Source organism: Trichosurus vulpecula, chromosome 1 (genome assembly GCF_011100635.1).
Source record: "Trichosurus vulpecula isolate mTriVul1 chromosome 1, mTriVul1.pri, whole genome shotgun sequence".
Lineage (NCBI taxonomy): Eukaryota > Metazoa > Chordata > Mammalia > Diprotodontia > Phalangeridae > Trichosurus > Trichosurus vulpecula.
Window position 1 is genome coordinate 540,752,090 of NC_050573.1, and position 144,179 is coordinate 540,896,268.

Below are 144,179 nucleotides of genomic sequence, written 5' to 3' on the forward strand. Positions count from 1 at the left end.
GTGCTTAATAAATACTTTATTTTTCCATCCATTCAGTCAGTGAGTCATTCATGCCTCTATGCCACTCTGGCTTCTAGAGAATCTCAGCTGCCAGGAACTAAAGAGAATTATGACAGGACCTCATTGCCAGGCAGAGTGAGGCACAAAGTGAAAAACTCTAAGGAACAGAGACAGAAATACAGACAGGTGAGACAGAGAAATGCGGAAGGGGAAAAAGGGGAGATGTAGACACAAAGAAATACAAAAACAGATACAGAGTTTGCTTTGCAGTTACTTTGCACTTTGTTTAGAGGCCCAGAATTTAGGATATGGAAGGGTTCACTGGCATGATATGGTAGACCACTGGTTAAATCATTTGCTAGAATGTAATCATTACATCAGTAATGTAATGAGGAAGCTCAACAGTAAGAAATAAAAAATGTTTCAGTTTGTGTCTAGTACACTGTCAAAGAAATAATGATCATCATGAATAAATGATAAAGCATTTATTAAGCTCTAGGTTCCAGGCATTGTACTCAGTGCTAGGGTTAAAAATACAAGAAAACAAGATAGTCCCTACCCTCAAGGAACTTACTTTCTGATGGTGGGGAGACAATATATAAGGGGGAGCTAAAAAGAGTGGGAAAAAGGGAGGAATCATGGTTAGGAAATGGCCAGGAAGTAGGAAGTGGTATGGAGACCCAGATATGGCCAAAGCTTACTTATCAGAGCCTAAGGTGGTCCTCAAGTCAAATCTGCACTCTGGCAAATGGGTCAAAAAGTCAAACAGCTGCCTGCAATGTTTTTAGCCCTTTAGGTTAAAATCAAGCAGGAAGCAGGAGGAATCTATGTCTCAACAAGTTTGAACACAAACTCTCCCTTGAACCTTTTTACAAAAAAATATCTCTCTGGCCCTTCACGCAGTTGCTTTCAGCTTCTATCAAATACAAATAAGCCTGAATTTCAGCTGGGTGTGAAAAGGCATCTGTTTCCCTCCCTCTCAAACCACCCTTTATTTAATTATTTTTTATATATTTGTACTTATTCACTTCTCAGGATCCCCATGCCAAGACCACCCCTCTCTTTTTACTATTAGGAGACACTCTTTTCCAGAGCTAAGGCCCAGCAAGCAAGCTATGCCTTGAGTTTGGCATAACAACAATTCTGTGTGCTCACCCTTTGGATGAACTCTGCCAAAGCAAAATGCCAAATTGTTTCTGTACCAGCCCCAAGTGGTCCCCAAGCTCAGACAAGCACCTACCTGCATGACCCACGTTCCAGTCATAAAGCCCTGCTATGAATCAAACTTGTCTCATTGTCGCTGTCACCCCTCATTGTCACTACTACAGCTCTTGCATAGCCGCTGCCAAATCTATTAAGGTTTGGCCTTACTAAAGCAGGTGTCCTCCTACACAAGGCTCTAGCACATGTCTAGTTTTTCTCCTCCAATAAAGCAAGCTTTTTGCTTATGACCACTGTTAGCTCTTTGTTTTTTATTTTATTTTATTTCTTAGAGTCAACTGTGGTTGGGATAACCTGTGTGAGCTCTTTGACATTTTTCAGAGTTAACTGAGGCTATTATAACCTGTGTGTGCTCTTTGGTCATTTATTTTCAGATCTGACACACTTTATAATCATGTTATATATCTTATATGTATGTATTATCTGTCCCATTACAATGCAAAATCATATTTCTTTTCTTTTGGGGGGAATATGACTAAGGCAGAAAATTGTTTTGTATGTCTACACATATTTGTAATAAATTTTATTTTTTCTTGCCTCCTCAACGAGTAGGGGAAAGGAGGAGTAAAGGAGAGAATTTGGAACTTAAAATAAAATTGAATTTTAAAAAAAGAACAAAAGCTCATTGGGAGTAGAATGTTTCATTTTTGCTATTTATATTATCCAGCAGAGAGACTGCTTAATACTTGATTCATTTTGTTTAAAAAATTATTTTGTTGTTCAGTTATTCTTCAGTTGTGTCTAATTCGTCATGACCCCATTTGAGATCTTCTTGGAAGAGATACTGGAGTGATTTGCCATCTCTTTCTCCAACTCATTTTACAGATGAAGAAACTGAAGCAAACAGGGTCAAGCAACTTACTTGCCCAGAGTCACAGAGCTAGTAAATGTCTGAGGCCAGATTTGAACTCGGGAAGATGAGTCTTCCTGACTTCAGGTCCAGCACTCTGTCCACTGTGCAATATATCTGCCCCAATTTCTTTTTTTCAAATTCTTTTAATTAGAATAATCGTAGCTATATTGGAGAAAAAGAGAATGATGAAAAAACAAACACCAAAAATCAATGAGCCCAGTTAGCTTCCATGCCTCTAGCACTTGTATGGATTCTACCACTATAATATCTCTGACATTCATCCCCTTCTTTCTACTCACAGCCACAATCGTAGTTTGGACTCTTATTACCTCTCTTATTCTACTACTTCCATGACTTCCTAACTAGTATTCCTGCTTCTAGTCTTTCTTCTCTCCAATGCATACTCCATAGCACATGTGGCCAAATGAACATTCCCAAAATACAAGTCTGCCTATATCATTCCCCTGATCAAAAAATCTTCAACAGTTCCTGATTTTTGTTTCTAGAATAAAATAAGAACTTTTGAGCATATAAAGCCCTTCATAATCTGGTTCCCATCTACCTTTTCAGCCTTATTCCATACTATTCTCTTTCACACCCTTAATCTCCTACCAAACTGGGCTAGTAGCTATTGCCCAAACTTAGATTTCATCTTGCTTAAGGGTTTTCTCCTATTAATCAAGCAAGCAAACAATATTTATTAAGCACCTACTATGTTCCAGGCACTCTGCTAAGTGCTGGGGATGGAAAAAGCGGCAAAAGACAAGTCAGTCCCTTACATAATTTAATAAGACAATATGCAAACTTATACAAATAAGCTTCATAAAGGATAAATAGGAACTAATTAAGAAAGAGAAGGCATTGAAATTAAGGGGGGTTGGGAAAGGCTTTCTGTAAAATTTGAGATTTTACCTGGGACTTAAAGGAAGCCAGGGAAGTCAGTAGGCAGAAGTGGAGGAGGCCTGGAGGACAGCCAAAGAAAATGCCTGGAGCTGAGACACTGGGAGTATCTTGTTTGGGGAAGAGCCAGAAGGCCAGTGTCACTGTACTGGAGTACATGTTAGGGAATTAAGTATAAGAAGACCAGGTTATAAAGGCCTTTGAATGCCAAACAGAGCATTTTATACCTGGTCCGGGAGGCAACAGGGGAGCCATTGGATTTTATTGAGCAGCGGAAGGGGGTAACATAATCAGACCTGTGCTTTAGGAAAATCATTTTGGTGGCTGAATTGAAGTGAGAAGAGACTTAAAGTAGGTAGACCCACTAGCAGGCTATTCCAGTAGACCAGGCATGAGGTGATGAGTACCTGAACTAAAGTGGGAGCAGTATTAGAGGAAAGAAGAAGGTATATACAAGACATGTTGCAAAAGTGAAATCAACAGGCCTTGGCAACAGATTAAATGGGTGTGTGTGTGTGTGTGTGTGTGTAAGTGATAGTCAGGAATCAAGGATGACTCCTAGGTTGCCCTAGCTTTTGAACCTGAGGGACTGGGAAGATGGTGTTGTCCTCTTCAGTAATAGGTAAAGTAGGAGCAGGGGAGGTTTTAGGGGGAAAGATAATAAGTTCTGTTTTGGACATGTGTTTAAGACGTCTACTGGACATCAAGTTGAAGACGGCTGAGAGATAGTTGGAGATGTGAGACTGGTTGTCAGCAAAGGTTGGGGCAGGATAGATAGATCTGAAAATCATCAGCATAGAGTTGGGAATTCACCCATGAGAGCTGATTGAGATCACCAAGTGAAGAAGTATAGAGGGAGAAGAGAAGAGGGCCCAGGACAGAAACCTGAGGGATGCCGACTGTTAGAAGGCTTGATCTGGATGAGGAGCCAGCAAATGAGACAGAGGAGCAGTCTGAGAGGTAGGAGGAGAACCGGGAGAGAGAAAACCTACAGAAAAGAGTATATGCTCCAGGAGAAAAGGGTGATCAATAGTGTTAAAGGCTATAGAGAGGTCAAGGAGAATGAGGATTAAGAAAAGGGCTTTGGATTTGGCAATTAAGAGATCACTGACAACTTTGGAGTGAGCAGTTTCAGAGGAATAATGAGGCCAAAAGCTACACTATAATGGGTTAAGAAGGGAATGAGAAGAGAGAAAGTGGACACACCTATTGTAGATGGACTTTTTGAGGAATTTAGCGCCAAAGGCAGAAGAGATATAGGATGAAAATTAGCAGAGATGGAAGGATCAACTGGATCCTTTTCAGGCTAGGGGAGACATAGGAATATTTGTAGGCAGTAGGAAATGAGCCAGTAGACAGAGACTGAAAATAAGTGATAGCGTGGGGATGATAGAGAGTAAATCTATTGGAGGAGACAAGATGGAACGGGATCGCTTGAACAAGTAGAGGGGTTAACCTTAGTAAGGACTAAGGCCACTTCATTATGTGAGACAGAAATGAAGGAGGAGAGTGAGGCAGAAGCCACCTGACAGATAAGAGATGAGGGAGAGGGGAGAAGAGGGAGCTCATGGCTAAGTGCCTCAATTTTTTCTGTAAAATGTGAGGCAAGGTTCAAAGCTGAGAGAGTGGGGGCAGGGAGAGCCATGGAGGTTTGATAAGGGGTGAAAAGGTTTGGAGGAGTAACTGTGGAGAGTGAGATGGTGAGCTGATAACAAAGGTAAAGTAAGAGGGCCTAGCAGCAGTGAGGACCTAGTTAAGGTTGTGTAACATAAATTTGTAGTGGACCCAATCAGAACTATTCTATAATTTTTCTCTACCTCCCTTCAGTAGCATGTATGTAGGTCAAACAGTAAGGCAATAATAACAGCGTAGATGATAATTGTCAAAATGCCTATGTGGTTCTGTATCACAAAGTATACGAGACTCTCCACATAGAAGGTAGAAGAAGTAAACCATGCATGTTTCTTCTGTTCTTCAGATCTGACTTTCGTACTGGCCGTACAGGATTATTCCATTGAGTGGTTGTAGGTACTAACACTCCTGCTTCAACATATTCCTTTATAGTATTAGCAATTTCATCTTGCCCACCTGGCACATGATATTGCTTCAAAGTAATTACTTTAGAAGGTTCAGGTAAAGTGATTGGGTCCATCTTCACTTTTCCCACCAAAACTGTATTAATTCCTGTCTTCCTTAATGCAAATTGATATCTCCCCTCAGGCAAATTCAGTCATGCCTTTCAATATATCTACTCCAATAATGCATTCAGGAATAGGTACAAAGACCATGGTATATTCTTTCTTAGGCAACTGTCCAATTTTCATGATCAGTTTCATTTTTTTGGCTGATATTTCAGCCCCTCCTAGTCCTGTAATGGTAATAGGAGTTCCATGCTTAGATTTGTCAGGGTTTCCATAAATCAAGCTGGCCCCTGCCCCAGTATCTATCAATGCCCTAGTTATAGTACTTGATCCATTTTTCCAATGTATAGTCAGATTAATATGAGGTCTGTAATCCCGTCTGTGTGTTTCTTTAATATGAACTGGGGCTCGGCCTATTCCCTAGTCTCTTTGAAGGTCTGACTCACTTGGATACAAGGGTTCAAGATCTGTAGGATTTGTAGGGGCAATTCTTACTTCTCTATTCCATTTGCTATTAAGCCCCATTATCTTGGTACATTTTGTATAGCTCATTAGTTGGAATACCATCTATTCTTCTAAAATCTACCCCTGCTTTCAATAGAGCAGTAAACATCTCTTTCCTTGTCACTCCACTCGTTGGACATTGGATCCATTGCCTATGTACCCTTCTTTCCTGAGGAAACTTATCTTCCCAGTCTCCTAAGTCACTTAACTGTGAAATCTTATCTGAAAACCTCTGAAAGAGGGTTCCCTACTTCTGCAATCAGCAGACTCAGAATTACATGTTTATAAGTGTGTGTGGGGGGTGCCGTCTTAACTATCAAATTCCTATGAGAGACTCCCAAGGGAGTTTCATAATAAACTTCAGCATTCTCCAACATAATAGTAGTCTTCATTGCCTCCTCCTTTAACTTTCTCATACAGTCCCTTATTGAATACCAGGGTCTATCTGGAGAAGGCCACATAGTGTCAGCAGGATATTCCTTTTTACAGCCCGTTGCAGCCAAAGCCAACAAATTGGTTGTTTGGTTAGTTCTTTGTGAATGATAATCCCTAAAAGCTTGCTGCACAAAAGAATTCTGACTAATACTTATGAATGTCATGCAATCCACAGAATCTACAGACATTCCTGTGGCCCCTTCATCACTGATTCTCACCATCCAAGATAGTAATGATTCTCTCATTCTCCATTCAAGATATCTGTGATTTCCTGCTGTGTAAAATCATCCAAAACCAGCCTAAACTGAGTATGCCGATCTTGCATTTCCTGTCTCCTCCACTCTACGGAGTGCATTTCTCTTTGAAAAATCTGGTGTGATACTGTCTCACTATCTCTGTGAGAAGTAGCACGCAACAAAGTATCACCTTGTGCCAGAGGTTCTGACATTGTATCCTCCTGTCTAGAGTCTCTGCCGCTGTTACCATGGTAACCAGACTGCCTGCTAGGCTGGACCTGGGCTGAACTGAGGTGTGCTCTTGACCTCCTTGGCTCCCTCTGCCTTCCAACTGAATTTACAATAAGGCCGTTAGCTTCCTGCTATTCTGCCACCTGAGTTTCTCCATCTTGCTGTGGTATAGGCTGAGTATTTTCAGACGTTTCAGCAACTGTCTGAACCTGAGCGCTCTCCCCTAATAGTCTGTCTCTGTGTTCACATACAATACGATAGGCTGTGAGTAAAATCCAGCCTCGTCTAGAGATGGCTCTTGGTATCCCCATTCCTGGCTCAACAGTAACCTCTCTGCAGCATGACTCCAAATCTCTGGGTCTTCCACTCTGTAGCTTCTGCTTCCAGTCCTCACAGAGACCAGTGCCCTTAGACCATTCCTTTTCTAGGGAGCAATAAGTTACATCCTCCCATCCTGGGACAACCATTTCTTCTTCTAAAGCCCTTCTACCTCTAAATAGAGATCTTATACCTTGCGATCCCATCCTCCTAGTCACCAAATTATATACCTGTAAGGCAATAAACACAATATCAGTGATAATCATGAATATGTCTATGCAGTTCTGTTTCGCAAAGTATGAGAGACTCTCCATAAAGAAGGTAAAAGAAGTATAACATTTATTCAGACACCAGAAAATCATATCCCACAACTATATGTTCAGCTCCCACAGCTAGTCAAGCCCACTTTATCATAACAGCAAGGAACTTAAAACACAATATCACAACATAGAGCCTCACCATCCCAAAACCTCTCTGACCCCCTGTTGGGGTCTTCCTCAAAACAAACTCACAGTACAGTTAAGTCAGCCTGTTCAGTTCTAACAATCATGAGGGCAGCCATTAGTAGCCATAACATCTTTGTCTCTCTCTCAGCATTTCTTGTGACATAACATCCTTTTCCTGCCAGGAAACTCCTCCCACCACATATGACTTAGGCTTCCTGTGTAAGCAGGTCACATGGCCTATTAATGGGTGGGAAAGATATTCAAATCTAATTGCTACTATGGTAGGAGAGAAGACAGTGAATAACGGTAGTTACCCAAAGCTCAGGTTTGGCTGGGTATGACTGGTGAAATGAGATTGAAAAGGAGGACAGCATAGAGCTGAACTGGTTTAAGAAGGGGGTCAAGATGGGGAAAAGAAGAGAGAATAGGTAGAGCAGGGGAGATAGAGTAGGAGAGAATTAAAGGGTCAAAGGATTTGACATCACAGTAGAAATAAAGAGTAGGGTTCTTTAAGGGAAGGCAGAAGGAGAGGTGAAAAGTCAATAGATTGTGGCCCAAATTTACTCTCTCTTCATTTCAATGATTTAGAATCACTAGCTTCCTTTAAGGCTTAACTTGGAAGCAATATCTTCCATGAAATCTTCCCTAATTACCTAAGTTATATGCTTTCTCACTGCTCAAAGTGTCTTGTATTCAATTGTCAGATTCCCCCCAGTATACTCCCTGTCCTTAAGCAGCTCACATTCTAATGGGGGAGACCACACAAAAACAATCACATGTATAGAAAATATCTACAATGCAAATGGGAGATACCTTAGAGGGATGACGATAGCAGTGGTGGGGACAAGAAAAGGACTCTTTCAGAAGATAGGATTTGAGTTTGGTCTTGAAGGAAGCAGGGAGGCAGTGGCAAAGAAGAAAAACATTTCAGACATGGGGAGTAGTCAGTGAAAAGGCATTGAGTAAGGAGATAAAGTGTCACATGGGACCAACAGCAAGAGGGCCAGAGTTGCTGGATTGTAGAGTCAGTTGAGGGTAGTAAAGTGCAAGAAGATTGGAAGGATAAGAAGAGGCCAGGTTATAAAGGGCTTTAAAAGCCAAATAGAAGATTTTATATTTAATCATGGAAGAATAAGAGTTCCACTGGATTTTATTGAATAAAGAGGTGATATAATAAGACTTGTGATTTAGGAAGCTAACTTCGGCGCTCAATGGAAGATGGACTGAAGTAGGGAGAAACTTCCGACCAACCAACAGGCTATTATGGTAGTCCAAGTGAGGTTATGAGGGCCTGCATCAGGGTTGTCCCTGTGTGAATGCAAAAAAAGGGGACATACAGGAGAGGTTTTTCAAAAGACTAGACAACTTGGATACTGTCAGCAAGAGGGGTTGGGAGGTTTGGGCGGGGGTGGAACTGAGAAATAAAAATGACCCCTAGGTTGGGAGCCTGGGTGATTGGGAAGATGGTAACACCCTTAACAGTAATAGGGAAGTCTGGAAGGGTAAAGTGTTTCTAGGGAAAGATAATGAATTCAGTCTTGAGTATTTGAGTTTAAAATATCTATGTGCTATCTAATTTGAGACATCCAAAAAGCAGTTAGAGATGTAAGCCTAGAGGTCAAGAGAGGTAAGAGATGGATAGATGAGAATCATTTGCATAGATAACTGAATCTATGAGAGCTGATAAGATCAAGTGAGATACAATATTGGGAGAAGAGATTCCAGGACAGAGCTTTGGGGGACATCCATTGATGGTGGGTGTGACTGGAATGGAGATACAACAAATGAGATTGAGAAAGAAAGGTCAAACAAGTAGAAGAACTAGAGAGAAATGGAATCCTAGAGAAAAGATTATATCAAGAGGGATGGACAGTATGAAAGGTTGCAGAGAGGGCAAAAAAAAAAAAGATGAGGACTAAGAAAATGTCATCATATTTGGGAATTTGCAAAGAGGAGTTTGGAACTTTGGAAAGATTTTAAGCTGAAAATTTTTAGTTGGAAACCAGATTGTAGAGGATGTAGAAAAGAGTGAGAAGACAGAAAATGGAGGTACAATATTGTACAGAGTCTTCTCAAGGAATTTAGCCCAGAAAGGAAGGAGAGACACTAGCCAATAGGTAGCAAGGATAGTCAGATCAAGACAGGGTTTTTTAAACGATGAGAGAGACATGAGATTTTTGTAGACAGTATGGAAGCAGCCAATAAACAGAGGAATATTGAAAATTACTGAGAAAGTGGAAAGGGGCAATTTGTTGGAGAAGACGGGATTGAATGAGATCAAGGATACACATAGGAGAGTTTGCTTTGGAAGAGAAGGGCTATCTCCTCAAGGGGGCAGCTAGGTGGCACAGTGGATAGAATGCTGGCCCTGGAGTTCAAATCCAGCTTCAGATACTAACTTTGCGACCCTGGGCAAGCCATTCAACCCTGTTTGCCTCAGTTTCCTCATTTGTAAAATGAGCTAGAGAAGGAAATGGCAAACCACTCCAGTATTTTTGCCAACAAAATCCCAAATGAGGTCATGAAGAGTAGGACACAATTAATCAACTAAACAAATGAGACAGGGATAGAGGACATAGTGGGGAAAGACATCTGAATGATGTAAAATTACAAGGAGAGAGGGATCTCTTTGAATATACTCAAGTTCCTATGCCCAAAGGACTATAAAAATGTGCATACCCTTTGACCCAGCAATCTTACTTTTAGGGGTATATCCCAAAAAGGTCATACAAGGGGGGGAAAGGTCCCGCATGTACAAAAATATTTATAGCAGCCCTTTTTGTGGTGGCAAAGAATTTGAAATCAAGAAGATGCGCATCAATTGGGGAATGGCCAAACAAATTGTGGTATATGAATGTAATAGAATACTATTGTATGAGGAGCAGATGGCCTTCATAAGAATGGAGAGTCTTATATGATCTGATGATGAGTGAAGGGAACAAAAGCCAGAAGAATATTGTACACAACCACCAACACATTGCTTCTGTGATGACTTTGACAGACTTGGCTCTTCTCAACAATTCAAGGTTCTAAGACAGCTCCAAAGTCTCATGATGAAAACGGCTATCCATATCCAGAGAAAGAATTACGGAATCTGAATGCAGATTGAAACAAACTATTTGCTCTCTCTTTTTTAAATTTTTCATTTTGTTACATTTTTCCAATGTTTGTTCCATTGGTTATAATTCTTTACAATTAGATTATTGGGAAAAGAAGTTTAATGTGAAGGTATATGTAGAACCTATATCAAATTACATGCCATCTTGGGGGAAGGAGGAAAGAGGAGGGGGAGAAAATTTGGAACTCAAAAACTTGTGGAAGTGAGTGTTGCAAACTAAAAAAAAATAATTAATAAAATAAAAGAATATACTCAAGTTCCTCAGCTGGTGGTTCCAAGAAAAAAGTGCCATGGGAGGTTTGAGTATGGATGAAAAGATTTGGAAAAGGCACTCAGTTTTGTGTGTGTGTGTGTGTATGTGTGTGATAATGAATTGATTAGGGAAGTGTGAAGGGACCTTGCTGCAGTGAGGGACCATTTGAGATTATGTAACAGAAATCTGTAGTAGACCAAGTCAGCACAGTTCTGATTTTCTCCAGTTTTGATTGCCAATATTAGAATAAGAGTAGAAGTAGCAGACAATAAGATTGATCACAAGTTGGGTCTTGGCCAGGTATGAACAGTGATAAGATAAAGGGGCAGAAGAATGGTTTAGATCAGGGGTGGGAAACCTGTGACCTTGAGGCCACATGTAGCCCTCTTGGTCCTCAAGTTGGGCCCTTTGACTGAATCAAAACTTCACTGAACAAATCCCCTTAATAAAAAGGATTTATTCTCTAAAACTTGGACTCAGTCAAAAGGCTTCACCCAAGGACCTAGAAGGCCACATGTGGTCCCCACTCCTGGAAGGGATCAGAAGTCATAGCGAAGCCAATGAACAAGTTTAGGGAAGGCAGTGGGAAACAAAGATCATTATCAGATAAAAGAATATCAGAATTCATGAACATGGAAGTGGAACACTGTGGGTGATAGCCAGATCAAGGATATTCCCATCTCTGTGTCACGGGAAATGATCGACATTGAGGAACTGGGAAGTTACAGTGTCTGAGGGAGTATGTTAAAGTCCGATCACGGGAGGGAAGCCGTTGGGATGGAAAGCAGTCACTCAGATGCTCAGATTCCTTACGGAAGGAAGTTGGGGTGGGGGTGGGGATGGAGGGGGGGAGGGTTGGGTTTGCGGTCAGCGGATAAGTTATCGGAATCCTGATTGGGTGATAAGTTTGGATTTAATGAACCTGAGAGAGGTTACTGAGTGCTGAGTTTGGGTGGCAATGGGAAGCGCTAATTAATGAGCCCGACTCCCCCAACCAGGACAGGATGGTCAGAGGGGCGAGAACAGTGCCTTACAGAGTAAGAACTTAATGTCTGTTACTTATTAGAATGTGAACTTTTTGTGGCAGGGACTATTCTCCCACTCCTTTCTTTCTCCCCAGCGCTCACACACTGTACGAGTTTATTCTGCCCATCTCTCAACATCCCCAGTTCATTAACCAAAATTTGTCCTGCACTGGGGGTCTGAAACGCGCTCGCTTCTACCATCCTAAATATTCCTTGGCATAAATTCCTTGCCCCTGAAAAGTCATGAAGCATACTTCCTTCTAGGACCGAGCTCCGGGGCTGGAAGGTTTCCTCAGGGCCCACCTAGCTCAATCTCCCCATTTTACAGATGAGGAAACTGAGGCCGGGGAGGTCTCCCGAGTAACCCGCGCAAGGTCAGCCCGGCGGTCAGGGGCAGAGGCAGCATATTAGATCAGCCCTCTCACTCCAAAGCCATAGCCCTTAAATGTTAGAAAACACCCGTCCGCTTGCCTAAAGGAGCGCACGACAGTAACTCGACATCGGCTCGCTCGGCCTCCGCCCTCTCATTCTTAAAATTCTGGCGGCCCCCTAACACTAAAGACCTGTGGGGGTGGGAGGAACAACAAAAAAAGCAAAAAACCAAACAAGGAAGACCCGAGGCCTACGGGAATCAGGAGCATCGGGCCAATGCTGACCACGTGTGTATGTGGGGGGAAGCAAGCAACCCTTTTTTCCTTCAGTACCGCGGTCCTGCCGGGGCACAAGCTCTGACTAGGTCAGTAGCACAAACATGGCGCCTCCGTCTTCTCCCTCCACCCCCGTCTCTATCCCCACCCCCAGCCTCCTTCCCGTCAGCCGCGCACCCCCTCCCGCGCCCAGACAAGGCCGCGCGGGAATCTCGAGTCGCGCGGGAGGCGAGCGTTTCCGAGGATTTCCGAACGGGACCTGGAATCGGAGGCGGGGCTCGGACCGGGAAGAGCGGAAGCGAGAGGGAGAAGGAAAGTAGAGAGGAGCTGGTCCCGCCCAGATAGGGAGGGCGAAGGGAGCGGCCGCGGTAGCGGCCGCGGCGGCGGGTAAGGAGCAGGGGGAGGGGAGGCCGGATGTGAGTGGAGCGGCCATTTCCTGTTTCTCTGCAGTTTTCCTCCAGCTTTGGGTGGTGGCTGCTGCCTGAGATCGGCTTCTAGTCAGCTAAGGGGCGAGGCGGCGTGGACTGCGGTCCCCATCCCCCAGTCTATCCGCGTACCGCCGTTCCCGGGGCCTTCCCCCGCCTTGTCAGTAGCGCATCCCGTTCGGAGCCCGTCGGTCCTCCCCTTGTGCTCTCGGATAGCTTCGGCAGCCGCCGCCTCCACCTCCTCCGCCGCCGCCTCAGCGGCAGCCCCGCGAGCCGCCCCGATGCAGGCCATCAAGTGTGTGGTGGTGGGAGACGGGTAAGTCCCCTTCCCCTCGGCCCTAGCCTTCCTCGTCTTACCGCGCGTCTTCCTTCTCTCGGGGAACGCGGGCTCGGCCTCTGCGAGGGCGGGGGGGGGGGGAACCCTGGTGGGCGTGCGGGGGCGGGGTCCGGTGGGTCCTGGGGTGGGGCGGAACTGCGGGCCCCAGCTTTGGGAGCCCGAGGTTGGGGTGTCCCGCAGCTCACAGAGGGGCTTACTATAGGGTGGGGAGCTCCCCGAGTGGCGGCTAGAGGGCTTGGGCTGGGCGGGCATTGGAGATGCCCCGGGGTGGGGTTGGTATAGACGGTACCGGATCGGACTCCTAATAGGGCCCGGGCTGTAGCAGCGTTTGCTAGCCCTTGGGGTTAGGTGTTGCATTTTCTCAGGCTTGGCCTTTCAGGATCCCGTCCTCAAGTTGGGGGGGGTGTTCTCTTGTTCCTCTCCTCCTCCCCCTTGCTATGGACACTGTTCCCCTCACTACCTTCCCAACTGGGTTGGGTGGGAGAGTCTACCAGCCTCTCCCACTTTTTTCCCTGTGATGGTGTTAGTTTGTGCTCTGGGGTCCTGCCCTCTTTTTTTTTTTTTTTGGAAGCGAGGAATTGATTTACCCAGCCCAAAGGGACTGGACTCCACCCTTTTGCTCAATTCAAAAACCCAGTTTGGATTTAGGCAGACCTTGAAGTTAGTGTAATGCACCTCTGAATCCGAATGCTTGTCTTTTACCCTCCCTCTGTGTTTGCTTGTAGGTTAGGTAGAAAAAAATTTTTTTTTAAGTATTTTTCTTGGGATTTATATTAACTCAATGTATACTAAATCGGAATACCTTATTGAGACCTAGGTAAGTGCTTTAATGATGTAACTGTCATTAAGGTTGATAATGTTTTATAGTCTTAAGTTTAGCAGACTGCAGTGAAGGTGATTTGGGACTGGTTATGTGGGCTAAAATTTTATCTACAAGGTTTATTTAGTCTCAGTATCTATACTTAAGTAGATTTTGCTTTAAGGAACCCTTGGTTTTTGCTGTTCTTTCGGTAAAACTCTTAATACTCTTGTGGTAAAGAAGATGAGAATGAATTTCTCTTGAACACAGTAGTGTGTCCAAAAAAGTGGTTTTTGCCCTTATCTGATACATTAGGTATGGGATGCAATAGAACGGGCTTCCTGAGGAAAAAATTGCTCCCTCTGACTCAAGGCATATCATTTCGTTACTGTGTGCTGCTGGGCTTATTGGAAGACAAGACTGGCCTTATGCGATTTATTCTCCCCCTCACCCCTCCCAAGAAACAAGTATCCAGTGTAGTCTGAAGAAAATTGTATATTACAGTATTATTTGTGTAATTTAGAGTTGGCCAGGATGCCCCAAAAACCATTAGCCTCGTGAAATTTTTGCAACAAATGAATACATTTTCCAGTGTGTTTGAATGTTTTTGTTGCTTAATAATACTCTCCAATAGCTAATTACTGCTACGTTAGTGAGGTTTTTTTTTTGAGATCTATATTTGGCTTTCGACTATGTGCCTGTGTTAGTGGTGTTTTTATTAATACCTAGCTTCCTATTTGAAAGTAATTTAGACTCTTGGAATCGCTTAAGAATTATAATTGAAATTTAAAAAGCAACAGGCTAGCTGATTTTTATGATAATCAAATTTTAAAGCAGTATTCTGAAGGAGTGGAACATTTTCCTAGTCAAATATTAAAATAGAACTAGGAACTTATTATGTTGGTAAGATAAAGTTTATTTTTAGCTAATTCAGTTTCATTTTTCTTTACTGTCAAGAACAAATTTCTTGTGACAAATTAGTAGTACATGGCATAGTTTTGTGGTGTTTTTTTTTTTTTAACCAACTAGCCGTGGTCAGTTACACATTTAGTTAGAATGAGTAATTTGACTAGATTTGTGATGTACTCCTTGCACGGAAATAGACTACAATTCTTTCATTCTTTAAAAGTCTTCATAAGTTTGCTGAGGCCAGAAAAATCTCATAATCAACTTTCTGGTGATGAGCCTTGAGCCTCTATGAAATTAATTAGAAAAATTCTTGTACAACCCACAATTCCTCGATAGGTCTGTTACTTGAAACTTAGCTTGCCAGAGTTTGCCTTCCCTGGCATAGCCCTTAAAAACCCAGCATTACTTCCATGCCAAGATTAGGCATCAAAGTAGCACTTTACTAGAGGAGGAAGTAATTTAAGATATTTTGAAAATTAAAACTAGAGGTTTTAGATCAGTTTAGTTTATTTAAATCTAACAGTTAATGGGTTTTTAATGCTTTTATTGATTTTGTTTATGAAATAAAATAGGAAATGCCAATTACATGCAATATATTGCTAGACATGGGAGATTAAAAGTAAAAAGTAAGACTTAAGTCACTACTGGGCTGGAGAGACTGGAAGACCTGACTTCACTTTCTATCTTTGACCCAGGGCAGGTCACTTAACTTACTCCACCCCTCAGCTTCAGTTTATATATCTGTAAAATGGATAATAATATTACCTACTTCACAGTATTGTTGCTAAGGATCAAATTAAATAATATGTATAAAGTACTATATAGATGTTAGGAATTTGTATTCCCCTCAAAGAACTTACTGTCTAGTTTATTACTTTTTGTAATATTGATTAGGGCTAGGTGGCATAGAAATAAAATAGGAATGCTTTTTAGAAATGTCATCTTAGGAATTTCGCCATTCAAATAATTTACTGCTTTTAAGAACAAGTAATACAGCAAATATTACTTTGAAAAAGAAGTCCCTTGTTCAGCTGAAAAACTATATTCAGTTCAGCAAAGATTTATGAAACACTATTATGTGCTTGAGGTTATTGTTAGAATATTTTAATTGTTGACTCTTTTCACAGAATTTTCTGTTAATTATAAGGCCAAATCTTGTCAATATTAGAAACACAATTTAGTATTACGGAATCTTTAAGCTTTAAAAAAAAATTAATGTCTAATTCAGCACTAAAGAAAAACCTGAGACTTCACAAATTGCTGGGTTTTCTATTTTGTTTGAAAGGGTATTTGTGCCCTGAAATGTGTCAGCAGTTGGAGTAGTGAAGCAGAAGCCTCTTGTTGCAGTTGATATTGTATGCTTTGGAATAAGCAATATCCCTTAGTTTTTAAAAACAAAACTGTATTAAGTTTTCCAGAATATTTAGAAGCTGTGCTACTTTATTTCCTGTGTACTAGAATCAGTCAAGTTTAATCTTTGCCCTTCAGTAATCCTGCCCATCACCTTGATTTGGTGAACCCCAATAACATTATACAGTTTTGCTTAGCCACACAACACACATTAGAAGGGCTAAGGTCTCAGTTAAAGTCAGATTAATAATCACTACTTTGAATAATGTACCAGTATCTCACCAAGCTGATTTTCATTGTTTTTTATTTGAGTTAACTGGAAGACCCATTGTATAAACTGGAACATTTTGATAACATAAAAATACCATATCTGGCCAGGCCAGTGGTTCATGCTGAGTGTGTTTATTTTTGATATGCACATGGAGCAACTGAAAAGGCTTTGCCTTCCATGAAATCATCCTCAGAAGGATGACCCTAGATGTCCCTAGCTTCCTTTTAATTTTTTATGAAGCACACTCTTAAATTTAGCTTGGTATATAATTTGGATTTGACTCTTGGTTTCAGAGTCAAAAGACTGAATTCAAATGCTGGCTCTAACATTGGTTACATTCACTACCTGGGGCAAGTCATTTAACCTCTCTGGTGTGTTCAGTTTGTTTATCAGTTAAAATCGATTTGGACTAGATGATCTCTCAACTCTTTAAGCTCTAAATCAAACTAAAATTTTGTACAAGTAAATTAAACACTTGTTTCCTCTTAAAAAGTAGGATGTTGGGGATTGGGTTGAATAGTCAAGGGGTAGTTTTGCTTCGCATTCTTAGAATGGTAATGTAGTATACTTTTTATAAGGTCTTATCTTTAAAATTTGCTGTTTGCTTTGTTAATATTTTCTAATTTTCTGCCTCTTCATCAGCAAGTGCCATCCACCTATGTAATTTTTCCTGGAAGGGGAGATGTCTTAATGTAATGGTCCTACTTCTAGGGTACTTTCCAAGTAAAATGTCAGAATGGAATATATAAGGAGAAATCTGGAAGTTGAAAATGAAGTAGAATGATTGTCGGGCAGTTAGGGTATAAATACTTGATTTATAGGCCTGCCATCAGGTATTGAGAGGAATCGTAGTAATAGAAAAATCTAGTGGAGTTGGGAAGACCTGGAATCAAGTCCTGTTCTCTAGCTGTGGGACCAAAAAGTCACTTTGTCTCTCAGTGCCCCTTTGTACAGTAAATATTAATTTCATTTGAACAAGCCAAAAACACACTCAACCAACTGTTGGTTAATAGAATGTTTTCCTTGTTTTATATGACATTTACCTCTTCTGCATGATTTTCTGCAAAAAAATGTTTTGATGCTCTTGTCCATGAGTATGAATTGAATTTAAAGTTTGAACTGTGGAGAAACATGGGAAATCCTAGATTTTGTGATGAATTACATAGCTGTACTTGGGATTTGGTTTCAAGCTCATTGTTCTTCAGGTGTGTCCAATTCTGTATGACCCTGTGAACCATAGCACTCCAATACAGTCCATGGAGTTTTCTTAGCAAAGATACTGAAGTGTTCTGTCATTTCCCTTTCCAGTGGTTCCCCATTTTTCAGATGAGGAACTGAGGCAAGTAGGGTCACAGAGCTGGTAGTGAACTTGGATCTTCCTGACTCCATTCCCAGTGCACCATGTAGCTGCCTCTCTCTCTCTCTCTCTCTCTCTTTTTTTTAACTTAATTTTTCCTAGCTGCCTCTTAAAGCTCGTATAATGTTACAATAAATGTTTCATATCATGCTAGATAACTAAGCTGTGAATTGAGTCAATGTTTTGCCCCACAATCGTAAAAGTATTCATATTGAATCCAGGACTTTGCCATTAGTGTGTTCCAGAATTTTACAAGGCTACTTAAAAGTAAAAAATATATTGCTGAGACCTTACAATGTCATTGTGGTAGGGGAAAGGCTTGCTGCAACTTAAGTCAAGAAGATAAACATGCTATTTGGTGAAGTGTTTGATGATGTTATATAACCATATCTAGGAAATAAAGAATATGACAATAAATTATTAGATAATTTCTTAAACATTCAGTGGTGTTTTTTACTTAGATCACATTTATATAAAAGTATACAAACGCACACTCCACAAAAACCCTGTGAGGTAGGCAATACAAATATGCTAACTCAGTAATGTAAAAGACAGTAAGTTGCCTGAAAGGCATGTTACAGTATAGAATAGGAATGTAAGTATTTTTCACATTGCATTTGTTTTACTATTCAGAGTGTTACACTTGCACAGATAAGCTTTTATGAGTGTAAGCTGTCTGAAAAATTTTAAGGTTTTAGTACAGCATTTTCATCCTGGAGTATGTAGTAAAAGAACTTTACACAAGTGTTGTCTCATTTTAATAACCAACCTATGAGTCAAATTGTGAAAGTAATGATTAGCTTTTTATATATTGAAATGTGGACTATGATGTGTCTAAGGTCACTGTTGGTAGTAAAATTCAATTCTTCCTGATTCTGTTCTATGCTCCTTACTAGTTTATAGTTGTACAGAATTAAATTGTGAAGGTATATATCACTTGCAAAGTCCTTCACATTTCTACTGCAGCATGAGATACCTTTCTAATATAGCTATCTGTGGTGTAATAGAAAGAGGTGTTCACATTTATATAGAGATTTTAAGGTTTGCAAAGTATTTTTCTCACAACCCTGTTAAGGTAGATGGTCACTGGCATTCTTCCCATTTTACAGATGAAATGTGAGAGTTCAGAGTGATGAAGTGACTATGGTGTCAGCTAGTAGATTGTTGGATTTGAACATTCAGCATTTGGACAGGATTTAAGAATTTTTAAGTGTTTTATTGGCTCCTTTGTTTTTATATCAGTAATTTCTGAATATACCTACTACCATCATTTTGCTCCTGTAGTCTCCCACCTCTCTCAAGAGGAGGGAGGCATGTTGTTTCCTTACCTGTTCTCTGGTAACAGGGTGGATCAACCTTCCTGTTTAGTGTTTCATTTACATTGTTGTAGTTACTGGATGTATTCTGCTTCATTCTTTATTCATACAATTTCTCTCATTTCTTTGAATTCTTTAATCATGTCTTACTAGACAGCAATATTTATGAAGCATAGTTTATTTAGCCAATCCCCAGTCAATAGGTTCTTGCTCTATTTCTTGTTCTTTACCATCTCAAAAGTGCTGTTATGAATATTTGGGGGGTATGTGTGTGTATCTTCTATCTTTGATGTCCTAGGAGTATGTGGTAGCCCTCTGCTTCCAGGGTGCTCTGAACTCGGTGGGGAATCAGAACTAATAGGGGCTGGCCTACTATTAGGCCACTCAATTAGAGTGTCTGTATCAGCCAGGGAGTAATAATTGTTTTGAAAAATAGGCACCTGGCTTGGGGTTAGGACCTAAGGACTGGGTTAGGACTCCCAAAGCCTGTCCTCTTCCTTACATCAACATACCAAGTAAAAGGTTTTTCTAGTTCAGGTAGAGCTAATGCTGGAGTGGTGGTCAATTTAGTTTTCAAAGTCTCAAAAGCTTTAGCCTAGTCAAGGCTCTACTCTAGAGGAAGTGAGTCAGGGCTTTGAGTGGAGTCATAAGGAGGTTTAGCAGTAAGACCAAAATTAGGGGTCCAGTCTACAAAATCCAGCCATGCCCAGAAAGGTTCAAAGTTGTTTATTAGTGGCTGGAATAGGAATAGACAGTATTGTCCTCTCCCTTTCCGAGGTTAAGGTTCGAGAGGTAGGTGTTAGTTTGTGTCCCAGATGCTTTATGAATTGGCATGCTATCTGGATTCTGTTCAAAGAAACCCTGTAGCCTCGAGTACCCAAGAAGGTAAGGGCTTCTGCAGCAGCAGCCAAAGAAGCCTCCCAGGTGGGGCTACAAATAAGAATATCATCCATATACTGAATTAAGCTACTATCAGCTAATTTCAGATCCCTTAAATCTTTTCCCAAAGCCTGGCCAAATAAATGAGGGCTATCTCAAAACCCTTGGGGCAAGACTGTCCATGTTAGCTGACATGGACTTCATTCCCCTAGAAGTATCCATTCAAAGGCAAAAATAAATTGTGAGTCTGTGTGCAGAGGTATACAGAAAAAGGCATCTTTGAGGTCCAGGGTGGAAAACCATTGGGTACCCCCAGGGATCTGAGTGAATATAGTATATGGGTTAGGGACTATGTAGTGTATAGGAGTGACAGCTTCTTTAACAGCCCTGAGTTCTTGGACCATTTGGTACTGTCCATTAGGCTTTCTTATGGGAAGGATTGAAGTGTTGCAAGGAGATTGACAAGGGATAAGGATTTTATATTTAAGGAATTTTTCAATTAATGGTTGTAGTCCTTCCCAGGTCTTGGGCTTAATTGGCATCCTCATGAATGTGGGTCCAAACAGTTAAAGCATTTAGGCATTCTACAATTGGGAGGTCATCTTGGATGAGTAATTGCCCAAGCACTGAATATTCTAGGGAACATGTTTCTTAGGTCTTCCTGACTCCAAAGCTAGTCCTTTTCACTGTAGTCCTTAATCTGTGTGAGGCACTGTGCTTGCAGCAATGGGGAAACACTTTAGGATCTTGGAGGGGAACTATGGCTGGAATGGCAGAAGTTTGCCCAGGAATCCCCTGATCCCAAACAATTGGCTCAACTGTCTCCCACACCTCTGGGGGAACATGGGGAGGTCTGGTGAGCAGAGGGAAAACAGATGTGAGGTTTAACTAGAGAAAATTGGCTCCCCAATTTCACTATCAGTTCCCTTCCCAACAAGGGAGAAAGGCCAGAGGAGAGCATAAGGAAGGAGTGTTCAAACAACAGATCCTCAAGTAAGCCAGGGAGGAGGTATGTGGGGAGACATCCCTTAATTTCCCCTTCAAGGCCCGTGACTCAGTTGGGTTGAGGGGCCAGTAGTGCCAGAGTAATTAGTTAAAACAAGGGAACGTAGCCATGATAAAGTGGGTAACCTTACCTTCAGCCTTGATTTTGCCCAGGCCTCGGTGAGAGGTAGAGAAAGTGGGACTCCCCCCGCGTTTGAGAAGACTGGAGGACAGGGTACTGAGGGGAGGCTCCACCACTTTTCCAAACTTGGGAACAATCCTTCCTCCAATGTCCCTCCTGGTCACATGGGCATGGTCCTGGAGGTGTCAGTCCTGAGGGCTTCCTTTGGAGGCGGCACCCTAGAGGGATACTTCTTGGACCAGTGACCCTCCTTGTGGCATCAAAAGCAGGTTTCCCCACTGCCCAAGTAGACAGTCTTACTCCATGGGGTGCCTTGGAGGGGCGCTCCTTGGGTCTTTTCCTGGCCATGGCAACAGCCAAGAATCGAGCGTGTTCTCTCTCTGTAGCTCTTTCCCTGCATTTTCTTTACTCTGCTGCAACTAGGTCTCTGTTGTTAAAGACTCCAAAGGCCGTCTCCAGTAATTGGGCCTGAGGTGTTTGGGGTCCCATCGCCAATTTCTGCCGTTTCCTCCTAATATCTGGGGAAGACTGATTAATGAAATACATGCTAAGAATTGCCATCCCTTCTATCAGGATCCAAATTTGTATGCTTCTTAATAGCTTCTACTAGCCGGTTTTGGAAGAGGGCAGGGTTTTCCTTTTCTCCCTGAATAACTTCTCTAATTTTTTGAAAACTTATTTACTTTTGAAATGCTGTTCTTAGGCATATTACCATATAGGGAACAGGCATATTAACAAATGGTCTCTCTTCCCCCATCCTCACTCTTTTGATAATGCCATCCCGGATCACTAGTGGGAACAGCAGCTGTACCTGGGGGATATTTTGGGGGGTTATCGCTAGCCAAACGATCCCCAAATTTTTGGGTTTGTTCCCAGATCCTCCTCTTCTCCTTAGTAGTACAATAGGTGGGGAAGATGATATGCAGTTCACCCCAAGAAAGCTTGAATTATAGGGACAGATCCCTGAAATCCTCAGTAAACTTAGTGGGGTCTTCCGAGTATCTCCTCAGTTTCTCTTTAACCTGAATGAGATCTGAAATGGAGAATGGAACATGCACTCTCGTTGTCCCTGTAGGGGAGACAGGCACTTCCCTCAGGGGAAAAAGCCCTGAAGTTGCTGTGGGGACTGAGGCTTGGGGAGAAATACAGGAAGTCCTGCTTCTTGTGAGGGAGGGGCTGGGGGGTGCCTGCTGAACTAGATTGGACTTCAAGGCCGGGGATCGAGCTGGCAAAGGAAAGGGTCAGCTGGCACCTGAGGAGGGGAAGGAGTCAGAGGGGGAGATACCCCAGAGACTGCCATGGAGGCAAGGCCCATGGTGGTAGATACTGAAGGGCCTACAGTAGGGGCAGGTCCTGAGGCCAGAACCTGAGTAGAGGTCACCTTGGAGAGGGACTGAAGGGGGAGCTTTGCCTCAGTGAGACCCATGGCTGGAACCTGAGTAGGAGTCACTGAGAGGGGAGGGGCCAAAGCCTTGGGGAGCATAAGAGCGAGTCATCCAAAATGTCCTGTTCATCCCCATTGCCCCTTTGTGGGGCAGCTCTACCTATGAGCATCTTACAATCTTTTCTGAGGACGGGGTTCCAAGAAAGCTCTATGAAGGCCATCATGTAGGCAACTTCTATTTATTTTTCTTCACGGGGACAGTACAATTCTAACTGCAAGAGAGTATTAAGTTTTAAAGTCCCCAAAATGGGCCACGCTTCATGGCCATCTAGGTGATACTGAGGCCAACCAGTGTTGCAGAAGAACCCAGGGTTGTCTTTTTAAGTTCTTTAGAGAACCTAAATTTTTCCAATTTTGTGAAAGACAACGCAAAGGCAAACTTGTAGGAATTGAAAAGGATTGACCCGTTATGGGCGCTTGGGCTGGAAGTCCCTTCCTCTGTAGTAAAGGAGAAGTTAGGAGTAAGCATCAAGAGACAAACAAGATGACAAAAAAACACACAAAAGTACCCTGAGTGTTCCCAATTCCCTAGTGCCAAGAGAATTGAAAGAATCTGGCATACACTTCTGGATGGGGTATCTGTCCATGTCCTCCATGCTTCAGAAGCTATGCCCAGGTCTGTGGCCTCCAACATAACCACTGGATGGAGAACCACCTGAGAGTGTCAGGCAGAGTAGGAGACAGTCTCCTAGCTGCCTGACCTACTGGGATGGAAAAGCCATCTCCAAAGTACCTGGAGAGCCAGAAGGGGAGAGGGGGAGGCTTACATACCCTTCTAGTCTTGGCTGGAGAAGACCTTGAGATTAGCAGTATTCCGGGTGCCCGAGACCCCAAAGTACCGACATGTTGGGTCCTGCCGAATGAATTCCACTCAAGCCTTCTCAGCCAAGGAAAAACAAAGTTTATTAAAAAGATTCTCCATATTGGGTAGACTTTTAGGGAGCCTGAGCATTTGTGACTCTTATGCCAGTGGGCCAGATCAATCTGAGCACCCTTGTGGAGGCAAGATGAGACCTATATACAGAAAGATTGTGGGAGGGATCTAGGGGTGGTCACATAGTCTGGGGTGACTAGAAAAAGAGGGGTTTAGGGCAGACTGGAGTGATTGGGGTGAGGTCAGACTCCAGGGTGGGAAATAGCTGAAAGTTACCTAGAGATGACAGACAATAGAGGGCTAGGGTAACAGAGGTAGGGTATAGATATTTTGATCAGGATAAAGGCGGGGCAACATCCAGAAGGCCATCCAGAGGTAACCAGACAATGGAAGGCTAGGTTAGGCTAGGCTATTTGGACAAGAAAAGCCAGACCAAGTGGGAAGATTCAGGGTGGGGTTCAAGGGGGTTCCCACAGTCTAAACCTCATCACTTGGATCTATAATTGGCCTTGTAATGTCGAAAGCTTTTTTAAAAATCCTTGACTTAAATGAAGGTATAGATGCCAAGTTCATCAGATTTGCAGTTGACATGCAACTGAGAAGGTTAGCTAATATTTAATGCCAGTCAGGATTCAGAAGATCTCAGTGGCTAAAATGATGATGGACTAAATTAAAAAATAGGTACTATATTATGTTTTAAACTGAATCTGTAATTTTGTGGATGTAAGGAACTCTGGGAGGAATCTCTACGGTTAAAAATCAGTAGATATCTAAAATCTTAGATTATTAGACAGTTGAGTGGAGGAACACTGAGGTTAAATAACTTGGCTAAAATCATATTGCCTGTATATGTCAGAAGCAGGACTTGAAGACTGCTCTGGCCATCCTGTCTCTCCACATGAAGTTGAGTAGGGATAAATGGAACAAAAAAACCAATAAACTTAAGAAATCACAGGCTGTTGGGACATGACCAGATAAATAGTTTGTGTAGGAAATGAGCACAAAGCACAAGCACAAAATGAGTCACCATTGCCGTATACCCCCCCCCCCCCCCCCCCCCCCCCCCCGGCCCCACTGATGCTGAATTGGAGAAGTGTACTGTTCACGTGAAGGAAGTAGTGTGCTGCTATCCTTTGCGCTGCTAAATAACTTCTGAAGTACTTCTTAGTTCAGATAGAACAGTTATTTGTACCTATAAAGTTTGATAAACACATACTTTGCCCTTAAGTCTTTTTTTAAAATGTCAAATTCAGTTTTGTTGGGGGTAATTCGTTGATGTTTGGCAGTGATTTTTTTGGAAGGGAGTCATCTGGCAGCTTCCTTTACTACCTATTTTTGCTAAGCAAATATTAGGCATGTGTATTTCTGAAATACCAGTACCCTCCAAAATTGGGTTCCCTAGATTGAAGTGTTGGTTAAGTTCACTCTAATCACTGTTCTGCACAGAGATACCTTGAAGGAATTAGACATGTTGTAGCCTGTTAAAGGGAAAGGGAGTTCTTATAAGGACCACAATCACTAGCTCCATTACTTGAAGGGTTATCAAACTTCTAACTTCTTGGCTCCATTAATGCAAGTTACAAATCAAATTCTCATCCTATGTGGATAGCTTCCCCATCCCCCACACCCTCAACCAAATGAACAAACACACAACTTAAAATTCTGATCATTCCAATGTACTTAGTAGTTAAACTGATATGGAAGAATTTATATTAGGTGTCCATTTTCCACCACCTTCTCAATCCGCTTACTGAGAAGAGCTAGGGAAAACCCTAACTGGTCTGTCTATTTTCCCTTTAAAATCTCAGGAGTCCTCCCCATTAGTCATGCTGATTTGGAAAAGAAGAGTCTCCTCCCTTGAGGAGTAAATGCCAGCTTGCTTTAAGGTGCAAACTAAAATCCTACCTTCTACTGGAATCCTTTCCCAACTCATCTTATTTCCAATGGCTTCCCTCTTTTAATTATTTCCTATTTATACTATATATGGCTTGCTTTGTATATACAGACAATTCTCTCTTTAGGTAAATTTGAAGTACCCAACTTCTACTTTACTTAAAGAATTCTGAAAGAAATCCACATTCCAAAAAAAACACCTATGTTAACCACAGCAGGCCTTCTATCTAACCCCCCCTCCCCCCCCCCCCAAAAAAATAACCTCCAAGTGAAAGTAGAACAGATATGTGGGCCTGCCACTGGTTGTCCTGAAACCTCTGGCTCACCCTTCTGTCCACACCCCCACATGTGGTTCTTCTCCCACCCTTGCCCTTCATTCTCTTCTGGCCAGGCCCCCATGTGGCTGGCCCTGGCCCCTTCCTGTTTCTCTTGCTTTCAGTTCTTTGTCACAGACCCTCAATGTGCCCTTGAATTATGGGCTGGCCCCCTCCCTCCATGGGTGTGTGGGCTGCTTCCTGTCACCCTTTCTTCCTGGGCAAATGTGAATTACAAAAAATCACTTTCAAATGGTCTACTTATTTAAAGTGAAAACTGTATTTGTTGGCTTGTCTCCCCCATTAGATTGTAGGCTCCTTGAAGGCCCGGACTGTCTTTTTCCTCTTTCTATATCCCCAGTGCTTAGCACAGTACCTGTCACATAGTATGTGCTTAATAAATTTTTTTGATAGATTCTATTTCACAATTCCTATTCAGCTCTGATGTTATCATAAATTTAGTTTTACGGTCGTCTCTTCAGTTTTTTCTCTGAAGAGTTGGACACAGTTTATAGGGTCAGTTATTCTTGGTTGTAAACTTGCATCGTTTGTCTCTTGCATCTTTTACATTCTAAGATCTTACTTGTAGTAGAAGCTCCTGGGTCTTGTTTGATCCTGACTGTAGCTCCTTGGTGCTTGAAAGGTTCTTTCTGGATACTTGAGTATGTTTTCTTTGATGTGGTAGCTTTGAATTTTGGCTATGGCATTCCTGGGACTTAAATTTGGGAGTTCTTTTCAGGAAGATTCTTTTTCACTTTATTGTCACTTTGTTCTTTGGTTCTTATAGATCTAGAAAGTTTTCCCTGATCATTTCTTGAAATTATGTCCAGGCTTTTTTTAAGAAAAAGAATTTTCAGGAAATTCCATGATTCTTAATCTTTATTTGGAATGTGTGCTAGGTCAGTTTTTTGTATCAGATATCTTATTTTCTTTTTTCACACCTTTGATGTTTTCATATTTCTTGCTGTCTCATGGAATCACTAATTTCTGTTGGTCTAGTCTCCTTCTCAAGGAGTCCATTTCTTGGGTGAGATTTGTCACTTTCTCTCCTAAACTACTTATTTTCCTGATTTTTTCCTCCAGAGCTTTTATTTAATTTTTAAAAATTCCTTGCTGCATTTCTTCTGGGCATTCTGGGTCTTTGTGAAAAATCCATTTTTTCCTTTTAGTCTTTGCTTACAGTTGTTAAGGAATTGATCACTCCTCTAAGGAGTGTGTGTTGGAGGAGGGAAGATTTCTATATTTGAAATAATTCTTTTGTATACTAGTTGATGTTTTATTTGATTTCCTTCTGTCTCCAGCTTTAGTTCATAAATGAGGCTTTGTGCCATGGCCAGACTCTTACCCTTGGTGAACTTTTGGTTGAGATGATTCCTTCTTGATCTTTCTCGTCAACACTTTATGTCCTCCCACCCCGTCACCTCCTCCCTGCCTCCTTGAGCTTCAGAGTGCTGAATCTACAGGACCTTCCCTGGCAGCTCAGGACAGAATTTTGGGGACCTCATGGCTTCTTAGTCTGGGCTGTCAAGTCCGAGTGTTCGAAACTAACCTTTGCCTCTCACTGGTCACTCTGCAGCTTCGAAGGTCCTTGCCCTGGGCCTTCTCAGGGCTATCCTCCATTCTTGTGGCCTGTGAACACAGGCTTACGGGATAGTCTCTCCATTGTTGACACATTGGGAAGCTCACTTCTTCTGGCACTGGTTTTGTTGGCAGACCCCATTTCCTATTGCCCTTGGGCTTCTGACTGATTGGGTTGGAAGTAGTCATTCTATTATAATCACTCTAATGTGGAACTTCAGGGTTTTGCTTTTGTAGGCAAAGGGGATCCTGTTCAGGTAGCCATCTTGGTTAGAAAAGTCCTTCAAAAAACTAGTCTTTAGGAGGTTAGGTTTCCAGTGTGACCATAATGCCTCCTGTTACTTAACTCTTAGCGTTTTCTCTATAGAGAAAGAGGGGAGGATCAGGAGGGGTGAACTGATCAAAATAGTTTTAACCCTTTGAAAGCACTTTTTAGTGTAGTTTACCCAAAATCAACATCCTAGTCACCTGGGCTTGAAACTTAGGCATCATCTTTTGATTCCTCACTAACCGCCTTGCTCTCCACTGTTACTGTCTTGTTGCTTTCTCTTGTCACTCCTCACCTGGACTGTTGCAATAATTTTCTGCTTGGTCTCCCTGATTCACATCCGTCTGTGTTCCATCTCTTAACTTCATTTGGCTGTCAAAGTGATCTTAAAGCACACGTCTGACCATGTCATCTTGATATTCAGTAAACTCTAGTGGCTCCCTGTTGTAGCTGGTTCAGCGGCTAGAGCAGTGCTGAATGTGGAGTCAGGAAGATCCGAGTTTAAACATTTATCATGGCCACTTTGCTGTGTGACCCTTCACCTGTGCCCCAGTTTCCTTGTCTGTAAGGTGGGGATAGTAACATCACCTCCATCCTAGGATTGTTGAGCGAATCAAATGAGGTGATAATTGTAAAGTGCTTTGCAAAGCTTAAAGGGCTGTATAAAAGCTGACTGCTGTTTTTACCTCCAGGAATAAATATAAAATTCTCCATTTGACTTTTAAAGCCCTTCATAACGTACTCCTTCCTACCTTTTCAGTCTTCTTACTTCTTATTCCCTTCCATATGGTCTAAGATCCAGCGACACTGGCCTCCTTACACAAGACTGCATTCCCTCCCCACCCCATCCCCCAAACCTGGAATACTCTTTTCTCCTCTTTACCTCCGGGCTTCATTCCAGTCAAGTTAAACCCTGTCTTCTAGTAGTGCCTTCCTGAGAGATCGGCTCCAATTTAGCATGTATATATCTTATTTGTGTGTTTGTTGTTGTTGTCGAGTCATTTTGCTTGTGTCTGACTCTCTGTGACTTCATTTGGGATTTTCTGGAATGGCTTGACATTTCCTTCTCCAGTTCATTTACTGAGGCCAACTGGCTTAAGTGACTTGCCTAGGAACTGGCTGGATTTGAACTCAGATCTTCCTGACTCTAGGCCTGGTGCTCTGTCCACTGTACCACCTAGCTGCCCCTGTTTGTGTATAGTTGTTTCGCATATTGCCTCCCCATTACATCGTAAGCTCCTGCAAGGGTAGGGATTGTTTTTGCCTTTTTTTTGTATCCCTAGGGTTTAGTACAATACCTGGAACAGTAGGAGCTTGGTAAATGCTTGTTGACTTGAAATTTGGGGACATTTAGATCCAAAGTAAATTGATTGGCTTCTCAACTAATAATACATTTGCTTTGAATCAGGAGCATGTGTGTTTATTAAAATCAGTCTGATGTTTTTTTTTGTTGTTGTTGTTCTCAGTTTTGAGTAATACTTCCTAATTTTTCAATTTATTTTGTGTTCTATGAGGTGATGGAAAATGCTATGCACATCTAGGGAAAGAGCTATGGAGTCTGAATGCAGATTGACGCATACTATTCTTTTTTGTGTGTATTTTGTGTTTTCTTTCTCGTGGTTTTCTCCTTTGGTTCTAATTCTTTACAATATGTTTGATATGATTGTACATGTATAGCCTATATGAGACTGCACACTGGCGGGGGGGGGTAGGGGAGGCAGTGGAGGAAAGGGGAGAAAATTTAGAATTCAAAATCCTATAGAAGTGAATGTTGAAAACTAAAAACAAATAAAATTTTTTAAAAAAACACCTGTCCTATGAAGACTCTTGTTTATTTGCCACTATTACCCAGATTTAGTGATGTGTAGTTGTTTTTCAATCTTAAGTGAATAGCTGTATATGATGCTGTTTTACAGGAGGAAAGATCCATCATGGTTGAAAAAGGAAAAACAAATTTTAATTTCTAAAGATCTTACAGGCTTTCTTTTTTATTTATATGGCATTTTTACTTGAGGAATGTAATATTTTCATATTTCTATGCAGTGAATTGAGTAATTTCTCCAGGTTACAAGCAAAAAATGCTTTAGTATACTTATGTTTTTGTTTTTGTTACTATCTGTTTTTATATCACCCAACATTTCCCAATAGATAGGTCTTCCCTCTGCCTCCCAGAGAGGCGTCCCTTTTTAGCAAATGATACAAAAAGAGAAGAAAAAACAGTTCAGCAAAACTCAACAACACATCAACTAAGTCTGCCATTATATGCAGTATTCCACACTCATTAGCCTGCTGCCACTCTTGCAAAGACAGATGGGAGGAGGTATGTTCTTCTGTTTCTTCTTTGAGACAAGTCTTGATCATTATAATTTTACCGCATTCAAATTTTTTTAAAATAAGTTTTCACTAGTGTCTTTTATATCATAGTTTCCCTCCGGTTATTTTTTAAAAACCAAAGAAAGAGAAAAAAGGGAAGGAAAAATCAGCATAACCAATCAATACATTGGAAAAAGTCTGAAAATATATGTGCAATGTACTATACTTGTGGACCATTCCACCTCTGCAAAGGGACATGATTGTTCTTATAATTTCACAGCTATCACTCTTGGTTCTTTTTGTGATTCTTTCTGTGAGAAACACGCTTGTGGGGATCACAGGGTTTCCTGGGCAGGGCCAAATCCTGAGGAAGAACCATGTGATGGCCCTTTAGTATGGTTGTAGGAATCATGGGACTCCCTATGGATGAACCCCAAGAAAGACCCAAGTGATAACCCCTAAGGAAGGCTGTGCAGACCATAGGACTCCCTGAGGAAGACCACGTGGTAGCCGCCCCCCCCCCCCCCAGCCCAATCTCTGGGGATCACAGGGCTTCTTAGGTAGGGTTAGATCCTGAGGAGGCCCAAGTGATGGTCCCTTAAGAACGCTGTGTAGACCACAGGGCTCCCAAGACAGGGCCGGAAGACTCAAGCAGTAGCCCCTTTAACACTGCTCTGGAGATCACAGGACTCCCCAAGGCAGGGTCAGGAACGAAGCCTAAGACGTGCTTCTGCAGCTCATTGCTTTCCTGGTAGCATAACCTTAGGAAGATCCGTGTGATTCGCTCATTCTCACCTAAAGAATTCAGGACCAGAGTGAGCAGAGGAAGGCATTTATTACTGTCCTAATGAGAGAGTGGGTGCAGTGCTCACTAGGAAAACCTACACTGATACAGAAGCAGGAGTGAGGGTAACCAGTTCTTCCATCCCTGTTTGACCTAGGGTTAGTTTACATTCTTTACTTTTTACATACTTTTCTTAACTTAAACAGTTTACATAGGATAGTAAGAATACAGAAGCAAAAGTGAAGTTAATTAGTTCTATCTTCCTTGTCTGAGTTAGGATTAGTCTACATGTCTTTATTTCCCTACCTTCCCTCTTTAACATATGCAGATTATGCAGATCAGCAGGCCTGGACACTTGACCAGGACTTAACCCTTGAACTGACACGATAAGCTTGAACTGGTTCAACCCGTTTAGCCTCCCTAGCTCCTCTGACACCAGGATGGCCGTTGTCTTGGTAGGTAAACTTTAACTCAACCGTATGACAGCTTCTGTGGAAGCAAAACCAGATACAATGCTATCTTTTGTTACATTTCCATCTCCATTATTGTAGTCTGTTTCTTGGCTCTGCTTACTTTACTGTGCATCAATTCATGTAGATCTTTCCATGCTTCTCTGTATTCATAAAATCCATCATTTCTTACAGTAACTGCTACGTAGTAATAATCCATTATGTTCATGAACTGCAGTTTGTTTAGCCATTTCTCATTTGACTTGGTCTCACAAAAAGTGCTGATACGAATATTTTGGCATTTTCTTCTTATCAGTGGTCTCCTTGGGGTATAAGCCTGTAGTGGAATCTCTAGGTCGGAGACTGGACATTTTAGTAATTTTTTTTGCAGAATTATAAATTGTTTTCCAAAATGGTTGTACTTAATTAGGCCTCGCCCAACAATGCTCTAGTGTTCCTGTCTTCCCATACCCCTTGCAACATCTATTATTCATATCTTTTGTCATCTTCGCCTTTTTTCAGAGTGTGAGGTGAAACCTCAGGATTGTTTTGATTTGCATTTCTTTTATTAATGATTTGGAACATTTCTTGTGGTTGTTAGTAGTTTGCAAGTCTTTTGATAACTGTTCATATCCTTTAACCAATTATCTTTTGAGAAATGGCTTTTGTTCTTTTATATATTGTGAGTGCCAAACTCTTATGAAATTTGAAATAAGAAGAAATATGAAATAAAGTATTTTCCCCTCATTTGCCGGCTTCTCGTCCTAGAAGCATTAGTTTTGTGCTTTTTTTTCATGTAATCAAAATTAATCACTTTTATCTTCTGTAATTGTCCTAACCTTGTTTGGTTAAGAAATCTCCTACCCTTGTGCAGCATTCAATTTCAATTATTTTGTTGATTATTCTTTCTACATTACAATAGTCATAATTAATAATGTTTTCATGGTTCTGGCTGGTTCACTTTGCCCATTTCACATGTCTTCCGTGCTTCTCTATATCCTTCATATACTTCATTGCTTACAGAACAACATTGTATTACATTCCTGTATCCCCTGTTAGCTTACCATTTGATTAGCATTCTCCTTCTTTTCAGTTCTTTACTACTACTGTGTTGCATTAATATCATTGACCTCCTTAGGTATATGCCTAGCAGTGGATTTTTTATTAAAGGAGTTTGGACATTTTAATCACTTTCCTTAACATAATTCCAAATTGTTTTCCAGAACGATTGGACCAGTTCTCTTTGTGTGTTTTAAAAATACATGTTATTGAGCTAGCCAACAAACACAAGAATAGAGGAACTTAATTCCAGCCAGTCACTTTACTTTTCTGAATTAAATCATATCTCACTGGTTAGAGGGACTGTATCGAGCCAATAAATATATGAAGGAAATGCCAAAGCAAATATTAATATTTCTAAAAAGTCTGCAACCAGTATCAGATGTTGTTACCAAATACGGCTCCCAGTTCTTTATGGAAAATGGCTGGTTTAGCCCAGGGCCAGTGCTGACACTTAGCTACTAGAATTTATTTGTACAGCATATTTCAGGGTACATAAATATACCTATATAAGTTGGGTGACTGTTGCCTTATAAAAAACTAGAGATGTAGCAAATACTTTTAAGGAGCTAGCATATATATTATATATAGCTGGAAGTGACTCCTAATTCTGCAGAGGAGGAAACTGAGCCCCATAGATGCTAAGTTGTTTGACAGTCACATAATATAAGCACTTAATAAGTTTGTGGCCAGGCCTTGACTCCAAGTCCCACTTTACTATGCCACAGTGGTTTGATCAGATTATATCAAGAGTCTTTTAATTTCTGTGGTAAGGGTTAGAAGGCTAAGAGGCTTGTGCTTCAGATAAAGACTTGGAATCAAGAGCAGAAACTCCAAACCATTTTTCATGGGAAAAGCACAGTATTTTATATGGACCTGAGTTTCTGTTCCAAGCATGCTCACTTAATCAAAATAGACCTTATCTTTCAAAATAAGATGATGGAAGGAGGGGAGCAGTGGAAGTTTGCTTTTTTCTTTCTGTTTTGCTTGAACAAGTCAGAAAGAGATTGCTGACATGGATGGTAAAATTCTCCTAGAAGATAAGATCACTGGGGTTATGATCCCCACCTTCTGGAATGGGGAGAGGGAAGAAAATTTGTTGGAAAACTGTAATGGGAAAAAAGCCATTCTAGAACGACTCAATACCACCCCCACCCCCAGAAATAACCTAACACAGTGCTTCCACATAGGCACTTAGAAAGGCTCATTGATTTATTGATTGACTTCTAAGACATTTACTTTCAAAAAATTAACCTCATACAAATTAAGAAATCTTATTTGTTATTAGCTCTAGTTATGGTGGATTGTCTGCAAGTTTAAAGAGTTACAGACTGCTACAATCATTTTCTTCTAGAGCTTTTTCTTCTGCAGCATGGTGAAATTTTAATTTTATCTTGGGTTAGTGATTATTCAAAGCACTTCCCAAACTGCAGAAAATCCATGGTTGGTGTCTTTTATAGCAATATTTATAATGTGATTGTGTATGCAGGTACACACTTACTAAAAATTAAATTTCACAAGTAAAAATAAATGGGGGCAACATTAAATGATCCCTTATGATCCTATTTTGCTCTAAATTCTATGAACTGAGAACTTTTTGGTGATAGCTGTAGTATGATTTTGTTCCCTGTAGTTTAAAAATAAGCAGAGAAGATCTCAGCAGAACTTATTAATGGTTGCTTAGTTTTTTAAAAAAGATCTTTATTGAAGAAATTTCATTCCCACATAACAGTTTTTTTTTAAAAAAAAAAAAACCCTTTGTAGTCCTCTTATCCAAATGATCAAATGATTTAAAAAAAAAATTCAAAGGGAAAAAAAATCTACCTCTTCTGTTATGGTGGAGCCAGTAGTTCACTTGGAGTCAGGAAAGATCTGAGTTCAAATTATGGCTGGTATTTATTAGCTTCATGTCACGTCACTTTTCTGAGCATCATTTTCCTCACCTGTAATATAGTTCAGATTGCATCTCTATCTCAGGGGTTTTGTCAGAAAAATATTCTATAGGAATGTGAATTGTTTTTTTATATGCAACCAGTCAAAAATTTGGGAATCAAAAAGCAAGTCGATTAACAAATGGTGACTTGATGGAGAAAGCTTCAGAACTGAATTGAGTTCAGTTTAATGAATGGAGATGAATAATGAGGATTATATCTTTTGGAGGTTGACAGGTAGGCCTGTCAGAAAAGAGGTGAGACATAAATAGATGAGATACATAGGTGAACCTAAGAAATATGATTCAAAAAAAGAAATACGGTTTTGCTTGGGCAGTGAGTAAAAGGAGTAGTGAACTTTGGTGATGAGACATATGTAACAAGATAGCAGGATAGGTTTCTGGTGGGGGAGCGGATCGTGGGAGAGGAATTTGAGAGTATGAATACCGACTGATCAGTAGAATGGATTCAGTTGGGGAGGGGTCGGCAATAGGGCTCAACTCTGGGTAAGGGACATAAAACAACGAATTTGGGGGGAGCCAGGTATTATAAGAAAAACTAACATAAGTTTTTGACACAAGCTGTGTCTAATAATATCTTTGCCATTTTAGTAAAACCTAGAAGATCTGGGTGTTACCTTTAAACTGATGGTGTAATGTTTGACTCAATTTTTTTGGATTGAGTCCCAACTTTTCATTAAATACTTAAGTGGAAACAAAAGTTGGCAGGATCCCATTGGTCTTTGATATGTTACTGGTAAGAATGTTTCTTGCTTTTAAAAAAGCTAACTTTATGATGACATATTAACATGTGCTACTAATTTTCATTCCTTTGGGTATAATATTAAGATACTATAGAAAATGATTCTATGGTGAACTTTGGTTGAAAGTCAGTAACAAAACACAAAAATTTTGCAATTCCTAAATCCCTAAGTAGAGATATCCCTGTGAAGTGTATCAAGAACATCGAATCTTTCAAATACTAAACATATATAAAGAAAGATTATTGAATCCTTATCATTCAGATTCACACAGGGTCTCATGAGCTAGCACTGTCAGGTTTTATATTACATTTCTCCATGAGATTTAGGTATTTGGCCACCCTGTGACTTTCCCCCTCAAATGTGTGCTTTTTAAAAATTTTTGGTTTTAATGCCATTTACAGTTAAACTAATTTCATGGAGTAAACTATAACTTTTCTTGCCATGGTAATTTCTACCCACCAAATCACAGTCCCCGTTACCTCAAAGCAGTTGCTCTCCCTTTTAACAAATATGTACCCTCATGCAAAACAGTGACGTAATGGCTATGTCTGAGAAAGAATTACTGATTCTGTACATCTAGTCCAGATAGTTTGATAACTTTCAATATAATTTACTATTTTCTTTGCAGTCCTATATATTTTATGTATTTAAAAACATTCTTCTGAGAAGGGTGCGCCAGACTGCCAAAGGTGCCCATGATATTCCCCCCCAGTCCCCAAAAGTTAAAAGTCCCTGCTTTGGTCTATCACCTCTCCAGTAAGAAAATATTTCATCGTCGATCCTTTGTAGTCATGATTGGTTGTTTTAATCAGGCAGTTCTGGGGTTTTTCAGAGTAGTTTCCCCTCTTTTTTTTACTTTTCTGAAATTTCCCCTCTTTTTTGGTCAGAAATTTCTTTAATATTCTTAGCTGTAACTTATCTCTTGGAAGAAATATAAAATAGGGTAATAACCTTGGTTGGGGTTGAAGATACAGGGAAAGTAATTAGGTTTTTATGGGGAAAGAATAACTTTTTTGGACATTTTTGTTTGATGAGTTCAGTTTAATGTGCATGCATATTTATTAACCACTTGTTATGGACAAAGCATTGGGGGTACAAAAATGAACAAAACACAATCCCTAGCCTCAAGGAACTTATTATTTAATAAGAGAGATAGGACAGGAACATATCAAATTCTAATCTGTATTGTAGTAATAAGTGCCTAGAAGATGTACAAATAATGCTCTGAGAGATCCTACCTTGAGGATTGGAGTTAAAAGAATATCATGTCAGTTTATGGAAGAGATGGGAGCTAAGCTGAGCCCTGAAGGATAGATAGGATTTCAGCAGCTAGATGGGAGAAGGAATTCATTTGAAGCACAGGAGATGTATGGGCTATGGATTTGGAAGCAGAAGAGGGCGTAGCTTGAGGTTAGAAATAGCTGGTGGTTGTCAGATTTGTTGAGACATTGAATATGAGGGGAAATTGTGAAGGGAAGTGCTAGAAAAGTTGAAGCCAAGACTGTTGAGAGCCTTAAATTCCTGGAGTTTTTTCAGAAAACAGTGTACAACTAATGAAATCTTTTGAGTCAGAAGAGTGACGTGATCAGAACAATGCATTAGGAAGGTATGACAAACTGTGTGCAGAAAGGAGACATTAGTTAAGCAGTGATTCTGGTGAGAGCTAACAACAGTCTGAATTAGAGTGGTAAAGGTTCAAGGGGTAAAGGAGGAGAAAGTGGGGAGGTATAAAAAATGTGTTAATGTGTTGCATGTGGAGAGTCAGGGACAGAGAACAGGTAGAAAAGGACAGTCTGAAACTAGCAGGGTGATTTTGTTGTTACCTTGTTAAAGTTAATATAAATTTTTTTTTAAACAATTGGCGAATAATTTTAAGGTTACTCATGAAATTCCTGTTTTGGTTTATTCATTTTAATTATTATTTTGTTTTTATAGTTCAATATCTATAACTGAAAACTGAAATTAAATTTATTTTTAATTCTCTCTCCCAAAATTGACTCCAGCTTTCCAAACCTGAGTGAGATTTGGTGATATTTGATTGAAATTGATTTAAAAGGAAGTGCAGGTTTTAGGAGGATGAGATTATAAGTTTTAGCAACCATAAAATAATGTCCTTGGCTACAAAAGCAGCAGAGTAAGTGGGGAACTGTAGAAATACTGTGTCAGAATTTACTGCCATTAATCATAAAATAAATTGGAAGTAGCATTGAAGTCATAACCAGTCATTCAAGTAATATGGGTGATCTAGATGCTTAGATGCAGGGCATATCTATTTACAGTGCCAAAAGTATGTTGGTTTCTTTTTACTGTCGTAATGTTCTTTATGAAATTATCTTTGTTAGTTTCTTTTTCTAAATTTTTTTTATGTTAGTTTCTTTTAAAGCTTTTTCTTTCAGTAAGCAGTTGCTAAGGGGTGGCTAGGTGGTGCAGTAGATAGAACACCAGCCTTGGAGTAAGGAGGACCTGAGTTCAAATCCAGCCTCAGACACTTGACATAGCCTGTGTGACCCTGGGCAAGTCACTTAACCACAATTACTTCACCAAAAAAAAAAATAAGCCATTGCTAAGCATCCATTCAGAAGTAATAAACCAGTCCTAAAATATGAGAAAATCTGATATTACCTATGTAATAAATTCAAGTTTTTCTCCCTGAAATATGAGATTGAACTACACATATATGCATATATATTGCTAAAAATAAGCATACTTTTTTCTAAAGTTTTAGGGTATCTTTAAATGGTAGAAATTGATTTTTATTTTTTGTATCCTTATATCTGGTACTTGGTAAGGATCAGTCATAAAAGATAACTTACACTCCTCATATTGACTAATTTTTGTCTTTTTATCCCCTTAGAGCTGTAGGTAAAACTTGCCTACTGATCAGTTATACGACCAATGCCTTTCCTGGAGAATACATCCCTACTGTGTAAGTATCTTCAGTTAATACTTGTGAGTTGGCTACTCTGTGACAATGAAGATTTTACTCGCAAGTTTTGCTGCATATCAAGAAGTTCTTTTCCCTTCTTTACTACACAGTTTCATTGAAGTCTAACTATCTGGGGAGCAGAGCCAAGATGGCAGAGTAAAGACAGGGACCCACCTGAGCTCTCTCAAATTGCCCTCCAAACAGTATTAAAATAACACTTCAAAATAAATTTTGAAGCAGCAGAAGCAACAAAAGGATGGGGTAAAACAATTTTCCAGCCCAAGACAACTTAGAAGTTTGGCAAGAAAGGTTTGTCTCACTGAGCTGAGAGTGAAGCACAGTCCAACACAGGTGTTGGGGTGGGGGTGGGGTGGAGGAGGCAACTGAATTGGTTGTAGCAGCTTCTGGAGCTCTCGGCCCATGGGTGGTAAGCGGTCTAACAACTAGTCAGAAGAAGATTACAGGAAACCTTTTGCTGGCACTGGGAAGTAAGACTATGTTCCATTGTCCACACATTTGCTGGTTCTGGGTCGCAGCCCTAGGGCTAGACGGAGCACTAGCTGGAGCGGGCACCCTGGTCATAGTTCCAGGACAGAAAAGAGTGCTTATAGTCCTCCACAGACCAGGAGAGCAGTGACCACACCTCTCCTAAGATCATACCACCTTGGAAGAACTTAAAATTTACAGACACCTCCCCTACCTCCAGCTCTGAAAACAGCATGACAAAGAACCTGACACTTTGGGATAATGCCCCCTCCACTCTGAGAACAGAGCCCAGTAACATAAAATGAAAAGTCAAGAAATAGCAAAAAGAATGAGCAAACAACAAAAAAAGAAACTGACCATAGAAATTTACTATGGTGATGGGAAGATCAAAGCACAGACTTAGCAGATGATGACAAAATCAAAACTGCCACAGCCAATGCCTCAAACAAAAATGTGAATTGGTCTCAGTCCCAAAAAGAATTCCTAGAAGGGCTCAAAAAGAATTTTTAAAATCTCATAAGAGGTAGATAGAATAATTGGGAAAAGAAGTCTTAACTATGAAAAGGATGTTTGGCTTTCTGCACTAGACTCGATGTGGTACAAGAGAGGGAGCACTGAATTTGGAGTCACAAGACCAAGTTTCAAATACCAAAAATATAATTCTTGCTACTTATTATCTGTGCGACATTAGACAAGTCACTGTATCTCTCTTGGAGGAGATAACATCTAAGATTTCTTCCAAATTTAGTCCAATCCTATGTACAATGCTGTTTTGTGTGCGTTTTCAGAAATTTAGGTAATGTATCCCTTAAACCAGGGGTGGGGAACCTGTGGCCTTGGGGCCGCATGTCACCTTCTAGATCCTCAAGTATGGCCTTTTGACTAAGTCCATGTTTTACAGAAAAAAGTCCTTTTATGAAGGGGATTTGTTCTGTGAAGTTTGGATTCCATCAAAGGGCTGCACTTGAAGACCTAGAGGGCCACATGTGGCTTTGAGGCCGCAGGTTTCCCGCCCCTGCCTTAAACCATTCTAATTCTACCCTTGCCCAACTGATTTTATGATAGAAGTGCTTCTGAAAAGTATCTTCACAGCGAGGTAACTGATAGAACTTCCAGTTTTCTTTATTGCTCCCTTCCCTTCCTTTTGGAGAAGAGGTCTAAGTTACCAGACCTTTTATTATAACCTTCTATTTCTTTCTTTTGCCTTCTAGAAATTTGCTTAGGTTATGTTTTATATTCTTTTGTATTTTATTGCAGGAATGTTCAGCAGATAACCTTAGATCAGCAGAAAAATTAATCATAACAGTAGTAATATATAAGGAAAAGAGAACAGGATTTGGAGTCAGAGGATCTGAGTTCAAATCCCCTTTCTTTTGTTTACTACCAGTCTGATGAAAGTCCTCTGGACCTGTTTTGGACCAGGATATTTGTAGATCTGAAGAGGCATGAGTTAATGCCCCACGCTTCCTCCACATGAGTGAGGGGAGTGGTGGTACAGACCTGGTTTAGGGGGTGTTAACTTTTGCCTCCAGGTAAATTGATCTGAGACCCAGCTGTGGCCCTCTAGGGCAAAAAGAGTAGAAGAATAGTTTGTAGCACTTTGACTGGGAGCTCTCTGAGACCCCAGGGAAGCTCTTTGCCCACTGCTTTTAACCATCCTGTCCATGCTTTTATCTCTTTTTGTCTTACTGGACTGTTTTTGACTGCCTTGGGATAATAGTCATACCTTACCTTACCTGGTGTTCTAAAGAAAGTTCTTTGTGAAATGTAGGCAACTAGAAATTATTTTACTACTGTTGCCTTAGACCTTAGTAAGTCAAAAATGCTTTGTTAGTTAAAAAAAAATCCAACCAAAAACCTTATCGAAAACACATTTGGCAGCAAGAACTCCAAAGTACTTTGTTTCTGTTTAAAAGAAACGTCAAATTTTGCTTTAAGGTTGAAATTTATTTATATTTCGTACATGATGCTTTTTCCTGCTTGTCATTGTGCCATTAAAATCTCATTTATTCAATCTCTCTGTAGCAGTTTTTAAAAGCTTGCCAGTTTATGTACACTCAGAAAATGTAAACTAATTTCATATTAGCATAAAGTATTATTAGAAATGTTTGCTCTAATTGTACATAAAAAGAGTTCTGAAATTAAATACAAATTGCTTTTGTATTATCCAAAGTTTCCTTTATCTGCATCACTGCTTCCTTTCATTAGCAGAGATAACCAGGATTTTTATTGTATATTCTTCTCTGTCCAGTAGCTATTCAGTGCATGCTGCTGTAATTGTCAGTTTAGTGAAAATGATTACTAACAGTGATTCCATAACTGGTTGAAAAATCTGTTTTAAAAACAGTGAAAATTGAACAAAAGTACAATATGAAAAGGATTATTTTTATAATTCAATTGTCACTTCTCAGGAAAAAGTACTTCATAATATTTGAACTACTCTTTAATACTACTTATTTAAGGCAAAGTCTTCTTTCCTTGATGTCTTTGGATTAAATTAGTAGTTTTTCTCCTTTGTTCTTTCCATGTATTTTGTGCACATAAGTCTTGTATTGTCTGATCCCTCTTCTAATCCTTGTTGTTTTAGTCCTCATGTGAACACAACTGCCATTTTCTGCTATTTGGTTTATTTTAAATCACAGTATTAAACTTTTTCTTTTTATTCTACAGCTTTGACAACTATTCTGCCAATGTTATGGTAGATGGGAAACCTGTGAATTTGGGTTTATGGGATACAGCAGGCCAAGAAGACTATGACCGATTACGTCCCTTATCCTATCCGCAAACAGTAAGAATTACATATACATATATGTACATATTTCATATATATTAATTCTTTGATAGCAAATGAAGTTACCAGAAGTTTGCTCAGTGCCTATGAGCTGCTTATACTGTGTTAACCAAGTTATGACTCCACAAGATGTGGGTAGTAACTTAATTTATTACAAGAGTAAGGCACATGCATCCTTATATAAGGAGCTTGCCCTACAGAAAATGCATTATATATTTAGGGAGTAACAGAAAAATAAAATGGGAGGCCTTATGGGAGGAGTATAGGGGCAGTCCCCTCCCAAATGGGAGTGACGTGGAAGGAGGAAGGGAGCAGGAGAGTTTGCAAACATGAGACTATGGAAGGAGGATGTTCTGCTTATCTGAAAGGGATCCTGGCTACACAGTTCATCATTCTGGGCAGACTGGCGGAGCTGACTTGGCTTCAAGGGCATTCAAGTTTTAATAGAGTTCAGTTGTAAAAGATTACTGATAAGTTAGGTCAGGGGAGCTTCATTTCTGGAAAATAGGGCAACTCAAGAAAGCAAGTTCAGAGGTCCCCTTTGCAACTATTATCATTATTAAGTTAATAATTAAATCTTAAATTCTTCCAGAGAGTTTCAGCAAAGATCAGAGAGCAATATGAATTCGGTGATACTTAACTTATGGGTCTTAGTTGATGCTGGTTTTGGTAAGGATTAGTTGATTGCATTTAGATTGTAATAATGTAATACCACAAAATTGAATTTGCCTTTAAAATGAAAGTGTATTTTATTCAAATCTCTTAGCTTATTTTTTTTTCCTACAAAAATTTGGGAAGGTATGAGCTATATAGTTAAATTATTTTTGCTGTACATAGTTTTTTAAATTTATTTAAGAAGTTAGCCAGATCAACACAGAAAACTAAAAATTCTGCATTATATTTCTGACTTAGTCTTTACCTTTTTCTTTCTATTATTCATAAATTGTGTGGTATAAATAGCTTTCCTGCTTTTTAAAAAAATTCCGAGTTCCTTTTTTAGTTCAAAGAAAGAAAGAACTAGATTGCCATTTTATTAATGATGAATGCAGGTGCTTAAGTGACTAACCTTCTTTGCTGGAAAATTTTTTAAAACCTTATTATCATTTAAAAAAAAAACTCTTGCTGGTGTTACGGAGGGAAGCTTCTGAATGGCTAAGAGTTGACCCAAGTACCATGATACTATAGAAATCATTTTCTGTCCTGTGATTTCTCTGAACTTAAATATATTTCTACCCCCATAGTTTAAATTCCTCCGGTTCTTAAGAAAACACTTTTTTATTCACTATATTTTGAAAACTTCACAGATCATAGATTTATGTTAGTTTTTATAAAAACAGTATTTCCATCTTTTACCAATCAGATGTTTTAGTTGCCTTCAAGGTGTATGGTGTTATGCTGGTTTCTCTGGGGAAGACAAAGAAAGTTGGCATCCAACCCTGATAGAGTTTACAATCTGGCTGGAAAGTAAGACATTAAAAAAAAATGGCAGAAGTAACTAACAATACCAAGAGACATGAGTAGTGTCAGTCAGAAAGGACTGTAGGACTTCAGAGGAAAGGGAGCTCATGTTTGTCCTAGGATGATTTGTAAAGGCTTTAAAAATAAAAATTAAAAAAAGATTTATGTTGGACTTTGAAATATGGGTAGAATGTATTAAAATTCAAATCCACGTTCTCTATCTCCACCTCCTTCCCACCTGCCATTGAGAAAGTAAGGGAAAAAACCCTTTTACAAACATGTATAGTCAAGCAAAATAAATTCTGTGGGTAGGTTTTTAATAGGCTCCAAACAATTTTTCTTGGCAGATTTCACACATTTCAAAAAACTGAGGTGTTCCCTTTCTCCTTCGGCAATGTTATAGATTTCAAAGTATTTTTGTTTAAGTTGTTACTTTTGTGGAATAGTGTAGTGCTTAAGTAAAATATATAAATGTATAGTTACAATATGCTCAAGCTTCATATTCTGTGAACTTCCTATTTACAGATGATAGGTTAAACTTTTTGGGGGTATAGTTGCTTGTGTAACAATAACGTTTTTTGATGTTTCCTGTTGAAGAGATGTTAACCATCAAATAGAGCTTTTTTGTACTATACAAACCGAAGCCACACTGGGTTTTTAAACAATTCTTTGAAGAGGAGGAGGGCCCGTGGTTTCACTAAACAGTGAATAACCCTAAGATACTGTAAGAATCTATCATTGAATCAGTGTAGGGTTTCTTTTAATTGATACAAATTCCCAATCCCTCTATAACTTATTCTTTTTATTTTTTAGCTCTTTTTTAAAAATTTATTTAATATATTTAGTTTTCAGAATTGATTTTCACAAGAGTTTGAATTATGAATTTTCTCCCCATTTCTGCCCTCCCACCCACTCCAAGATGGCATATATTCTGGTTGCCCCGTTCCCCAGTCAGCCCTCTCTTCTGTCACCTCACTCCCCTCCCATCCCCTTTTCCCTTCTTCTCTTGTAGGGCAAGATAAATTTCTACGCCCCATTGCCTGTGTATCTCATTTCCTAGTTCCATGCAAAAACTTTTTTTTGTTTGTTTTTGAACATCTGTTTTTAAAACTTTGAGTTTCAGTTTCTCTCCCCTCTTCCCTACCCCTCCCCCGCACCCTCCCTAAGAAGGCAAGCAATTTAACATAGGCCACATTCGTATCATCATGTAAAACCCTTCCACAATACTCATGTTGTGAAAGACTAACTATGTTTTGCTCCTTCCTATCCTATCCCCCTTTAATGAATTTTCTCCCTTGACCCTGTCCCTTTTTGAAAGTGTTTGTTGTTTTTCATTACCCTTCTATGGTCCACCCCTTTTTTATCTTCTTCTTTCTTCTTTCCTGTGGGGTAAGATACCCAATTGAGTGTGTATGGTATTCCCTCCTCAGGTCAAATCTGATGAGAGCAAGATTCACTCATTCCCCCTCACCTGCCCCCTCTTCCCTTCCCACAGAACTGCTTTTTCTTGCCACTTTTTTGTGAGATAATTTACCCCACTCTATCTCTCCCTTTCTCCCTCTCTCAATATATTCCTCTCACATCCCTTAATTTGATTTTATTTTTTTAGATATCATCCCTTCATATTCAACTCACCCTGTGCCCTCTGTCTGTCTATATACACACACACACACACACACACACACACATATATGCATATTCCTTTCAGCTACTCTAATACTGAGGTCTCATGAATCATACACATCATCTTTCCATGTAGGAATGTAAACAAAACAGTTCAACTTTAGGAAGTCCCTTGTGATTTCTCTTTCTTGTTTACCTTTTCATGCTTCTCTTGATTCCTGTGTTTGAAATTCAAATTTTCTATTCAGCTGTGGTCTTTTCGCTGAGAAAGCTTGAAAGTCCTCTATTTTATTGAAAGTCCATATTTTGCCTTGGAGCATGATACTCAGTTTCGCTGGGTAGGTGATTCTTGGTTTTAATCCTAGCTCCATTGATCTCCGGAATATCGTATTCGATCCCTTAATGTAGAATCTATAATTTATTTAGATGGTTTTTGAGAGTTGCCAAAAAATTTTTTTTGTCATTCTGTTGTTAGACTGGCAATGAGACAACAGACATATAGCTTCTCATTGGGACCAGACCTGTCAAATCCTTTCCAATTTGATGGGACCTCTGAGATACTGCCCTTTTCATCGACATAACTTTGATACATCTACCCTGATTTGAAGTATTTAAAAAGAATTTTAATTGCAGAATTGATTAAAATTTACTCAGAATCATTTCTAAAGTCCTATGCATATGATGGGAACCTAAGTTGAAATACCTTGAAGGTTAGAAAAGAAGTTTATGAAGTTTTAAACTCTTTTTTAAGAAATGATAAGAAAAATGTATGTAAATGTTGTTCATATAAAAAACCATTCTTGAGGAATTTATCTTATTGATTTTTTTTTAATTAACTTTAATTTCTTGGAGCCAAAATTCTGGAAATTCCTCTAGGGAACCAAATGTCATACACTTGGGTTCAAAAATCAGCTCTACAAGTATAGGATTATAGAAGGCATAGCTAGAGCATTTCATCTAAAAAACATCTAGGGAATTTACTGCAAGCTCCATATTAGTGAGCTAGAAGTATGATATAAAAACCAAGAAATGGGCTGCTAATTCCACCGTGGGTAACACAAGGCAAAGCTTCTTAGCAGTAACCTTTTCTCAAAAAAGGAGTACTGATGCTGGAGAACCCTGCCAGTTCTCTTTGAGAGTAGCTTCTCAAGTGGAAACGGTTAAGAATGAACCTGGACCCAAACAGTAGCTGGTACCAAGTGTTTTTAGAGCTGTCAGAGGCAACTCTTTTCCTGGCTACAATTCCTTTGCCTTGAAGTTTTCCACAACCAACCAGAAGAATCATTCATTCCTCTTTGTTGTCAGATCTGTTGCCACTGGCAGAAGGAAGATACTGTTTTATGTTTTATCTGCTGCATTGCTCTGTCCCAATCAAGGATCTGTTGGCAGAACTGCCACCTCAGATTTTAATCATATATAGATACAAATAAATGTTTTTAAAACCCTTTAGTTTTGAAAGTAATGAAAAGTTTGTTGTGTTCTTATATTCACATGTTTCTTAAGAGTTTTGTAAAGCTCAAATCACTACCTTGAAAGCAGTATGTCACTTTTAGGAAAGTGAAAAAAGGGGTATACTATGATTCAGACATGCTGGATAGAATGAGTTCCTTTAGGACAGTCACTCACATAATCAATGGTAGCTTAGCAAACCTCTCAACCCAGATGCCAGAGAGTTATCAGGTAAGCAGTGTGTGCAGTAGAATGATCTTGCGCTCTCTCTCGCTCTCACACACACTTAAATTTTAATCATTTCCATTCTCTTCATCTTCCCAAATATGATAGTTTATTAGAAAATGGTATGTAAAACAGGAATCTATTATAACATATAACTTATAACATAGGAGTATATCCCTGAGGCCCAGTCCAGGTCTAGAATGTGTTACCCTAGGGATCAGCTAGACTAGGTAGAGTAGAGGACTGCCTAAGAATGGTTTTACTTTTTTCAGTACAGTGAAACTTTGTTTTTAAATGTAAAACCAGTCTTAGCTCTGCAGGCTCTGGTTTGCCTTCCCCTGCCCTAGCCTCCTTTTAAAAAAATTATTTTTATTTATTTTGTTAAATATTTCCTAATTATATGTAAAAAATTTTTAAGCAATAATGTCAAAAAAGAAATTGAGCTTCAAATTCTTTCCCTCCTTCCTGCCTCTCCCTCCTCCTTGAGAAAGGAAGCAATTTGATTATCAATTATACATGTGAAGTCATGTAAAATATATTTCCATATTAGCCATATTGCAAAAGCACCCCGCAAAATAAAATAAAAATAAAAGTATGCTTCAGTCTGCATTGAGTTCATCCTTTCCCTTGGAGGTGGATAGCATTTTTTATCATGGGTCCCTTGGAATTTTCTTGGATCATTGTCTCCATCAGAGTAGCTAAGTCTTTCACAATTGATCATCCTTACAGTATTGCTGTTACTGTGTTCTGGTTCTCATCACTTCACTTTGTATCAGTTCATATAAGTCTTGGCAGGTATTCTGAAACTATCTTGGCTCATTATTTCTTATAGCCCAACTCCTCAGTTGATGGGCATCCCCTCAATTTTGAGTTCTTTGCCCCCACAAAAAGACCTGTCCTGGGTTCTTGATTTTACTTCACTTTCTGTTCCACATTTCTTTTTCTTTTGTGAGCTTACTACATGCCCCTCTTGTGGTGCCATTACTCATACTTTTGGGGCTGCCAAAGCAGCCTGTTTCTGTTTGACTTCTCATGCCCTCTCTGAAAATATTATTCATGTTTTAAATTGTTATTTTATTATTCCCTTGGAAATATTTGGAGAGATCAGACCCAGAATAATGATTAGTATAGCACAGATTCATCATGGTCATCATTATGCTCATAATTTGGTGTGTGGTGAAATCACCTATGTCATGGGTGTGTCAGTTCTCCAGCATAGACCCTGATGTTTTTATAAAATGAGATTTTCAAAATTACAAATTTTTATTCAGGGCATTTGTGTTCAGAGATGTCAGACATGGGCCCACAGTACTCCCAAGTGCAGCCTGAACTATATTAAAATGTAATTGGGAAATAGTTATCAAAGTAAATAAAAATGCAAGAAAACAAAGATAATACATTTTAAAACTAATTCAATATTTGACCTGCAGGGATCCTCAAAATTTAGTGGCCTCTGTTTCTGTTCGAGTTTGACATCACTGCTTTGGTTTATATTGTTTTCAGGTATAAGCTACTGTGATTTGATACGATACTATCAAAAAGAAGGAAAAATAGATAAATTAAGGTGCAAAAAAGTACTGTCACTACTCTGTAACCCTGAAGGGGACACACCACTTTTGGGGAAGTGAGAAAGATTATCCTGTGACTCAGATATGCTGGATAGAGTGAGGCCTTTTTTTTTTTCTGGGACAGTCTCTTCAGTTAAAGGTAAACTGACAGGCTCCCAACTCAGATTCCAGAGAACACAGAGGTAAGCAAAATGTGCAATAGATACTTGATGAATCAGGAGCAATCTTGATCATAATATCCTCTCATCCTTTCCAGGCTGTCATTGCAATTATTCTAAACATTCAGAAAATAATATATAAAACAGGAAAAGGAAGCTGATGCTATGCTGTTACAGTTATCTCTCAAATGTTTTATTTCTCAGTTGTTTTTTTCCAAGTTCCATACATCTGATTCAGGGCAAAGAGGAACTCTTATATTCAAGAAAGCAAACAGATATTTAAAAGAAGAAGAGATAAACCCATAGAATTGGTTTTGTCTTTGGGGAAAGTCTCCCCCCACCCCCCAGTTCCTGAAACTTTTTGAGATTCAGCTACAACAGGAGGATGAAATTCTGTGAACCTGTTCTCTGTGAACATTCACACCAATTATATTGGCTGCATCGCGCATTTCTAATTTATTATTGCTAGTAAAATAAAGCATTAAATATAGATACATTGTGTTATCATGAAGTTAACAGTGATTGCTTTTTTTAGTCCATGAATAATAATTTTTGTGGTGCTTTACATATATTATTTCACTAGTCTCAACGTCCAGTGAAAATAGGTCATGAGTTTTATAGATGAAGAAATGGAAGTGTGGGGGAGTTAAGTAAACTATACAAGGTTAGATCACTAGTAAGTTTTAAAGCCAAGACTTGACATTATAATCTTCTTAGTCCATATTTCCTATGGAATTAGATAATTTCCTAAGAAGGTAATATAATTGGTAATATTTGAATCATGCGTGCCAACGCATTTCAAGAAGTAACCTATAGAGATTCTTATGGACATACGTACATGCATGCGTGTGTATGTGTACATGTACATATATGCATACATATGCACATGTATGTGAAATACTAAAGGCTACTATATTCCTTATTAGGAAAAGCAAATGTCTTATTGGAGAAGATTATTTTCCAGTCTTTATAATAAAAGAGAATAAATAGTCCATTGCTGTGAGAGACAGCACCTTACCAGTAAGTCTAAGGAGCTGACTGAAGCTTTTAAATATTTGTCTGTTTTCATTGAAGTGACCAAAGTGGACAGAGATAAAATGGATTAAAGATTTCAAAATAAGAATTGGATTTTTTTTTAACTAAATGGATTACTTGGGACTTTAGTTTGTTGAATGTGTGTCAACAAATTTTGTGTGAGCTAGGTAATTTGTGGTGCTTGAATAATAGGATTGGAAGTTTTGAGGTCCTTTAGTTCAGTGATGTCAAACTCAGAAACAGATCCCTGGCCAGCATATTGATTTAGAGAGTCACAAATTAACATCCTGTGTTGTACTGTATTTTTTGTTAAACATTTCCCAATTACATTTTAATGTAGTTCAGCACGGGGCAGGGGGGTTTTACACTTCTGTTTTAGTCTTCTTATCTCTTTGGGTAGTCTGGACTGTATCTGAAGGAGAAAGTGATTAGAAATCTTAAAACATTCTTTTTTTTTTTTTTGGAAGTTAATTCATACTAGTGTTTATCCCTCTTGTATATCTAATTTAAATCCAACCCACCTCCTTCATATTTCTGTTTTATGTAATTCTCTGAGAAGAATCTGTTTTTTACATACTTGGTGATCCCTAAAAAGCAGTCTCCAGACCATAGATTTTGAGCTAGAAGGGATCGTAGAAGCCATCTTTTTTGATTAACTCATTTTACTGAGAGGTTAAGTAAACTTGCTCAGGGTCAACCACACAGCTAATTAAGTATCAGAAGAGGTTTTACTGGTTCAGCTAGCATTCTATCCTCTATGCTATGCTGCTTTTCTTTTTTCCAAACTAATTCTAGTTCTTTTAGCTTATCTCATAGATCTATAATCTATAAATTCTGTAGTCTTCCTGTTAGTATATGCTTTACTAAAAAGATCTGCTAAGTACAGGATTTAATGAGAAAAAATAAGTGTGGGTAGAACTTATATCTTTCTTAAAATAATTTTTTATTAATGTTTTCTATTTTTTAGCTCACCATAGTATCTCATGTATCTGTCCCCCTTTTGGGAGAGCCATATAACAGCTAGTTGGGTTTTTTTTTTTTTGGAAAGGAAAGAAAAGGTCAGCACAACTAATCAAAGTCAGAAAACATGTGCAATTTGTATAGCATGATGACCACTACTGCTTTTTTGGATTCACTTGCTGTATAGTGAGATTTTTTCCCTCCTCTCACTTTTATTTTGTGTATGCCTTTGGTTTTGAAATGTATTTCCTGTAAGCAACAGATTGTAGGATTTTCTTTTCTTATCCAGTCCATCATTCTTTTTCATTGGATTATTTAATCATTCATATCATCATAATTCATATTTAAAGTTATAATTTAGTTTTATATTTTTCTCCATCTATCTCTAAAATTGTTTTTTTTTTAAGTTTTTATTTTATTTCCTCTCTTCTGGTATAAACACAGCATCATGTTCCTTCATTTATTTTATTGTAATGTCTTTTAAAGATGGCCCTGTTCCCATTGGCTCTCTTCCCCTCACCCCTGATTCTCTCTTCTTGTTTTTCCTTTAGGTTTTTGTTTGTTAGTTCATCTCTCCCACTTTTACCTGATTATTTCTTCCCCTTCTTTTTGCCTCTCAGGTAGATTCCCCCTTCCTCTCCTTCCCTTCTGCTAGTCCTGTTAATTAATTGTTTTTTTTTAAATTTCATGTTTTGTGACTCTTTCAAAAAGATTTCTTTCACTCTTTCATTATCCATCTTCTCTTTCTGTTTCTCCTGGACTTCGTTCTCTGATTCATGACCCAGTCTCTCTCTCTCTTTTCTCTGTATTCTTCGTACAATCATAGCTTCCAGGGTATCCATTCTAGGCTCTGCCTCCAAGGGCTTTTCTAGCACTTCCTTTTAGGGTTTACCCCATGAATTCGCCTTTTTCATTGTACTTCACTTTCAGAATGCCAATTATTGCTGATACTAGAGAGGACATCGTCCTGTGGTAGAGTCCCCCTTCTTCTCCCCTCCCCCCCCCAATCTTTTTTTTCCTACATTTGCCTGAAAATCTCCTCCCTGGGTCCATACTCTCCCACTCATTTAGGTGCCAGTTCACCCAGGGGTTCCAAATCACTCTGCACTGCCCCACCCCCATTAGACTTTTCAGGCACATTTTCCCCAAGCCTCACCCAATGTTAAGATCCTCATATCCTTTTACCCATAGGGGCATTCATTCACTCCCTCTTGCCTCCAACGTAAGGGTTCCTGCCTTTCCTCCCTTTTTCAGTCTCTCTCCCCCATCTCTACCCCCAGCTCTTCTCTTTCTGAAACCAGAGGTCACCATCCATTCATTGTTGCTAGCCCTTGATTTGACCCCAGCGAATCACTCATTCCTTTCTATTCCCCTACTCCTTTTTCATGTAACCTTTCATGTTGTAATACCGTCCTACAAAAGAAGTATTCTGTAGGCAGGGCATTGCTAGGTTCTATCCATAATGTCCTTTCTGCCTCTTCTTTGTTACTTCCACCAAATTTCCACCTTCACCCCTGTCTCCTTGTTTACGTTTAGAAAGAAGTCTCTTACTGGTCTTTTCTGTTGTCACGCTGTTTGTTGTTCTGAGTCCTTACCTACAATTGCATTTATTCACTCCTGAATTTCTGTTGTTTGGGATGTCGGAGAGGGAAAAAATCTTTTCATTTTTAGTTTTCTTTCTTAAAATATTTCAAATTCTTTATTATTAAATATCCATTAAATAACCATCTGGTATGGTTAGGCTCAGATTTGTAGGATAAGTCAACCTGGGCCACAATCCTGAGCTCCAGTGCTCTTAGGATGACATTTTTCCATTCTCTCCTTTCTCTAGGGAGTACAGAATAGTCTCCTATTATTCAACTGTCCCTTCCCCCCCCCCCTTTTGGGAAGATCTTTTTCCTTGTGGCTTGCAGAACTTGTTTCTGAATTGAATTTTTAAATTTAATCAGTGTGTGTCTTGGAATTTGCAGCCTTGTGTTTTTCCACAGAAGTGATCTGTAAATTATTTTAATTGGAATTTCATTTTCTATGTTCAGAAATTCTGTGTAGGTGTCTTCTGTTTCCTTCATTATGGTGTTAAAGCTTTTTTGTTCTGTCATGTTCTTCTGGGAGACCCATGATCCTTAGGTTGTCTTTCTGCATCCTGTCTTTGAGGTCTATATGTTTGGTTGTTGTTTCAGTTACCTGTGTTCAAAATGTTTGAGATTTCTTCTTCATGGAATTTTTAATGTTTTCAGTCATTTGCCTCTCTTCCGCCCCCCCCCCCCCCCCTTATTGCTTACTTATGACTCCCTCTTCTGATGGTGATTTCCTTGGGGGTAAATCTTGGTTTTCTCCCATACTGAGCAATTCACACTTCACCACCCTAGGTCTCTGCCTCAAATGACTTTTGGGTGGCCAGAAGTGGCCCCAGTTGAACGCTGTGCTCTTTCCTCAGGCTTGGTGAAATGCTACATAGCTCCCCACATGCAGTCTCACATCCTGGTGACTTGTCCACTTTCTCTGTTTCTTAGTTCACTGGCACAGTGCTGACAGTTCAGATCTACCAGCTGTTCGGAGTTTTGTAGCGTTAGTGCTTCCAGGTTGCATCTCCTGGCACATTTTGCTCCTGAAGAGCTGTGGCCAAGGATTAAATATAAATACTTCTGCTTGTCTTTTAAGACCAAGCACAACCTGCCCCCTTCAGGTCTGAACAAACCTCCGTGGAGCCATGGTCTTTATAACACTGTAAAGAAGGAGGGGGGACTAGGGATTCAGATTGTGATGTAAGCCTGTATTATTTCCTTGAGTCTGCTAATGGTTACTGAGGCCTCACTGTTTGTGTAGCGTGAGAGGCGGGGGAAGAGTGTTAAGTGGAGTCAGCGTCATTGAGCGTCAGTTCCTGGGTCTGGGTTACACGGTTTGTTGTTTTGAAGTTCTTGTTTCTAAACCTTCTTTTAGATTCTGGATGTCAAAATGAAGTTGCTTTACCTTTGGTGCCTAATTTCTGTTTGGGGAGGTGTGAGAGGTCATGGGGATTGGAGAAAATGGCTAGTCTTCCATCTCATTGCTCCAGTTTTTAATCTTTCAAAGCTCATTCAGGTCTCTTGTCTTATTTTATCAATGAGTGGTATTATTCCCACTTGACTAGTGGGAAAACTGAGGGACCAAGCAATTAAGTGACTTGTTACGGGTGACGCTGCGAGCAGAGATAAAAGCCCAGGTCTTCTGAGCCCATTATGTGTTTAATTAGACCATGTTTAATGAATCATAGATTTAAAACTGTAAGGGACCTCAAAGATCATCTAGGCCAAGGGTTCTTAACCTTTCTTTGTGTCAGCAACCCCTTTTCCAGTCTGGTGAAACCCTATGTTAAGAAGGCCTGATCAGTTCACAGATGAGGTAATTGAGGTCTGGAGAAGAGAAATTTCTTGCCTTATGTCACACAGGTAGTAAATTGAATAACCAAGATTTGAACCTAGGTCCTCTGACTTAAGGTACAACTCTCTCCTGTGCTACCTGTTGTGTTAATCTGTTTTGCTTTGCTACTCGTATAAAAACTTAACACTTAAATGATGCTCTTAACTTTTCAGGATGCTGTATATGTTATCTATCTCATCCCAGCATTTACTTTTTAAAATAATGTTACCTGTCAAGATAGTTAAGAGGTTTTACTTTACCCAGCAAATTTGTAAAAATGACACAAAATGGAAGTAGTACTGGAGGGGCTATGGAAAGATAGGTGCACTAACATACAATGGAGCCATGAAATTCGATTACCACATCTGGAAAGAAATTTAGGATTAAACTAAGAAAATAACATACAGTCGAGGGAGAGTCTGTGAGTGGCATTGAGAAGCACCAGTCTGGAGTCTGTGGGTGTAAAAGAAGGAATAACCAGAACTGGAAAGGATAGCCAGGGCAGCTTCCATCTGGGTGGGAGTTGGGGCTCAGTGAGTGCCAGTAGATAGGAGGGAAAGAAAGACAGACAAATGGAAGGAAGGAAGTCTGTCACTTATAGAGGGGAAGTTCCATAAGACCAAGTAGAAGGCATGGGTAGATAGGAGGTGGGGTGGGGAAGGGATAATCAAGATTAAGGAGGGATATTGAAAGAGGGCAGCTGAGGATTTCAGAAGGTGGGGGGAGGTGTGGGATTATCACATGGACGGGGACATCAAGAGGGGATGAAAGTTTAATATTAGCCATTGGGGAATTAATCAAGACACAGGATCACTGATGAAGATAGATAAGCAGAATGTTCTCACCTCACCTGTCAGTTTGATGAGAACATAGACCATTTTTATCCAAACTTTTTATTATTCCCCGTGCATATTCTGCTCATGATAGAAATACGACATAGTGTAAAGAACGTTGTTGCATTTAGATTTCAGAAGACATATGACCAGAAATTCCTTCACTTGGGGTGGGTTGCCACAGTGTCACAGAAGTCTCAGGGCGAGAGGGACAGTGCAGCTGTCCAGTGCCTCCACAAGGGTTAAGGAAGATCTAGGTGGGGGTGGGCTTTCCTGAAAGGATCTTGGAGGTGAGCATCAGTAGGTGAGGACCCAGGAGCCCTGTGTGCAGTGCTGAGCTGTGCAGCCCAGACTGCTGATGGACCAGGAGGTGTGCTCCATTTGGTGCAAGGTGACTAAAGAACCTGTGCTCCCCAACTCTAGTTATATAGCTCATCAGAAGAGCTAAGAATTAATTCTTGCTCTGCTCTTTCCCAGGTTTGTAACTTTGGGTGAGTCACTTAAGCTGTCTTGGCCTTGGTTTCCTCCTGTAAAATGAGCGGTTGACCTAGTAGAAGATCCCCAAGGTTCCTTTAAATTCTAAATCCTATGATCCTAAATGTTGAATTTAAATGTTGTAAGGGGATCGATTCTGGCATTGCAGAGGTCAGGGATTCTTGACCTGGGATCCACAATCTGGTTTTTTATATTGATAATTATATTTCAGAGTTCCTTTGTAACCATGTGCATTTTAATTTATGCATTTAAAATATCATGTTGAGGAGTCCTTGGGTTTTACCAGAGTGCCAAAGAGGTCTGTGGCACAAAAATGTTGTGCCATGGGCTAGATGTAGCCCTGAGCTAGATGACTTCCAAAGTTTTTTGAACTCTTAAGATTGAATCTCTACTACTCTGCTCTTTTCTTTGTTGAGTCTCATGCCTGCTTTCTATCCAGTTTAGAGCATTGTAGGAAGTGGAAAGGTTAGTTTAGATAAGACATGTGGCACTTGCCCATATAGAGTTTACAATTTAACACACATCTCCTTTAAAAACTTTTGTTTTCTTGTCCTATTTGTATAGCATTTCCCGTACTTGTCTCTTTCCCAAAGAATCGTCCCTATTATAATAAGAAAGATTGCAGTGTAAGGTTCTGGTTTTATTAGTAAAGAATGACCTCAAGAGCATCTTCTTGTGTTAGAGTATCTAGATGCTAAGTAGTAGTCTGTTCAGAAGAATTGTCACTCTCGGTTTACCTCCTCTTTTTTAGAAAAACTTCAAGCCATAAAAGGTGATCTTGAGGGTAGCAATCAGCAGTGCTGATACAATCTATTCATTTTAATTTTATATAATTTATGTTTCCATATTATAATAAAATGAAACAAGTTAATGTCATTGCTCCATCCTGTTGCCTTAAGTCACTTGTTTCAAAAAGACGAGCTCCCACTTGGTGGACCCCAGATTCCAGTGGTTCTCAGATCATCTTTTGAGAAGCACTAGCTGAATGCATTGGTAGAAAGTGTTGAAACAGGGGCAGTGAGGTGGCACAGTGGATGGAGCAATGGCTCTGGAGTCAGGAGGACCTGAGTTCAAATTTGGCCTCAGATACTTGACAGTATGACCTTTATTTTCCCACTTGCTTAGAGGGATTTAGGTGGCACACCAAGCCTGGAGTCAGGAAAACCTGAGTTTCACTGTGGCCTATGTGTGAAGCTGGGCAAGTCTCTTAACCCTTTTTTGCATCAGTTTCCTCAATTATAGGATGGGGACAATAGCACCTACCTCCCTGGGTTGTTGTGAGAATCAAATGAGAATATTTGTGAAAAGTACTTTAGCACAGTGCCTGACATAGTAGTTGCTTAATAAATGCTCGTTTCCTTCATTCTTTTCCCAGTTTATTGATGGGCACACAGTAGTTTTTTTAACCTTACAAAGACAAAATATATTAGTGTATAAATCAAAATAAATTTAATGTGGCTGATCCACGACAGATAATTTTAAGACTTTAAATCTTTTTTTTTTTTAAATTAAGATTTTTTATTTTTGGTTTACAACACTCAGTTCTGCATGTTTTTGAGTTCAAGATTTTCCTCCCCTCCCTCCGCCCAAAGAGGGCATGGCATCCAATATATCTTCTATATATGTACCTTCACATTAAACTTATTTACACAGTAGTCAAATTGTAAAGAAGAATTATGACCAATGGAATGAATCATGAGAAAGAAGAAACATAACCAAAAAAGGAAAAAAAAGAGCTTCCCTCAATCTGCATTCAGATTCCATAGTTCTTTCTCTGGGTGTAGCTAGCTTTTTCCATCATGAGTCCTTTGTAATTGTTTTTGAACCTTGTATTACTGAGAAGAGCCAAGTCTGTCAAAGCTAGTTATCACAGAATCTATATATCTGTGTTTGTGTACAATGTTCTCCTGGTTCTGCTCCTCTTACTCAGCATCAGATCATGTAGGTCTTTCCAGGTAATTATGAAGTCTGTATCTTCCCCACTTCTTATAGCACAGTAGTATTCCATTACACTCATATGCCACAACTTGTTTAGCTATTCCCCAATTGATGGGCATCCCCTTGATTTTCAATTCTTTGCTACTACAAAAAGAGCCACTATGAATATTTTCATACACGTGGGTCCCTTTCTCACTTGTGTGATCTTTTTGTATCCCTCAAATCTTTAAAAAAAAAAGCAACTTTTAGATAAATGAAGAGCAGGAGGAAATATACAGTTGGCTAAAAAGAATATTTACATCACAGAAGGCTGAGTATAATAAGCAATAAGAGAATTGTTTTTTTGTTGTTTTTTTTTTTGTCTGTCTCCCTTTTTAAGGGATTCCAGGAATGAGTCAGGGTTCTGAAAGGATTCTTGAATAGAAGGAAGGAAAGAGCAGAGTTTAGCCAGAATTTCAGAGATCAACAGTACTCTTCAAAATTTATACTACTTCTGCTAGAACAAGAGCATTTGGTAAGGTAAAAGATTCTCTTCCCAGGGAAATAATTTAAATCTCTTTTGATGGGCATTGGAAATATGTCTTAGTATAATGAATGGTCTGTTTAGATTTAATTAAGGAACAGAGCTCATACTGATAGGGACTTCCCTAGTTGTATTTCTGTTAAAATAAAGGATGTGGAGCAGATATGTGTCAGTCTGTGATAAAGCCACTCACATCTCTTTTGTTTTGCTGCAAAAGTTTGTTCTGTTGTCTCCTGAATGTTGGGTTTTTAACAACCCAGCATTGTACTCAAGAGTACAAAGAAAGCTTCATCTTTTACAAATGCAGTACTTTTTAAAATATACCAGTCACAAACTAGATGAGGATGCACACAGGTATTGGCAAAATTCTCACCTAATAGTTGACTTATTATGTTAAGTTATTTCCCCCTTTTCCTTGGAGATGGTGGCCTTCTGATTATTTGTAGCTAGAATAAATTTGAATTCATAACGGGAAAAATTACTCATTTCTATTGTTGTGTTTCCTCTCCTTCCTCATTAAATTCAAAGCATTTTTGTTAAGTCTGTAAGGGTCAAGAAGTATGGTTGAAGAAGGTAAAAAAAAAAAACCCTACAAAAGGAACGACTGTCTGAAAAGCTTACACTGGCCTTATAAAGACCAAGGTGTGTGCTTATGTCAGAGTACTTTGGTACAAAGTTTTGAAAGAAATCTCTCTTTGCTAAAGTCTTGAAAAAGTATAAGGTCAAATAAAATAGTGGCTATCACCTAAGAGAAGGTGCACTCGCCATACAGAGTCTGCCAGGTTTTTTTGTAGTCTTTTACATTAAGGGGAGTGTTATGTTTCATCATGAAAGAAGGTAACTGCTACGTGACTACAGCTTTTGAAAGTTGTAACAGATTGTAACGTCATCTGCTTAAAAAAATTCCCATTGAGAGGACTTAGTGGGAAGAGAGGTGTCCTTCCTTCATATTGTAGAAAGAGAAATTTATCAAGTGCAAGCCATGTGCTCCGTGGCTGTGCAGATCCTGGCTGGTGTAGATGCATATCTTGGTTAAAACATTGAAAAGCAGAATCTTATTTTACTTCTCCCTCCTTCATAACTCCCCTCCCTTGTTTGTTTGTTTTTTTCAGTATGGCTACCTACTTTTTAAAAGCCTCTTGTTCTGTTACAGCTTGTAGTACAACAGAATGCTAGGTCTATAGTCAGGAAAATCTGAGTTCAAATTTGGCCTCAGACACTTACAAGTTGTGTGATCCTGAGAAAGTCACTTTACTTGTTTGCCTCAGTTCCTCAACTTTAGGTACTTGCAGGGTAGGTCAATAAAAGCGTTTAGCACAGTGGCTGGCACATAATAGATGCTATATACTTGCTTATTTTCTCCCTTCTCTCCCCTTACATCACTGACAGTATGGTTTAATGGTGTAGGCAAGATGACCTAGGTTTGAGTCCTGCTTCTGATATAAATGGGCTGTGTAAACCTTGGACAAGTCACTTAAAACTATCATTACCCTGGACAATTCTCAAACTAAATTATAGAACAGTTGTTGACTCCACTTGGTGGAGAGAGTTTCCACACTGGGATTTCTACATCCTGATGGAATCAACTCCCCATTCCCCCAAAAAAAGACCAAGTGACCTCACCCTTTAAGTTTGGAGATTCAGATAAAGTTCGTATTGGCATTGGTATTCAGTGTTCTATTAGCTTTAGATAGGTATCTAAGTTTTTAGAACCATAGAATGTTAGCACTGGAAAAGGGAGCTTAGAGATCATCAACCACTTCATTTTACAGATGAAAGAAACTGAGGTCCAAAGATGTTGAAGTGACTAGCCCAGGGTCACACAGCTACTAGTGTCAGCCAGGCCCTAGGTCTCCTCGTTCAAGGCCCAGTGTTCTTGTATGGGAGAGTTGAGGTCAGGAGAGAACAGATCTAAGAAGGAACAACAGGTAAGAAATTTCCTTTAGTTTATTACTAAACTTAAACCAAGTTCTCATGCTGTTACTAGGTTGGAGGCACGTATGGTAAGGATATAACCTCCAGGGTGAAAGACGAACCAATCGCTGTATGTAAAACTTTCAATCAATTTAAGTTTCAAGCTTTATCTATTCCCTTATTTCACTTAGTAGGATAGCTTTCTAAGCTTCAAGCCCCTTGAGTGTTTTATATTTAATTCATTCAAGGGTTATTGCTTTTTGAAATGAAAAACCAATACTCTCTATTAAAGCTTTCCTTGAAGAGTAATGATATCCCAAATACTCATAATTAAAGCATTAACTGCTTTAATTCCTTCACAATGAAAGGAATTTAAAGAACTGTTGAATAACCTGTATTTCCCATCCATTGAGGATTCTAATATGGGCGTGGGGGAAGTACAGGGAATGGCAAGTAACTTAAGCAAGCTGTGAAACCTCAAGACGGCCATAGATGTTAAGAATGAAAAGCTTGGAGCATCGCTCATATTAACACATTCTTGCTGTACCTCCTCTTCTCCTTTGGTGTCCTGGTTATGGTGATATATCAGTCTGTTTATGAATGACATTGGGTGATGAGTGCTTAAGCCATGCAGGTGTGGTAAACTAATCTAACTTTGCTTTGAAATGATGCACAATCCACCTAATTGCTGAAACACTGCTTGGATTCTTCGAGAGCTTGTGCATGCCCTGGATTTTTTTTTTTTCTTAATGACTTGCAGAAAACCACAGTTGTATGGAATTTCCCTTTTCCTTTCAGGTACAAGATTTCAATTGGATGTTCTTGAGAAACAGCTTTAGGAAAAGTAAAATGAATTTTAATGCCATAATATTCACAAAGTAGTACAGCAGCTCCACCACCCCCCCCATTCCATTTAATGCCTACATTTAAAAATTTTAACTAGTAAGGGTACCTGCCTATTTTAGAAGTAACTAAAATTTTCCTGTCACCATATCTTTTATGGAGCTTACTTCTGGTTTTTACTCAAAAACAGAAAGTGGCTAAGGGTTTGAATTCTTCAGAGCCCTGTTTGTGACACAATGAATAAGATAGTGGAAGAAAATGCTGTTTAGATTTGTAACTTTACCTCTACTTTCACCCTTTGCCACCTCTGTTTTTAGGACAAGGTACCCTTGACATATACTTTGATTGCCCAGAAGAACTTTAGTAAATTTATTTTCAGATTTTGCTCTAATTAAATTATGAGAGCTTAATAGTATTTCTATATGACAGCTGTATGACACCTTCAAAGTGGACTCAACTTCAGGAGAAACAGCAAAACAGATTTCCTAGTATTTTAAATAGTAAGTTGTACAAAATACAACATAATGCTGTGGTATTCTTTCCCTTGTCCTTCATATTCTTAGCTATTTGCTTTCAAAAATGGATGTTGAGCTTTAGTTTGAGAGGACCTTTGGTTGTAACAGAATTAAATGTCTACCTATGTGTTCCAGGGTATGAAAATGGTACACATGAAAAGTGGACTAAGGAAGAGGTCCTTCCTTTGGGACGTATTTGGTTAACTTTGCTTCTCCTAAGGTTTGTTCCATCCTTTCTCCCCTCTTTTAGGTTAATGAGCAGTTTCATAGATGCACAATGTTCCAGTTTACAAAACTATTTACCAGAATACAAATTAATGGTGCACGCTGCAAACACAACTTCTACTGATTGGCTTCCTGCCCTATTAAAGAGTTCTTTGCAATTGTTAGAACTTTTTTTCTAAATCTTTTTCTTTGTGTGTTTTTTTAATAGGATGTATTCTTAATTTGCTTTTCCCTTGTGAGTCCTGCGTCATTTGAAAATGTCCGTGCAAAGGTAAGGGGAAATCCAAATTTTCAGATCTGTATTTTTCTTTAGGGACTGTTGTTATCTATTAATGGTAATTTCAGAAAGAAATATTTTTGAAACCTACATACCTTTATGAGTTATCAAAAAGTTTTTTTGTAGTCCTTTACATTAAGAGGAATATTATGTTTCATCATGAAAGAAGGTAACTGCTGTGTGACTACAGCTTTTGAAATTTGTAACAGATTGTAACAGCATCTGCTTAAAGAAATTCCCATTGAGAGGACTTAATGGGAAGAGAGGGTCTGTCCTCCATATTCCCTTCCTCCAAATTCCCTTCCAGAAAGGGAAATTTAGATTTCCATCCTTAGAGACTTGGAAGTTGAGTTCTAATACCTCGTTATTGTGCCTAAAAACATATTAACTCCTGTGAAATTACTTAATGAGTAAATAGATGTAGTCCTCAGAATTTAAGAGGGGGACAAGTTTCCTTCCTGGAATATTCCAGTTAGTAGCTGACTTAACCTGTAAACCAATCCTATTTTACTGCTAGAGTCATATTTCACTAACAGCCTGATAATCTGTAGTGTTCCTGACTTAGGGAAAAAAATAAGTAACTTTTTCCTTAAAACAAATCTATTATTTAAAGAGAACAGAACACATTTTGTGCACTTTTAGTGACTAGTGTCACTAGGCAGTTGTAAAAGCATTGTACAGTTAGTACATCAAGTACAGTTAGCATTTGGAAACCTAGCTTCCTCATCAGGCTGTCATGTTAATTTAATGGTAGGCAAAGGAAGTTAAACTCTGCATAATACAATTTTCATTTCTTTCTTTCAATTGTCTAGTGGTATCCTGAAGTGCGACACCATTGTCCTAACACTCCCATAATTCTAGTGGGCACCAAACTTGACCTTAGAGATGATAAAGACACGATTGAGAAACTTAAGGAGAAGAAGCTGACTCCAATTACCTACCCACAGGGTTTAGCCATGGCAAAGGAGATTGGTATGAAATCTTAACTGTTTACATTTTCTGGCTGCAAAGGCAAATACGGGATTTGCCTTTGAATGTAGCCAAATCATGTTTGGAACCTGCAAAGAAGAGATCAGATGACAGGTTTATTCAGTATGTCTGTTGACATCATTATAGTAAGTCATTCTTTTTTTGTTGTTGTTAACTTCTTGTGTTTCTTTACAGGTGCTGTAAAATATCTGGAATGTTCAGCACTCACACAGCGAGGCCTCAAGACAGTGTTTGATGAAGCTATTCGAGCAGTTCTTTGCCCACCCCCTGTCAAGAAGAGGAAGAGAAAATGTCTGCTGTTGTAAATGTTACAGCCCTGCCCTATTCCCCTTTGAACCTTTGTAAGCTTTGCTTAAACAGTGGAGCATTCACTCAATGCCAAGTTTTTGTTAAAAAAATTAGTTTCTTTCCATAAAACCTTCTGAACCAATCAATAATTTCATGGTTTTGTTTAAAGTGTTAGAGAATGATTTTTTTTTTCACATTCTGTTACAACTAAATCCTAAAAAAGACAAACCTACTTAAAGCCTTATTTTTCAAACGCCCTGTTCTTGCTCAGATTAAGTGTTGCCAAAATATCCACTGAACTAAGTTGCATTGTTGTGCTATGAACACTAAGCACTAAACTGTGTTTTGAAGACCTTTGTCTTTAAGAAGACTGTTTAATTTCTGATAGTAGGAAATGCAAAAACACTTTCTAACTCATTTTTCAGATATGTAAAACAGTACAGTATACTTAGTAAAAATGTTTAATGCATTGAATAATTTATCAACCCATGTTCATTATATAACATTGTACTGTATATCAGAATGGAATGTGTATAACAAAACTATAATCTTTGGATCAATCTTTTGCTTTCACAGTAAAGATTCTTTCAAGAATCAAGCTCTTGCTGTGATTTCAAACAGAAGTCCCGTGTGTGTTTTTGTTAATGGGGTGTTCTCCTCTTTAACAGCAATGTTTTGGGTTGGATTATTTGAAATATTTGGTTTCACCAAGGAGTAAAGACAGTATTTTGACATACTCTGGAACCTAAGATTAATTTACACTACATTCTATACTGAAGAGTGGAAAACTGAGTAAACTTTGTCACGGGTAAAAAGTTTAAAAAGCAGAACAGTTAACATCTGTCAAATGCAGTAGATAAGAAAGGTTGATGTTCTAGGTAAGTGTTTTGTTTCTAAGCTTTTCCTTTTTCTTCTTTTCCCCTCCCCCAAGTAGGGCATTCATTTAATACAACTCTGAACTGGTCATTCCCACAGTCGTGAACTTAGTAAATGCTTTTTCATCAAACCCTTTCTTACTGAGCAATATTACTCTACTTGTATTTTAAAAAATCTTTCTGATTATGTATTAGGACTTTGCATTTTTGTAGTTTAGAAAAAGCGCATTCTTTTCATGTTACCCTTTGTTCAAACTATGTGCTTTCTTTAGTCTTCTAGTAACTAGATGTAAAAATCATGTGATGCAGCTTTAAAAAACTTTTTTTTTTTAAAAATATGCTTTAGCTATTAAAATATGAACCTTCTTAAACATCACTGTATTGCCAGGTTACCAACACTGTAACACTACTAATGTTGACCCTGTTCTTGACCTCACTTACATGTACACTGCTTTCTATTGCTTTTCCTAGTAATGTGACCTCGGGCCTGTGAGGTTCTGTCAGCTTAGTGCTAATGCTAACAATGTTCTGTACATCCTAAACACTGGCAAGAATACACAATATTGAACTACAACCTTTCAACCACTAGAACAAAATTTTGAAGATGCAAAAGTTGCGAAATTGTGGAGTGTTTTTACATTGATCTTTTGCTAATGCAATTAGCATTATGTTTTTGCATGTATGACTTAATAAATCCTTGAATCACGTTACTGGTAATGCTTGCATTTTTGAGAATTTTGTGAATGGTCTCTAATAAATTTGCCATCTATTTGCTATTCTTTTGATAAGGGGGTAAAGTTTCTGAAAATGTTACAAATGTTACAAATTGCTTAAGTACTGTGAAGTAGTTACAATGTTTTCACATACATCATCTCAACCATTTCATGGTTAATTCATATCTATGTGTGTGTGTGTGTGTGTGTGTGTGTGTGTGTGTGTATATATATATATATATATATATATATATATATATATATATATATATATATATATATATATATATATAGTATTATCCTTGCTTTAGATGGAGAGACTCAAAGCCAAAGTCACTTGACTTCCAGCCCAGCTCTTATCAAAATATCAGTATTAACTATTTCAGCAAATAAGTCAGTCCTTAATACAGATTTTGTTACAGGGTTTTATATACCAAAGCTAAACTGACTGTTTAAAAAATGTTCCTGGTTTTTTAGAAGTGTGCCAGTAATATGAACTATCATGCATTTTTCTTAAAAATACTTACGAAGAACCAGACTTCTTATTTCTTCCTGGCCTGGTGTGGTTTGAAAGATGCCTGTTGAAGCTAAAGATTGGCTGATAGGGAAAGGAGGTTTTGGAAAGTTGTGCTGTGCTTTTATTTTAAAAGTATTTACATTCCCTGCACATACACATCTAACAACTAGTCTTAGAATACTTACCACAAAAAATACAGAAGCCCTTATTTAAGCAAGTATCCTTGAGAATTGCAAGTGCAGCAAAGGCATAAAAGAGAAGTGTCTAAAGATCCTTTTTCATAACAGACCCAGCATTTTAACAAATTTTCATAAAATCTTTAGGTTTGGAGCTACAAGGGACCGCTAAACCCTCATTTTGCAGGCAAATGGTAGCCTAAAAAGCTAGTCAGCAAGTGGCAGAGACAAGAATTTGAATACCTTTTGACTCCAAAGCCTGACTCACAGCACCACACTGCCCTGGGGAATTTTGAAAAATACATTCAGATGAAAATTATAAGAGAAAAACAGGAACCTAGCATTGAAGCAACAAAACATTCTGAATTCTGGGAAAAGGGGCAATATAAGCTAAATTGAGTCAATGTTGCTTATGTCATTCTGCCAGACCTTCACCACACGTCACTCTCATCAATCACCCATTCTTACTGCTGAGCTGGAAAAATTCAAGAAACGGTGCCAATTCAGCCCACTCCAGAAAAGTATATTTTAATGCTCGGCTCTTTACTGTATCATTTTCATATCCCAGTGATTTGCCACCACTACCCTTAACTTATTTCAACCCACCAGCTACGTGCGAATATGCATACTTCATTCTGCTTGCATCATGGCAGGCAGGTTTCTTTGTGCTTTCATTAAGCTCTCGTGCTTCTATTTCATTCTGCATCAGTCTCATTTCTCAGAATTCTTGACATTTTCTTATAGATTCCATTACAGTGAAACACCATAATTTGTTCAGCCATTGCCCACTTTACTTCCAGCTCTTTACTGTAAATATTCTAAATATTTTTGTTTAAATGGGACCTTGCCTATTTCCGACCCTTCTTGGTAGGTAGGCATTGTGTTTTCTCATGGACGGACCAGTTCTTAACCCATCTTCTCATAGCCACTCTTTTATGTTTGCCTTCTGTTTTCTCTGGCCCCACTAACTATTTTCTCTATCACCTAACAACTCTTTTGCATTTACTGGCCCCTTCTCCCCTTCCTACAAACCTGTTTGGGTTTCCCTGCCCTTCAAGAATCCTCTTAACCTTGCTAGCCCCTCTGCTGAAATTGTTCTCAAGTTACCAACAATTTCAGCTGCTAGATCCATTGTGGTCGCCATTCTTGATTTTGTTCTTTTTAACTGATACTGTTCACTACCACACACCTCCAACTCCTGGAAAGTCCTTTGGTTCCTGGATCCCTCAGCCTGCCTTTTGCTGAGTCATCTACCACCAAGGCACCTGGGTGGTTCTCATGGTTACTCCCAAGGCAGTGTGATTAACCGATATGATAATGGGCTTGCAGCCAAGACCTGATTTCCAATCCTGCCTCAGTTCTCTGTGCCTGTTTCCTCATTTATAAAGTTTGGGGGTTCTACTTGAGAGCACTTAAGGCCTCTTCGAGTTCTAATGCCTATAAGCTGCTTCTCCCTGATTTCATGCTTGAGTTAACTCTACACAGATGCCTCACAAACCTCATAAACTAGTTTTACTTGTTCAACTTGACAAAGAATTCCAACCTCTCCTGATCATTCACTAAGGCAGTGTGGTATAGTAATAGTACAGTAATGGAGCTGGAGTCAGGAAGTGTTCAAATTCCACCTCATATATGTGACTGGGGGCAAATCACCTGTTTGGTCATCTCTTCTAGCTTAACTCCAATTCACAATGGAAAACATAATTCAACCAAGGTTCATAACTTCAGCATCATTCTCCCTGATGGAGGCAGTATCTAATTACAGAATTTCTGGTGAAGGTCAGCTAATCTAATCTCTTCCAGTCCAAGAATCCCACCTACATACATCAACAAATGATCATGCTGCCTTCATTTGAAGACCTCCAGAAAGGACAACCATCTTATATACTTTTAGGCTGCTTTAATTGTTAGGAAATTTTTCTATCAACTTAAAATCTCCCTCACATTTTCCATCCATCTTACTATCTCTAGAATTATCCGGTTTGGCACTTAAAACTTTTTACAGACTACCTTTCCCCACCTGACTTCCTCTCATATTCAACATCCAGCCCAAATCCCTTCACTATTCCTTTGCTTAGGTTGCCCTTATTCCTGGCATGCACTTTCCCCTCACTTCCACCTTTCAGAATCTTACTTTCCTTAGAAGTTGACCATACCCCTCTGGCGGCTCCCCATAAAAAAGCTGATTTTGTACATGTGTATACATGTGCACCTTCTGTTTCTCCTGATAAAAATGAAACACTTTTTGGGGCCAAGAAGGCAGAAATGCTTTCATTTTTTTATCCTTCCATTCCTAGCACCTAGGCAAGCAGAAGACAAGGCCTAGCAAAATAAATTCCATGTGACTGCCCTTCAGACACTTGAAAATAGCTATTATATCCTCATTTGCTTTCTCTTTTTAGGCCAAATATCCTTACCTTCTTCAAAAGATGCAATATGGTCTCAGACCCTTCATCATCCTGATTGGCTACCTTTGGATTCTTTCACAATCTTGCATCTATTTGGGCTCCACTCTAAGAGTCACCACTCTAGTTAAGACCCTCAGCTCTCCTGGAGTAATGACTGGTTAATACACCCTGTCTTCCAATTAAAGCGTAGTTCCACATCCGTACAGCTGCAAAGATAAATCTTGGTAGAACAGACCTGACCATGCTGCTAAAAAAAAAAAAATCTCCCAAGGGTTTCCAGAATACAAGCTCCTCAGTCTGGCATTAAAGCCATCTGGTTCCAACCTGCCTTTTCAAATTTACTTCACATTGCTCTTCACATATTCTACATTCCAATCAAACCAGGACCACTAGCTGCTCCCCAAAAACATTCTATCTCCTCTCTCCTTGCCTTTTTCCAGGCTATTTAGCACACCCAGAATTTATTCCCTTAACTCCATCTCTAAGAAGCCTTATTTTGCTAAAAGGGTGAGCCAACTGCATCCCCCATCATGAAGCCCTGCCTGATGTCCAATTCCTGCTGCTTTCTAATCACCCTTTACTTACTTATCAATGCATCTCTCAATATAATGCAAGTTCCCCAAAAGGAGTAGCTTTCATTTTTGTCCCAGTATACCCCAGTGCCTTACGTGCACAGTGGGGACACTTAACACTATTACCTAATTGAACTGAATTATAACTCACCCCAGGGCAAATAACAAAGTAATTTGTTCAGTACGGTTTGTCTACACAAACAAGGTATAAGTGTTATGGAAGGGTCACAATCTCTCTAATAAACCTTTACGACTTGCTTTAAGCTCGGGAGATTATTTCTATCACATAAGCATCTCATGAAAAATAAAAGTTTATTAAGCTTTTAACTTGGAAACATTTTAATGAATTTAGACTAACAGGAAACAGTTGTTACAAGAGAAAAACACAAGAAATGGCATATAAGTTGTTTTATTTCTCAATTTATAAAATCTGTTGTTCTATTGACCTAGTTTCTAACTTGTAGCCTATGGCATAAGGATTTAGGTCAAAATAAAACTAGCTAAATTGATCTTTTTAAAAAGTGGTTTGACCCTTCATATTTGTTAATCAAAATTGTAAAAGAGGTGTGGCTGATTTGCACATTAGTTAACATGAAGACAAAACATTGATTGGAGGAGGGATTTTACTATCACTGCCTACTGCTGTGACAGGACTGGCAGTATGCCAAAATGGACAGAATGTTAGGTTTGGCATCAGGAAAGGTCTGGGTTCAAATTCTGACTCTAACACCTAAAACGTGGGACTGTACGCATGTCACAACCCCTCTGAGCCTGTTTTCTCTCATAAAATAGATACTACTACTTGTATTACCTGTATTTCACAGGGTATTATTAGGAATGCCCTTTGTAAACCATGAAGAGCTATATATAAAATGTGACCTATTATTACAAAGAACAATGGCTTGCATTTGATTCCACAGAAAACCAGTAATGTAGCACCATAGCTTATATGACCCTTTCTCCAAAATATCCAACTAAGAAGCAGCAACATGACTTCATATCCCAGAATATTCCTTGTGCAATGAAAACATCACAATGTCTAGCACAACCCAAACTCCTGTTAGAATGAAACATAGCTAGACAGTAATATGTGTGTATATTTTTTTAAAGACCCAGATACACAAATACTCTCTACCACCCTCCCCCCACCAAGAAAAAAATTTCTTTACATAAACAATGGGTAAATTTGTTAGGGAAGGGTCACATTTTCTCCAGTATAACCTCCAGGTAGGGCTCCCTTTCAGAGATTATTTCTAGCAGATGAATGTCACTATCAGCAGGGAAGCTCCCACCACCAATACATATCTGTAATTTCTGCAACTTAACTTATAGACTTAACTTATAGTCTTAGAGAGCTGCTTGGGAACCAAGAGGTTGTGATTTGATCACTTTTCATCCCATAGTCAGTCATGCTGACTCAGGCCTGATATGTATCGGCTATGACACAATGCCTCTTGGAGTACAGTAAAATGGTGTTCCAAAAGTTCTAGTTCAGTTTTAAGCTACTAAGGCCTAAAACTACAGTAAGACTTTTTTAAATATCCCATTTAAGTACCACATCGAGAGCAAGGAAGGTATAGTCTCACCGTACTATATCTAAAGCATTCAGTTCTGTGCGCCACATTTTAAGAAGGCATGGAAAAGTTGGGGAGGATAAGGAAACTTAAAACCACATCTATTACTTTTTGCAGATGAAGAAATAAGGCAGAGAAGTTGTGACTTGTCCAAGGGATATCCAGGTAGTTCATACTAGTACTAAAAACCTAGCAAAACCAGGTCTAGAATCTAAGTAACTCCTGTATTTAAGAACTGAAAGGATTCCAGAGAGTTAAACTAGACCAATAGGTATAGTATGTTACTAAGAGGCAGACCTCTAAGAATTGGAGGGGTCCAAAAATGGAACAAGCTGGAATTAGGAAATCAGCTTTCTATAACTAAGAGGTATTCAATCTATATAACCACTTGTCAGTGAGATAAAGAAAATTCATCCATCAGGTGGAGAGCTGAACTAGACAACTGCTAATTTCCATTCTAATTCTAGAATTTGATGGCTTAAAAGATTCCCAAAATGAAGAAACATGATTTCTATTTTTCACTGTAACAGTTAAGTAGGGGACTTCCTGGAACCAAGATGGCAGAGTAAGAAGTCGTTCTCACTCTCCCTTATTGACCTCTAAAACCCCAGAAAATACTACCCCAGGAAAAACCCTTGGACAGCTGAGCCAGCAGAAAGATGGGGTACAGCAGTCTTGCAGCCCAGGAAACTTAGGGGATTAACAGGAAAGGCCCCTCTCACTCTGGGGGAGAGGGAGCAGTACAGGACAGGAGACATCCCAGCAAGCCAGTGGCAAGCCCCACCTCAGCAAACAAGGGTGAGATCCTGAGCCCCAGGGTGCTGGAGCAGGCAAGCCCCAACACCAGGACCCCGAAGTGCCTCAGCATAGGGAAGGGAACTGGGCACCAGCTCAGAAAACCACAATGTGTGCCAGTGGGCAGGCATCCTCCAGCAGCCAAATCTCCCAGTACTTAAGCACAACTCCAGGAGGCACAGCTCCAGGCTGGCAGACATCCTCCAGTAGCCTGGAAGCTTTAAAGAAGCCTGGGTGAGCAGGCATCATCCAGGGGCCAGACCCCACCCCCACCCCTAGAGCTCCAGTGTTGCTGACCCCAGCTCAGCACCAGGCAAGCGGCCAGACCCCTACAGCCTCCAGCTGCCAACACCTGAGGCCCCAGCACAGGAAGCCAGGGACCAGGTCCCTGGTCCCCAGCACATGAAGCTGGTCAGTGCCTCCTGTGCTTCAGCAGGAAAGCTCAACTTTAAAAGCCAGGAAATAGGCAAACACCATAAGTAGACAGAAAAAACGGACAATGACCATGGATTCTTATTATGGGGACAGGGAAGATCAAGGCACAAATTCAGAAAAGGACAACATTGTCAATATACACACATCTGAAACCTCAAAGGGGAACATGAACTGGTCTCAGGCCGAAAAAGCCTTCTTGGAAGAGCTCAAGAAGGATTTTAAAAGTCAAATAAGAGAAGTAGAAGAAAAACTGGGGAAAAAAATGAGAGGTATGCAAGAGAGTCAATACCTTGGAAAAGGAAGGACAAAAATGAACTGTAGAAATCAAGTCTTTAAAAAATATACTTGGGGGGGGTGCGGAGCCAAGAGTGAAAACCGAGTGGCTGATCTGGGCAGCAGTCCTGGGGTGAGGAGGAGGGCTGGTGTGGTGGAGCTGGTGGCAGCTGTGGAGAGGGAGCAGTCCTTGCAGAAAAGAATGCTTGTGGTTGCTCACGAACCCCAGTGCAGGCCAGGAGAGGCGTAAACACCTCTTTTGATCATACCACTTTGGAGGAATGGGGAATTTACAGGTCCCTAGAGTTATCTCTGAAAACAGCTGCACCAAACCCCTGAAACTTGGGACAGTACACCCTCCACTTAAAAAGAGCTCAAAAGTAAAATAACTGGCTGGGAAAATGAGCAAACAGGGAAAAAAATTTAAGACTATAAAAGGTTACTGCTTGGTGAAAGCATGTTTTCTTACATCCTTGGTGGTGAGGAAGATCAAAGCACACAACTGGAGGAAGACAGCAAAGGTCAAGGCTCCTGCACCAAGAAAAATATGAAATGGTCTCAGGCCATGGAAGAGCTCAAAAACGATTTGGAAAAGCAAGTAAGAAAAGTAGAGCAAAAGTTGGGAAGAAAAATGAGGGCAATGAAAGAAAATCATGAAAAACAAGTGAACAGTTTGCTAAAAGAGACAAAAAAAAATGCTGAAGAATGATAAATGCTGGAGAGGATGCAGGAAAAGTGGAACACTGTTACATTGCTGGTGGAGTTGTGAACTGATCTAACCATTCTGGACAGCAATTTGGAACTATGCCCAAAGGGTTATAAAAATGTTCATACCCTTTGACCCAGCAATACCACTTCTCAGGTTATATCACAAAGAGATCACACAAATGGGAAAGGAACTTGTATGTACAAAAATATTTATAGCAGCTCTTTTTGTAGTAGCAAAGAATTGGAAATCAAGGGGATCCCCATCAATTGGGGAATGGCTGAACAAGTTGTGGTATATAAAGGTAACGGAATACTATTGTGTGATAATAAGTGGGGATGATATAGACTTCATAATAACCTGGAAAAACCTACACAATGTAATGCTTAGTGAGTGGAGCAGAGCCAGAAGAACATTATACACAACCACAGATATATGGATTCTGTGATGACTAACCCTGATAGACTCAGCTCTTCTCAGCAATACAAGGTGCAAAGACAACTCCAAAGGACTCATGATGGAGACAGCTATCTACATCCACAGAAAGAACTGTGAAGTGTGAATGCAGGTTGGGGCACACTGCTTGCTCTCCTTTTTTTTTTTCCTCTTTTGTTTGTTTTTGGTTTTGTTTCTTCTTTCTCCTGATTCATTCCATGGGTCACAATTCTTCTTTACAACTTGACTATTGTATAAGTTCAATGCGAAGTTATATGTAGAAGATATATCAGATTCCATGCTGTCTTGGTGGGGAGGTGGGAAGAAAATCTGGAACTCAAAATTATGTGGAACTGAGTGTTGTAAATTGAAAATAAAAAATCTTAATTATAAAAAAAAAATAGACTAGCCAAATGGCAAAAGAGGTCCAAAAAGCCAATGACAAGAACAATACCTTAAAAAGCAGAATTGGCCAAATGGTAAAGGAGGTCCAAAAGGTCACTGGAGAAAATAATTCCTTAAAAATTAGAATAGAGCAAATGGAAGCTAATGACTTTATGGGAAATCAAGAAATTATAAAAAAAAAACCGAAACAATGAAAAAATAGAAGACAATGTGAAATATCTCACTGGAAAAACAACTGACCTGTAAAACAGATCCAGGAGAGAAAAAAAATTATTGGTCTACCTGAAAACCATGATCAAAAAAAGAGCCTAGACATCATCTTTCAAGAAATTATCAAAGAAAACTGCCCTGATATTCTAGAACCAGAGGGTAAAACAGAAATGGAAAGAATCCACCAATCACCTCCTGAAAGAAATCCCAGGAGGAAAACTCTTAGGAATATTGTAGCCAAATTCCGGAGTTCCCAGGTCAAGGAGAAAATATTACAAGCAGCCAGAAAGAAACAATTCGAATATTGTGGAAACACAATAAGGATAACACACAGCTTCTACACTAAGGGATCAGAGAGCTTAGAATATGATACTCCACAGGTCAAAGGAGATAGGATTAAAACCAAAAATCACCTACCCAGCAAAACTGAGTATAATACCTCTGGGGGAAAAAATGGAATTTCAATAAAATAGAGGACTTCCAAGCATTCTTGTTGAAAAGACCAGAGCTGAACAGAAAATTCAACTTTCAAATATATGAATCAAGTGAAACATAAAAAGGTAAACAGGAAAGAGAAGCCATAAGGGACTTATTAAAGTTGTACTGTTTATATTCCTACATGAAAAGATGATATTTGTAAAGCATGAGACCCTTCTCAGTATTAGGGTAGTTAGAGGGAATATATATCTATATCTATGTATCTATGTGTATATATGTGTGTGTGCATGTAGGCTTATGTATATGTACACACAGGGCATACAGGGTGAGCTGAATATGAAGGGATAATACCTAAAAAATAAAATTAAGTGTTGAGAGGAATGTACTGGGAGAAAGAGAAGGGGAGAGGTAGAATGTAGTAAATCATCTCATATAAAAGAGGCAAGAAACAGCTTTTACAATGGAGGGGAAGAGGGGGGAGGGGTAGGGCAATAAGTGAGCCTTACTCTCATTGGATTTGGCTTGAGGAGGTAATAACACACACTCAACCGGGTATGGAAATCTATCTTAGCTTGCAGGAAAGCAGGGGGTAAGGGGATAAGAGAGTGGGCATAATACAAGGGACAGCAGATTAGGTGAGGAGGATATCACAAGCAAACATTTTTGTGGGGGGATAGGTCAAAGGAGAAAATGGAATAAATGGAGGGAAGGACATGATAGAGGGAAATGTGGTTAAAAAATGTGGTAAACCATGACTGTTATGGAAGCGTTTTGCATGGCTACACATGTATGACCTGCATTTATTTGCTTTCTCAATGAGGGTGGGTGGGGAGGGAGGAAGGGAGAGAATGTGGAACTCAAAGCTTTAAAAAAAATGAATGTTAAAAAAATTGTTTTTGCATTCAACTGGGAAATAAGATGTACAGGCAATGGGGTGTAAAAATCTATCTTGCCCTACAGGAAAATAGAGGGGAGGGGGATGGAATGGGTGACAGAAAGGAGGGAAGACTGGGGAAAGGGGTGGTCAAGGTACATGCTGTCCTGGGGTGGGAGAAGGGGAGAGTTGGGGAGAAAATTTGGAATCCAAAATCTCATGGAAATAAATGTTGAAAACTGAAAATAAATAATGTAAAAGAAAATATAAAAATTTTTTTAAAAATTCAATTGGCCAAATATAAAAAAGTATACTGAAGAAAACAACTCCTTAAAAAGTAAACTGGGCCAAATGGAAAAGGAGGCACAAAATCTGATAGAAAACAATTCATTAAAAATTAGAATTGGAAAAAAAAATTAGAATTGGGCAAGTGGAAGCCAATGACTCTATGAGATATCAAGAATGAGTCAAACAGAAACAAAAGAATGAAAAAATAGGAACTGTAAAATACATAAAATACAGGTAAAACACCTGACCTGGAAAATCGATCCAAGAGAGACAATTTAAAAATTATTGGTCTACCTGAAAACCATGACGAAAAAAAGAACATGGACAGCATCTTTTAGGAAATCATCAAGGAAAATGTCCTGAGGTCCTAGAACCAGAGTGTAAAAGTCATTGAAAGAATCCACTGATCACCTCCTGAAAGAGATCCCAAATTAAAAATTCAAGGAATATTGTAACCAATTTCCAAAATTACCAGGTCAAAGAGAAAATACTGCAAGCAGCCATAAAGGAACAATTTAAATATTATAGAACCACAGTTAGGATTACACAGGACCTTGCAGCTTCAATATTAAAAGACGGGAGGGTGTGGAATACGACATTCTGTAAGGCAAAGGATCAAATAACCAGTGACATTGAGCATAAACTTTCAGGGGGAGTAGATGGACATTCAACAAAATAGGGGACTTCCAAACTTTCCTGAAGAAAAGACCAGAGCTTAATAGAGAATTTGAATTTCACATACAAGACTTAAGAGGCATAAAAAGGTAAACAGGTAAAGAAAAAAAATGTTTTTAATAAGGGCAAACTGTTTACATACCAACAAGGGAAGATGAAACTTGTAACTCTTGAGAATTGTACTGTTATAATAACATTTAAAAGGGGTATATGTAGACAGAAGGTGTGGATGTAAGTTGACTTTGATGTGATAAAGAATCTAATTAAGTGGTGAAAAGGGATTGTACTGGAAGAAGAAAAAGGAGGTGGCAGACGAGGGTAAATTTTGTCATGTGAAAAGGCACAAAAATCTATTACAGTAGAGGGAGAGTAGGGAGGGAGATGAACATTGTTTGAACCTCACTCTCATCAGATTTGGATCAAAGGGGGAATAACATAATCAGTCAGGTACAGAAATCTAATTTACCCTATAGGAAGTAGGAGGAGAAAGAAAGGGGAAGGGGTGGATAGAAGGAAGGGAAGAAGTAGTAAGGAAAAGGGAAAGAAAAGGGAGGGGGCTGACAGAAGGGAGGGCAGACTGAGGGAGGTGGTAGTCAAAAGCAAAACTCTAGTGAGGAAGGAAAGGGAGAAAGGAGAGAGAAAAGCATAAACAGGGGAAAATAGTATGGACAGAAAGACACAGATAGTAGTCATCACTATGAATGTGAATGAGATGAACTCTCCCATAAAATGGAAGCATACAGCACAGTGGATTAAAGTAATCCTACAGTATGTTGTTTACAAGAAACATGGTAAAAGGCTGGAGCAGAATATATTATGCTTCAGCTAAAGTAAAAAAAAGGCAGGGGTAGCAATCCTGATCTCAGACAAAGCAAAAGTAAAAGTAGATCTAATTAAAAGCGATTAGGGAGGAAACCACATCCTCCTAAAAGGTACCATAGACAATTACCTAATAGCATTACTAAACATAGATGCACCAAGTGGTATAGCATCCAAATTCTTAGAGGAGAAGTTAAAGGAGTTACAGGAAGAAATAGATAACAAAACTATAGTGGTGGAGAAACTCAACCTCCTCCTCTCAGAACTAGAAAAACCTAATCACAAAATAAACAAAGTTAAGGAGATGAATAGAATTTTAGAAAAGTTAGATATGGTTGACCTTTGGAGAAAACTGAATGGGGATAGAAAGGAATATACCTTTTTCTCAGTGGCTCATGGTACCTACACAAAAATTGACCAAATAATAGGGCATATAAACCTCACAATCCAATGCACAAAGGCAGAAATATTAAATGCATCCTTTTCAGATCATGATGCAATAAAAATTATATGTAATAAAGGGCCATGGAAAGATAGACTAAAAATTAATTGGAAACTAAATAATCTAATCCTAAAGAATGAGTGGGTCAAACAACAAATCATAGGAACAATCAATAACTTCATCCAAGAGAATGACAATAATGAGACAACATACAAAAACTTAAGGGATGCAGCGAAAGCAGTTCTTAGTGAAAGTTTTATATTTCTAAATGCTTACATGAATAAAATAGAGAAAGAAGAGATCAATGAACCAGGCATGCAACTAAAAAAGCTAGAAAAAAAATAAATTAAAAATCTCCAATTAAATACCAAATTAGACATTCTGAAAAACCAAAGGAAAGATTAATAAAATTGAAATTAGGAAAGCCATTGAAGTAATAAAACTAGGAGCTGGTTTTATGAAAAAAAAAATAGATAAACCTTTGGTTAATTTAATGTAAAAAAAAAAAAAGAAAAAAGAAAACCAAATTACCAGCATCAAAAATAAAAATGGTGAATTCATCACCAATGAAGAAGAAATCAAAACAATAATTAGGAGCTATTTTGCCCAACTATATGCCAATAAATTTGACAATCTTAGTAAAATGGATGAATATTTTTAAAAAATTGCCCAGATTAAAAGAGGGCATAAAATATTAAAATAACCCCATTTCAGGAAAAGAAATGGAAAAAGCCATCAATGAACTCCCTAAGAAAAAAATCTCCTGGGCCAGATGTATTTACAAGAGAATTCAATCAAACATTTAAAGAACAATTAATTCTAATACTATATAAACTATTTGTGAAAACAGTTGAAGAAGGAATCCTACCAGATTCTTTTTATGATACAAAGATGGTGCTGATACCTAAACCAGAAAGAGCCAAAACAGAGAAAGAAAATTATAGACCAATTTCCCTAATGAATATAGATGCAAAAATTTTAAACTAAACATTAGCAAAATTTAGCAAAAAAAAAAAAATTAGTAAACATTACAGCAACCTATCTCTAGAATAATACACTATGACCAGGTAGGATTTATACCAAGAATGTAGGGCTGGTTCAATATTATGAAAACTATCAGCATAACTGACCATATCAACAACAAAACTAACAGAAATCATATGATCATCTCAATAGATACAGAAAAAGCATTTGACAAAAAACAGTTAAGTAGTCATCCTTCCCCACCCCCCAAGATTTTTTTGGGGGGGAAGGGAACAGGCTAGATTATGTTTTGACACCAATTACTTCCCAACAAATAATACCACCCCCATTCCCATGGTATTTTCCCACCAAAAAAATTAAAGAAAACCACCTTAGCATTATTTTGACTCATGGGCCATGATACTTTTAATTTTGTAGTTTACCACTTGTTAATGGAAAGTACGGGTACTTTTTACTTAAATAATTAGAACATGGAGAAAAAGTGATCATTGGGCTTTTGCTAGAAAAACTACAATAAGACAGTCCATTCCACTTTTGAATAGTTCCATTAGGAATTTTTTCTGGGACAAAAAAAGAGGGGGATGAAACTTATTTTGCTTAGACAAGGAACAAAGAAATATTTAGGCTCTTTCTTTCTACACTTAGTAACCTCATCAGTTTTCATGAACTCAATTATTATCTCTACACAGGTGACTCCCAGATTCATTTACATAACTAGCCTTCATCTTTCTATCTCCCCACATCTTAGACTAGCAAAACAGCCATCACTTGAACCTCACTATATCCAAAACAGTACCCATTCCACCCCACCCTTGAAAACCTAACCCCTCCCCCCCCAATATGTCATCAACTCTTCCTCAGTGTCATCAACTCCACATTCACCCACAAACCCAATCATTTACCAAATGTCATTTCTACCTGCTATTTCTCAGCCCCTTTTCTACTCAGAGCCAACACCTTGGCTTTGGCCCATATCACCCCATTCCTAGGCTATTCCAACAGGCTGACTGGTCTTACAGATCTTTCACCACTGGAATCCATTCTCCACACAGCTCTCCAAGTGATTTTCTTAATTGCACATCTGACCAAATCACATCCCTACTCAAATTCTAGTGGCTCCCAAGTGGATAAAATGTAAACTCCTGTTGGCATTTAAAGCCCTTCACATCCTGGTCCCAACCTAACTTACCATCCTCATGACATTATTCTCCTTCCTGAAATGGATAGTCTGGACCACTGGTATCAAACCCAAACAAAAGGGAGAAAGGGAGGCACTAAACCATACATAAGGATCCCTAATAAACATATATTTGACTTAGAAAGAAACCTATTAACATTATCTCTGTTCTCCATTTTCTTAAAAAAATATTTCCCAATTACTTTTTAATTTGGCTTCTGGCCACACTCCAGGATATTTGAGGCTGCATGTATGACATCTTGTTTTAGATATAATTACTTACTCAGTCATCCTTACACACAGCTCATCCATCTGGCTTTTGCATGTTCTTTATCTCATGCCTGAAATATTTGCCTTACTTCATAACCTCTAAATCCCTTGTTTGCTTCAAGACTCGGCTCAAGTACCACCTTCTACATGAAGCCTTTCCTGCATGAAGCCTCCAGGATCTCTTCCTCCCCAAAATACCTGTAATTCACTTTGTATATATTCTGTATATATAAATAAAAGTCATCTGCCCCATTAGAATGTAAATTCCTTGAGGGCACGAATTCTTTCATTTTTGTCTTTGTATCTCTTGTGCTCAGCACAGTGCCTGGCACATACTAGGTGCTTAATGAGTACTCGTTGGTTTGTATCAGGAAAAATTTCTTAACAATTTGATCTATCCAAAAATGGAATGTTTCAAAAGGTAATTGGTTCCTCCTCATTTAATGCCTTCAAGCATAGATGACTACTTAATGGAGATGTTGTAGTGAGCATTCCTTTTTGGGTATGAGTTGTACTAGATGGCTATTAGGCTTCCTTCCAATACTAAAACTCCATGATTCTTTTGAAGAGAATGTAGATGCCCCTAAGATGACCCTACTACCTATACAACAGACCCAGTGTTAACACAACCACCTTTAAAAATAAAAAGTCATGAAGAGCAAAAATTTTACTTCAGGATCAAGCAGCAAAAGGAAGGGTTGACATTATAATCTGTAATGAAAACACTGTCCTGGAACTCTCCAGAATGTGGATGGAATGTTCTATTCCTAAATCTAGAGCCGCTACTCCACTTCTGGTCTGCTTTTGAAGATATTATCATATTCACAAAAATTCTTAAGACTTTATTTCTATTTACAATAGCACAGTATAAACACATGCAAAACATAGTTGCTTTTTGATCACAGAGTAAAACATTAGTTCTAACTTCTTGGAAACAAATTCCATAGAAAAGTGCATCACTGTGTGACTACTGTAGTAATATGTATAAGTGCTTTGTTTTTGTTTTTTATGATCCTTGGCCCCCAAAGAGGGGGGAGAAAAGATACATCAGTTGACTATGAAAGAATTTTAAGTGAAAGATTTACAAATATCAATTCTGTTGATATTGGCAAGGAGCCCTAAAAGTGAAAAGCAAGTCCAAATAATGTAGAAAAGGCTCCTAAAGATGGCTTCGGTCAGCAAGTTCACACTGAGGGAGGAGCATTCCCTGCCCTACTCCCGTCCTGCTCTCCCATAGCTTTAGGGTGGGAGTTCTACTTCAGCAGAAGTCTGTGGTAAGGGGGACTTACCAAAAGGATTCTCAGCAAGAGTTCTCTACAAAGAGAGTTCAATATCTACCTAAGGAGTTACTGATAGTATTTTGCCTCACCTCTCCCTGAGGATAATCTTTTTATAGAAACTTTTTTTTTGGCAAGGCAATTAGGGCTAAGTGACTTGGCCAGGGTCACATGGCTATTAAGTATTTTATTGAAACTTTTAACACATCTCTATGAAGATTTCTTTTTGTCTTTTTAATGGCTAAATATATTTGGGCTTGATGGAGTTAGGAAAATCCATGATTAAAAAATGTATAACAGATTTGGAAGCCTGGGGAAAAAGGGGATCAAATAAATTTAAACTTCTGAGACAGTACAGGCCCTGTTAGGGCTGTATCTGAGGTAATTAATCCCTGCAGTTAAATTTCATGACTTAAGATATGGCTGTTAGATACAATAATAAGGATACCAACCTCTCTTTTTGCACTAAATTTCAGCCACAACTATAATGAGCCCCTTCTAAGCTGGCTATTGGAGTGAAGCAATTTATTCCATGGCTCACAGAGAAAGTGGCCACATCCTTCTTTAAGTCTCCAAAAATAATTTCCTATAGGTTCTTCTAAGATTACTTTCATGTCTAGAGGTGCTTAGTTTCTTATCTGACTCCCAGTGCTTTCTCCTCTTATACCTGATTCTGTTAAAAATGTCATTAAAGTTCATTCATTCACTCTTCTTCATACAGAGGTTTCCTCAAAGAGTACTTTCAAAATCCAAGGTAACTGTAATGAACACCCAATCTCTAATTTCTTCATAAATTATTCAAATACAAATCAGTCAATTGTCCCTGGAGTATCCAAAATATGATGAAAAATACTGTTGTTTTCCAATAGCTATGGTTATGCTACATTAAAGTCTCCTTGTGTTGGACAAGAAATACAAGTTGCTCTCTCAGAGACTACACTATCTAGGGCTCTAATGAGGATGTCTGGCATATGATCCGTTAACATTTTAGGGCCTATAAGAATTTTGCTGAATTCTGCTTCAGTTGCCCACTTTGCATTATATCGGGAAGTAGAACAGCAACAAGACCTGAAAATAAGAAAAACAAAATAAGCTCTCAACAAATGCAAACACAACTTGAGCTAACCTCAACATAAAAACAAATATTGGGAACCTGGCTCTTTCTGAGGAGACAATATAAAAATGTGTATTTATTACAAGGAGAGCACATATTGATAACAGGCTCCACCACAAGTCTGAAACCATTTATCAGTCATATTAAAACCACCTGGCTCTCCCACCTGAAATAGACTGTATGGCAAACAATTTAACGTGGCAAATGCTATTCATTATTTTGTATGTTCAATACATATAGTACTAGTTTTCATTGAGTTATTTTCTTTTTTTTTCTACTTATTTAGATTTAATTTTTCCCCAGTTACATGCAAAAACAATTTTTTCACATTTGTTTTTAAAACTTTGGGTTCCAAACTCTCCCTTTCCCCCTCCCCACCTCCACCCACCACCCCCATTGAGAAGGCAAGCAGTTCCATATAGGTTATATATGTGTAGTCATGCAAAACATATCTGTAACAGTCATGTGAAAAAAAAAAACCAGACAAAAAAAACCCAAGAAAAATAAAGTGGAAAAAAAAAGTTGCTTCAATCTATATTCAGACACTATCAGTTCTTTCTCTGGGAATGGATAGCATTTTTCATCCTAAGTCCTTCAGAGTTGTTATAGACTGTCATATTACTGAGAATAGCTAAGTCATTCACAGCTGATCATGCTACAATATTGCTCTTACTTTGTGCACAGTACATTTCACTTGGCATCAACTCATGCAAGTCTTTCCAGGTTTTCCTGAGAGCATCCTGCTCATCATTTCTTATAGTACAATAGTATTCCAACATAATCACATATCACAATTTATTCAGCAATTCCCCAATTGATGGACATCCCCTCAATTTCTAATTCTTTGCCCCCAAAAAAGAGCTGCTTGCTATAAATATTTTTGTACATATAGGTCCTTTTCCTTTTTGTTTTTCATCTCATTTGGGACACAGACCTAGTAGTGGTATTGTAATGCCAAAGGGTATGTATGCATGGTTCCACAGTCCCAAATCATTCTATAGAATGGTTTAATCAATTCACAACTCCAACACCAGTACATTAACGTCTCTTTTTTCCCACATCCCCTCCATCATTTGTCATTTGCCATTTCTGTCCTATTATCTAATCTAATAGGTATGAGATAGTACCTCAGAATTGTTTTAACTCACATTTCTCCAATCAATAGTGAGTTAGAATATTTTTTTCATATGGCTATAGATAGCTTTAATTACTTCATCTGCAAACTGATTATATCTTTTCATTAAGCTGTTTTCTATACTCACCTCCCTGAACTGTCATCCTCAACAAGGTGAATAATTCTTCCAGGAGGATACAGATGAGGATATCTAGTTGGGGATTCTCTAGGAGATTCATCAAAAACATTGTATGAAGGTGACCCATGTATCAACAGACTTTGCTCTCCCAGCAGAGGCTGAGTCAGGTCTAACTGGTTTCCCCCTTCCAACTCTGTTGGGAAGTTATCTGGATCCCCTCCAAACAGTTCATACCAACATCCATGCAACAGGATCTTATACTGGATTATAACCAAAAACATGAGAAAGATTATTACGTAGGACCTTAATATTTATGTCTTGTTATATTAAAACTTATGAAGACTCTGGATTCTGCAAATCAATCATAATACATGGCTAAGTAATTGCATAAAAGGCAATATATACAAGTGAACCAAAATCAATTCCATATCAATCATCTCAAGTTGTGATACATTACCTATCTGAGAACTAATCATTCAACCTAATTTGGGTCACAGCACTTTCCTGGGGACGTGTTACTCTAAACACCAGACAAAAAAAGTCAAATAAATAACTTTGATATGATCATAGGCTACTAACAGTTGGAAGGGGTCTTTGAAGTTATCTAGTCCAGGGCTTCTTAAACTTTTTCTAATCACAACGCCTTCAGTGCTTCTTAAACTGTGGGTCCTGACCCACGGTTTTAAGAAGAGCTAAATTCTAGTCCAACCCATTCATTTTCTAGATGAGGAAACAGGACAGTAAGATAAGTATCAATGAAAATGGCTTGTGGTACAATAATAGGAAGGATTTCTCAAGAGCATTAGAAAAATCTTTCAATTTTAAGTTGTAAATTTCCCCCTAACATCTCCATGTACCATCTTGTCTAGGCTAAAATTTATATTTGTTGGGGAATAGAGGGAGGATTTAAAAGTCATCTTATCAAATTACCTTAGGCTTATTACAATGAGCTATCACTCTCAGTATTCTTCTCTTTAAATCTTCCAAGTTGGTCACACTTAACCTGTTAGGCATAGAAGATTAGAAGAACTCTGAAGTTTAGCTCAATAAAAACCTGGGTCCAAAGGTATCCATGTAATTATAAACCAGCCTTACCTTGGGATAACATCCTTTCCAAGAACAAGTGATACAATAAAGCTTTTGGAATATTCAGAAAGGGATTTGCTTAAAAAATAAATACATAAATAAAGTTAGTTGCATTCTGACTAGCATATCCTACCTAAGATTTTCAGTTTCCATAAAAGTTAGAGAAAATGGCTAGCTTCTAAAGGTAAGGAATACTACAGCCTAAACAACAGATTTGTTATATTTCAATAAAGCAATATATAATGTAAACAATATTGAAGTATTCAAAGTAAATGTAAAATCTCCCTCTAAGGGATTCTTCCAACTTAACCATTTTAGTTAATGTTTTCATCTATAAGCCTATGTATTAGGCCTCTTGAATTATCCTTCAATAACACTGCTCAATGCAATATACTACTTGGCAACAAAAATAACTAAAAATAATTTCTTCACTAATTATAACCCCAGATTAAATATCCAGTGTAGAACATTTATTTTGAAGAGAAGATATCTGCAATTATTTATATCTTCCTTTACAAAATGATTATCTAACTCATCCTTAACTGCATCAGTTATTAAGAGATGAACTATACAGTCAGATCTGAGGTCTATTCAAATCCCCTCACCCCCACTAAATTTTTCTTTTTTTAATTCAACTGACATCCTGAGTGTGAAGGCCAAGGGCAAAAGAACCACCACAGTATGATTATAGCAACTAGTCTGTTTCTACATTTAAGAAATCAGGCAATTACCTTAGCAGCCCCCTGGGGGGAGAAAAGGCGTAACATTTGACTTCTGGATAGGAATTTTTGAGCATGATGGCTAATAAAGAAGCTGCTCCTGCCCCCAAGCTGTGACCTACTACAACAAGCTGGTATTCCTACACACACACACACACACACAAGAAAAAAAACCAAGCAGAATCTAAGTGAGCAGGTAATACACATTTTTTACTACAACAAAACACTTATGATCAAAAGACTTAGCACCAAAGTGGAATTTGAAATTTGGTATTAAAAAAAATAAACCTCACAGGGGCAATGCTGAATGCTTGACTCAAAATTCCATCGTTGATCAATCTTTGGTAAACATATTTGGCAGCCTGAGAAATCCCCTAGAAGTCCAGAGAGGGAAAAAAACATTTATAATCCCAAAGGAGGAAGTTTCAGCTATGATTTGATTTTAAAAAACATTGTGTTCTCAAATCCATCCCATAGCTGGCCTACTAACCCTCTGTCTTCATCTTCTCAATTGTTCCACATATATGCTTATGAAAACAAACACTGGAAATGGAACCTTGAAGTAAAATGAAAATATAGTGTTCTAAGTGAATCGATAGTCACAACATTTATTGAGTGCCTTCCTGTGTACTGGCAAGACAGAAGGGCTAGAACCAGTAAGAAGTAGTTAGGAGAGGGGAGATTCATTCTAAATAAGGTTTTTGTAACAGATCAGGACTGTCCAACAAAGGAATGGGCTTCTCATCACAGGAAGTGTTAAAGTAAACTGTTAGGAGACATTTTAAAGGGAATTCCTACACAGAATGCAGGGTTTCAGTAGATGATTTCTAAGGCCTTTTCAACTCTTAAGATTTTATAGCTTTATAATTCTTTGCATAAAATAGTAAATGCAGGCACTACAGTAAAGGAACAACTTAAGTGAAAACAAGGCTATTGGACCCAAGAGTTGTGCACTTCTAGTGACAACTGGAAAATGTTTGCAGATGTGACCTACATACTCTTGGGTATCAACACTGAGTGAAAAAGGAAAGGCCTACACCCATATTAAAAAAAAAAAATTATAGCAGCACCTTTGGTTGTAGCAAAGAACTGAAAAAAAAAAGTGGGTGCCCATCAAGTGGGGAATGGCTGAACAAATTATAGTATATTAATGTAACAGAATATATTTATGGTGTAAAAAATGACAAAAGGGACAGATTCAGAGGAACTCCAAAAGACTTATATAAACTACTGCAGAGTGAAGTGTGAAGATCAGGAAAACTATTTATATGACTACAATAATGTAAAGGGAAAAAAACTTGACAATTTTAAGAAGTGTGATCATTTTAATGACCAATCACAACTCCAAAAGGCTGATGATGAAGTACGTATCCCACTTGTTGGCACAGAGGTGATGGATTGGAGGTACAGAGTAAGACACGCATTTTTTCAATCATGACTGAATGTATAAATTTGCTTTGCCTGATTTTACTTATCTGCTACAAAGAAAGGCTTTTATTTTGAGAAAGGTGAGAGCTGTGGGAAGGAGTAGGTGGGTAGTTATAATGATGAAAAAAAGGAAGAAAAGATCGTCAATAAAACGTTTTAAAAAATACACAGAAGAGATCAGAAGGAACTTCAGAAGTATACAGGGACAAGCAGGGTAAGAGTGGCAGTATTATGTCATGTTTAATAAATGTTTTAAAAAACTAAGTTTCATATACATCCTCTTTTACTCTTCTTTATACAAAGAAATGTGGATTTGGTGATGTTTATCAAGTTCATAACAAAAAAAGGTGACGCCTTTAGTTAAAGTTCCAAACCAGTAAGAAATTAACAACAATTGAGGCCAAAGCAACTCAAGAACTTGAGATCCAAAGGAGTTTTCTTCATTAGGTGCATGGACTATCTTTGTAAGCTTGATTTAAAATTTCTTTCCATTTTTGGAACATGTAAAAACCCAGGAGATTTTTATTACAATCTTTCACAAATTTCAGAACCAATAAGTTCTCAAAAAGGCTAAAGAAAAATGGACTTTTTCAAACTCAAAAACATCAATGTAGTTTACTAGTTTAGAAAATGAGGCTATATTTTGATAGATACTGAATACTTTCAATGCTAATTTAAGCATCAAGGCATGGCACTTCAGGTATAATTTTTCTTGATCATTCTTACATTACCAGCAGTTGTATTCCCTTTTGAAATTAAATTACATTTTAAAGGATTTGAAATGACCCAAAGGAAAACAATGTATTTCTTTTTTCCTTATGATGACAAATTAAAATTAAGATTTCCAAAATAAGTAAAAAAAACTGCTAACCAAAACAAAAACATATTTTGCATATGCAAACAAAAATTGGGTCAGATGAAGACTACTGTAGTTTATACAAGCTTCTACGTTATAATTCTGAACAAATGACTGGTGTCTTATTTTCATCAAAATGCATAACTTTTTTCATTGACTACATACATAAATGTTGCATTCCTCTAGGATCACACATTTCTCTGGCCTGCAGAACACATCACCAAAGATGTGGCTCTTCTGTGTACATCTTCCACCCTGCCCAATTCAACTGACTAAACCTCTAGGTAGTTGCCCATTCCCTTAGGAGGGGATCTGAATTTAGCCAAAACCCCTTGGGCTGGAGGCAAGTATTCTTACATAAACTGACCTTTTGAGTATCTCTTTAATGGGAGAGATATGCCAGACCACAAATCACAATGCATATACCTTATGTGCAAAACAATCTTGCACCTCACATTCTAAATTCAGGCTCTCACTCTCAGCTGACAGATCAGTGAGGATATCCTGTAGAGAAAACACATTGAAAGGAATGTAACTCAGACTTTCTCTGACAGCCAGGTTTTATATTGAGTTACTTGCATACACACCTCAATACTAAGGAAGACTACTAAAAAAAATTTAATCTTTTATACAATAAATATGCAAATGTAACATGTGTCTTCAGTCAAGAAGGGCAAATTTTGAAGCCTTCTATGTCATAAATTATTAGAGCAATTTAACATAAACTACAGAAAAAAAAACACCGGTCAACACAATACAGAAACCAGGCTCTACCACAGGGGACAGAAGAGATGTCTTTTCAAGACACTGTCCCTACCCCAAAGGGTTTATATTCTAGTTAGGGAGACTAGATGAACTTTCATCTATATTAATATAACCTTTCAGTTAAAATGCAACAATTTATCCCAATTTCCGTGAGTATCCAATTCATTTTCTTGTTTTAATTCCTCAGAGTTTTCTTGCATGGCTCCCATCCCCAGCCCTGCAAGAGAAGGGCCTTATGACACCATTAGCTTACCACATTTTATCACTCTGAATATTACTATTTACCTTCCATCCTCTGTCCCCCTCATTCCTAGATCCAACATGTCAGGCTCATTACCTGAAGAGACATGGTTCCTCTTACAGCTACCACAATAGTTTCTTTCCTATGATCCAAAGCAACTAAAAAAGGAAGCTCAAACACCTGAGGATCAAAAAAATGATACTATTAAACATTTAATTCAAAAAATATGAGGCTTAATATTCAATTCAGTTCAATTAAGTAATCATTAAGTACTTATGTGCAAGGCACTGTTCCAGGGATACAATGTATTCTTGCTCTCAAAGAAGCTTATATAGTGTACTGAAGGGAATAGACAAGGGCAGAACAAGGTAAAAGAAGGAGAAAGAAAGCATTGGTGACAACAGAGAAAACTTCAAGAAGGCAGCACGTGCACTAATTTCAAGAGGAAGAAAATTATTATCAGAGGTGAGAACGCGGAGGAGGTGGAGGAAGAATGCATTCCATATATAAAGCACCACTTGTGAAAATGCATAGAGGTGGGAAATGGAATATCACATTTGAGGAAACAGCTAGTAAGTAGTCCAATATGGTTGGATCATATCAATCTTGGAGGGAAACAGTAGGAAAATAAGGGTGGACAGGAAAGTGGGAAGCAAGCCATAGAAGGCCTTAGAGTTTATATTTCATCCTAGAGTCAAAAAGGAGCTACTGAAGGTTTCTGAGCAAAGAAGTAACATGACATAATGGAATGAAGGGAGAAATCAAAAGTAGGGAGAACAATTCGGAAGCAATTAAATCAGCCCAAGAAAGAAAGCATGAATTAGGTTGGTGGAAACATGTAAGAGAAAAGGTAATGGATACAAGAGATGTTCTGGTTAAAAATCAACAAGACTGGAAATGCAAAGGGGTTGGTGGGAGAAAAGGAAGAGTCTTGGATTACTCTAAGGTTACAAGCCTGGGTGACTGAGAAGATACTCTGTTTTTAAAAGAAATAAGGAAGTCTGGAAGAGGAGAAGGTTTAGGAGAAAAGATAATGAGTTTTAGTTGCCTACAGAATATCCAGAAGGAAATGTGCAATATGCAGCTAATGATATGAGACTAGAGCTCAGGAGAGCTAGATACATAGATCTGGGAGTCCTGTGTGGAAATGATGCTTGATCCAATGGAAGCAAATGAGCTTGCTGAGAAAGAATACAAATGAAAGAAGAAGAGAGGGCTGAGGAAAGAATTCTATGTGACACCCACACTAAGACAAGAAATGAATGAAGAATCAGCAAAACTGAGAAGGGAGAGTCAGACAGAAACAAGTAGAATTAGGAAAGCAGTATCACAAAAGTAAAAAAGGTGAAGAGAGCATCCAAGAAAAGGAGGTGATCAATAATGGATTGAGAGAACATTAGGCAGCTTGGAAAGGGTCCTTTCAATGGAGTCAGAAGCTAGTTTGCAAGGATCATAGGATCATATATTTAGAATTGAAAAGGACCCCAGGGATTACCTAGTCTAAACACTTCATTTTAAGATGAAGAAACAAGGCCAGAGATGTCAAGTGACTTGGCCACGGGAGTGGAGGTAAAGGGGAGGAGGGGGGAGATGTTTATTCAAGGATATGGAGGCGGTGAATAGAGATAATGCTTTCCAGGGGTTTGACAATGAAAAGAAGGAAACTTAGGATCATATATTCAGAGAACAGGAGGGCCGAGTGAAATTTTTTAAAGAATGGGGTAGGGGCAGCTAGGTGGTACATTGAGTAGAGCACCGGCCCTAGAGTCAGGAAGACCTGAGTTCAAATCTGACCTCAGACACATGTACTAGCTGTATGACCTTGGGCAAGTCACTTAACCTCAATTGCCCTAACCAAAAGAAAAAAAAAAGGCAAAAAATAATAAACACTGGGGTAGGCAAGCTATTTGTAGATTTGGTATCTTCTTTTGTCCCATCTTATTTTACATTTTATAGAAAAAACAAAGTTTTGCTAACCTACCTTATCATGAAAGCTGATGTGAATGAAGTCCCTGTACTGTAGTCCAGTTGTCTGCAGGATGGATCCAAAATGACAATTGAGATGATCACCTCCAATAAATTCATATTCTGCTGTTCTGTTTCTGCAACTAAGAAAACAGGTTAAAATAAAGTTACTAGCTCAATCTGAGTTACAAATCAAGAAAATAACTTCACTGTCAATGCCTAGGAGAGCAAAAAAAAAAAAAAAAAAAGAACTGGAGTTTACAGTTTTCCAGATGTTTTCCTATGAGAGTTTTAGAAGATGAAAGCAATTGTTATTTAAGAACAAAAGGTTTTCTAAAAGGCAATGAGAACATAAAGGTGCTTTTTAAAAATATATTAGTGATTTTATTTAATATTTTAGTTTTCAACATTGATTTTCACAAGATTTTCAGTTCTGTTTTATAATATCTTGGTTTCTCATAAAGTCACTAGCTTCCACTTGCTCCCATTTGATTTTTAAAGTGGTATTTTCTTCAGTGGTCTTTTGGGCCTCCTTTTCCATTTGTCTAATTCTTCCTTTCAAGGCATTCTTCTCCTCACTGGCTTTGGAGCTCTTCTGCCATTTGAGTTAGTCTATTCTTTAAGGTATTATTTTCTTCAGTATTTTTTTGGGTCTCCTTTAGCAAGTCACTAACTTGTTTTTCATGGTTTTCTTGCATCTCTCTCATTTCTCTTCCCAATTTTTCTTCTACTTCTCTTACTTGCTTTTCCAAATTCTTTTTGAGCTCTTCCATGGCCTGAGCCCAATCCATATTTTTCTTGGATGCTTTTGATGTAGGCTCTTTGACTTTGTTGACTTCTTCTGGCTGTATGTTTTGGTCTTCTTTGTCGCCAAAAAAGGAATCTAGAGCTTGAGTTTGAGTCTGAGTTCGTTTTTCGCTGCCTGTTCATGTTCTCAGCCAACTACTTGACCCTTGAGCTTTTTGTCAGGATATGACTGCTTGTAGAACAGAGAGTACTTTGTCCCAAGCTTTAGGGTCCAAGCACTGCTGTTTTCAGAGCTACTTCTACTCTACCATCACCCCAGGCTCTGTCCCAGCACGCGCCTCCTCCCCCAAGAACCACCAACCAGGACCACAATACAGATCCAAACAGGGCACAGCAAGAGAACCTGGCTTTATGCCCACAAAGCACTCCTTGTACTCCCACTGTGATCTGCTGCTAGATTCCTTCCACCGTGTGAGCCAGGGACTAGGGAAGCAACTGACGCTGGTGCTCTGGAAGCAGCCTCAGGAGCTTCCTGCTGCTGCTACCTCCACTGCTGCACCACTTCCTCCACCCCCAGAGCTGGTAGCTGGACCACTCCGAACTCAATTCTGCAGTTTCTCCCTAACCTGCTCTTTGGCATTTGTGGACTGAGAAGTCTGGTAACTGCCACACCTCACTATTTCATGGCCCCAAGGCCTGTTCTGGCTGGCTGACTCAGGGTCTTGTCTATCCCGGTATGGCCACGCTGCGCTGCCCTCCACTCTCAGCACCATGTGACAGACCTTTCCCCGCAACCATCCAGGCTCTCCTGGGCTGGAGATCTGTTTCCCTCTGCTATTTCGTGGGGTCTGCAGCTCTAAAATTTGTTCAGAGCCATTTTTACAGGTGTTTGGAAGGATTTGGGTGAGTGCTTAAGCAACTCCCTGCTTTCCAGCTGCCATCTTGGCTCTGTCCCCCATAAAGGTGCTCTTGAAAGCAGACAATTTTAAACAGGCAATCCAATCTTAAATCCCCAACAGCAGGAAAACAGAACTAGTTTTCATTTAAGCAGGGACCACATGAAATCTTCATCTTTATCAGCTATCAAAATCTCCAAAACTGGCCCAAAAGAAAATCCCTAGATTTTGTAAAGTAGTGCAGAAAGTTTTAGACCTCACTGAGATAAGGGCAAAACATAAATACTACTATCCCTTTAAAGCTGTGAACTCTACTTAGAGAAATGTGTACTTCTTCCTTAGGCAATTAATGTTAATTTTTATATTTCCTCATTGTTTGCAAATTTGCTTTCCCAGATTCTGGTATTCCTGTGAATGTGGAAAAGTATTTGGATTCAGACAGCAATCTTAAAACTTGAGCAATTTAAAATTCAGATTTATATTTGACGTGATAAATAGGAAATAATTATTATTCACATCATATTTGATCTGTTCTCTGAATGGTAACTGTTGCAACTTTAAGAGCAAAAGAGATAACTACTCTGAACTGCTTTCTGAATAGAATAATACCAAAATCAACAGACAGATCGAGTGGCTCTTCCACGTAAGATGATTTGGAAATATATTCAATTGTTGTATTAGTGCTATTGGCTGGCAATAAGTTTTGATTTTTATTTCATGTTTTAAATCTATGACACAGTTTTCTGTTAGTGCCTCGTTTTTTGCATTGTGAATTTACAAAATAATGCTTTTGATTTTTGGAATGATACCTATAATGTAAGAAATTTGTAACATTAGAAAGTTAGCCCCTGGGGGCGGAGCCAAGACGGTGGCTGGAAAGCAGGGATTTGCATGAGCTCCCTACCAGGTCCCACCAAAAACCTATAAAAAATGGCTCTGAACAAATTTTAGAACTGCAGAACCCACAAAACAGCAGAGGGAGGCAGGGCTCCAGCCCAGGACAGCCTGGATGGTCACTGGGTGAGGTATATCGCGCATGGAGCTGGGACTGAAGAGGAGCAGAGCTCAGCTTGGGCTGCGGCAAGACCAACCAGACCAGGAGCTGGGCGGAACAAGCCCTAGTGCCCTGAATCAGGGAGCTGTGGCAGTTACCAGACTTCTCAACCCACAAACACCACAGACAACAGAGAAGGTTAGTGGGAAACGCTGTGGGGGACAGAGTTCGCAGTTCAGCCACTGCCCCAGGGGCAGCGGAGGTGGTGCAGCTACAGAACTACAGCTGCAGTGGCTTCCGGCCCCAGACCCACCTGGTGGGAGGAATTAAGTGGCAGATCAGAGCAGAAGTGCAGAGCCTGCTGAAGATTTTCATCAGGTCTGGGTTGGCAGTTCTTGGGGAAGGAGGAGTGCTGGTGTGGCAGAGCTGGCTGTATAGAAATAGCTCTGAAAACAACGGCGCATCCCCTCAAGCTTGGGACAAAGTACTCTCTACTCTTCAAGCAGTCATACCCTGACGAAAAACTCAAGAGTCAAGTAAGTTGGCTGGGAACATGGCCAGGCAGCAAAAACACACTCATATTCAGTCTCAGACTTTGGAATCTTTCTTTGGTGACAACATACAGCCAGAAGAAGTCAACAAAGTCAAAGGGCCTACATCAAAAGCCTCCAAGAAAAACATGAACTGGTCTCAGGCCATGGAAGAGCTCAAAAAGGATTTGGAAAAGCAAGTAAGAGAAGTAGAGGAAAAATTGGGAAGAGAAATGAGAAGGATGCGAGAAAACCATGAAAAACAAATCAATGACTTGCTAAAGGAGAACCAAAAAAATAGTAAAAAAAAATCCTGAAGAAAACAACAACTTAAAAAAAAAGACTAACTCAAATGGCAAAAGAGCTCCAAAAAGCCAATGAGGAGAAGAATGCCTTGAAAGGCAGAATTAGCCAAATGGAAAAGGAGGCCCAAAAGACCACTGAAGAAAATACCACCTTAAAAATTAGATTGGAGCAAGTGGAAGCTAGTGACTTGATGAGAAATCAAGATATTATAAAACAGAACCAAAGGAATGAAAAAGTAGAAGACAATGTGAAATATCTCATTGGAAAAACCACTGACCTGGAAAATAGATCCAGGAGAGATAATTTAAAAATTATTGGACTACCTGAAAGCCATATTAAAAAAAAAAAAGCCTACACATCATCTTTCAAGAAATTATCAAGGAGAACTGCCCTGATATTCTAGAACCAGAGGGTAAAATAGAAATTGAAAGAATCCACAGATCACCTCCTCAAATAGATCCCAAAAAGAAAACTCCTAGGAATATTGTGGCCAAATTCCAGAGCTCCCAGATCAAGGAGAAAATACTGCAAGCAGCCAGAAAGAAACAATTTGAGTATTGTGGAAACACAATCAGGATAACACAGGATCTAGCAGCTTCTACATTAAGGGATCAAAGGGCTTGGGATACAATATTCCGGAGGTCAATGGAGCTAGGATTAAGACCAAGAATCACTTACCCAGCAAAACTGAGTATCATGTTCCAAGGCAAAATATGGATTTTCAATAAAATAGAGGACTTTCAAGCTTTCTCAGTGAAAAGACCAGAGCTAAACAGAAAATCTGACTTTCAAACACAACAATCAAGAGAAGCATGAAAAGGTAAACAAGAAAGAGAAATCCTGAGGGACTTACTAAAATTGAACTGTTTTGTTTACATCCCTACTTGGAAAAGATGATGTGTATGATTCATGAGACCTCAGTATTAGGGCAGCTGAAGGGAATATGCATATATATACATGTATATACATGTACATATGTATATGTGTGTGTATATATATATGTGTGTATGTATGCATGTATATATGTATGTGTATTATGTGTATGTATATGTGTGTATGTATATATATGTATGTGTGTGTGTGTGTGTGTGTGTATAGAGAGAGAGAGAGACAGAGGGCACAGGGTGAGTTGAATATGAAGGGATGATATCGAAAAAAATAAAATCAAATTAAGGGATGAGAGAGGAATATACTGAGAGAGGGAGAAAGGGAGAGATAGAATGGGGTAAATTATCTCTCATAAAAGTGGCAAGAAAAAGCAGTTCTGTAGGAAGGGAAGAGGGGGCAGGTGAGGGGGAATGAGTGAATCTTGCTCTCATCAGATTTGACTTGAGGAGGGAATACCATACATACTCAATTGGGTATCTTACCCCACAGGAAAGAAGAAGGAAGAAGATAAAAAAGGGGGGATGATAGAAGGGAGGGCAGATAGGGGGAGGAGGTAATCAAAAACAAACCCTTTCAAAAAGGGACAGAGTCAAGGGAGAAAATTCAATAAAGGGGGATAGGTTAGGAAGGAGCAATATGTAGTTAGTCTTTTACAACATGAGTACTGTGGAAGGGTTTTACCTAATGATACACATGTGGCCTATGCTGAATTGCTTGCCTTCTTAGGGAGGGTGGGTGGGGAGGGAAGAAGGGAGAGAATTTGGAACTCAAAGTTCTAAAAACAGATGTTCAAAAACAAACAAAAAAAAGTTTTTGCATGCAACTAGGAAATAAGATACACAGGCAATGGGGTGTAGAAATTTATCTTGCCCTACAAGAAAGGAAGGGAAAAGGGGATTTGAGGGGAGTGGGGTGACAGAAGGGAGGGATGACTGGGGAACGGGGAAACCAGAATATATGCCACCTTGGAGTGGGCGGGAGGGTAGAAATGGGGAGAAAATTCGTAATTCAAACTCTTGCGAAAATCAATGCTGAAAACTAAATATATTAAATAAATTTTAAAAAAATTTTTAAAAAATTCTAAAATGCAAAAAAAAAAAAACAAAAGAAAGAAAGTCAGCCCCTCTTTTGATCCAAATGCTGTGATTTTATAAAGCTGAGTTATTACTCAGTGGATACTTTTGTCAGGATATAAAAAAGAACAAAAGGACATATATTATCATCATAGCTAGCTGCATTTGGAAAGCAGAAATTAACTGCGCGGAGCATGCTAGGTGGCCCAGTGGATAGAGCACTGAGCCTACAGTCCGGAGGACCTGAATTCAAATTTGACCTCGGACATGCATACTTACTAGCAAGTTATGGGCAAGTTACTTAACCTGTTTGCCTCAGCTCCTCATCTATAAAATGTGCTGGAGAAGGAAATGGCAAATCACTTCAGTATCTTTGCCAAGAAAACCCAGAATGGGGTCATGTAGAGTAGGACACAACTGAAACGACTCAACAACAAAAGTATGCTAACTTACCAATCACCACCAATCCTACAGAAACCTGTAAATGGATTTGTATAAATATAGAGAGGCCACCCATAAGCAGCTGCTGCAAACTGCACATAATGGTGACAGTTTTCCAATTCTGCATCCAAATCGGATTCCTAGAGGGGGGGAAAAATTCCTGTTCAGTCAAATGTGGAAAATGCCAACACACAAAAGACCTGGAACTGACGTCAAACCCCTGCCATTTCATTCTTATAATTTTGTAACAACCTCTAACTAAAAATATATAAAGGATATGAAGAGGCAAAGTGGCCCTCAAAGACTGAAGCTAATATTTTTTTCAGACTTTTTGATATAGTGCAGCATTACGCCTTTAATAAACTTTCAGGACACCCTGCTATTGACATTTTCGCTGATATTTCTTTTGATATTGCTCTGATTCCTTTTTTATTTAAAAAATATTATCTGTTATAAGAGATAGGGAAGAAAAGGAGTAACTGTGTTGATGTAAAAGATATAAAAGATAACAATAAAACAAAAAACAACAATAAAAATTTATTTTAAAAAAGGTGATATGGCATCCTAGCTCTTTTGCTACATTTATATCAAGACTAAAGGAAAAGGAAGGGACTAGTTCTAGGAGCTCCAAATAGAGTCTGATGATATCAAAGATGGGAGAAATCACTAATGTCTCAGAAAGGGAAAGGAGAGAGTGGATTTGTGTGCAACAAATCAGTGATAACAACAATAATAACAGCAGCTATAATTTACATAGCACTTCCTATGTCCCGGGCACTGTTCTTAAGCACTTTACAGTTATTATCTCATTTGGTCCTCGCAATAACCCTAAGAGGTAAAATGCTCTAATGATCCCTATTTCACAGATGAGGAAACTGAGGCAAACAAGAGGTTAAATGAATTGCCCAGGGTCACACAGCTAGTGTGTATGAGGCCAGATTTGAACTCAGGTGTTCTGACTCCAGGCCCAATGCTCTACCTACCTGCTCCAGTGTATAACATTAAGACTGGTTGCTACATTAACCCCTTCATGCCAAAACTGTTCAACCCTGTCTATCAGAGAATAGTTTCTAAGGGAAGATCTTCCACTGGAGCTATGGGAATCAATGTGATTGGTAGAATTCATTTTATAGAAATATGCATTACAGCTAACCAACTTTGCTAGCTGCCGTCTATATATGCAATATAGACTGCATAGAGAAAATTAGGAAGCAAGCATGTTGTAATCTTTTTAGAATACTAACTCAAGTCACAGTCATATAACCTTAAAACTAGAAAGGACTTTAGAAATCATCTAGTCCTGGGCTATCCAACCATAGGTTTTTATTGAAACAACAGACAATATATTTTGACTTGCCATTTTTGTGAGAGCTCTGTGGTAGCTCAGCTTCATTTATTAAAACATTTATGTAAATTTCTACGCTTGTAAGCAGGCTGCATTTTGGACAGCCCTGTCTTATAGCACAACAGAGACATGCTGAGAAAAGATGGGAGGAGCAGAATAGGGCTTTGCTTGATCCAAAAAGAAATGACTTTACTCCACATGACAACCAATTTGACCTCCACAAAAGTACGATTTAGGCTCTTCTCCTCTATCCCAAGTTGATTACTAAAAGGGAAAGGCAAGGGAGGATGTCATTCTAAATAATTAAATTTACTTTTTGGTGACTGTGAAATATAAGGTTGAGCTTGCTTAACAAGGGCAAGATAATGAGCAATTTTGTTTTGGGCAGACTGGGCAATTTTGTTTTTGAAAGCAAAAGATGATTTCTGTGAAGAAAAACTATGCCATCTTTCTATGTATTATTAACAAAGCCCAATAGCAAAAGAGAGAAAGAGAAATTTCATTTAAAGTTACTGTAGACATTATAAAATATTTGGGCATCTACCTGCCAAAACAAACCTAGGAAAAACATTAACAAAACTCATCTGGAAGAAAAAAAGGTCCAGAATATCAAGGGAATTAATAAAAAGAAATGCTAGGGAAGATGGCCTAACTTATCAGATCTTAAACTGTATCATAAAGCAGCAATCATCAAAACTACTTGGTACTGGCTAAGAAACAGAGTGGTGGATCAGTGGAATAGGTTAGGTATGCAAGACACAACAGTCAATGACTATAGTAATCTATACTATTTGATAAATCCGAAGACTCCAGCTTCTGAGATAAGAACTCACCATTTACCGAAAACTGCTAGTAAAACCGGAAAATAATGTAGTAGAAACTAAGCACAAACCAACATCTTATACCCTATACCAAGATAAAGTCAAAATGGGTACATGATTTAGATATAAAGACTGATATTATAAGCAAACTAGGAGAGCAAGGAATAGTTTACCTGTAAGATCTATGGATAAGAGAAGAATTTATGACCAAACAAGACATAGTGAACATTATGAAATGCAAAATGGATGATTTTTATTACATTAAATTGAAAAGTTTTTGCACAAAGTCAACGCAACTAAGATTAGAAGGGAAGCAGAAAGCTGGGAAACAACCTCCACAGCCAGTGATTCTGATGCAGGCCTCATTTTTTTTAAATATTTTTTTGGTAGTTTTTGGGGGGGAGGGCAGGGTAATTGGGGTTAAGTGACTTGCCCAAGGTCACACAGCTAGTGTGTCAAGTGTCTGAGGCCGGATTTGAACTCAGGTCCTCCTAACTCCCGGGCTGGTGCTCTACTCACTGCACCACCTAGCTGCCCCTCATTTTTAAAACATATGAAGACCTGAATCAAATTTATAAGAATACAAGTCATTCCCCAATTGATAAATGGTCAAAGGATATGAACAGGCAGTTTTCAGAGGAAGAAATTAAAGCCATCTATAGGCATATGAAAAAATGCTCTAAATCACTATTGATTAGAGAAATGCAAATCGAAACAACTCTGAGGTACCACCTTACACCTATCAGATTGGCTAACACGATAAAACAGGAAAATGATAAATGTTGGAGAAGATGTGGGAAAATTGGAACACTAATGCATTGTTGGTGGAGTTGTGAACTGATCCAACCACTCTGGGAAGCTATTTGGAACTATGCCCAAAGGGCTATAAAAATGTGCATACCCTTTCACCCAGCAATACCACTTCTAGGGCTACATCCCAAAGAGATCATAAAAACAGGAAAAGGACTCACATGTACAAAAGTATTCATAACAACTCTTTTTGTGGTGGCAAGGAATTGGAAATTGAGGGGATGTCAATCAGTTGGGGAATGGCTGAACAAGTTGCGGTATATGAATGTAATAGAATACTATTATAGTGCTATAAGAAATGATGAACATGCAGACTTCAGAAAAACCTGGAAAGATTTGAATGAACTGATGCTGAGTGAGGGGAGCAGAACCAGGAGAACAGTGTACATAGTAACAGCCACATTGTGAAATGACTGACTTTAACAGACTTAGCTCTTCTCAACCATGCAAAGATCTAAAACAACCCCAGAAGCCCCATCATGGAAAATGTTATCCCTATCCAGAGAAAAGAATTCTGGAGTCTGAATGCAGATGGAAGCATACTATTTGCTCTCTTTTTCTTTGGCTGTTTTGTTTCTTCTTTCTCATGGTTCCTCCCATTAGTTCTAATTCTTCTTTACATCATGATTAATGTGAATATATGTGTAATATGAATGTATAAGTAGAGCCATCTTGGAGAGGGAAGAGGAGCGAGAGGGGGAGAAAATTTAAAACTCAAAATCTTATGGAAGTGAATGCTGAAAACTAAAAATAAATTAATTATAAAAAAAAGAAAAAGAAAGAAAAACTATGCCATCATCAAACCAACATAGTTCTATGACATATTTTACTGGAAAGAGACCCAACCTAAATGTCTGGAGGAATCATACTAAATGGGAGGTCAAATGGGAAATAGCTCTGTCAGCTGTCAAAACTGAAGAGAAGGCTGTTTTGCAACATAAGTTTTCTTCGTTACAGTGAACATTCACTTCTGAATTCAGTGTGATGTGAAAACACCTTAATTTGAATTGCTTCAAACCATGTGCAACCAACAGAAAGTAAAAAATTAAATTTTAATTAAAGAAATTTCTACTTAAACTGCCAAAGAATATGTATAAATATGTGAATGTACAAAATAACATCTTTCATTCCAAAAAATACAATCCAGTAGAGCTATCACAGAAGATATTCTTTCGGTTTTCTGTTTGAAATAATGCAGAAAAGTATTTCCAATTAAACTTTAGCAATTTACAAGCCTGTACTGCAAAGCCATTTTATCCAATGAAGACTTACCTGGGAGGCCACTAGGGAATGGCTTACAACTTCTTCAAGATCCTTTCTTTTCTTATCCTGCTGCTGATGGAGAAGAGTTAGACCTGCAGCTATATCGCTAGGTACAAGATCTGTGTCCTGTATACACAAAATAAAAATGTTTTGCATGAAAACTGTAGAATAGGTCATTAAAATCCACATGTAAATTACATCTAAAAATTATGTCTTTCTCTATACCTACAGTCAAAAGTAAGGGACATATCAAACCTTTCAAAAGTAAAAATATTGCTCCTCCTCCCCCAAGAAAAATCTAGAATTCTCATGACTGGAAAGCACAGAAACTATCCTAATCTTTATTTTAATAACCAAGTGATTTAACTATCTTTGTAGTCGTCTTGTCAAGTTTAGAATAATTGAAAACTCAAATGTAAAAGAAGACTTTTCAGTAGAAATAAGACTCTAAGGTAAATTTCTACAAAAATGAGCTTTTCCTCATAAAGAATTGAAAGCTTTCCTACTTGTGTCAGATCTTGTCTGAGGCTGAGCTTTATCTTGAAGAAAAGACAAAGATAATTCAAAATTCCCTAAATCACTTCTATGCTCTGGGACCCCTAACAGCACAATTAATCTTACCCTAACCTTAAAGAGTCTTCCTAATGCCCATCTCTCCCCACTTTCTTGTAGTCTGCACATCATCAAATTAATATTCCAAAAGCACCAAATATCATGCTTACCACATCCCACCTTCAATTATTCCCCATTGCTCAGTACAAATTTCTAACATAACATTCAAGGCTTTCCACAATATAATTTGATCTTATATTTCCAGGCTTATCTCCTACTACTTGCCTACATAAAACCTTCTGTCATAGCCAAATAATCAACACATACAGTAGAATAAGAGAAATGGATTCCAAATTCTAGAACAGAGAAGCATTTAAACTCTTGCAGCCTAAATGGGAAACTTACTTCAAGGATACTATTTTAGAAAATAATATTCCTTTCCCCAACTGATAAATGGTCAAAAGGATATGAACAGACAGTTTTCAGAAGAAGAAATCAAAGTTACCAACAATCATATAAAAAAAATGCTTTAAATTACTAATAATTTGAAAAATGCAAATTAAAACAACTATGAGGTAGCCACCTCACACTTATAAGACTGGCTAACATGACAAAAAAGGAAAAAGACATATGCTGGAGGGGAAGTGGGGAAATGGGGAGACTACTACATTGCTGGCAGAGTTATGAACTAGTCCAACCATTCTAGAGAACAATTTGGAACTCTGGTCAAAGAGCTAGAAAACTGGATGTATCGTTTGACCCAGCAATGTCTCTACTAAGTCTGTATCCCAAAGATATCAAAGAAAAAGGAAAAGGATATATTTGTACAAAAATCTTTATAGCAGGTCCTTTAGTGGTAGCAAAGAATTGGAAATTGAGGGCTTGCCCATCAAATGGAGAATGGCTGAACAAGTTATAGTATATAATTGTGATGGAATACTATTGTGCTATAAGAAATGGATGGTTTCAGAAAAACCTGGGAAGACCTATACGAACTATTACAAAAAGAATTGGGCAAAACCAGGAGAATATTGTACATAGTAGTAGCAATATTAAAATGATAATCAACTACAAAAGCTACTCTGATCATTACAATGATCCCTGACAATTCCAAAGGACTCATGATGAAAAATTATTTAGAAATGAAATTCAAGTGAAATTAGAAATGAAAAACATTCAGAACCCTGAATGTAAAATATCAACTAAGATTTTAAAAAAGAAAGCATTTTTTTCACTTTATTTTTCTTGCAACACGGCTAAAATGGAAGTATGTTTTGCATGACCACATGTACAGTGAGTATCATAGTGCTTGTCTTCTCAATGGCCGGGGGAGGGAATGGAGCAAGGGTAGGAGAAAGAATTTAGAACTCACAATAAAAATATGAATGCTAGAAGTAAAAAAAAAAAAGAAAAAAGATTCCTTAAAAAATGTTTTAAAAAAAAGCACTGCTGCTAAGGCCACAGGATAAATACTGAATCATCTCAACACAGGAGAATCATTACTACACATGAGAACCCTGTTTACTGGCAGCTGCTCTTGTGATCTTAGGAGAAATTTCTCCCCTTCCTCTCCTCCCCCAACTAACACAAATGTATATGAAGTGATATCTCCTTTATATGGACTATAGTAGCTAAGTTTTTCTCAGAGGAAAAAAAAAACAAATTGTGTGAAATTTTAAAATGCGAGTTTGATATGAAAAGAAAATAAATATGCCCAATGGCTCACTAAATAAATAGCTCTGGAAAAATTTACAATAACACTATTCTCTACTACTACAGCCGACACAAGCTTTTCTTTCAAAATATAGTATTTTCTTTCTTATCATATGATATTAAAAATCAAACATCACATGATTGTCTTTTCCTATCTTGGGGGCCCTAAAGCAAGAAAGCTGAGTAGCTGAGTAGAGGATATATGTGAAAGAAACTTGTTTCTTAAATGAATGCATGAATGTAAATAAAGGACCAGATGCTTAGTTATCTCATCCCATACTCTTTGTTTTCATATGACAGAAAAATTTGGTCAAAACCTTATAGTTGTACTGAATCGATAGCTGCTACTGAGTAAGACAGCCTCTTACATAAGAGTGATAAAACTTGAAAAATGTGTGTTCCTGAAATCAATGATTTCCTACAGTTCCTACAATAAGCTGAGTGAAGTATTTCTCCCAAACAGAAAGTATATTCTCAAAGAGTTTTTTGGTGTAAATAGGAAAATGGCTCATATCACAGAGTTCAGCTCTTAATATAAGAAGTATTTGTTCAAATAGAAAAGAAGAACAAATCAAATCCCTTCAGCTTACTGAAAAGTAGGTTGAGAAAAGCTCTGCCGTACTGGAAAAAGCAACTCGAGTGTGGTCATCTTTCCCAATGCAACAGCACATTAACTTGATCCTGGTTTCCCACACACTTCTTGCTGCTGTCTTAAGGCCATTCAATAGCTGACTTGAATCATTGGTATCCAGTGGTTCTGTACTGGAAGTAGAATAAGGAGGCATCTTCCCTCCCAAAGGATCAAAGACAATAATAACGGTAACCACAGTAGAAGCGATGATTATCCAACTGCAAAAGAGAGGAAAAAGGTTGGTGACCATGAGTCTTACATTCAAATAAAGAAACCTATAGTTTTTACTCCTAGGAGTAAATACTTCAACCTCTATTTATAGACATAGTAACTCCAACTGTAAAGATTATCCTTTAATAAGATATATTTTCTAAGAAATTGGGTTGAAGCAAGGAAGTAATTGCACTGAAAGAAAAATCAGTACTGCATTAACCAAAACCAAACTTGAAACAAGAGCTGAGATAAACACAAACAAAAAAATTCCAAAGAGCAACCAACTGCTAATGGAGAAAGCAAAGTATGAACACAATTTTAGGGTTGTTCTTAGTTCTAATTCCACTAATGACTCTCTCTATGGCCTGGGTTAAGTCACATTACAAAGAAATAAAGGCACAGAAGAGAAAAGCAGAGAGACTAACCTGGCCTCTCATGAGATATCTTGAAAATCCCGAAGGTACTGACTATAATTTACTTTGATCACTTCAGAAGGCAACATAGTACAGAATGACTCTGTCACTACTAACCAGCTATGGGATGCTGGGCATTTTTTGGAAATCCTTTTTTGGGGGGGAGGGCAGGGAATGATGGGGAAAGAAGCTGGGTCTCCTTATCTTGCCTAGGATGGAAAAGCCACTCAAGGGGCTGATGTCAATATTGATCAGCATGTAAACTTTAACCTGCTTCGTTTTTCTTCTCTGGGCTGATTTGCCCCTTAGGTAGTAGTCTGACGACCCTCCATTCTTAGGGGCTTTCTTTCTATATTGGTATAGGATTTAGTGTAGATACCTGATGGCCTTTAGCCTTCTTGCATCTCATAATTTCCCAACTCAGGCAGTCCAACAGCCTCAGTTTCCCCTGGTAGCTACCATGCCCCGCACATTTATTTTTGAAATCTTTAAAACAACAGGGATATTAAACCAGCTGATCTTGAGGTCACTCCCAGAAATACACTTCTATGATATGTTGGTGCTAACATAACTTAGTGCTATTTCTAAGCCATTATACTCAATTATATGACAATTTTCTGTCTTCTTCTGCTTTAGTATCTGCCCTTATCATATACTTGCTCTGATTTTTTCCCCTTCTTACAAGAAAACAAAAGAAGGTATATAAATCAGGACAAAAGGAACACAAAGCAACGGAAATAAGCAAGCAGGAGGACAACAGTATATTAAAATAAATGGAAAATGACCTGTATATGTTACAACCAGACACATGTGAACCTTTTAAAACCAAGTAATTCTTTGTGAACACTATGATTTACTAAGGGAGGTTCTATTTCTAGCTATGATGTAACAAAACCTCAGGACTAAATGCCAATATTAACCAGGAAGGCTCACTTACCCAAGTTTCAAATATGTCTCTTTCAGCAAGAAACAAAAATAGAAGATAAAGAACCTCACCTGACAATGACTGTTGCAATTATGGCATTCACAACTGTCTTATCACAGTGAACACCACTGTCTGCTATCCAAGCTACCCCCAGAGAAGCCCAGACCATCTCCGGCAAAAACAGTGCTAGACGAATATAAACCAGCTTGGGCATAGACTTCCGTGGTCCAGGATTACAAATGGTTCCTGAAAGACAGAATGTTTAAATAATTAACTCCAAAAAAACTAAAAATATTTTATACAAATGTAAACATGTAAGTACACACCAGCATATACAAAAATTAATTTAGAAAAGATAATGCTTGGTTATCTATATTTGAATACCAGTTAACCTGACCACCTAACTTTGAGGAAGAATGAGTGAGGTATAGTAAATGGTTGCAAAAAAAAATCCTCAGAAGCTATAGAGATATCTAATACACTTGTTTTATATTTTTAAAAATGGGTCAAAATCATCAGAAAAGAGAAATCCCTTGCAGTTACACATACCTCACTATCAACAAATGCGATACTCATCTTCTAGCCTGTTTTTAAACCAGCCCAATATTTTACTCATAGGCCTTACCTGTTCTCTTTCTATAAAACAATTCAATTACTAACTATATTACTGGTCTACTGAACTTTGTACTTATACATACCAAAATAAACAGTTTGGGAAATTTATTCCTAACTATAATACTCATCCATTCAATACCTTTGCTCCTATACATGATGCTGACTGGGTCCACTACAACTTTATGTTACATAACCTCACCTGGGCTCTCACTACTGCTAGACAATTATACTATAGCTCACTTACCACTATCCCGCTCTCCACATTGGCTATTCCAAACCTTTTCATCCTTCTTCAAATCTCCTATGGCTTTCCCTCCCCCCCCACTCTTCAGCAGAGAACCTTGTCTCATGCAAGGGTAGGGAACCTACAGCCTTGTGGCCACATGTGGCCCTCTAAGTCCTCAGGTGAAGCCCTTTGATTGAATCCAAGCTTCAGTTAATAAAAGGATTTGTTCTGTGAAGTTTGGAATCAGTCAAAGGGCCTCACTTGAGGACCTAGACAGCCCCATGTGGCCTCGAGGCCACAGGTTCCCCACCCATGGATGTTTTACAGAAAAATAATTGAGTTCGTTCACTATGAACTCTCTCTCTTCTTCCCTCTTCCCATCTCTTATCACTCCAGTGCCTTTTGCCACTCTCCTCCTTCAACCCTGTATCACATAATGAAGTGGACTTACTCCTTAGCAAGGCTAACCCCTCTACTTGTTCAAATGATTCGATTCCATCCTGTATCCTCCAAGACATTGCTCCCTTTGTCTTCCCCACTCTTTCACTTATTTTCAGTCTCTCCCTGTCTACTGGCTCCCTACTGCCTACAAACATACATACCTATGCCTTCCCTAGCATGAAAAACCCCTAACTTCCATCCCCACTTATATTTGTCCTATATCTCTTTTGCCTTCTGAAGCTAAATTCCTTGAAAAGGCAGTTTACAAAGGCTGCCTCCAACTTTCTCTCCTCTTAACCCTTTACAATACAGCTTCCAACCTTATCATTCCACCAAAACTGCTCTTTCTAAAGTTACTAATAATCTCTCATAATCTCAATAATCTCTTGTTAATCCTCATTCTCATTGACCTCTCTGCAGCCTCTAACACTGTTGCTCATTCTTTCCTCCTTGATACTCTTTTCTCCCTAGGATTTTAAGACATCACTCTCTCCTGGTTTTCCTCCTACCTATGTAACTGCTCCTTCTCTGTCTCCCTTTATTGGATGTTTTTCCAGATCACATCCTCTAAATGTAGGTATCCCTCCTGGTTCTGTCCTGGGTCCTCTTTTCTTCTCCCACTATACTACTTCACCCAGTGATTTCATCAGCTCCCACTGATTTAATTACCATCTCTATGCTGCTAAGTCTCAAACCTACCTTTCTGCCCCAATCTCCCTGCTAATTTCTAATCTTGCACCTCCAACTACATTTCAGACATCTCAAATTAGATGTCCAATAAGAATCTTAAAATCAACATATCCAAAACAGAACTCATCTTCTTCCCTGAAACCTCCCCCCGCTCATACTTTCCCTATCAGTGTGGAGAGTAATACCATTCTCCCAGTCCCTTAGGCTCACAAACTAGGAATCACCATAGATTCCTCGATATATCTCCCAAATCTTGCCCCACCCCCACCCCCATCCAATCTGTTGTCGAGGTCTATTGATTTCACCTCCACAGCCTCTCTTGAATATGCCCCCTTCTCTCCTCTGACACTGATATTCCTCTAGTCTAGGAGGAGTATCAATTTGCAGTCAATATTGCAATAGTCTGCTGGTGGCCTCAAGTCTCTTCCCATTCCAATCCACCCTTCATTCAGCCACTAAAGCAATTTTCCTAAAACATAGGTCTGATACTTACTCATAGACTCCTATTGCTTCCTATTAACTTCACAAGCAAATACAAAATGCTCTATTTGGCATTCAAAGCCCTTCCATTCTATCCTTTCCAGTCTTCTACTTTACTTCCCAACATGTACTCTTCAATCCAGTAAAACTGGCCCCCTAGCTATACCATGAAAACTTCATCTCTCAACTCCAAGAGTTCTCTCCTCCCCCATCCCTGGAATGCTTCCCTACTCCAATTGAACTACTGACTTCCTCGGCTAGTCACAACTACAATTTCACTTTCTAGAGGAAGTCTTCCCCAATTCCTTTTAATTCTAGTGCCTCCACTCTGTTAATTATCCTTTACATAGCTTGCTTGGTATATATCTTGCTTGGTATATATCTGTTCATATGTTATCTCCCCATTAGATTGTAAGCTTCTTGGGGGAAAACACTATCTTTTGCATCTTTTTGTATCCCCAGCACTTAGCACAGTGCCTGGCACATAGTAGGGTGACTGACTGACCATCCAAATGAAATAAACATGCCAAATAATTCAAGTTTAAAGGAAACAAATTTTAAGTATGTAAACAATTTAAGTACCTAAAACACAAAGAATTGACAGAGTTGAAAATATTACACTGTTTTCTTTCAAAAGTTAGATCACTCAATGCTGAAAACTAAATATATTAAATAAATTAAATTAAAAAAAAGTTAGATCACTTTACAGTTATATTTGAAATTTTGCTCCTTCCTTAGCTTCAATGACACTGTTCTCTTCCTAGTTTTCTCTCTCCACCTTGTCTGTCTCATTCAACTCTTATTTATTTGCTAAAGAATCATTCTTCATCTCCTAGCCCCTTAACCATATGTGTCCCTCAAAGATCTGTCCTGGTCCCTCTTCTCTTTTTACAATCTCTCTACTTGATGAACTCATCAACTCCCGTCAATTCAATTATAATTTCTATAAAAATGAGTCCCAAATTTTAGTATCCATCCCTAATCTTTTTTCCGAACTCCAGTTTCACATCACAAACTCCTTGATGGACATCTCCGCCTGAACATACTATCAGTATAACAGGGATAATGAATTAAGAGCAACTGGAACCCTAAAAATCATCCAATCCAACCCCCTCATTTTACAGATAAAGACACTAAGTCCTAAAAAGATTAAATGACTTGTTCAAGGTTACACAAGCAGTAAGCAGCAGAGCCAGCACCTGAAATTAGTTTTTCCTAATCTAATTTTTATACACACACAAACACACACACACACAGACACACATACACACACAAACACACATACATAATAACACTATATACCACAAAGTTAAAAAAGGAAAATAAGCCTAGATAAGTTCGTAATAAATTATTAAAAGTTAGGCATATTTTGACTATATCTTTTCTGAGGAAAACATTATGGAAGGCAAAGCCCTATCATTAAATATCCTTAGTATAAGAGACTGCAGGTTACAAGAACCAATGACTTGACCCAATATAGCATTTATGTGATACTGCAATCAAAACACTGTTTCATATACCTAAAATACCAGCTGATTTAAGCAAAAAATACTAAAAGCCAACTTGTTGAAACACAGAAGTAATGTTTATAAATCTAAATTTGTCTGAGGAGTCCCTCTCGGGTGCGTTGTAGTTAAGCAAAACTGAAATGCTTTAGCTAACAGTCCACCAAGCCACCTGGCCCCAACCAACCTTTACAGACATTTCACCTTACTACCCCTAACAGTCTCTTCTTTCCATGGTCTACTACTTGTTTCCCAGACTGGGCATTCCATCTCTTGCTTCTGAGGCTTTGCCTTCAATGTACTCCTTATTCACCTCTACCTCTTATAATACTCAGTCTCCTTCAAGGTTCAGCTCTGGTACCACTTTCTATGAGAAACTTTTCACACTCCTTTCTTAAATTACTTTGTATTTCCTTATCCATTTACATGTAATGACGAGTCCGTTTTTGTCTTTATCTCCAGCACCTAGCACAACGGTTTACACTTGATAAATGTTTGTTGAATGACTGAAAATACCTTCCATTATTGCTGTTATGTTTTCAAAAGTACAAAAATTTTTGTTCAAGTAATCTCCATTGTAGTGATGCATGCATACATATATATATGTATATGTACATGTACATATACACAGATGTGTATATATGTATATGTGTACATACACAACCATATACACATGTATATATATAGGTATATAGAAATCAGATATTGCTGTATGGATATTTACCTTGCCAGCCACTAGGGGGAGGCAGAGGATAATACTTGTTCAGGAAGCAGATGGTTTCCCAAAGTGGCTAACTGGCCATCTTAGGAAATACACTAATAAAATCAACAGCACAATGGATGTTAAAGGACAACTAATACTACTGCTTGTTGCTGTTCAGTCATTTCAGTTGTGTCCAACTCTTCATGATCCCATTTGAAGTTTCCTTGGCAGAGATGCTGGAGGGGTTTACCATTTCCTTCTCCAGCTCATTTTACAGATGAGGAAACTGAGACAAACAGGATTAATAAGTGAGCTGCCCAGGTCACAAAGCTCTAAGTTTCTAAGGCTGGATTCAAACTCAGGTCTTCGTAACTCTAGGCCTAACACTCTATCTACTGTGGCACCTAGCTGCCCCTAATATTACTTACTACTAGTATAACATTAATGAGATAATTAGCAAAGGTGAAAACATAAGAAGTAGGTTTCTGTTGATTAAGGTTTCATGCTCATAATGAAGCAGATTAGGCTATGTGCTGGCACTGTGCAAGGCTCTGAGGGAACAAATTCAAAGAATGAAATGATCCCTACTCTTGAAGAGCTAATACTTTAAAGGAATACAAGTACATATACAAGTATAAGGGAAAGGGACTGGACCTGTGATTTCACTGGTATATGAGCAAGTCCTTAGTGAGGAAACTCCATGGTTCCATAGTAAAGAAAATCCCTAGTGAGAAACCCACCTTTGCCACATCTTACAGTTTAAGAGTTACCTATAGCCACGAGAGGTTAAGTTACTTGCTTAGGGTCACATAGCCAGTAAGTGTTTTCCTGGCTTAAGGCTGGCTCTCTATCCACTATGTCTTGTTGCCTCTGTAAATAAGCATACAGAGAAGAAATAAAAGAATAAATTCTAACAAATGCAAAACAGAAAAGAAAGGCACTAACGTTTGGGGAAGGGAGGGAGCAGGTGAGGAAAGGCTTCATGTAAAAGGTGGGGCTTAAGATCTGAAGGAAAAGGAATTTAGGAGGTTAAGGAAAGAAAGTGCATTCTGGGGATAGGGAATGGCAAAAGCACAGAGCTAAGAGATGGCATGCTGAGAACAGAGGCCAGTTTGATGGGATCACAAGAGGATAGGAAGGTGTCCCATTGAGGGATGACCAATGAGGCTACAAACATAGGTTGGGTCAGGTAACAAAGAACTTAAAAAGCTAAACAGAGAAGTTTCTATATTATCCTAAAAACAATAGGAAGCCAGGAGAGTTGAGTGAAGAGTGAAGTGGTCTGAGATGTTCATGGGTGAAACAATTTAAGCTCTATGAGGAAGATGGACTGGAGTAGGGAAAAATTTGAGGAAGAGAGATAAATTAGGAGATTGTTGCAATAATCAAGGAGGGAGTGATGGCATCAAAATCCCTCCAATCCCTCTACTTGGCAGTACTTCCTCAATCATTTTTGCTATGACATCGCTGCTCTCCCTTCTAAAAGTAACCAATTTAACTCCACTCTATCCTCTACTCTTGGCCTTCTAACCCACAGCCACTCATTCCTTGTCAAACCAAAGCCATGGAGTACTCCAATTCCTATGCTTTCATTCACAAGCTTTTGAAAGGCAGTGGAAACAATATAAACTCCACTGACTAGATACACTACAAATTCATGTTACACACTTCAGTGGGACCCACACTACAGCACTGTTTCTCCTTAGTTGATTCTCTACTTCACTCTCCACAAAAGCTACTCCAGACCTTCTCTCTACTCAAGCTTCCCAATATCTCTCCCTCCCCCCACTCTCTGCTGAGGATTTGGCCTCTTTAACTGGCTGAGAAAATTGAAGCCATTTTCTGTGAACTGTTTCTACTCTCCTTTTCTTCATCTCAAAAAACCTCTGATATCTACTTTCTCCTCTATTTACCTAGTCTCTAATAAGGAAACAAGGTCCTTCTTCTTACCAAGGCCAACTCCAAACAAGTACCCTTGATTCCACACACACACACACACACACACACACACACACACACACACACACTCACACACACACACACACACACACACACAAACACATGCCATTTTTTCCAAATTGACAAATCATTCATACCTCTCCTCTCTCACTAATCTTCATCCTCCAGGTTCTCTATTGATTCCTTCCCTATTGCTTTCAAATATGACTGAGGTTCCTCGATCTTTAAAAAAAAAAAAATCCTTGGGGCACAGCCAAGACGGCAGCTGGAAAGCAGGGACTTGCGTGAGCTCTCCCTCAGGTCCCTCCAAACACCTATAAAAAATGGCTCTGAACAAATCATAGAGCTGCAGAACCCATGAAATAACAGAGGGAAGCAGGGCTCCAGCCCAGGAAAGCCTGGATGGTCACGGGGAAAGGTCTATCGCACAGAGCTGGGAACAGAGCCCAGGGTGGGCCGTGCCAGGACAGAACAGGCCACAGCACCCTGAATCATTGAGCTGTGGCAGTTACCAGACTTCTCAACCCACAAACACCAAAGACAACAGAAAAGGTTAGGGGGTAGAACTGCTAGAACAGAGTGAAAGGAGTTCCCTGTCCACCCCAGCCCCAGGGGCAAAAAAGTGGTGCAGCTCTGGGGCTGCTTCCAGCTGCGGTTGTTTCTTGGCCCCAGGCCCACCAGGCAGGAGGAATCTAGCAGCAGTTCAGAGCAGGAGTGCAGAGCCTGCTTGGATCTGTATTGTGGTCCTGGTTGGCGGTTCTTGGAGGAGGAGGAGTGCTGCTGTGGCAGAGCTTGCTGTGTAGAAGTAGCTCTGAAAACAGCAGCACAAGGCCCCTAAAGCTTGGGACAAAGTACTCACTACTCTACAAGCAGTCATACCTTTACAAAAAGCTCAAGGGTCAAGTAGTTGGCTGGGAACATGAACAGGCAGCAAAAACAGACCCAGATTCAGAATCAGACTTTAGAATCTTTCTTTGGTGACAAAGACCAAAACATACAGCCAGAAGAAGTCAACAAAGTCAAAAAGCCTACATCAAAAGCCTCCAAGAAAAATATGAATTGGGCTCAGGCCATGGAAGAGCTCAAAAAGGATTTGGAAAAGCAAGTAAGAGAAGTAGAGGAAAACTTTGGGAAGAAAAATGAGAGAAAGGCAAGAAAATCATGAAAAACAAGTCAATGACTTGTTAAAGGTGACCCCAAAAAATACTGAAGAAAATAACACCTTAAAAAATAGACTAACTCAAATGGCAAAAGAGCTCCAAAAAGCCAATGAGGAGAAGAATGCCTTGAAAGGCAGAATTAGATAAATGGAAAAGGAGGTCCAAAAGACCACTGAAGAAAATACCACCTTAAAGATTAGATTGGAACAAGTGGAAGCTAGTGACTTTATGAGAAATCAAAATATCATAAAACAAAACCAAAGGAATGAAAAAATGGAAGACAATGTGAAATATCTCACTGGAAAAACCTCTGACCTGTAAAACAGATCCAGGAGAGATAATTTAAAAATTATTGGACTACCTGAAAACCATGATCAAAAAAAAAGCCTAGATATCATCTTTCAAGAAATTATCAAGGAGAACTACCTTGATATTCTAGAGCCAGAGGGTAAAATGGAAATTGAAAGAATCCACTGATCACCTCCTGAAAAAGATCCCAAAAAGAAAACTCCTAGGAATATTGTCACCAAATTCCAGAGCTCCCAGATCAAGGAGAAAATACTGCAAGCAGCCAGAAAGAAACAATTTGAGTATTGTGGAAACACAATCAGGATAACACAAGATCTAGCAGCTTCTACATTAAGGGATCAAAGGGCTTGGAATATGATATTCTGTAGGTCGATGGAGCTAGGATCAAAACCAAGAATCACCTACCCAGCAAAACTGAGTATCATGCTCCAAGGCAAAATATGGACTTTCAATAAAATAGAGGACTTTCAAGCTTTCTCAGTGAAAAGACTAGAGCTGAATAGAAAATTTAACTTTCAAACACAAGAATCAAGAGAAGTATGAAAAGGTAAACAAGAAAGAGAAATCATAAGGGAAAGTTGAACTGTTTTGTTTACATTACTACATGGAAAGATGATATGTGTAATTCATGAAACCTCAGTATTAGGGTAACTGAAGGGAATATACATATATATATATATATATATATATATATATATATATATGAGAGGAATATATTGAGAGAGGGAGAAAGCGAGAGATAGAATGGGGTAAATTATCTCACATAAAAGTGGCAAGAAAAAGCAGTTCTGTGGGAAGGGAAGAGGGGGCAGGTGAGGGGGAATGAGTGAATCTTGCTCTCATCAGATCTGACTTGAGGAGGGAATAACATAACACTCAATTTGGTATCTTACCACACATGAAAGTAGGGGAAAGGGGATAAAAAAGGGGGACAATAGAAGGTAGGGCAGATAGGGGGAAGAAGTAATCAAAAGCAAACAGTTTTGAAAAGGGACAGGGTCAAGGGAAAAAACTAAATAAAGGGGGACAGGATAGAAGGGAGGGAAATATAGTTAGTCTTTCACAACATTACTATTTATGGGAGTGTTTTGCGTAATGATACATGTGTGGCCTGTGTTGAATTGCTTGCCTTCTTAGGGAGAGTGGGTGGGGAGGGAGGAGGGGAGAGAATTTGGAACTCAAAGTTTTAAAAGCAGATGCTCAAAAAAAAAAAAGGGTTGTTTTTGCATGCAATGGGAAAATAAGATATACAGGCAATGGGGAACAGAAATCTATCTTGTCCTACAGGAAAGTAAGAGGAAAAGGGGTGGGGGGAGGGGAAGGAGGGTGATGGAAGGGAGGGCGGACTGGGGAACAGGGCAATCAGAATATATGCCATCTTGGAGTAGGGGAGGGAGGGTAGAAATGGGGAGAAAATCTGTAACTCAAAATCTTGTGGAAATCAATGCTGAAAACTAAAAAATATCAAATAAAAAAAAATCTTTTAAAAAAAGTGCTTATTTGCTTAAACTTAGACAATTAAGTGCCAAGAGAGAACAAATTTCTATGGAACATGGAAAGTTGGCTGTCATCTTAGAGAGAGTCTGAAGAAACATTCTGAGAATTCGACTGTTAACTGTATAAAAATCCCACCTGAAGACTTAAGACATACCACTTCATACCTGAAGAGGTATGAGTGGTTCCCTAAAGGACAAACCAGGTACTGGGACATGGTGTAAGGTACTTGGGATGTCTCTCAGTCAATCAAGATTCATGTGTCACAACTCTTATTCTGTGGAGTAGATATTTAAAGAAGAATTCCTGAGGGAAACGATGACTTTAGCTGCCATGCTGAGAGGATTGTTGTGCCATGGTCCAGGTGTTTGAGGAGTTAGCACTTACGTTCATTGGTTATAGCTGACAACTTCTTTTACCTGCTTTTGAAAAGAACACCACCTGTGGCCAATATGTGGTTGAAATATTTATGTGTGCCTTTGTATTATTTTTTAGTGTTAATAAATTATATGGCCAGTAAAAAAAATCTTCACTACACACTATGATCCTTAAGCCATATCATCTTCCCTTTCACAGCTAAACTTCTAGAAAAATATACTAGTTGCCTCTACATTCTGTCCTCTCTCGCTCCTCAATCCTTTGCAATCTTACTTCCAACCTTAAGTGCTCTCTCCAAAATTATTTTTAATTGCCGTACACGATGGTCTCTTTTCAGGCCTGACCTCCTTCTAGGCCTCCCTGCTATATTAGACACTGCTGACCTCCCCAATACTCCAGCCTCTCTGGGTTTTTGTGACACAACTTTTTTTGATATTCTTCCTACTTGCCTGACTGGTCTTTGGCCTGCTTTGCCAACTTATCATTCATATCACACCTCCTGTCAATGTTCCCTAAGGCTTTGTCCTGGGCCCTCTTCTCTTCTTGGTCTATATTCTCTCAAAGTGCCTTCATCACGTTCCACGTTTAGTTATCACCTCAGCTGATGACTCAGCAGAGAGGCAGCTGTGTAGTTCTCCCCAGTCTTCAGTCCTACACCACAAGCTACCCACTGGACATCTCAAATTAGAAGTTCTGGAGACATTTCAAACTGAACAGGGCCAAAACTGAAATCATTACCTTCCCTCCCTCTAAGCACACCCTCCATTCCTCTTCCAAACTTCTCTATTTCTCTCAAAGGTATCATATTTCTAGTCTCTCAGGTTCATAACTTCAGAATTATCCTTGACATCTCATTCTCCCTACCCCACAGAGGCAATTAGTTGCCATATTTTGCCATTTCTACCTCCACAACATCTCTTGTATCCAACTCCTCTCACTCACACAGCCACCACCTTAACGCAAGCCCTCAAATCCAGCCTGGACTATTGGGACAACCTCCTAATTGGTCTCTCTGTCTTGTTTCACCCCACTTCAGTCCATCCTCCTCACTAGTTGCAAAAGTGATTTTTCCTTGCTGGTAGATCTGACCATGCCACTCCCCTACTCAAAAAACTCCTCTGCCTACCTATTCCCTCTTCAATAAAACACAGACGTCTCCATTTAGCTTTTAAAGCCCTTGACAACATGGCCCCAACCTGTCTTTCCAGCTTCATTATGTATTATTCTCCCTGCCACAATCTTTGATCCAGACAAATTGGTTCCTCACACACGATACTCCATAGTCTCTTCTCCACCCCTTTAAGCTGGCCATGCTCTATGTTCAAAGTTTTCTTCCCTCCTCCCATTTGCCTTATACAATCCCCTTCTTCTAGATACAGATTAAGAATTACTTACTACATGAAGCCTCTGCTTATCCAAAATGCCACTGCCCTCTCTCCCTAACTACTTTGTATTTACCTTTATATACGTGTGTGTATTTGTCTCTGCCTTTAAAATGTTAAGGTCCTTAAGAAAAAGAAATTGTTTCATTATTATTTGTATGCTTGCTGCCTGGCATATAGCTGGCACTTACAAATGCATAGGATTAATAACAAATGCTTGAGTCAAAATACAAAATAGAAAAATGTTTTATCAAAATTCTTCTCTATTCCGAGGGTAGGATTTAATAATTAAACATAAGAAATGAAGGATGGCATTTTTTTCTTTCTCAACCTTGAGATTTTCCTAACTAAATCTTTATAAGCAGCAAGACAGAATACATCTGAGTTTCTTTCTATTCCAAAAACATAAACCAGGTGGTGTCTTTTCTTAGAACCATATATAGATACGATCTTTTAAAAAGTGGACAAGACAGAAGTACTTTTATTAAATTAAAATTTTAAACGTGAGACTTTTGGTAAAAGGTGATAGGGACCTAATTACTCCAAAAGGTATTTGCCACAAGATGAACGTTTTTTTTTTTTAATTCATGCTTACAAACTTATTATGGATGTCTGTTTTGGAGAAGTGAAGCAACAAACCACCATATTAAGGGCTGCCTTTTGATACAAATGACTCAGTTAATTACTAGAACAGTCTAATCACAAATCCTATGAAATAAATAATACAACAAATTATCTGCATGGAAGATAAAGTTATGCTAAAATTTTGTTTCATGTATACAAAATTAATTTGATTTCATGACTAAAATTATCATAAGTATATCAAACTAATGGCAGTAATAGTTAAACTGAAAAAAAAAAATCAAGCATTTGAATGTCCAGTTGAGAAGGCGTGATACATCCTGGAGGAGCCCAGCTCTCCCATAAATACTACAGTAAAATTCTAAAAAATGTATCAGAAGAAAGAATAATTTTTTTAAAAAAGAAAAATTACAGGAAGTTCCTTCATCCTGTAAAGGACTTCGCAAAAAGAATGCAAAAAACCTGAAGAAGCTATGAGCAGAAACAAGCCAGGTGAAATAGAAGCCTTAGCACTCAGGCAGCACAAGCCAGAGTCACAGCGGGAGAAAGAAATGGTACAGTACTCAAGCAGCTAGTGCCAGGGTCCCAGCACAAAACCGAGACAGCACAAGTTCTGAGGGTCCTGCTTCCGCAGGCCAGAGCACCTACCAGAGCACCTCACCCAGAGCAACCTACAACAGGAATCAAGAAACTAGGGTCCACCAAAAGCAGGCTAGCCAACTGTTTAAAACACAGCCACACTCATTCCTATGGCTGCTTTCACAACAGCAGAGGTGAATAGTTGTAACTGAAACAGAGACTGTGACTGCATGTATGTGGCTCTCCTGCTACTTCACACAGCCACTAGGCAGTGAAAAGTGCAGGCCTGAACAACTTGCTGCCTTCAGGCTGCTTACAGCCCTGGGACACTTGCTGCACAGCAAAGGATTTCCTCTATGTACAAAAGATGTTTTCCTCTACATTTTATTGGAGGGCCATAAGCAGGCTGCAGGTCACAGGGCCCAAGTTCTGTAGGCCTGGAATAAAGTATAACTTGACAGTGTTTCAAATGTCACACATTATTGCCCTGTTGCAACATTTTACTTTTTTTTGTTACCAGTGCATATCCATCATGTCAAAACAGGAAGAGAAAAAAAACTTTTATTATAATTTTTTGAGCCCAGGGCCAAGACTGAAAATTTTCTGAATGAGAACCACCCTCAATTATTATTATGGAACACTGAATGGCTTTGAAAATTAGCTTTTACTGCAAACTTGATAATGTTTCTTAAAGAATTCAACCTAAAATTATGTGGCAAAACAGCTCCTATAAGCAAAACTTACACTACAATAAAGTTAACTGCACAACCATTAAAACTGTTTGAATCACAATTAATGTCAAGTGGCTTTATAGACTTCCTGTGTTATCAAAAGTTAAAACAAGATCTCCCACACAATTTGCAGCAGATATATTTTCTAAGTTCAAACTATAGATCCAGTAGCACTTTTTGGACCTTGATGCAAAGAAATTTCCATATTTCAAAATACATTTAACTGTGTAATTGAGAAGCTTCAACATAACCTTCAAATGGAAGTAATGTACAACATAACAAGGCAATGCTACAGGGCAAATATAAAAATAATCTAATAAAATTCTAAAAATGCTTTCCAACTGCTGAATGTGCTCAATTAAATTCATATGCTTGCAGACTGATTATCAATGTTTAGCAATAGTGAAGACACTTTCAAAGATTAAATAAATAAAATCTCATTACAGATCTGCATTAACAGATGAATATCTGCAACTGATTTTGAGGATAAGGAACACTAATTATGAACTTCCATTAAACAAAATGTTATTTCTCCCCTCTCCCCTGCAAAAAAAAAAAATATTCTTCTCATTAGTAGACCAGTATTGCAAAAATTTTACTTTTAATTTTGGGCCACAAAATTCCAATCTGTAACAAAAGTCACTGAGACAGAGCTCTGAGTATGAACAGTTTAGTAGGGATATCAGTGGTCCCTAATCATTTCATTCAAAGACCTTCCTCACAGTTAGAGACTCCTCTCTGTTTGAGGAAAAATTGCTTTTATTGCCATTGAGGGAGTACCAGAAATAGAATGAGGTGGTTCAATTCCAGAAGATGGGAAATCTTATGGTTGACTAAGGAAATGTCCATCAATCATGACCACTTTGTTAACAGGCCTTTTACAGGTCATTAACTACAGGTCATTAATTCAAGCTAACTGCAGACCATCTCAGCAAGGGCTTTCCAAAGGGCATAAGACCCTGTTAACAACATCTCAGGGCTTTCCACAGGTCAAAAGACCCTAGTGTTTGACCAAGAGTATCCTGAGGTCCAAAGAAGTTGTGGTTTTAAAGCCAAGGACACTAGGATCTTGTGGTAGTGATTCACAGGGGGTGAAGAAGCAAATGAACCTTATTTCAAGAAGTACAGTGGGAGTGGGGAGGAGGGGGAGTAGCATAGCAATTATATTCTTATCACAGACCTAACAGTATGAATCTAGCTGATATATCAAATACAATTAACATAAACATCGATTCATGGTAAATTAATTGTAGTCTACACAACTCTTATTCTTTACTATATTAACTAAATCAAACTTAACGCTATTCGCTTATAATCACTGATGCCAATTAAATCATAATGGCCTGAGTAAATACTGATTAAATTGAGCAGGGGTATCAAAATCATGTTTACACAACTTTGCCTCTTGGTCCACAAGGCCTAAAATATTTACTATATGGACCTTTACTGAAAAAGTTTGCTAACCCTGATCTACAACACCTACAAGACAACAAGATCACACATCTAGAGCTGGAAGGGACCTCTAAGACTAGCTAGACAGGTAAAGTTAAGCACTTTGCCTAAGGTCACCAGCACAGCCTTCATTTGAAACCAGGTCCTCTGACTACAAATCCAGTGCTCATTTCACTAATATCAATTATCTCCCCAATTATAGTCTGTCAGGACCACAGGAGAGGCTGAACAAAATTGCTGGTTTCTATAAGAAGAGGAGACAGAGATGGGCCAAGGCCAAAATCAACAGAGCCAGAAGCCAGAAATTGGGGAAAAGAGAATGCTCTAGTCCTGGCAAACCCATTCCGAACCATAGCAGTGTTAGAAACTACTTAGTCTAGGAATAAACAATACTCGTTGGAAAGCCAGGAAGGTTTTCATTATATTTTACATTTATTTGTTCTGAATAAATGGGTATGTTCCCTGAACAGAGTACAGGAGAGTATAAGGACTCAAACACCAGTCCTTTTATTGACTCCCAATTCGAATCTCCCACCTGGCTCTTCATTGGCCAGATGCAACCCCCTGACTGCCTGCGTCATGCCCTCCTCAAACAGCTTGTTAAGCATGCATACAAGCCTCTAGTCTTTTACCTGATCAGAAGTCTGGTTTCAGTTTCAGCGATATCAAAGCTCTGATTAGAACCAGTCACCTCCAATTTACAATCTGCTATCACTATCCTGTGGAAACAAAACTCCTCCTACCATTTCTCACAGCAGCACCATCCAGACTACAGATGGGACAAGACCAGGCAGGTTATATTCACCCATTCAAAAGTGTAGACAGAGGACAACCCTTTGATCTAGCAATATCACTACTAGATCTGAATCCCAAAGATATCATAAAAAAGGGAAAAGGACCTATGTGTGCAAAAATATTTACAGCAGCTCTATTCATGCTGGCAAAATACTGGAAATTAAGGGTACGCCCATCAATTGGGGAATGCCTGAGCAAGCTGTGGCATATGAATGTAATGTAATACTAGTGTGCAATAAGAAATGATAAGCAGGCAGATTTCAGAAAAAACCTAGAAAGACTTGTACAAACTGATACAAAGTGAAATGAGCAAAACTAGAAAAACATTATACACAGCATCAGCACCATTGTGTGATGATCAATTATGAACGACTCACCTCTTCTCAGCAACACAATGCCAAAGGACTCATGATGGAAAATACTATCCTCATCCAGATAAAGAATTGATGGACTTTGAATGAAGATTGAAGCGTACTTTTATACTTTATTTTTTTCATCTTTTTTACTTTTTGATGTTTTTTCTTTAACAACTGTGATTAATAAGGAAGTAAGTTTTATATAATTGCATATGTATAATCTATATCAAACTGCTTACCATTTTAGGAAGAGGGGAGAGAGGAAGGAAGAAAAACTGGGAACTCAAACTCTTGTAAAAATGAACCCTAAAAATTGTCTTTACATATAATTGGGGAAAAAAAAAAATAGTATTTTTTAAAAAGAGCAGACAGAAACAGAATCTGGCCAAAGCACAAAGTGTAATTCATGAGACCTTTCTCAGTATTAGGGGAGTTGAAGGGAATATAGACAGAGGATGAGTTGAATATGAAGGGATGATATCTAGAAAAATAAATAAATTTAAGGGGTGAGAGAAGAATATACTGAGAGAGGAAGAAAGGGAGAGATAGTATGGGGTAAATTAAAAGTGCCACATAAAAGTGGCAAGAAAAAGCAGTTCTGCAGGAAGGGAAGAGGGGGCAGGTGAGGGAGAATGAGTGAATCTTGCTGACTTGAGGAGGGAATAACATACACACTCAATTGGGTATCTTACCCCGCAGGAAAGGAGGAAGGGGATAAAAGGGGGGATGATAGAAGGGAGGGTAGATAGGGGGAGGAGGTAATCAAAAGCAAACACTTTAGAAAAGGGACAGGGTCAAGGGAGAAAACTGAATAAAGGGGGACAGGATATGATGGAAGGAAATATCGCCTTTCACAACATGGGTACTGAGGAAGTGTTTTACATAATGATACATGTGTGACCTATGTTGAATTGCTTGCCTTCCTAGGGAGGGTGGGTGAGAAGGGAAGAGGGGAGAGAATTTGGAACACAAAGTTTTAAAAGCAGATGCTCAAATAAAAAAGTTGTTTTTGCATGTAGCTGGGAAACAGGAGATATAGGGGATGGGGCACAGAAATCTATCCTGCCCTACAAGAAAGTAAAGAGAAAGGAGATGGCATGGTAGAGTGGGGTGACAGAAGGGAGGGCTGACTGAGGAAACGAGGCAATCAGAATATATGCCATCTTGGAATGGGGGAGGATAGAAATGAGGAGAAAATTTGTAACTCAAAATCTTGTGGAAATCAATGTTGAAAACTAAAATATTAAATAAAAATGATAAAAAATAGAAAAAAAAGATGTTATCTACCTCCAAAGAAAGAACTAACAAATAGAAATATGTATAGTATGGTTTTACATACATACATACATATATACATAAATACATATGCTTATGCATATATTTCTGCTTAATTGTAGCATTCTCTAGGGTATGGTGAGGAGGGAGGGAGAAAAAATAAAAAGTGCACAGCAGAGAACAAAAGAAAACTTATAAGGAAGCACAGAAAAGTTGGGTAGATTTGAAAATGAATAGTATTTATTACATTTTTTTAAGTAAACAGTCTGAAATGGAAATTCATGATTTTATATTGAAGCCTCTCTCTGTGTTGTGCTGTATACATGGAAATGTTTCTTTCTTTTTTTTGTCTTTTTGTATTTAAGTTCAAAAGAATAAAAATTTTTTAAAAAAGCAAAAAAAATACCTTGAACTGAGTCAATAAAGCTAGGAAATTTTTTTGAAGAATAAAACAGATATGCCATTAGTCTACTTGGAAGAAAAGAAAACCCAATTTCCAAAATTAAAATGGAAAGAGGAAAACATGATAAATGGATATAGGAAATTAATTTTTCCCAAAAATATGCCAATAAAACTTGTGAATGTAATAAATATTTTCAAAAATATATAAAATACTCAGATTAAATGAATAACAAAGTTCATCCAATCTCAGATGATTCCCAGATTGATCTACGCAGATCCAGTCATTCTCTACCAACCTCCTAAATCACACCTGTCTGAGGTTCCCAACTGGAAGCCTCACATACATCTCACATCAATGTGTACAAAACAAAACCCATTAACTTTCTTCCCAAATACACCTTTCTTCCTAATATCTCTGTTAAGGGTGCCACTATCCTTCCAGATACTCAGGTTCATAACCTCAGAGTCATCCGTTAATCTTCCCTCTCCTTCTCACCTTGAAACCAATCAGTTGCCAAGTTTTGTCCATTCTACCTCTACAATATGTCTCCCATCCATCTCCTTTTCTCTATGGCAATCATCATAGTTCAAGCTCTCATCACCACTTGCCTGGACTACTGCAAACACTTCCTGATTAATCTCACAGCTTCCACTTTCTTTCTACTCTAATCCATCCTCCACACAATGCCACATAGATATTCCTAAAGCACAGGTCTAATGATGTCACTCCCCTACTCACGAAACTTTGGTGGCTTCCACTTGCTTCTCAGATAAAACAGAAATTCTTTTGATGGGCTAGCATTTCAAGTTCTTCACAGTCTGCCACCTTTCCAAGGTACTGCACGTTATTCAAGCATTCCATATTCCAGCCAAACTGGCATACTTTCTGTTCCCATAGAAAACGTTCCATCTCTCGCTTCCCTTCTTCAGCTCAAGCTGTGCCCCACACCTTGGATGTACTCTCTCCTTACCTCAGCCCTCTACAATCTAATTTCTTTCAAGCCTCACATCAAATGCAACTTCATATAGGAGGAAGATCATTATTTTCCCCTGCCCAGTTGCTAATGTACTCCCCCTTAAGTTAGTAGTACAATGGGCAATAGGAGTACAATAAAATCATCTTTAGAAAGACATAACTATCACATAATCACATAGCGGTGTTTGAAGAGAAATTAAGGAAATAGAACAAAATTAAATCCCATTGCTTGTCAACTCTGAATTTATAGTCACAGTTACAAATTATCAGTAATCAAAGAAGTCTAGGAAATCAAATACTGTATCTTAAGGAGGAAACAATCTAAATGCTACACCTTAAAATTAAAATTCAGCCCACATTTCAAAAGCAGAATCACAGAACACAGTCGGAAAGGACCTCGGAATCCATCTAGCCCAATCTACAAGTAAACAAAAACCCCTTCTAAAACATTCCCTACAGGTTGTTACTCAGCCTACAAATGAAAATTTCATTTAAGTTGAGCCCCGATTAAGAAAACCTGACTGTAAATCCTGTAAATCACCTGACTAGCAGTGTGATGATAGGCGTTTAACCTCTCTGAGCAGAAGTTTCATAATCTGTAAAATGGGAATGATATTGACATTACCAACACCTCTGAGCTGTTGTAAGGAAAGAACTGGCCTTTCTATACTTTTTAAAATACAACATAAACGTGAGCTGTTTTTTTTTAAAGAGTTCATCCTTTTACTTTAAAGCTTTCCCCTAAAATATATTGTGTTGCTCATTTTTTCAGAATTATTAAACTATCCAGTGAGAAAGCTCACTCTGCCAATTCAGACCAGCAATTTCTCTGCAAGTAAAGATTGCTTTAATCACTGTATTTGTATCCCCCAAACCTGGCACAATTCAATGCTTACTTATTCACTGCCTTATATAGTCTTAAAATAATCACTGCACTAAATTAAATCTATTTCTGTGAGGTTATCATCATTTGTAGGAAAGCCAATATTATGTGTTAGAAAGGAAAGTCAAATGATAGGTATAATAATAATGACAAAGAGCATGTGAAGGTTTACAAAGCACTTTGCATACATTAACTCACTGGACCCTCACAACAACCCTGTGAAGCCATCACTGTTTTTATTCCCATTTTACTAATGAGGAAACTAAGACTCAGAAGGGTAAATTGACTTGTTTAGGGTCACATAGCTAGTAAGTGTATTTGAACACAGAGCTTCTTAATTCAAAGTCCAGCACTCTCTGCTCTATACTATTCAGATTATCAAGAATTACATGGAGATTTAACTAATTTTACTTTTCAAATGTTAATGGCAATAAACACTAACTTAATCATAATAAAATTAAACTATTATAAAAATAATAATTATTTATTTTAAATTGTTGTTTGGTAACTTATTAAACAAGCTGCCTTACATTCAAAGTGAAACAAGCAAAACTATTTACACATTTGGAGAATTGATTAATAAGACACTCAGGCCACTTAAGTGATCCCCCTGGATCAATGAATTCAAACAGCATCTTGGGAATATCAAAATAAGGTGATATAAAGAAGATAATTCAGTTTTAGGAAATTGTACAAGAGAAAATAAAAGAAACAAATTAAGTTCTAAAAATTTTTTTAAAGTTAGAACTAAGGTGAACTACAGATTATCTAGTACAAACCCCAAATTTACATGACATCCTTCCTTAGAATAGAGCTAAAAGCCTTACACATGGTAGGCATATAATGTATGTTAAATTGAAGCCTTCAAAATACTTCACATACAAACATGTTTTATATCATCTCTTATCTCACACCTATGATGGTCAAGGAATAATTATATTTTATAGATAGAAAAACTGAATTACGAGAATCAATAATAAAATTAAGACCAGAGCTTTAGCCTACTGTTGCTATGGTGTTTCTCTGGATTTTAGATATTTAGTAAGTATTTAATAATTAGATATTTAACAGATTTTAAAAATCTGATTAATGATCATGTATTCTGAATTCCAGAGTCTCCAGAGTTAAAAGGCCCCACAGAGATCAACTAGTTCAGGAATGGGGAACCTGTGACCTCAAGGTCACATGTAGCCCTCTAGGTCCTCAAGTGTGGCCCCTTCACAGAACAAATTCCCTTAATTAAAAGGATTTGTTCTGTGAAGTTTGGATTCAAAGGGCCACATGTGGCTTTGAGAGGTTCCACAGTCCTGAACTAGTCTAATCTTCCTCCCAATACAAGATATACCTCTACAACAAGTTTCCCAGTTTTGAACTGAATATTTCCAGAGATAAACAGCTACTAGTTTATGAAGCTACCCATTCCATTGCTGGACAGCTCTACTAGAAAATTCTTCTTTGCACTGAGCTGTAATCTGCTACCCTATAATTTATACTCACCTTAAAATTTTGTTTTCTGGCATTACAGCCACCCAACATACTAGCTATACTTTCTACTATTGTGTCATTATGTATTTGACAAATATGCTTTCTAGTGAATGAAGTTATGTTTGTTTTTAAATCCTAGCCACTGCGAGCTGAGAGCTTCTCTTAGCTAAGTTAGGGCTGCCTTGTCTAGTTCCCAGTGTTACATGGATCTATACTGAATCCCTTGGATTGAGAATTTTTATGGACTGATAAATAGCCACTTTCTACCTGAATTTGTTAGTTGTGTTCGTGTTATCTATAAGTGAGATTTATTTTATTGGGGCTCTATGCTGTTGGAGTTGGAACAATAGTTTTTTTTTCCCAATTGCTCATCTTGGTCTCAGAGACTTGACCCTGCCTCATAGGCTTGGAGGCCAAAACATTAGTTTGTAGCACCTGCAACTACTGCCCATCTCTAGGTCTGTTTTCCCATCATTCTGATTCATGATAAAGGACTGAACCTCTCATCAGTACAGTTTTCACCTGTCCCAGAAATACCCCCCTTTCACAGAAAAGGAGGCTCAAAACATTTCTTAACTATCTCTTTCACAACCTACCATTTACAAGTATCCAGATTGTGTTATTTGTGTTTGATTTCCCCCCCAACTTATAGCCAGCTTGTATAAGAACATTTGCAGAATGAAAACATTTTTTTAAAAAAGGAAACTACAGTATCAAACCTGTTACTAATTCTGAAACCTGACTGGCTACTTTTTTCAACATATTTTTAAGTAATGTTAAAATCAAGTCTTTTAAAGAAACTAAGGGGGAAAAAATGTAAAGGAAGGAGATTCAGTAGTAACACATCTTAAACTATATTATAAGGCAAGAGCATTTTGAAGTGCAAAATGGATAATTTCAATTACTTTAAATGAAAATAAATGAATTTTTATAAATAAAATCAATATAGCCAAGATTTAAAGGAAAGCAGAAAATTAGGGGAAAAAACTTTCATAGACAATTTCTCACATAGGATATGATTGTGACAGAATATTGCTATGATATAAAAAATGGTAAGCTGGCTTATTTAGAAAAATATGGAAAGACTTAGACCTATGAAGGGAGATGCTATCTACCTCCAGAGAAAGGAACGACAAATAGAAATATTCATAGTATAAGTGTGTACATGTATATATATGTATATATAGATTATAGATATGTATGTATATATTCGCATTTAACTGTAGCAAGGGGAGGGGGTAGAAAAATAAAATAAAAACAAAAAGTACACAGCAGAGAATAACAAAAAAAACACCTAGAAGGAAGCACAGACAAGCTGGGTTCCTTTAAAAAACAATGTGTAGGATTTTTATTACATAGGTTTTCATGTAATGGAAATTTATTATTTTATACTGAATGCTCCCTCTAAATTCTGCTATGTTTATGGAAATGTGCTTTGTTTTCTCTTCTTGTTTTGTATTTAAGTTTAAAAATGAATAAAATATAAAAAAAAACAAAAACAAAATCAAGTCTTTATTTTCAAGGATGGAATATACATCAGTATGAAAGAAAAAATCCAAATACAACATAAAAATGTTAAGCAGGATAGGGCCTCTCTTAGCTGACGTCAATATACAAATCTTTATACTTTTTTATCTCCCATAGTCCTTATCAGAGGACTGAGAGCAGTTATTCATAACGCAAAACATATAAATAGAGACAGTTTCTTTACCCTTAGGAAAAAAAGTTTTGATTTTTAAAAAATTCATGGAACATAAGAAACATGTTTAAAAATTGTGGCAAGAAATTAAACATTTAAAAAAAAGAAATTAAACATCTGAATTTCAATATTTACCTTTCATGCTGACATACACAACTGCTGATATAACACATATGATAACAGCCAGAAGAATAATGAGTACAATCAGATAGCTGTTCAACAAAGCTCCCCCAACACAATTAAGCTTTCCTTTCTGTTTAAGATACAAAACAAGGATTCCAATCCACCTGCAAGGGAACAGAAGATGCAGAAAAAATGAATTAGTACAAGACATTTTATTTTGGAAAATGAACCAGTAAAGCTGCTCTGTACTAAAGAGTACATAAGTGAAACAAATGAGTTTATTAACACCATTTGTCAATATTTATTCAAAACAAACCAAGGGTAACTTACCAGTTTTTATTGATAATAATTAAATCAGTGAGAAACATTATTCTTATTTTCTCTTTTAAAATTAGCTTTACTTTGTCAATTCTTATGTCATTGTCCTTATTCAATAAAATAACTGACTGTAAAAGACCCCCTAACAAAACTAACTTTACATAGTTAAGTACTAATATTTTAAAAATGCTTTAAAGTTTGTAAGGCATTTTACATTATCTTTGCACTAAAGCTATCTTTTTATTTTGATGATTTTTTTGATCATTTTCATTTCAAATACTAATTCCTAAAAATTCTATTAACCAACAAGTAACAATGATGAAGGAATTTAGTGATGTAACATTATCTTTATATTATCTTACTTGATCCTTACAACACCCCTGTAAGATACGTATTTCAATTTTACATTTTACAGATGAAAAAACCAAGGCTCTCAAAGTAATTTGTCCAAAGTCACATGGTTAAAGAGGGAAAGCCTCATGATGTGATAAAAAGACTAATGATTTGGGTTCAAAGATCAGCTCTGTTATTTACTTCTTATGTGATCTTGAGCAAAGGCACTTTACTTCTATGGGCCTCAGTTTCTTCATCTATAAAGTGAAGAGACTGGACTAGACGCTCTTTAATGTCCCTTCCAGCTCTATAACTTTCTAAGAGTATGACTTGGACTCAAAACCAGGTCTTCTGACTCCAAGGTCAAAGTATCTTTTAGTAAAAGGTAGCAAGGCTGGTGATAAAAAGGAAAATTAATCTTTGAATAACCAAGAATTCATTTTTTTTTTTTGGTTTTTTGGCAGGGCAGTTGGGGTTAAGTGACTTGCCCAAAGTCACACAGCTAGTACATGTGTTAAGGTTCTGAGGCTGGATTTGATCTCGGGTCCTCCTGACTCCAGGGCCAGTGCTCTACTCACTGCGCCACCTAGCTGCCCCCCAGGAATTTTTTTTAATGCAACTGAGAACATTTACAATCTTTCTTGGTATTTTACTTTAGTATAGTGAGATAGTTTTACCCTCGTGCATTTCTATCATCTGGATATATAGAACAAATCTCATGGACCAAATGGCTTTCCCACAGCTGTTCAAACATTTGTCCCTCACTGTCAGAAATCAAAATAACAATAATGTATTCAATGCTTTCAAAGGTAAAGAAGTATTTCAAGTTTTTTTTTTTTGAGTCTCATTGGGTTTTATGTAAAATATATTACTAGGGTGAAAAAAATTCAGCAGTAACTTGGTAGCTTAAGCATGGCATGAACACATTTTTCAGCAATCATTTTGTCAGTACTTTTTTATTACTGTAAGTTTTTATTACTGTCAATCTAGTAAAGAGAATTTAAGAGGCAATGTAAGGGTAGGCTATTTGGATAGAATGATCTACAAAAATGATAGCAAAAAAAAATTTCTAACCTTATAGCTGAATTGAAGTGGAAGGTTACTTACTAACTGTGAGTATAAGTCATTTGGATACATTTTAAATAAAAGTTACCAAAAAATTCTACTTTTACATCTATAGTATTCTTTCCCTTAGCAACCAAAAAAAAAAAAATCTCTGAGGACACAGCCTTGTAAACTGAATTTAAGCATCAGAAGTTAAAAAAAAAAAATGAATTAACTGCATTACCAGATCTAGAGATTACATAGCAGCAGGAATATTGGTTTTGGTAAACTTTGAAATTATTATGGTGAAGTGCTGGAAAGAACACTGGAATGAGGGTGGCTTGTAGTGGTAGTTCTGCTAATAACTAGCTGAACCACCTTGGGTAGGTCACTACCATTCTCTGAGCCTCAATTTCCTCATCCATAAAGAGGGGACTGTCCTCTAAAGTCCCTTTTAACTCTAGAATTCTGATATTTTTTTTTTCAGTAGTCTCTAGCTGAGGAAAGGTTGTAATTTCCCAGGCAGTATGAAAAAGGTCTCACCTCCAGAGCTAGAGCATTTTCTTATTCTGCTCCCCAGGGCCTTCAATATACTAGATTACTACTGAGCAGCAACAAACCTATCTACCATGAGTCTAAAGTAAGCCACTGACCTGGGGAACAGAGAAAGCAGGACTAGGGAATAAAATGCTGGATTTGGAAGGAGGCTGACCTCGGTTTCAATCCCACCTCTACCATTTACTAGTTTTGTATTAAGTGATATGGTACAGTAGGAATGGTGGAGGAGACAGAGGCAAGACAGAGGAGTAAAGCACCTGAGCTTTCCCCAAACTCCTCCAAACACCTTTAAATAATGACTCCAAGCACATTTTAGAGTAGCAGAACCCACAAGAAGATGGAGTGAGACAATTTTCCAGCCCAAGACAACTTAGAAGGTTGGCCAAAGGTCTGTTGCACCACAGTGAGAATGGAGCACAGTCCAGTGAAGGACATGCCAACACAGACCAGGCTCCAGCAAACCAGTAAAAGGCCTCAGACCTGTTTCCAGGCCTCTCAGCCCATAGATGGTAAAGGGATAAGACAAAGGGTCAAAAGGAGATTTACGGGGGTCCCTTTTCTGGCACCAAGGGCAGGATTCTGTTGCATTGTCTGGACTCGGATCGAGGTTGCAGTCCTGGGTAGCAGTCCCAGTGGGAGGAGGAGTACTAGCATAGCCATGATTGTGCCCAGTTGAACAGGAATTCTGGTCACAGTTCCAGGGTTGAAAAGAGTGCTTATGGTCACTCACATACAGTGCACAGTACAGGAGAGTAGTAAAACCATCTCTTCCTAGATCAGGTATGTACAACTTACAGCTCTCAGGCTCCTTGCAGCACATCAAAGGATTTCTTCTACATTTTTAGTGGGCCTCTCAAAATCAGTGTGCTGCAGAGGGGGAGCTGTAAACAGACTGTGGGCACAAGTTTTACGGGCCTACCTTAGATCATACCACCTTGAAAGAGCCAAAAACTTACTAGTCCCCAGAATTGCCTCTGAAAACACCTGCACAAAAAACCTAAAGCTTGGGATAGTGCCCTCTCCACTTGGGAAGAAAAGCCCCACTTTAGCATAGAGTTAAAAGTCAAGAAAGAGACTGGAAAATGAGCAAACAACAGAAAAAAACTGACCATAGAAAGTTACTATGGTGACAAGGAAGATCAAAATACAGACTCAGAAGATAATAAAGTCAAAATTCCTGCATCCAAAGCCTCAAAGAAAAATATTGGTCTTGGGGCAAGGAAGAGCTCCAAAAGGATTTTAAAAATCAAATAAGAGAGGTAAAGGAAAAACTGGGAAGAGCAATGGGAGTGATCTATGAAAATCATGAAAAAAGGGTCAACCAGCTTGGTAAAGGTGGCACAAAAAAAAATACTGAAGAAAAAAACCTTAAAAAACAGAATAGGACAAATGAAAAGATATACAAAAATTCACTGAATGGAAGAACTCCTTAAAAAGTAGAATTGGCCAAATGCAAAAGGAGATACAAAAGGTCACTGAAGAAAATAATTCCTTAAAATTTAGAATTGGGCAAATAGAAGCTAATGACTTCACGAGGCATTAAGAAACAAATCAAATCAAAAGAATGAAAAATAGAAGAAAATGTTAAATATATCATTAGAAAAATAACTGACCTGGAAAACAGATCCAGGAGAGATAATTTAAGAATTATTGGACTATCTGAAAGCCATGATCAAAAAAAGAGCCTAGACATCATCTTTCAAGAAATTATCAAGGAAAACTGCCCTGATATTCTAGAACCAGAGGGCGAAATTGGAAGAATCTACCAATCACTTCCTGAAAGAGATCCCAAAATGAAAATTCCCAGGAATATTATATCCAAATTCCAGACATCCCAGATCAAGGAGAAAATACTGCAAAAATCAAATATCATGGAGCCACAGTCAGGATAACACAAGATTCAGCAGCTGCTACAGTATAGGATCAGAGGGCTTGGAATATGATATTTTGGGGCAAAGAGAGTGAGGATTTCAATCAAGAATCAATTACCCATCAAAACTGGGTATAATCCTTAATCCTTCAGGGGAGAAAATGGATATTCAATGAAATAAAGGACTTTCAAGCATTCCAGATGAAAAGACCAGTGCAGAATAGAAAATTTGATTTTCAAATATAAGATGCAACAGGAAAGAGAAATCATAAGGGATTCAATAAAGTTAATCTGTTTATATTCCTATATGGGAAAATGATATTTCTAATTTCCAAAACCCTCATTATTAGGGCAGTTAGAAGGAGTATACATAGACAAAGGTATGAGTGGTATGTGATGGTATGATTATCTAAAAAAATAAAATTAAGGGATGAGAAAGAAGAATGCACTGGGAGAAGGGGAAAGAGAAAGGTACAATGGGATAAATTTATCTGACATAAAAGAGGCCTGAAAGAGATTTTATAGTGGAGGGGAAAATGGGGAAAGTGGAGAGGGAAGCACATGAACCTTACTCTCATCAGAACTGGCTAAAAGAGGGAATAATATATACATTCAGTTGGGTGTAGAAATCTATCAACATACGAGAAAGCAGGAAGGGAAGGTGATAAAAGGGGGAAGAGGGGAGGTGATAGAAGGGGAAGCAGTTTGGGGGAGGTAAAAGCCAGAAGCAAAAGAGTTTTGAGAATGGACAGGATAAAAGGAGAGAGAGAGTAGAATAAACAGGAGAAGACAGGATTGAGAGAAATACATAGTTGGTAATCGTTATTGTGGGAAAAAATATTTTCAGTGTGTTTCTCTGATAAAGACTTCATTTCTCAAACATACAGAAAACTGAATCAAATTTATAGAAATAAGAGCCATTCTTCAACTGATAAACGGTCAAAGGATATGAAGAGGCAGTTTTCAAAATAATCAAAGCAATCTATATCTATACATCATATAAAAATGCTCTAAATTGCTACTGATGAGAGAAATGCAAATTAGAACAACTCTGAGCTATTGCCTCACATCTGTAGACTAATATGACAATAAAGGAAAATGACAAATGTTGGAGGGGATGTGGGAAAATCAAAGCACTAATGTACTACTGGTGAAGTTGTATACTGATTCAACCATTCTGGAGAGCAATTTCAAACTATACCCAAAGGACTATAAAACTGTGCATAACCTTTGATCCAGCAATACCATTACTAGGTCTGTACCCCAAAGCCATAAAAGAAAAAAGGACCCATATGTACAAAAATATTTATAGAAGCTCTTTTTGTGGTGGCAAAGAATTGAAAATTGAGGGGATGCACATCAACTGGGAGATGGCAGAACAAGTTGTGGTATATTAATGTAATGGAATACTATTGTGCATTGTGCAATAAGAAATGATGAGCAGGCAGATCTCAGAAAAACCTGGACTTACATGAAGTGACTGATGCTGAGTGAAATGAGCAGAACCAGAACACTGTACACAGTTAATGGCAACACTGTATGATAATCAATTATGACAGATTTAGCTCTTCTCAGCAATACAATGATACAAGACAATTTCAAAAGACTCATTATGGAAAATGTTACCCACATCCAGAGAAAGAACTATGGAATCTGAATGCAGATCAAAACGATATTTCACTTTTGTTTTTTCTTTCTTGTGGTTTTTCCCATTTGTTCTGATTCTTTTACATGACCAATGTAGAAATATGATTACTATGATTGAACATGTATAACCTATATTAGATTGCCTGCTCTCTCGGGGAGAGAGGAGAGGAGGGAATGAGAGAGAAAAATTTGGAACTCAAAATCTTATAAAAGTAAATGCTGAAAACTATCTTTACATGTAATTGGTAAAAAAACAAAATACTATTATATGGAGGGGGAAAAGAAATGCTGAGCAGGATGCTCTCAGAAAAACATGGACTTACATGAACTGATGCAAAATGAAATGAGCAGAACCAGGAGAACATTGTACTACACAGTTACAGCAATATTATATGATGATCTACCATAAATAACTTAGCTATTCTCTGCAATACAATGATCCAAGACAATTCTGTAGGGCTTGTGATGAAAGGTGCTATCCATCTCCTGAATGAAGATCAAAGATACTTTTTCTTTATTTTTCTTGAGGCTTTTTTTTTGGTCTGTGTTTTCTTTCACAGAATGACTTACATGGAAATGTGTTTTGCATGACTACACACATATAACCTCTGTCAAACCACTTGCCTTCTCAATGGGGAGGAGGGGAAGGAGAGGATTTGGAACTCAAAATGTGGGGAAAAAAAAAGAATACTAAAACTGTTTTTATGTGTAACTGGGAAAAAATAAAATATTAAATAAGAAAAAAAAGAAATGGTACAAGATTTTCCATTAAAGGCCTTTCCCTAAAGGTCCCTTGTCAAGCAAGTCACTTAATATTTCTGAGCTTCAGTAAATGAGGGGATTGAACAAGATAAAAAGTCTAAAGTCCCATCTAGCTCTAAATCTATGATTCAGAGCCATGGTCCTCATCTGTAAAATGAGAATAATAATACTAGCAGTACGTATCTCACTGAATTGTTGAGGAATAAATATAATAATCATAGGTCATATAAGATACAAAAAGAGGCAAAAGGAAATCCTTGCCCTCAAGGAGCTTACAGTTTGTATATCCTGTCTTAGGTTCCCCAAGTGGGTGATACTGCCCCCGGGGGGCACTGGAACTATGGTGGGTGGGGACAGTAGTAGCCTCTGGTGCAATTGGGGGGCACTGAATAAAAATAAAGGGGTGGTAGAAGCATAAGGAAAGAAGAAAATTTTGAAAAACCACCCATACATGTTTCTCCTGTTGTATAACAGAGTTAAAGTCATAGTAATTACAGTATTTTCAAATAAATACACAAAATGCAAGTTATAACCGATCAGTGTTGGCAGGCTAGTGTGTAGAGCCTTGTTGGGAAGTCTAGAATGCACTGGCAAGAAGATGTGTGTGCAATGACTGGTTTACAATGAGATGCTATATGGTTACATGAAGCAATATTGTGTCATCAAAATTTCAGTGCAGGAAAAAACCACAAATTTACAATAAATTACTAAATTTAAAATGCATTTTTTAAAAAAAATATTTTATATATTTTTTGAAATGATGCAAATTCCAAAAAAAAAAAAAACAACACCAATAAAGGGTTAAAGACAGATTTCCAGGGGGACGCTGAGTAATTTTTTTTAAAGGGGGTAGCAGGCCAAATAAGTTTGGGAACCTCTGCTGTAGATACAAAGTTTCTGCATGATGTCTTCTGACTTCCTCAAGACAGCTCAAATTCCACCTTTTGCAAGATACCTTTCCCAGTGTACCTCCCCATCCCATCACTTTCCTTGTATACCATATATCTTGTATATTTTGTAAGTACATAGTTGTATGTACACTGTCTCTTGGCTTTCTTCAAGACTTAAATCCCACTTTCTGCAAGAAGCGTTTCCTGGTGGTCCCCTCCCCCTCTCTTGCCTTTCTTCTGAGATCACTTCCCATTCATACTATGTATTTTGTGTCTTGGTTGAAAGACTCAACTCAAATCCCACCTCTGCAACAAGTCTGCCATCCAAATTAACAAGTCAACTAGCATTTATTATATATAGTATACAGTAGGTGCTTAATTACTTACACACACACACACACACACACACACACACACACAAAACCCCCTAGCATTGTGCTAAACTCTGGGTTTATAAAGAAAGGCAAAAACAGTCCCCTGGATCTTTATGACCTCAGAATCAGAGATTTTACCTGGTCATGTTCATATTCAACCCCAGTCTTCATGGCACCATTTGGGGTTTTCTTGGCAAATAGCCTACTCATTTTACAGATAAAGTTCATTTTACAGGTGAGGAAACTGGGGCAAACAGGATTAAGTGACTTGCCAGGGATCACAAAGTCAATAAGTGCCTGAGGTCACATTCGAACTCAGGTCTTCCTAAGTCTGGCACTCCCCTCCTCAACCTAGCTACCCCATGTATACATAGCTGCTAGTATACTGTCTCCACTATTAGAATTCAAGTTGCTGGGGGCAGTGAGTACAGCACCGGCCCTGGAGTCAGGAAAACCCCAGTTCAAATCCGACCTCAGACGCTTGACAAACTTACTAGCTGTGTGACCTTGGGCAAGTCACTTAACTCCAATTCCCCTGCCTTCCTCCTCCTCCAAAAAAAAATTCAAGTTCCTGGAAAGCCGGAATTATTTTTTAAATTACTTCCGTATCCCTATTGCTTAGCACTGTGCCTGGCACATGGTAGGTGCTTAAGAAATGGCTGTTGATTGATTATTGATTAAAGGGAGGTAATCTCAGGAGGAATGCACTAGCAGTTGGGGGGGGGGGGAGGTGTGTGAAGGGAGCCCGAAAAGGCTTCTTGCAGAAGATAGCGTTTAAGTCCTGAAGAAGCCAGGAAGGAGACAACACGAACACAACCACGCACTTATACAGGAATATACAAGATATACAGTGCATAAGGAAGGTGATGGGGTGGGGAGGTACACTAGGAGAGGTTTCTTGCAAAAGGTGGGATTTGAGCTGTCTTGAAGGCAAGGGCTGTCCCTGGCCTCTTTTTGTTATCCCCAAGCACTCAGTATGATGCCTGCCACACGACAGGAGCTTCATAAATGCGTACTGACTGGCGGATTATGGATTGAGTAAGGGGAGGTAATCTCAGAAGGAAGGAACAAGCAGCTCGTGGGAGAAGGGTGAAGAAAGGCTTCTTACAGAAAGGGGAATTTAAGCTAAGTCTTGAAGGATGCCAAGAGGCGGGGGTGAGGAGGGAGATCATTCCAGGGGTGGAGGCACTCGGAATCCAGAGATTTAAGAGATAAAAGGAACCTTATGGGTCACTTAGCTGGAGAATCGACACCTAGGGCAATAAAATGGCAGGAGGCACATTCGAACCCAGGTCTCCTCCCCACCCCCCACCCCCCGCCCGACTTCAAATCCAGGGTTCGATACCCCGGCAGCCTTTAAAGAACAGCAATGCAAAGATCAGCCGCTACTCTCCCGGGACAAACGAGAACTCATCAATCAATCACAATCCTCGGGCTGCTCACCAGCTCCAGGCCTGAACGGGAGGTGGGGGGGAGCATGAGGATGGGGGGGGGGGGTCAGGGAGGAGGGAAAGAGGGAATTTCTCCTTTCCTTCTGCCCTGGGGAGGTAAATGGGAGGAGAGGGGGTAAGGGGAGGGGTGGCCTAGGGAAGAGGGAGGGAGGGAGAGGAGAGGAATTCCCCCACCACCACCCCATTCCTCCCAGGGGAAGGGAATAATGGAGGGGAGGTGAGGCGGTGGTTCAGTGAGGGGGAGAAAGAAGAAAAGGGAGGGGAGGAAGGAATCCCCCTTTCCCTTCTGCGAAGGGGAGGTGGTTAAGGGGGTATAGGGGGAGGGGAGATGGTTAATAGTGGGCGGGGAGGTGGAAGAGGAGTGGTTTAGGGAGGAGAGAAAGGAGATGGAGGAAAGAGGGAAAAAGATAATCAATCCCCCCCCTCTTCCTCCCTGGGGCGGGGAGAGGAGAAGAGGGGTGGCTTGGAGAAAAGGAGAAGAGGTGATTCCCTCGATCCTTCAGCCTGGGGGAGAAGGTTAATGCGGCCACGGGGGGGGGGGGGGGAGGGGGAGTCGCTGTCACAGACCCGGGCTGCGGCACTCACCAGGCCACCCGAAGGAAGAGCTCGAAGGCGCCAGGGAAGACCAGGTCGTCGCTGGCTATGGCCCAGCGCCGTCCGAACAACACCATCCCCGGCATCGTGGGAGAACGTTGTGGGCCGCCCGGCTCCCCACCCAACAACCACCGCAGTCGCCCGCCCCTCCCAGCCCGCCAGTCTCCCCGCGCTTCCTGCGCGAGACGACAAGCACACACCCCCAAGCCCGGAAGCCGCCCCCTCCCGGCTTCCGGATTCACCAGCTCTCCTGGAGTTCCAAAGGATAAAGATCCGGGACCTGGATGACCCCCGCCGCGCATGCTCTCTGGCTCACCTACTCACCTACACCCCCCCCCCCGCCCCCATCCTTGCCTTCATCTCGGGAGCATGGCACCTGCGCATTACATTGGGCTGGCTTTTCAAGGCTGTGGGACATCCGAGGTCTCCCGCCTATTTTTCTATTATTAGTCAGACTCTGGGGTCTCTGTCTCTCCTCCCCACTTTTCCGAAATTTTCGGCAAAAAGTCTTTAAAACAGAATTGGAAATGTGAAATAAAAATATTTTCAATAGCGATTCCTCAAATTGTCGCTCCTTGTTCCTTGGGAGCAAGGATTGGGTTTTGTTTGGGGGTTGTGGGTGTTTTGTCTCTGTAGCCTGGCACTTAGCACAGGGCCTGGCACAGAATAGCCGCTTAATAAATGCTTATTGACTGACTACCCACCGTGGTCTGGGAAGGAAGCTTCCCTGCTCTAGTCGGTCAGTGAAGCATTTATAAAGCATTTGCTATTTGCCAGGCAAAGGTGTGTATAAAGAAGACCCCAGACTCAATTCTGAAGTTGGCTGTCTCAAGCGTTTTATTCAAGAGGCTGAAGGGTTTCCCCTTTCGGTTCTCGAGATGTGGGCACAAATTCTCAGAAAGGAGAAGTGCATCTTGCAGAAGCAGAAATTGAGCTTTTATGGGATTAGTGCCGCCCTAGCAAGCCCCCTCCCTTCTTGGTCAGGATTGGTCCCCAGTTACATCATTCCCTATATGCCACGTTAGTTATTACGTTGCTGACCAAGGCAAGGCTTCTGAGCCTGCCTTTCCGTACATTGCTGAGTGGTCAGGTTCTTTTTAAGTTCTTTTACTTATCTCGGCAACCCTTGGGCTGTCGCAAGGTCAGGACCCTCTATGTGGAAACTTGCTTCACTAGAGGGGCCCTATGGTTCCATCTGTGCAGAAACTTATTTCACAAGACTGTCACAGACGCTATGTCAGCAACCTCCAGGTTGTCAAGTCCTCTGTGTGGAAAATTTCACAAGAGGAGCCCTATGGCTTTATCTGTGTGGAAATGATGGGGTGCCTGTGCTTGGACCCTAATTCTAACATCACATTTCTCCTTAGTCTCTGCTTGAATGCCTGTGCCTGGACCCCAGTTCTAAAATCACATCTCTCCCTAGCTTCAAAGCATTGGCCCTAGCAATCTCTCTCTAGTTCAAGGGCAGCATGCCTTAGCAAAACACTTATCTCTCCTCGTGATACAGAAGCCAGCTGCACATAGAGAATCTATTGATCCAACTCCTCGTGTGCATGCTAATTGGCTGGGACATAACAATATTTACTACTTACTTACCTTCCTGATGTGTATCCTAGACATAGTCAAATGTATACTCCCTTACATTCATCTTGTCTAGACATTTGATGGAGGCCACCTGGATATTCCCAGTCAGCCATGACCGATGGATGAATTAGTGACGTTTCACAGTCAAAACCACACCCCCAGGTAGCCCCCTCTTGGGCTATTTCCCAGTGAACTCTGGGTAAGATACCTGCACAGTAGATACAAAAAGTGCATGTTCCTTTAAGAACTGACCACCCCTTAACCATGCCCTAATCCTACCCCAAAACACCTAATTGACAGGTGTCATCCCCAAATCTTGTATTTAAACTTTCCCTGTAGCCCTGTAAGGTTGCAGGTTCCCTAAGAACTCTTGCCCGCTATAAAGCATAATAAATCTTTGCCACCTTGACTTAGAGAATGCTTGAGATCGTGAATTCATTCCAGGCAACCTTGCCCTGGGAACTTTGGTCTGGGATTCCTAAATCCCTGGTTTTTTCTCCCTCAACAGAAACTGAACTTTATATTTTATAATATAACAATTTCCTCCCCTTCTCTATTTGGTATAAATTCAGTTTCCATACTTTCTTTAGATTTATTTTTTTTCTCAAATTCTTTAGCATGAGTTCACATTTTTCATTGTTGCTATTAGCCTTACTAGCTTTCTCCATTAAAATTTTTACTTGGCCTTCTCTTACAGTATCTTGCACAATCCTAGTGATGAGTTGTATCATGCAAGGTAGGCAAATTGGAAGGAAGGTCAACCCGCCCAGCGCCAAGAGAAGAACCCCTAACATTTGTTTCCACCAGGCTCCACTTTCTTCAGCCAAATGATAATCTAGTATAAGTCTGTGTTTATCTATCTATCTATCTATCTATCTATCTAACCAGGAAGCCTGGTCAGCTGGTAAATCTAGAGCCCTTGCCATCTGATTTGTAATTACTTTTACCATAGCTTGTAACAAAACACCCAGAAGGCTAGGGTTATTCCAAATAACAAAAAGAGAGTTACACCACAACACCCCATAGCTTGTAACAAAACACCCAGAAGGCTAGGGTTATTCCAAATAACAAAAAGAGAGTTACACCACAACACCATCCTTCTTATCAACATATAAACAATTCATCCCTACATTCCCTTTCAATTAAACAAAAAAGCGTTCCTTTCTGTTTTTCTCTTGGTACCTCAATTTCCTTTCCAAACTTCTTCTTTGTTCTGGTGCTTGTGATAGGAATCTTTGGAAATCTCAAAGTATGATCCATGAACCCTGAGGATCCTTACGACTTTCTCAGGGCATCTACAAGGTCAAAACTCTTTGTATAATAACACTAAGATGTTTAAAATACTTTTCCTTTTTCCAACTATATATCTGTATGAGGATGCATTTTCTTCACATTTCAACTAAAATTATGTATTTTAACAGAAGTAGATTTGAAGCTGTCTTCTATTAAGTCAGACATTAAAGAGAATTGAAAAAATATGCATAATAATGCCACTCTTCTCTGTAAATTTTTGTTTTGGAAAATTTGGAAAATGTTAACATATAAGGGTTTGTTATTATTATTTTTAATGAATTAATAAATAAATATTTTAAATTTGCCAGTTTTAATTTTCAGTATTATAATTATTGGTAGATATATATATATATATATATACATATATATATATATATATAAACTCTTAGAGTGCTTCATAATTTTTGAGAATGTAAAGAAATCCTCAATAATTTTTAAGATGATCTAGGTGTAAAGGCTAATACTATAAACAAATTAGAGGACCAAGGAATAGTTATATGTCAGATTTATGGAGAATGGAGGAAGTTATGATCAAACAAGAAATAGAGAACATTATGGAATGCAAAATGGATAATTTTGATTACATTAAATTGAAAAGTTTTTGCACAAAGACAAAGCCAAAGATTAGGAGGGAAGCAGAAAACTGGGAAATAATTTTTACAACTAGTGTCTCCAATAAAGGCCTCATTTCTAAAATATATAGAGAACTGAGTCAAATTTATAAGAATACAGTCATTCCCAGTTGATAAATGGTCAAAGGACATGGATGGGCAATTTTCAGAGGAAGAAATCAAAGCTATCAATAGTCATATGAAAAGATGCTCTAAATCATTATTGATTAGAGAGACGCAAATCAAAATGACTCCAAGGTACCACATCACACCTATTAGATTAACTAACATGACAAAATAGAACAATGATAAATGTTGGAGAAGATGTGGGAAATTGGAATACTAATTCATTATTGGTGGAGCTGTGAGCTGATCCAGCCATTCTGGGGAGCAATTTGGAACTATGCCCAAAGGGCTATAAAAATGTGCATACCCTTTGACCCATCATTACCACTTCTAGGGCTGTATCCCAAAGACAGCATGCAAATGGGAAAAGGACCCAGACGTACAAAAATATTTATCTTTTTTTTCCCTTTTTTTTTGAGGGGGGAAGGCAGGGCAATTGGGGTTAAATGACTTGTCCAAGGTCACACAGCTAGTAAGTGTGTCAAGTGTCTGAGGCTGGATTTGAACTCAGGTCCTCCTGACTCCAGGGCCAGTGCTGTACTCACTGCACCACCTAGCTGCTCCACAAAAATATTTATAGCAGCTCTTTTTGTGGTGACCAAGAACTGGAAATCGAGGGGATGCTCATCAATTGAGGAATGGCTGAACAAGTTGTGGTATATGAATGTAATGTGCTATTGTGCTATAAGAAATGATGAACAGGTGGACTTAAACCTGGAAAGACTTACATGAACTGATGCTGAGTGAAGTGAGCAGAACCAGGAGAACATTGTACACAGTAAGAGCCACACTGTGCAAGGACTGATTTTGATAGACTTAGCTCTCCTCAGCAATTCAAGGACCTAAAACTTTTCCAAAAGACTCATGATGGAAAATGCCATCCATATCCAGAGAAAGAAGTATGGAGTGGGAATACAGAGCGAAGTAGACAATTTTCTCTTGTGTTTTGTTTTGTTTTCTTTCTCATGGTTTCTCCCATTTGTTATAATTCTTCTATGCAACATGACTAATGTGAAAATGTGTTTACTAGTAATGTATGTGTAGAGCTGTATCAGCAAGGCAATAATCACAATATAGATGATAATTGTCAATATGTCTATGTGGTTCTGTATCGCAAAATATACAAGACTCTCCACATAGAAGGTAGATGAAGTAAATCATTTATTCAGACACCAGAGAAGCGGATTCCATAAGCGTCTACCCAATCCATCACAGCAACAATGAATTCAATACACAATATCACAGCATGGAACCTCACCATTACAGAACCATCTGCCCCCTTCTGGGGCCTTCTCCAAAATAAGTGAAACTTACAACACAGCTATCACAGGTCAGCTCTCTTTCCCTCAGCTCTAACTGTGGTAACTGCAGTAACTGCTCTCTCAGCGTTTCCTGTGACACAACTTCCTTTTCCTCTCAGCAAGCTCCTACTACCACATGTGACTTAGGCTTCCTGCGATGTAAACAGGTCACATGGCCTATTAATGGGTAGGAAAGATCTTCAAATCTAAATTGCTATTACAAGAGCCCATATCAGATTGCATGTGCTTTTGGGGAGAGGGGAGAGGGGGAGAAAATTTAAGACTTATGGAAGTGAACATTGAAAACTGAAAATAAATAAATTAATAAGTTGAAAAAATGATTTTTAAGCATATAAAAAGATCTTGAGACCAAAAAGTTTGAGAAATACTACTCTATTCCAATAAAAGTCTATTTTTTTCTCCTTTCTACTTAGTTTAGGTGGATAACTTATCCTTGACTGAAAAACTGTATCTCTTGTCATTCAGAATATTTTATTACAAGCACTTTTCTTCCTTATGTGATAGCTGCTAAGTATCATGTGCTCTTATTGTGATTCCTTTGTACCTGAATTAAGTCTTTTTGGCTACTTGTACAATTTTTTCTTTTGACCTGGAAGCTCTGACATTACTGGTTTTCATTTTGAGGTTTCTTTCTAGAGGTGACTGGTGGATTCTCTCTATTTCCACATTACCATCTTGTCCTAAGGGTTCTGGGTAGTTTTCATTTATAATTTCTTGAAATGTAGTATATAGATTTAATGATCATGGATTTCAGTAGTCATTCTTAGATTGTCTCTGCCTGTTTTACAGGTTAGTTGTTTTTGATAGTATATTTCACATTTTTCTTCCTATTATTTAATTTAACTACTTAAATGATAGCTATTATTTTTTTTCCTTTTTTTAATATGATTTTCATATTTCTTGTCACATTGAGTCATTTTCTTTCTAGCCCATTCTGTTTTCAGAGCATTAAGTTCTTCAGTGAGGCTATCCACCCTCTGTTCTAAGATGTTAATTTCCCTTGCCATTGTCTCCTCCCTAGCATTTCCATTCTGTATCTCTTGTTTAATTTCTTCCAAGTGTCATAAATATACTTAGTCTAGGAATAAACAATGCTCGTTGGAAAGCCAGGAAGGTTTTAATTATATTTTACATTTATTCATTCTGAATAAACGGGTATGTCCCCCAAATAGAGTACAGGAGAGTACTCAGACAAATGCCATTCCTTTTATTGACTCCCATTTCGAATTTCCCACCTGGCTCTTCATTGGCCAGATGCAACCCCCTGACTACCTATGTCATGCACTTCTCAAACAGCTCATTAAGGATGTGTACAAGCTTCTAACCTTTCACCAGATCAGAAGCCTGATTTCAGAAGCCTGGTTTTGGCTAGATCATAGCTCTGAAAATGAAGAGGTTTAAGGATAATGATGATAGGTAAGGGAACCATACGTTTCTAGGGGTGCTCGTGACCCCAAAATACCGACATGCCGGGTCCTGCCAAAAGAATTCGACTCAAGCCTTCTCAGCCAAGGGAAAAGACAAAGTTTATTAAGGGTTTGCCATAATGGGTTGTGACGCCTGTTTCCACAAGAGGGCCAGATTCAGCCTACTGAACTAGATTGAATCTGGGCACCTTCATGGAGGCAAGATGGCGATTATATACACAAAGATTGTGGGAGGGATTGAGGGGTGGTCTGGGGTGATTAGAGGAGGGGTTTAGGGAGGGACTTGAGGAGGAGTTTGATGGGACTGAGATGAGGTCAGACTCCAGGGTGGGAAATAGCTGAAGGCTACCTGGAGATGACAGACAATAGAGGGGTAGGGTAACAGAGTAGGGTACAGATATTTTGATCAGGATTAAGTGTGGGGAAACAGTTGGACAATAGAGGGCTAGGCTAGGCAGAGACTTGGGCCCAATGATAATGCAAGGCCCATGGCCTTAGAGGAAGGCCAGATGAAGTTGGAAAACTCAAGGAGAGTTCAAGGTGGTTCCCAGAGACTGTGCCCTCATCAGTAAGAACCAATCACCTGATGTACAATCTGCTATCACTATCCTGTGGAAAGAAAACCCCTCCCACCATTTCTCACACAAGTACCCCTATGGTTTGCAGGGCCAGAACTTTTTTTCTTCAAGGCTTTCCCTATAGGTGCGTCTCACTACCATTGTATTCTGTGTGTTTCTATTCTTCCCTTGATGTTTTGTTGATGTGGGAGAGAAAACCCCAGGTTACAGGAGAGAGCTTCCTGTTTACTTCAGGGTTACTGACTATTGGCCTGTTTTTGTTTTTGTTTTGCTAGAGGGAATGCAGGGAAGGATTGGGGAAAGAGGGCTACATATTAGTCAGACTACAGTAAGAAAAGCGTTCTCTGGGGCAGCTAGGTGGCGCAGTGAGTACAGCACCAGCCCTGGAGTCAGGAGAACCTGAGTTAAAATCTGGCCTCAGACACTTGACACGTTACTAGCTGTGTGACCTTGGGCAAGTCACTTAACCCCAATTGCCCTGCCTCCCCTCCCCCCCAAAAAAGAAAAGCGTTCTCACTTATTCAAGATCGAGGCATAGCTATACTCTTGGAGGTAGTGTCCTCCTTCAGAAGAAGTAAAATGAATTCTAATAGGGCAAGTAAAAATCTTATTAAAATCAACCCCAAAAGTATTTGATGTTCCTTATGAAAATTTTGTTGAATACTGCTTAATGAGTGCTTGAAAACTTCTGCATAGGAGGGTAGAATAGTATATAATTTATAGTAATAAAGAAGTCTATTCCTTATCAATGGAATCTGATAATTCAGGCACTTTACTCCCTCAGGATTTTTGGTTTAGGGGAATGTGTTTTTGGCATTAGCGAGTGGATTAATTTAGGTGGCACAGTGGATAGAGTGAGCTGAAACTAGCCATGTGACCCTAAGCACTTAACCTCTGTTGGTCTCAATTTCCCCACCTGCAAAAGGGTTGTTGTGAGATTCAAATGAGATAACTATAAAGTGCTTAGCACAGAGCCTGGCACATAGTAAGTACTATATGCATGTGAGTTATTATTATTATTATTATAAATGTGGGAGTGGTTGAAGTTGTAAGTAAAAGCAGAATGTTCCAGTTCAATTCAGAGAATTTGTTACTGATGTCAATTGGCAGTAGAAAAGGTATATTATTTGTAAAATCATCTTTTTCCACCCCAATTCCCCATCATACTTTCTCTTTAAGAAAAGTATGAAGTAGGAATAAAACTATAGAAGCCAGGAGTGTGTCTTTCCTTATCTACTTGTAAATTCTGAGCCAGGACCTTTCTAAGGATTGAATGGAGAACGGGTTGCGATAAAGTACATGGCTCAGGTCCCTTCACGCCTAGTGTGCAGTTCTACGGGATGAACAGATAAAAACCTGTCCAGGATCAGGACAGGGTTAAAATTAGAGTCAGTTATCTGGTGGTTAGTTAAAGATAGCTTGGCATATGAATGAATGAACATACTTTGACTAAACTTTGGCTTCCTTGACTCTAGACCTTAAGTCTCACTTTTTAACCTGAAAGTTTCTTTTGAGGATTGTGCGGGGGGGGGGGGGGGGGGGGGGGGGGGGCCCTGTACTGGGGTACGATGGCAATAGCAGGGGTTCTTAAAAGACAGAAGGGACGTGGTGAAAAAGTATTCTAGGAAAACTAGTGTGGCTTACTCACTCAAGTTCCACTTTGAATGACTCATCATGGCATGGAGACAAGCTTGGACTCTCAGAC

The 144,179-nt window shown here is 38.7% G+C and overlaps 2 protein-coding genes across 3 annotated transcripts; one reads left to right on the forward strand and one right to left on the reverse strand.

Annotated features, from left to right (window-relative positions):
* The first annotated feature begins 11,601 nt into the window (after nt 1–11,601).
* Nucleotides 11,602–63,271, forward strand: RAC1 (Rac family small GTPase 1). Of its 2 annotated transcripts, none has more exons than XM_036741441.1 (6): nt 11,602–11,693; nt 37,622–37,693; nt 40,850–40,967; nt 60,340–60,402; nt 61,221–61,380; nt 61,573–63,271. In XM_036741441.1, exons 1-6 carry the CDS (start codon nt 11,632–11,634, stop codon nt 61,701–61,703), a joined length of 606 nt encoding a protein of 201 aa, XP_036597336.1. In that variant the 5' UTR covers nt 11,602–11,631; the 3' UTR covers nt 61,704–63,271. The 2 variants fall into 2 exon arrangements, with proteins under 2 accessions (XP_036597336.1, XP_036597337.1); XM_036741442.1 differs by lacking the exon at nt 11,602–11,693 and adding an exon at nt 12,590–13,069.
* A 15,297-nt stretch (nt 63,272–78,568) lies between these two features.
* On the reverse strand, nt 78,569–135,748 carry DAGLB (diacylglycerol lipase beta). Its single transcript, XM_036741448.1, has 15 exons — nt 135,525–135,748; nt 125,705–125,856; nt 103,084–103,258; nt 101,421–101,679; nt 98,575–98,691; nt 94,339–94,466; nt 88,468–88,594; nt 86,583–86,666; nt 85,907–85,984; nt 83,490–83,570; nt 83,209–83,336; nt 82,487–82,555; nt 82,322–82,394; nt 81,401–81,651; nt 78,569–80,092 (listed from the first exon to the last, which is right to left on the reverse strand). Exons 1-15 carry the CDS (start codon nt 135,617–135,619, stop codon nt 79,900–79,902), a joined length of 2,010 nt encoding a protein of 669 aa, XP_036597343.1. The 5' UTR covers nt 135,620–135,748; the 3' UTR covers nt 78,569–79,899.
* Between the last annotated feature and the right edge of the window lie 8,431 nt (nt 135,749–144,179).

What these genes read in the sequence shown, in the direction of transcription:
- RAC1 (XM_036741441.1), top strand. Translation starts at nt 11,632, where the DNA reads ATGAGCCCGACTCCCCCAACCAGGACAGGATGGTCAGAGGGGCGAGAA. An exon ending in CGAGAACAGTGCCTTACAGA is followed by an intron (nt 11,694 to 37,621) that starts GTAAGAACTTAA and finishes TTATCCCCTTAG; the next exon opens with AGCTGTAGGTAAAACTTGCC. An exon ending in GGAGAATACATCCCTACTGT is followed by an intron (nt 37,694 to 40,849) that starts GTAAGTATCTTC and finishes TTTATTCTACAG; the next exon opens with CTTTGACAACTATTCTGCCA.
- DAGLB (XM_036741448.1), bottom strand. Translation starts at nt 135,619, where the DNA reads ATGCCGGGGATGGTGTTGTTCGGACGGCGCTGGGCCATAGCCAGCGAC. An exon ending in CTCTTCCTTCGGGTGGCCTG is followed by an intron (nt 125,857 to 135,524) that starts GTGAGTGCCGCA and finishes GTTCCCTTGCAG; the next exon opens with GTGGATTGGAATCCTTGTTT. An exon ending in ATTGCAACAGTCATTGTCAG is followed by an intron (nt 101,680 to 103,083) that starts GTGAGGTTCTTT and finishes TCTCTTTTGCAG; the next exon opens with TTGGATAATCATCGCTTCTA.